Source organism: Anomaloglossus baeobatrachus, chromosome 12 (assembly GCF_048569485.1).
Source record: "Anomaloglossus baeobatrachus isolate aAnoBae1 chromosome 12, aAnoBae1.hap1, whole genome shotgun sequence".
NCBI lineage: Eukaryota > Metazoa > Chordata > Amphibia > Anura > Aromobatidae > Anomaloglossus > Anomaloglossus baeobatrachus.
Window position 1 is genome coordinate 147,785,053 of NC_134364.1, and position 144,179 is coordinate 147,929,231.

Sequence of the window (144,179 nt, forward strand, 5' to 3'; positions counted from 1 at the left end):
TTCAAGTCAGCAAGTAGCATTTTTCATTGTATTTTTCAATATTTGTCCATATGCTTGAGGCATTATACTATTATCTAAGTTTGATGTGCAGCCTTATCCATATATAGTATGTATTTTTTGGCTTGCACTCATAATATATATATTAGTGCTCACTTCAGTTATCCTATTCAGTTATATGTAGTTTTTTTTCTGAATGTGAACACAGCTCCGCCCCTTTCAGCCATGTTTTTTCCATCTCCTATATAAGAAAGTCCTTAGTTACCCCTCTCCACCCACAGCAGTTTTTAATTGCAATGAGATGACACACAGTTAGGGTCACAGAGCTAGCGACCCCAATATAGAGATATACCTTGACGAGGTTTTGAGGCTCAGTTACATTGATCAATGCGATTGCTAAATATCTCCTTTTCCTAATATTCATGGCAGGTATGCAATTCATTATTCACATGTTCAAGTCAGCAAGTAGCATTTTTCATTGTATTTTTCAATATTTGTCCATATGCTTGAGGCATTATACTATTATCTAAGTTTGATGTGCAGCCTTATCCGTATATAGTATGTAATTTTTGGCTTGCACTCATAATATATATATTAGTGCTCACTTCAGTTATCCTATTCAGTTATATGTAGTTTTTTTTCTGAATGTGAACACAGCTCCGCTCCTTTCGGCCATGTTTTTTCCATCTCCTATATAAGAAAGTCCTTAGTTACCACTCTCCACCCACAGCAGTTTTTAATTGTAATGAGATGACACACAGTTAGGGTCACAGAGCTAGGGACTCCAATATAGAGATATACCTTGACGAGGTTTTGGGGCTGAGTTACATTGATCAATGCGATTGCTAAATATCTCCTTTTCCTAATATTCATGGCAGGTATGCAATTCATTATTTACATGTTCAAGTCAGCAAGTAGCATTTTTCATTGTATTTTTCAATATTTGTCCATATGCTTGAGGCATTATACTATTATCTAAGTTTGATGTGCAGCCTTATCCGTATATAGTATGTAATTTTTGGCTTGCACTCGAAATATATATATATTAGTGCTCACTTCAGTTATCCTATTCAGTTATATGTAGTTTTTTTTCTGAATGTGAACACAGCTCCGCCCCTTTCGGCCATGTTTTTTCCATCTCCTATATAAGAAAGTCCTTAGTTACCCCTCTCCACCCACAGCAGTTTTTAATTGCAATGAGATGACACACAGTTAGGGTCACAGAGCTAGCGACCCCAATATAGAGATATACCTTGACGAGGTTTTGGGGCTCAGTTACATTGATCAATGCGATTGCTAAATATCTCCTTTTCCTAATATTCATGGCAGGTATGCAATTCATTATTCACATGTTCAAGTCAGCAAGTAGCATTTTTCATTGTATTTTTCAATATTTGTCCATATGCTTGAGGCATTATACTATTATCTAAGTTTGATGTGCAGCCTTATCCGTATATAGTATGTAATTTTTGGCTTGCACTCATAATATATATATTAGTGCTCACTTCAGTTATCCTATTCAGTTATATATAGTTTTTTTTCTGAATGTGAACACAGCTCCGCCCCTTTCGGCCATGTTTTTTCCATCTCCTATATAAGAAAGTCCTTAGTTACCCCTCTCCACCCACAGCAGTTTTTAATTGCAATGAGATGACACACAGTTAGGGTCACAGAGCTAGCGACCCCAATATAGAGATATACCTTGACGAGGTTTTGGGGCTCAGTTACATTGATCAATGCGATTGCTAAATATCTCCTTTTCCTATTATTCATGGCAGGTATGCAATTCATTATTCACATGTTCAAGTCAGCAAGTAGCATTTTTCATTGTATTTTTCAATATTTGTCCATATGCTTGAGGCATTATACTATTATCTAAGTTTGATGTGCAGCCTTATCCGTATATAGTATGTAATTTTTGGCTTGCACTCATAATATATATATTAGTGCTCACTTCAGTTATCCTATTCAGTTATATGTAGTTTTTTTTCTGAATGTGAACACAGCTCCGCCCCTTTCGGCCATGTTTTTTCCATCTCCTATATAAGAAAGTCCTTAGTTACCCCTCTCCACCCACAGCAGTTTTTAATTGCAATGAGATGACACACAGTTAGGGTCACAGAGCTAGGGACCCCAATATAGAGATATACCTTGACGAGGTTTTGGGGCTCAGTTACATTGATCAATGCGATTGCTAAATATCTCCTTTTCCTAATATTCATGGCAGGTATGCAATTCATTATTCACATGTTCAAGTCAGCAAGTAGCATTTTTCATTGTATTTTTCAATATTTGTCCATATGCTTGAGGCATTATACTATTATCTAAGTTTGATGTGCAGCCTTATCCGTATATAGTATGTAATTTTTGGCTTGCACTCATAATATATATATTAGTGCTCACTTCAGTTATCCTATTCAGTTATATGTAGTTTTTTTTCTGAATGTGAACACAGCTCCGCCCCTTTCGGCCATGTTTTTTCCATCTCCTATATAAGAAAGTCCTTAGTTTCCCCTCTCCACCCACAGCAGTTTTTAATTGTAATGAGATGACACACAGTTAGGGTCACAGAGCTAGGGACCCCAATATAGAGATATACCTTGACGAGGTTTTGGGGCTGAGTTACATTGATCAATGCGATTGCTAAATATCTCCTTTTCCTAATATTCATGGCAGGTATGCAATTCATTATTTACATGTTCAAGTCAGCAAGTAGCATTTTTCATTGTATTTTTCAATATTTGTCCATATGCTTGAGGCATTATACTATTATCTAAGTTTGATGTGCAGCCTTATCCGTATATAGTATGTAATTTTTGGCTTGCACTCATAATATATATATTAGTGCTCACTTCAGTTATCCTATTCAGTTATATGTAGTTTTTTTTCTGAATGTGAACACAGCTCCGCCCCTTTCGGCCATGTTTTTTCCATCTCCTATATAAGAAAGTCCTTAGTTACCCCTCTCCACCCACAGCAGTTTTTAATTGCAATGAGATGACACACAGTTAGGGTCACAGAGCTAGCGACCCCAATATAGAGATATACCTTGACGAGGTTTTGGGGCTCAGTTACATTGATCAATGCGATTGCTAAATATCTCCTTTTCCTAATATTCATGGCAGGTATGCAATTCATTATTCACATGTTCAAGTCAGCAAGTAGCATTTTTCATTGTATTTTTCAATATTTGTCCATATGCTTGAGGCATTATACTATTATCTAAGTTTGATGTGCAGCCTTATCCGTATATAGTATGTAATTTTTGGCTTGCACTCATAATATATATATTAGTGCTCACTTCAGTTATCCTATTCAGTTATATGTAGTTTTTTTTCTGAATGTGAACACAGCTCCGCCCCTTTCGGCCATGTTTTTTCCATCTCCTATATAAGAAAGTCCTTAGTTACCCCTCTCCACCCACAGCAGTTTTTAATTGCAATGAGATGACACACAGTTAGGGTCACAGAGCTAGGGACCCCAATATAGAGATATACCTTGACGAGGTTTTGGGGCTCAGTTACATTGATCAATGCGATTGCTAAATATCTCCTTTTCCTAATATTCATGGCAGGTATGCAATTCATTATTCACATGTTCAAGTCAGCAAGTAGCATTTTTCATTGTATTTTTCAATATTTGTCCATATGCTTGAGGCATTATACTATTATCTAAGTTTGATGTGCAGCCTTATCCGTATATAGTATGTAATTTTTGGCTTGCACTCATAATATATATATTAGTGCTCACTTCAGTTATCCTATTCAGTTATATGTAGTTTTTTTTCTGAATGTGAACACAGCTCCGCCCCTTTCGGCCATGTTTTTTCCATCTCCTATATAAGAAAGTCCTTAGTTACCCCTCTCCACCCACAGCAGTTTTTAATTGCAATGAGATGACACACAGTTAGGGTCACAGAGCTAGGGACCCCAATATAGAGATATACCTTGACGAGGTTTTGGGGCTCAGTTACATTGATCAATGCGATTGCTAAATATCTCCTTTTCCTAATATTCATGGCAGGTATGCAATTCATTATTCACATGTTCAAGTCAGCAAGTAGCATTTTTCATTGTATTTTTCAATATTTGTCCATATGCTTGAGGCATTATACTATTATCTAAGTTTGATGTGCAGCCTTATCCGTATATAGTATGTATTTTTTGGCTTGCACTCATAATATATATATTAGTGCTCACTTCAGTTATCCTATTCAGTTATATGTAGTTTTTTTTCTGAATGTGAACACAGCTCCGCCCCTTTCGGCCATGTTTTTTCCATCTCCTATATAAGAAAGTCCTTAGTTACCCCTCTCCACCCACAGCAGTTTTTAATTGCAATGAGATGACACACAGTTAGGGTCACAGAGCTAGCGACCCCAATATAGAGATATACCTTGACGAGGTTTTGGGGCTCAGTTACATTGATCAATGCGATTGCTAAATATCTCCTTTTCCGAATATTCATGGCAGGTATGCAATTCATTATTCACATGTTCAAGTCAGCAAGTAGCATTTTTCATTGTATTTTTCAATATTTGTCCGTATGCTTGAGGCATTATACTATTATCTAAGTTTGATGTGCAGCCTTATCCGTATATAGTATGTAATTTTTGGCTTGCACTCATAATATATATATTAGTGCTCACTTCAGTTATCCTATTCAGTTATATGTAGTTTTTTTTCTGAATGTGAACACAGCTCCGCCCCTTTCGGCCATGTTTTTTCCATCTCCTATATAAGAAAGTCCTTAGTTACCCCTCTCCACCCACAGCAGTTTTTAATTGCAATGAGATGACACACAGTTAGGGTCACAGAGCTAGGGACCCCAATATAGAGATATACCTTGACGAGGTTTTGGGGCTCAGTTACATTGATCAATGCGATTGCTAAATATCTCCTTTTCCTAATATTCATGGCAGGTATGCAATTCATTATTCACATGTTCAAGTCAGCAAGTAGCATTTTTCATTGTATTTTTCAATATTTGTCCATATGCTTGAGGCATTATACTATTATCTAAGTTTGATGTGCAGCCTTATCCGTATATAGTATGTAATTTTTGGCTTGCACTCATAATATATATATTAGTGCTCACTTCAGTTATCCTATTCAGTTATATGTAGTTTTTTTTCTGAATGTGAACACAGCTCCGCCCCTTTCGGCCATGTTTTTTCCATCTCCCATATAAGAAAGTCCTTAGTTACCCCTCTCCACCCACAGCAGTTTTTAATTGCAATGAGATGACACACAGTTAGGGTCACAGAGCTAGGGACCCCAATATAGAGATATACCTTGACGAGGTTTTGGGGCTCAGTTACATTGATCAATGCGATTGCTAAATATCTCCTTTTCCTAATATTCATGGCAGGTATGCAATTCATTATTCACATGTTCAAGTCAGCAAGTAGCATTTTTCATTGTATTTTTCTATATTTGTCCATATGCTTGAGGCATTATACTATTATCTAAGTTTGATGTGCAGCCTTATCCGTATATAGTATGTAATTTTTGGCTTACACTCATAATATATATATTAGTGCTCATTTCAGTTATCCTATTCAGTTATATGTAGTTTTTTTTCTGAATGTGAACACAGCTCCGCCCCTTTCGGCCATGTTTTTTCCATCTCCTATATAGGAAAGTCCTTAGTTACCCCTCTCCACCCACAGCAGTTTTTAATTGCAATGAGATGACACACAGTTAGGGTCACAGAGCTAGGGACCCCAATATAGAGATATACCTTGACGAGGTTTTGGGGCTCAGTTACATTGATCAATGCGATTGCTAAATATCTCCTTTTCCTAATATTCATGGCAGGTATGCAATTCATTATTCACATGTTCAAGTCAGCAAGTAGCATTTTTTTTGGCTTGGGACAGCTCATAGAGTCCCACGGCTTCCAGTATCATCTCTATGCCGATGACACACAGATCTACCTCTCTGGACCTGACATTACCTCTCTACTAACCAAAATACCACAATGTTTGTCTGCTATTTCATCCTTCTTCTCTGCACGATTCCTAAAACTTAACATGGACAAAACAGAGTTTATTGTCTTTCCTCCTCCTCACTCACCTCCTCCAACAAGCCTTTCCATCAAACTTGATGGTTGCTCACTCACCCCAGTCTCACAAGCTCGTTGCCTTGGAGTAACCCTCGACTCTGCTCTATCCTTCAAGCCACACATCCAAGCCCTCTTCAACTCATGCCGATTACAACTCAAAAATATCTCCCGGATCCGTGCTTTTCTTAACCAAGAATCTTCAAAAACATTAGTGCATGCCCTCATCATCTCCCGCCTCGACTACTGCAACCTCCTGCTCTCTGGCCTCCCTTCCAACACTCTTGCACCCCTCCAATCTATCCTAAACTCTGCAGCCCGCTTAATCCACCTCTCCCCTCGCTACTCCCCAGCCTCGCCACTCTGCCAATCCCTTCACTGGCTTCCCATCGCCCAACGACTCCAGTTCAAAACATTAACCATGACATACAAAGCCATGCACAACCTGTCTCCTCCCTACATCTGTGACCTAGTCTCCCAGTACCTAGCTGCACGCAACCTTAGATCCTCACAAGATCTCCTTCTCTGCTCCTCTCTTATTTCCTCTTCCCACAATCGTGTACAAGATTTCTCCCGTGCATCCCCCATACTCTGGAACGCTCTACCTCAGCACATCAGACTCTCCCCTACCGTGGAAAGCTTCAAGAGGAACCTCAAGACCCACCTCTTCCAACAAGCCTACAACCTACAATAGCCCTCAGCCCAGTAGACCACTGCGCAACCAGCTCTGTCCTCACCTATTGTACCATCAGCCATTCCCTGTAGACTGTGAGCCCTCGCGGGCAGGGTCCTCTCTCCTCCTATACCAGTCTGTCTTGTACTGTTAATGATTGTTGTACGTATACCCTCTTTCACTTGTAAAGCGCCATGGAATAAATGGCGCTATAATAATAAATAATAATAATAATAATAATTTTTCATTGTATTTTTCAATATTTGTCCATATGCTTGAGGCATTATACTATTATCGAAGTTTGATGTGCAGCCTTATCCGTATATAGTATGTAATTTTTGGCTTGCACTCATAATATATATATTAGTGCTCACTTCAGTTATCCTATTCAGTTATATGTAGGTTTTTTTCTGAATGTGAACACAGCTCCGCCCCTTTCGGCCATGTTTTTTCCATCTCCTATATAAGAAAGTCCTTAGTTACCCCTCTCCACCCACAGCAGTTTTTAATTGCAATGAGATGACACACAGTTAGGGTCACAGAGCTAGGGACCCCAATATAGAGATATACCTTGACGAGGTTTTGGGGCTCAGTTACATTGATCAATGCGATTGCTAAATATCTCCTTTTCCTAATATTCATGGCAGGTATGCAATTCATTATTCACATGTTCAAGTCAGCAAGTAGCATTTTTCATTGTATTTTTCAATATTTGTCCATATGCTTGAGGCATTATACTATTATCTAAGTTTGATGTGCAGCCTTATCCGTATATAGTATGTAATTTTTGGCTTGCACTCATAATATATATATTAGTGCTCACTTCAGTTATCCTATTCAGTTATATGTAGTTTTTTTTCTGAATGTGAACACAGCTCCGCCCCTTTCAGCCATGTTTTTTCCATCTCCTATATAAGAAAGTCCTTAGTTACCCCTCTCCACCCACAGCAGTTTTTACTTGCAATGAGATGACACACAGTTAGGGTCACAGAGCTAGGGACCCCAATATAGAGATATACCTTGACGAGGTTTTGGGGCTCAGTTACATTGATCAATGCGATTGCTAAATATCTCCTTTTCCTAATATTCATGGCAGGTATGCAATTCATTATTCACATGTTCAAGTCTGCAAGTAGCATTTTTCATTGTATTTTTCAATATTTGTCCATATGCTTGAGGCATTATACTATTATGTAAGTTTGATGTGCAGCCTTATCCGTATATAGTATGTAATTTTTGGCTTGCACTCATAATATATATATATTAGTGCTCACTTCAGTTATCCTATTCAGTTATATGTAGTTTTTTTTCTGAATGTGAACACAGCTCCGCCCCTTTCGGCCATGTTTTTTCCATCTCCTATATAAGAAAGTCCTTAGTTACCCCTCTCCACCCACAGCAGTTTTTAATTGCAATGAGATGACACACAGTTAGGGTCACAGAGCTAGGGACCCCAATATAGAGATATACCTTGACGAGGTTTTGGGGCTCAGTTACATTGATCAATGCGATTGCTAAATATATCCTTTTCCTAATATTCATGGCAGGTATGCAATTCATTATTCACATGTTCAAGTCAGCAAGTAGCATTTTTCATTGTATTTTTCAATATTTGTCCATATGCTTGAGGCATTATACTATTATCGAAGTTTGATGTGCAGCCTTATCCGTATATAGTATGTAATTTTTGGCTTGCACTCATAATATATATATTAGTGCTCACTTCAGTTATCCTATTCAGTTATATGTAGTTTTTTTTCTGAATGTGAACACAGCTCCGCCCCTTTCGGCCATGTTTTTTCCATCTCCTATATAAGAAAGTCCTTAGTTACCCTTCTCCACCCACAGCAGTTTTTAATTGCAATGAGATGACACACAGTAAAGCTGGTGTCACACATAACGACGACGACAACGACGTCGCTGCTACGTCACCATTTTCTGTGACGTTGCAGCGACGTCCCGTCGCTGTCGCTGTGTGTGACATCCAGCAACGACCTGGCCCCTGCTGTGAGGTCGCCGGTCGTTGCTGAATGTCCAGCTTCATTTTTTGGTCGTCACTCTCCCGCTGTGACACACACATCGCTGTGTGTGACAGCGAGAGAGCGACGAAATGAAGCGAGCAGGAGCCGGCACTGGCAGCTGCGGTAAGCTGTAACCAGCGTAAACATCGGGTAACCAAGGGAAGACCTTTCCCTGGTTACCCGATGTTTACGCTGGTTACCAGCCTCCGCTCTTGCTGCCAGTGCCGGCTCCTGCACTGTGACATGTGGCTGCAGTACGCATCGGGTAATTAACCCGATGTGTGCTGCAGGAGAGCAAGGAGGCAGCGCTAAGCGCGGCTCCCTGCTCTCTGAACTGTGACATGTAGCTGCAGCACACATCGGGTTAATTAACCCGATGTGTGCTGCAGGAGAGCAAGGAGCCAGCGCTAAGCGCGGCTCCCTGCTCTCTGAACATGTAACACAGCGACCTTATGATCGCTGCTTCTGCTGTGTTTGACAGCTAAGCAGCGATCATAACAGCGACTTACAAGGTCGCTGTTACGTCACCGAAAATGGTGACGTAACAGCGACGTCGTTGTCGCTGTCGTTTAGTGTGACACCAGCTTTAGGGTCACAGAGCTAGCGACCCCAATATAGAGATATACCTTGACGAGGTTTTGGGGCTCAGTTACATTGATCAATGCGATTGCTAAATATCTCCTTTTCCTAATATTCATGGCAGGTATGCAATTCATTATTCACATGTTCAAGTCAGCAAGTAGCATTTTTCATTGTATTTTTCAATATTTGTCCATATGCTTGAGGCATTATACTATTATCTAAGTTTGATGTGCAGCCTTATCCGTATATAGTATGTATATTTTGTCTTGCACTCATAATATATATATTAGTGCTCACTTCAGTTATCCTATTCAGTTATATGTAGTTTTTTTTCTGAATGTGAACACAGCTCCGCCCCTTTCGGCCATGTTTTTTCCATCTCCTATATAAGAAAGTCCTTAGTTACCCCTCTCCACCCACAGCAGTTTTTAATTGCAATGAGATGACACACAGTTAGGGTCACAGAGCTAGGGACCCCAATATAGAGATATACCTTGACGAGGTTTTGGGGCTCAGTTACATTGATCAATGCGATTGCTAAATATCTCCTTTTCCTAATATTCATGGCAGGTATGCAATTCATTATTCCCATGTTCAAGTCAGCAAGTAGCATTTTTCATTGTATTTTTCAATATTTGTCCATATGCTTGAGGCATTATACTATTATCTAAGTTTGATGTGCAGCCTTATCCGTATATAGTATGTAATTTTTGGCTTGCACTCATAATATATATATTAGTGCTCACTTCAGTTATCCTATTCAGTTATATGTAGTTTTTTTTCTGAATGTGAACACAGCTCCGCCCCTTTCGGCCATGTTTTTTCCATCTCCTATATAAGAAAGTCCTTAGTTACCCCTCTCCACCCACAGCAGTTTTTAATTGCAATGAGATGACACACAGTTAGGGTCACAGAGCTAGGGACCCCAATATAGAGATATACCTTGACGAGGTTTTGGGGCTCAGTTACATTGATCAATGCGATTGCTAAATATCTCCTTTTCCTAATATTCATGGCAGGTATGCAATTCATTATTCACATGTTCAAGTCAGCAAGTAGCATTTTTCATTGTATTTTTCAATATTTGTCCATATGCTTGAGGCATTATACTATTATCTAAGTTTGATGTGCAGCCTTATCCGTATATAGTATGTAATTTTTGGCTTGCACTCATAATATATATATTAGTGCTCACTTCAGTTATCCTATTCAGTTATATGTAGTTTTTTTTCTGAATGTGAACACAGCTCCGCCCCTTTCGGCCATGTTTTTTCCATCTCCCATATAAGAAAGTCCTTAGTTACCCCTCTCCACCCACAGCAGTTTTTAATTGCAATGAGATGACACACAGTTAGGGTCACAGAGCTAGGGACCCCAATATAGAGATATACCTTGACGAGGTTTTGGGGCTCAGTTACATTGATCAATGCGATTGCTAAATATCTCCTTTTCCTAATATTCATGGCAGGTATGCAATTCATTATTCACATGTTCAAGTCAGCAAGTAGCATTTTTCATTGTATTTTTCAATATTTGTCCATATGCTTGAGGCATTATACTATTATCTAAGTTTGATGTGCAGCCTTATCCGTATATAGTATGTAATTTTTGGCTTACACTCATAATATATATATTAGTGCTCATTTCAGTTATCCTATTCAGTTATATGTAGTTTTTTTTCTGAATGTGAACACAGCTCCGCCCCTTTCGGCCATGTTTTTTCCATCTCCTATATAGGAAAGTCCTTAGTTACCCCTCTCCACCCACAGCAGTTTTTAATTGCAATGAGATGACACACAGTTAGGGTCACAGAGCTAGGGACCCCAATATAGAGATATACCTTGACGAGGTTTTGGGGCTCAGTTACATTGATCAATGCGATTGCTAAATATCTCCTTTTACTAATATTCATGGCAGGTATGCAATTCATTATTCACATGTTCAAGTCAGCAAGTAGCATTTTTCATTGTATTTTTCAATATTTGTCCATATGCTTGAGGCATTATACTATTATCTAAGTTTGATGTGCAGCCTTATCCGTATATAGTATGTAATTTTTGGCTTGCACTCATAATATATATATTAGTGCTCACTTCAGTTATCCTATTCAGTTATATGTAGTTTTTTTTCTGAATGTGAACACAGCTCCGCCCCTTTCAGCCATGTTTTTTCCATCTCCTATATAAGAAAGTCCTTAGTTACCCCTCTCCACCCACAGCAGTTTTTACTTGCAATGAGATGACACACAGTTAGGGTCACAGAGCTAGGGACCCCAATATAGAGATATACCTTGACGAGGTTTTGGGGCTCAGTTACATTGATCAATGCGATTGCTAAATATCTCCTTTTCCTAATATTCATGGCAGGTATGCAATTCATTATTCACATGTTCAAGTCAGCAAGTAGCATTTTTCATTGTATTTTTCAATATTTGTCCATATGCTTGAGGCATTATACTATTATCTAAGTTTGATGTGCAGCCTTATCCGTATATAGTATGTAATTTTTGGCTTGCACTCATAATATATATATTAGTGCTCACTTCAGTTATCCTATTCAGTTATATGTAGTTTTTTTTCTGAATGTGAACACAGCTCCGCCCCTTTCGGCCATGTTTTTTCCATCTCCTATATAAGAAAGTCCTTAGTTACCCCTCTCCACCCACAGCAGTTTTTAATTGCAATGAGATGACACACAGTTAGGGTCACAGAGCTAGGGACCCCAATATAGAGATATACCTTGACGAGGTTTTGGGGCTCAGTTACATTGATCAATGCGATTGCTAAATATCTCCTTTTCCTAATATTCATGGCAGGTATGCAATTCATTATTCACATGTTCAAGTCAGCAAGTAGCATTTTTCATTGTATTTTTCAATATTTGTCCATATGCTTGAGGCATTATACTATTATCTAAGTTTGATGTGCAGCCTTATCCGTATATAGTATGTAATTTTTGGCTTGCACTCATAATATATATATTAGTGCTCACTTCAGTTATCCTATTCAGTTATATGTAGTTTTTTTTCTGAATGTGAACACAGCTCCGCCCCTTTCGGCCATGTTTTTTCCATCTCCCATATAAGAAAGTCCTTAGTTACCCCTCTCCACCCACAGCAGTTTTTAATCGCAATGAGATGACACACAGTTAGGGTCACAGAGCTAGGGACCCCAATATAGAGATATACCTTGACGAGGTTTTGGGGCTCAGTTACATTGATCAATGCGATTGCTAAATATCTCCTTTTCCTAATATTCATGGCAGGTATGCAATTCATTATTCACATGTTCAAGTCAGCAAGTAGCATTTTTCATTGTATTTTTCAATATTTGTCCATATGCTTGAGGCATTATACTATTATCTAAGTTTGATGTGCAGCCTTATCCGTATATAGTATGTAATTTTTGGCTTGCACTCATAATTTATATATTAGTGCTCACTTCAGTTATCCTATTCAGTTATATGTAGTTTTTTTTCTGAATGTGAACACAGCTCCGCCCCTTTCAGCCATGTTTTTTCCATCTCCTATATAAGAAAGTCCTTAGTTACCCCTCTCCACCCACAGCAGTTTTTAATTGCAATGAGATGACACACAGTTAGGGTCACAGAGCTAGGGACCCCAATATAGAGATATACCTTGACGAGGTTTTGGGGCTCAGTTACATTGATCAATGCGATTGCTAAATATCTCCTTTTCCTAATATTCATGGCAGGTATGCAATTCATTATTCACATGTTCAAGTCAGCAAGTAGCATTTTTCATTGTATTTTTCAATATTTGTCCATATGCTTGAGGCATTATACTATTATCTAAGTTTGATGTGCAGCCTTATCCGTATATAGTATGTAATTTTTGGCTTGCACTCATAATATATATATTAGTGCTCACTTCAGTTATCCTATTCAGTTATATGTAGTTTTTTTTCTGAATGTGAACACAGCTCCGCCCCTTTCGGCCATGTTTTTTCCATCTCCTATATAAGAAAGTCCTTAGTTACCCCTCTCCACCCACAGCAGTTTTTAATTGCAATGAGATGACACACAGTTAGGGTCACAGAGCTAGGGACCCCAATATAGAGATATACCTTGACGAGGTTTTGGGGCTCAGTTACATTGATCAATGCGATTGCTAAATATCTCCTTTTCCTAATATTCATGGCAGGTATGCAATTCATTATTCACATGTTCAAGTCAGCAAGTAGCATTTTTCATTGTATTTTTCAATATTTGTCCATATGCTTGAGGCATTATACTATTATCTAAGTTTGATGTGCAGCCTTATCCGTATATAGTATGTAATTTTTGGCTTGCACTCATAATATATATATTAGTGCTCACTTCAGTTATCCTATTCAGTTATATGTAGTTTTTTTTCTGAATGTGAACACAGCTCCGCCCGTTTCGGCCATGTTTTTTCCATCTCCTATATAAGAAAGTCCTTAGTTACCCCTCTCCACCCACAGCAGTTTTTAATTGCAATGAGATGACACACAGTTAGGGTCACAGAGCTAGGGACCCCAATATAGAGATATACCTTGACGAGGTTTTGGGGCTCAGTTACATTGATCAATGCGATTGCTAAATATCTCCTTTTCCTAATATTCATGGCAGGTATGCAATTCATTATTCACATGTTCAAGTCAGCAAGTAGCATTTTTCATTGTATTTTTCAATATTTGTCCATATGCTTGAGGCATTATACTATTATCTAAGTTTGATGTGCAGCCTTATCCGTATATAGTATGTAATTTTTGGCTTGCACTCATAATATATATATTAGTGCTCACTTCAGTTATCCTATTCAGTTATATGTAGTTTTTTTTCTGAATGTGAACACAGCTCCGGCCCTTTCGGCCATGTTTTTTCCATCTCCTATATAAGAAAGTCCTTAGTTACCCCTCTCCACCCACAGCAGTTTTTACTTGCAATGAGATGACACACAGTTAGGGTCACAGAGCTAGGGACCCCAATATAGAGATATACCTTGACGAGGTTTTGGGGCTCAGTTACATTGATCAATGCGATTGCTAAATATCTCCTTTTCCTAATATTCATGGCAGGTATGCAATTCATTATTCACATGTTCAAGTCAGCAAGTAGCATTTTTCATTGTATTTTTCATTATTTGTCCATATACTTGAGGCATTATACTATTATCTAAGTTTGATGTGCAGCCTTATCCGTATATAGTATGTAATTTTTGGCTTGCACTCATAATATATATATTAGTGCTCACTTCAGTTATCCTATTCAGTTATATGTAGTTTTTTTTCTGAATGTGAACACAGCTCCGCCCCTTTCGGCCATGTTTTTTCCATCTCCTATATAAGAAAGTCCTTAGTTACCCCTCTCCACCCACAGCAGTTTTTACTTGCAATGAGATGACACACAGTTAGGGTCACAGAGCTAGGGACCCCAATATAGAGATATACCTTGACGAGGTTTTGGGGCTCAGTTACATTGATCAATGCGATTGCTAAATATCTCCTTTTCCTAATATTCATGGCAGGTATGCAATTCATTATTCACATGTTCAAGTCAGCAAGTATAATTTTTCATTGTATTTTTCAATATTTGTCCATATGCTTGAGGCATTATACTATTATCTAAGTTTGATGTGCAGCCTTATCCGTATATAGTATGTAATTTTTGGCTTGCACTCATAATATATATATTAGTGCTCACTTCAGTTATCCTATTCAGTTATATGTAGTTTTTTTTCTGAATGTGAACACAGCTCCGCCCCTTTCGGCCATGTTTTTTCCATCTCCTATATAAGAAAGTCCTTAGTTACCCCTCTCCACCCACAGCAGTTTTTAATTGCAATGAGATGACACACAGTTAGGGTCACAGAGCTAGGGACCCCAATATAGAGATATACCTTGACGAGGTTTTGGGGCTCAGTTACATTGATCAATGCGATTGCTAAATATCTCCTTTTCCTAATATTCATGGCAGGTATGCAATTCATTATTCACATGTTCAAGTCAGCAAGTAGCATTTTTCATTGTATTTTTCAATATTTGTCCATATGCTTGAGGCATTATACTATTATCTAAGTTTGATGTGCAGCCTTATCCGTATATAGTATGTAATTTTTGGCTTGCACTCATAATATATATATTAGTGCTCACTTCAGTTATCCTATTCAGTTATATGTAGTTTTTTTTCTGAATGTGAACACAGCTCCGCCCCTTTCGGCCATGTTTTTTCCATCTCCTATATAAGAAAGTCCTTAGTTACCCCTCTCCACCCACAGCAGTTTTTAATTGCAATGAGATGACACACAGTTAGGGTCACAGAGCTAGGGACCCCAATATAGAGATATACCTTGACGAGGTTTTGGGGCTCAGTTACATTGATCAATGCGATTGCTAAATATCTCCTTTTCCTAATATTCATGGCAGGTATGCAATTCATTATTCACATGTTCAAGTCAGCAAGTAGCATTTTTCATTGTATTTTTCAATATTTGTCCATATGCTTGAGGCATTATACTATTATCTAAGTTTGATGTGCAGCCTTATCCGTATATAGTATGTAATTTTTGGCTTGCACTCATAATATATATATTAGTGCTCACTTCAGTTATCCTATTCAGTTATATGTAGTTTTTTTTCTGAATGTGAACACAGCTCCGCCCCTTTCGGCCATGTTTTTTCCATCTCCTATATAAGAAAGTCCTTAGTTACCCCTCTCCACCCACAGCAGTTTTTAATTGCAATGAGATGACACACAGTTAGGGTCACAGAGCTAGGGACCCCAATATAGAGATATACCTTGACGAGGTTTTGGGGCTCAGTTACATTGATCAATGCGATTGCTAAATATCTCCTTTTCCTAATATTCATGGCAGGTATGCAATTCATTATTCACATGTTCAAGTCAGCAAGTAGCATTTTTCATTGTATTTTTCAATATTTGTCCATATGCTTGAGGCATTATACTATTATCTAAGTTTGATGTGCAGCCTTATCCGTATATAGTATGTAATTTTTGGCTTGCACTCATAATATATATATTAGTGCTCACTTCAGTTATCCTATTCAGTTATATGTAGTTTTTTTTCTGAATGTGAACACAGCTCCGGCCCTTTCGGCCATGTTTTTTCCATCTCCTATATAAGAAAGTCCTTAGTTACCCCTCTCCACCCACAGCAGTTTTTACTTGCAATGAGATGACACACAGTTAGGGTCACAGAGCTAGGGACCCCAATATAGAGATATACCTTGACGAGGTTTTGGGGCTCAGTTACATTGATCAATGCGATTGCTAAATATCTCCTTTTCCTAATATTCATGGCAGGTATGCAATTCATTATTCACATGTTCAAGTCAGCAAGTAGCATTTTTCATTGTATTTTTCAATATTTGTCCATATGCTTGAGGCATTATACTATTATCTAAGTTTGATGTGCAGCCTTATCCGTATATAGTATGTAATTTTTGGCTTGCACTCATAATATATATATTAGTGCTCACTTCAGTTATCCTATTCAGTTATATGTAGTTTTTTTTCTGAATGTGAACACAGCTCCGCCCCTTTCGGCCATGTTTTTTCCATCTCCTATATAAGAAAGTCCTTAGTTACCCCTCTCCACCCACAGCAGTTTTTAATTGCAATGAGATGACACACAGTTAGGGTCACAGAGCTAGGGACCCCAATATAGAGATATACCTTGACGAGGTTTTGGGGCTCAGTTACATTGATCAATGCGATTGCTAAATATCTCCTTTTCCTAATATTCATGGCAGGTATGCAATTCATTATTCACATGTTCAAGTCAGCAAGTAGCATTTTTCATTGTATTTTTCAATATTTGTCCATATGCTTGAGGCATTATACTATTATCTAAGTTTGATGTGCAGCCTTATCCGTATATAGTATGTAATTTTTGGCTTGCACTCATAATATATATATTAGTGCTCACTTCAGTTATCCTATTCAGTTATATGTAGTTTTTTTTCTGAATGTGAACACAGCTCCGCCCCTTTCGGCCATGTTTTTTCCATCTCCTATATAAGAAAGTCCTTAGTTACCCCTCTCCACCCACAGCAGTTTTTAATTGCAATGAGATGACACACAGTTAGGGTCACAGAGCTAGGGACCCCAATATAGAGATATACCTTGACGAGGTTTTGGGGCTCAGTTACATTGATCAATGCGATTGCTAAATATCTCCTTTTCCTAATATTCATGGCAGGTATGCAATTCATTATTCACATGTTCAAGTCAGCAAGTAGCATTTTTCATTGTATTTTTCAATATTTGTCCATATGCTTGAGGCATTATACTATTATCTAAGTTTGATGTGCAGCCTTATCCGTATATAGTATGTAATTTTTGGCTTGCACTCATAATATATATATTAGTGCTCACTTCAGTTATCCTATTCAGTTATATGTAGTTTTTTTTCTGAATGTGAACACAGCTCCGCCCCTTTCGGCCATGTTTTTTCCATCTCCTATATAAGAAAGTCCTTAGTTACCCCTCTCCACCCACAGCAGTTTTTAATTGCAATGAGATGACACACAGTTAGAGTCACAGAGCTAGGGACCCCAATATAGAGATATACCTTGACGAGGTTTTGGGGCTCAGTTACATTGATCAATGCGATTGCTAAATATCTCCTTTTCCTAATATTCATGGCAGGTATGCAATTCATTATTCACATGTTCAAGTCAGCAAGTAGCATTTTTCATTGTATTTTTCAATATTTGTCCATATGCTTGAGGCATTATACTATTATCTAAGTTTGATGTGCAGCCTTATCCGTATATAGTATGTAATTTTTGGCTTGCACTCATAATATATATATATATTAGTGCTCACTTCAGTTATCCTATTCAGTTATATGTAGTTTTTTTCTGAATGTGAACACAGCTCCGCCCCTTTCGGCCATGTTTTTTCCATCTCCTATATAAGAAAGTCCTTAGTTACCCCTCTCCACCCACAGCAGTTTTTAATTGCAATGAGATGACACACAGTTAGGGTCACAGAGCTAGGGACCCCAATATAGAGATATACCTTGACGAGGTTTTGGGGCTCAGTTACATTGATCAATGCGATTGCTAAATATCTCCTTTTCCTAATATTCATGGCAGGTATGCAATTCATTATTCACATGTTCAAGTCAGCAAGTAGCATTTTTCATTGTATTTTTCAATATTTGTCCATATGCTTGAGTCATTATACTATTATCTAAGTTTGATGTGCAGCCTTATCCGTATATAGTTCCTGTGGAACAGGCCACCACAGCTCTACAGCTATCCGTGGCCCTGGAATCCCTTCTTCTCCCTGCTCGGTGTCACCTGGACCCTCTGAGTCCCAGGATCTTCACCAGGAAGCGTCTCTTTCTTCTTCTTAGCTCCTGACTGACTAGAGCTGTCTTTCCTTCTCTCCTTCTCGTCTGCCTCCTGCAGACCTCCTCCTCCTTCCCCACTCTCTCTCAGACTACTCAAACTTGACCTTCCTTTCTCTGACTGCTCTCTGGTGGCTCCTCCCATCTCCCCAGTTGCTAAGCTGTACCCTATAGGAGCAGGGATGGGTCTTACGGCCCCTCCCAGCATGCAGCATGGGAGGGTTGCTGCCACTATCCCTGGTCCCAGTGTGTACCTAACAATGGGTGTTGTGTAGGTTTACCAGGGGACCGGCGTTCACTCCTTTTCTCACCCAGAATGGGGCATCACACCGCTGGATGGGGTGCAATGTCCTGTGGCGACGGAAGCCTCAGGGGTGCCACATCTCTGCAGCTCCTCTATACACAGTATCTTACTCCCTATACACAGTGTCATACCCCACATAGTATGAGAGTATGGAAGCATTATTTAGCTGTTCAGTATGGTGACAATGTTGAGATGCACAATATGGCAGCACTATTTTTTGTCTAGGTTGGTGGTATTATTTATGTCTAGTTTATTGTATTTTGTAGTTACAGGTCTATTTGTTTCATGTGAGGAGCAGATGTATTTTTCTCCTTCTATCGCCTTTTTTTTTTGCTTGCGGTGCTTGTTTAAGTGCAGGAAGTTGCTCATCACATAAATAGGTGCTGAGAACAGTAAGATATATCTAGAGAGCAGATAAGCAGAAATCTAGCTGAAGCATTTCACTCTGCTCATCAACCTTCTCCAGCACGGTAAGTAGTAATATATGGCCCTTACACCTTTCCTTTACCTCTAGGTGCTCACACCTAACTAAACTCACCCTAACCTTCCTAGTCTTCATTCTGTATGGCTACCGTAGTACACGAGTCAGCCCGTGTATCTAAGCATCACATGTGTGACTCTACATCCTGCACATTTTAGTCTAGATACAGACTGCAGACATTTCCCTAGACGGCTCTTAAAATCTAAACTTTTACTATTTAATTTACAATTGGAGATAGCCTCAATAGCCAGCAACATGCTAAACCAAAAGGCGAAGCGAAACCCACTGATCCAATCAATCTGTGCAATCTGTCAGAGCAATTCATGTCTCAAAACACAGGTAAATGACTTGCGGGTCTGGCTGTATATTAGGGATTGTCAGAGAGGCAGAATCAGGACCAATTTACTGAGGTCATCTCAAAATCTGTCCAAATTCAAAGCAAAAAGATTTCCAAATTATCATTAAAATGTATTTGTTTATCTTCACTTTATTTCTTCAGATTTTTTTAGACATAAATAGAAACGGTTTATATTTAACCTATAATCTTTATAGTTTCCTAATCCCACCACATTTTATCCTAATCTCCAGTATAAAACCTGTCCTCTCACGACGTCTTTGCCCTAATCTCCAGTATATAACCTGTCCTCTCCATACATCTCTGCCCTAATCTCCAGTATATAACTTGTCCTTTCCATACATCTTTGCCCTAATCACCAGTATATAACCTGTCCTCTCCAAACATCTCTGCCCTAATCTCCTGATACCCCCCCACACATAATCTCCAGTATATAGCCTGTCCTCTCCATACACCTCTGCCCTAATCTCCAGTATATAACCTGTCCTCTCCAGACATCTCTGCCCTAATCTCCTGATACCTCCCCATACATAATCTCCAGTATATAGCCTGTCCTCTACATACACCTCTGCCCTAATCTCCAGTATATAACCTGACCCTCTCCATACATCTCTGCCCTAATCTCCAGTATATAACCTGACCCTCTCCATACATATCTGCCCTAATTTCTAGTATATAACCTGTCCTTTCCATACTTCTTTGCCCTAATCTCCAGTATATAACCTGTCATCTCCAAACATCTCTGCCCTAATCTCCTGATACCTCCCCACACATAATCTCCAGTATATACCCTGTCCTCTCCATACACCTCTGCCCTAATCTCCAGTACATAAACTGACCCTCTCCATACATCTCTGCCCTAATCACCAGTATATAGCCTGTCCTCTGCATACACTTCTACCCTAATCTCCAGTATATAACCTGTCCTCTGCATACACCTCTGCCCTAATCTCCAGTACATAAACTGACCCTCTCCATACATCTCTGCCCTAATCTCCAGTATATAACCTGTCCTTTCCATACATCTCTGCCCTAATTTCCAGTATATAACCTATCCTCTCCATCAGTAGCGTAGCTAGCAGGGGGGCAGAGGGTGCCGCCGCCCCGGGCCCCGTGCTCAGAGGGGTCCCACCCGGAGCTGCAATACCATTACCTATATCAGCGTGCACAGCGCGCCGATATAGTAACCTCTGTGGCAGTGTGGAGGAGACATGATCTCCCTGCACTGCTGCTGATGACAGCGCACATGCAGGACACAGCGTGGTGACGTCATCGCACAGCGCCGGGTAGGGGCGGGGAGGCAATTGCCACCCGGGCTGCTCTCCCAGCTATTATTAGAGAGCCGGCCGCCTGCTGCATAATGTCATTATAACACACATGGCTGCACACAGTGAATTGCATGCGGCCGTGTCTCTTATACTATGATGTGGCCGGGCACACTGACAGGCGCAGACAGTGCTGACCGCCGCATAGTAGAGGAGACTCGGCCACTCACTGTGCGGCCATGTGTGTTATAATGACGTCATGCAGCGTGCGCTGCCTCCATCCAGCCGAGGAGCATCAGGCAAGATCCCAGTGGTTAGGAGCTGCCTGTGTAGTAGGCGTGACCAGCTTTGTTAGTGGGCGTGGTCATGTTTTTCCCGTCCACTATAATCATGCAGGCTTCGCCCCCCACCTCCCCCCCTGCGCCCCCCTGCACCACACATCTGGAGGTCTAAGGCTGCTTTCACACTACGTCTTTTTAACATGCGTCCTGAACGGTTTTTTGCTGCAAAAGCGGATCCTGCTTTTACAGCAAAAAATGCATGCAAACGCATGTCTTATTTTGCAGGATCCTGTCACATGTTTAGGGGCGGGTATTGGAGTCATGTGATCGGGAGTGAGTTGGAACTAAACGTGCCAGACTGGGAGCCGGCATCTGACAGCTGCGAGGCTTGTAACCAAGGTAAACATCGGGTATACTTGCTTGGATACCCGATATTTACTTTGGTTACAAGCGTCTGCAGCTGCTAGGAGCCGGCTGCCTGCACATGTAACCAACGTAAACATCGGGTAACTAAGATAAGTGGTTACCTGATATTTACCTTGGTTACGAGTGTCCGCAGCTCTCAGGTGGGGGAGAGGGAGGGGGAGAGACAGAGAGAGAGGGAGGAGAGAGAGGGGGAGAGAGACAGAGAGGTAGGAGAGAGATAGACTGATCACGGAGGCTGGCTTCTGGGCATGCTCAGTAGAGCAAGCAGGATCCTGCCTATCAGCACGCCAGCGTTCACATGCGTTTGCGTGCTGTTTAGTCAGGATCCAGCAATTTTCAGAAGTTGGACGCAGCTCAAAAATGCTACAAGTAGCGTTTTTGAAAGATGTTAAAAAACTGCAAGTCGCTGGATCCTCACTATAACGCACGCAAACGCAGGTGAACGTGTGTTAACGCGAGTCCATTGCAAATGCATTGAAATGAAAACGCATTTGCACTGGATCCGTTTCTGCGTTAAAAAAACGTTCAGGACGCATGTTAAATAAACGTAGTGTGAAAGCAGCCTTACCTCGGTTCCCGCTTCTATCATAAAGAACTTCAGGACACCTGGAGTTTCTTTCTGTTATCATCCGCGTTGCTGAGGCCCCGCCCCTTCTGATCACATGGGCGTGATGTCACTACAGGTCCTTTAGCCTAGAGGGATTTACCATCAAAGTCTGTGGCCACACAAGAGAGAAGAAGTGTCCTCCAATAATCAAAAGTAAAAAGCCCTCCAGCATGTGAGTGTGTGTCTGTGTGTATAGGATTGTGTCTGTGTGTATCGGATTGTGTCTGTGTGTATAGGATTGTGTCTGTGTGTATAGGATTGTGTCTGTGTGTATAGGATTGTGTCTGTGTGTATAGGATTGTGTCTGTGTATAGGATTGTGTCTGTGTATAGGATTGTGTCTGTGTGTATAGGATTGTGTCTGAGTGTATCGGATTGTGTCTGAGTGTATCGGATTGTGTCTGAGTGTATCGGATTGTGTCTGTGTGTATAGGATTGTGTCTGTGTGTATAGGATTGTGTCTGAGTGTATCGGATTGTGTCTGAGTGTATCGGATTGTGTCTGAGTGTATCGGATTGTGTCTGTGTGTATAGGATTGTGTCTGTGTGTATAGGATTGTGTCTGTGTATAGGATTGTGTCTGTGTGTATAGGATTGTGTATGTGTATAGGATTGTGTATGTGTGTATGTGTACAAATGAGGCATTTTACCATGTAAAGGGCACAGTGGTGGCATTAATATGTGGGGGGCACAGTGGTGGCATTATTATGTGGGGGCACAGTGGTGGCATTAATATGTGGGGGGCACAGTGGGGGCATTATGTGGGGGCACAATGGTGGCATTATTATGTGGGAGGCACAGTAGTGGCATTATTATGTGGGGGGCACAGTGGTGGCATTATGTGGGAGGCACAGTGGTGGCATTATTATGTGGGGGGCACAGTGGTGGCATTAATATGTGGGGGGCACAGTGGTGGCATTAATATGTGGGGGGCACAGTGGTGGCATTATTATGTGGAGGCACAGTGGTGGCATTATTATGTGGGGGGCACAGTGGTGGCATTATTATGTGGGGGCACAGTGGTGGCATTATGTGGGGGCACAGTAGTGGCATTATTATGTGGAGGCACAGTGGGGGCATTATTATGTGGGGGCACAGTGGTGGCATTACTATGTGGGGGCACAGTGGTGGCATTATTATGTGGAGGCACAGTGGGGGCATTATGTGGGGGCACAGTAGTGGCATTATTATGTGGGGGCACAGTGGTGGCATTATGTGGGGGCACAGTAGTGGCATTATTATGTGGAGGCAAAGTGGGGGCATTATTATGTGGGGGCACAGTGGTGGCATTATTATGTGGAGGCACAGTGGTGGCATTATGTGGAGGGCACAGTGGTGGCATTATTATGTGGAGGGAACAGTGGTGGCATTATTATGTGGAGGACACAGTGGTGGCATTATTATGTGGAGGGCACAGTGGGGGCATTAATATGTGGGGGCACAGTGGTGGCATTATTATGTGGAGGGCACAGTGGTGGCATTATTATGTGGAGGGCACAGTGGGGGCATTAATATGTGGGGGCACAGTGGTGGCATTAATATGTGGGGGCACAGTGGTGGCATTATTACGTGGAGGCACAATGGTGGCATTAATTATGTGAAGGGCACAGTGGTGGCATTATTATGTGGAGGCATTACTATGTGGGGGCATTATTATGTGGAGGCACAGTGGTGGCATTATTATGTGGAGGCATTACTATGTGGGGGCACAGTGGTGGCATTATTATGTGGAGGCACAGTGGTGGCATTACTATGTGGAGGCACAGTGGTGGCATTATTATGTGGGGGCACAGTGGTGGCATTATTATGTGGGGGCACAGTAGTGGCATTATTATGTGGAGGCAAAGTGGGGGCATTATTATGTGGGGGCACAGTGGTGGCATTATTATGTGGAGGCACAGTGGTGGCATTATGTGGAGGGCACAGTGGTGGCATTATTATGTGGAGGGAACAGTGGTGGCATTATTATGTGGAGGGCACAGTGGTGGCATTATTATGTGGAGGGCACAGTGGGGGCATTAATATGTGGGGGCACAGTGGTGGCATTATTATGTGGAGGGCACAGTGGTGGTATTACTATGTGGAGGCACAGTGGTGGCATTATTATGTGAAGGGCACAGTGGTGGCATTAATATGTGGGGGGCACAGTGGTGGCATTATTACGTGGAGGCACAGTGGTGGCATTATTATGTGAAGGGCACAGTGGTGGCATTATTATGTGGAGGCATTACTATGTGGGGGCATTATTATGTGGAGGCACAGTGGTGGCATTATTATGTGAAGGGCACAGTGGTGGCATTATTATGTGGGGGCATTATTATGTGGAGGCACAGTGGTGGCATTATTATGTGGAGGCATTACTATGTGGGGGCACAGTGGTGGCATTAATATGTGGAGGCACAGTGGTGGCATTACTATGTGGAGGCACAGTGGTGGCATTATTATGTGGGGGCACAGTGGTGGCATTATTATGTGGGGGCACAGTGGTGGCATTATTATGTGGAGGCACAGTGGGGGCATTATTATGTGGGAGGCACAGTGGGGGCATTATTACGTGGAGGCACAGTGGGGGCATTATTATGTGGGGGCAGAGTGGTGGGATTATTATGTGGGGGCACAGTGGTGGCATTATGTGGGGGCACAGTGGGGGCATTATTATGTGGGGGACACAGTGGGGGCATTATTATGTGGAGGCACAGTGGGGGCATTATTATGTGGGGGACACAGTGGGGGCATTATTATGTGGAGGCACAGTGGTGGCATTATTATGTGGGGGCACAGTGGTGGCATTATGTGGGGGACACAGTGGGGGCATTATTATGTGGAGGCACAGTGGTGGCATTACTATGTGGGGCACAGTGGGGGCATTATGTGGGGGCACCGTGGTGGCATTACTATGTGGGGGCACAGTGGGGGCATTATGTGGGGGCACAGTGAGGGCATTATGTGGGGGCACAGTGGTGGTATTACTATGTGTGGCAGTAAGAGTCGGTTTTTGTGCACACAGCAGGAGCAGTAATAGGGACACACACGGCAGCAGCGGCTCAGTATTGGGGTGACGGCAGGATGAGGAGTTTTTGCAGGTTGGGATTAGATGGGGTTCGGTGCCGGAAGTGTGAGGAGTCAAGTGTCTTTGTGGTAATTTCTGTAGATGAGTTGTGGCTGGAAGAAGTTGTCATGTCGGTCTGGGCCAAATGGAAAAGACGGAAAAGGTGAACAACTCCATCTGAATGAACGTCAGCAGTAAGTCACCATCTATAACTGCCTGTGCTCTCTTGTATGTGCTGCAGCACCGATATCTACCACTATATAGTCACCATATAGCGGTAATATCAGTGTCGTCTGCCGAGGTTCCACTATACCCACGATAGTTATCATAGTTACCTGGTAAGGAGCCCACTCAGATGTTTTGCCCCCCCCCTGAGCTGAAACCCTAGCCACGCCACTGCTCTCCATACATCTCTGCCCCAATGTCCAGTATACAGCCTGTCCTCTGCATACATCTCTGCACTAATCTCCAGTATGTAACCTGTCCTTTCCATACATCTTTGCCCTAATTTCCAATATATAACCTATCCTCTCCATACATCTCTGCCCCAATCTCCAGTATACAGCCTGTCCTCTGCATACATCTCTGCCCTAATCTCCAGTATGTAACCTGTCCTCTCCATACATCTCTGCCCTAATTTCCAGTAATTTCCAGTATATAACCTGTCCTCTCCATACATCTCTCTTCTAATCTCCTGATAACTCCCCACACATAATCTCCAGTATATAACCTGTCCTCTTCATACACCTCTGCCCTAATCTCCAGTATATAGCCTGTCCTCTCCATACATCTCTCCCTAATCTCCTGATACCTCCCCACACATAAAGGCCCCGTCACACTAAGCAACATCGCTAGCAACATCGCTGCTAACGAACAACTTTTGTGACGTTGCTAGCGATGTTGCTGTGTGTGACATCCAGCAACAACCTGGCCCCTGCTGTGAGGTCGTTGGTTGTTGCTGAATGTCCTGGGCCATTTTTTAGTTGTTGCTGTCCCGCTGTGAAGCACAGATCGCTGTGTGTGACAGCGAGACAGCAACAACTAAATGTGCAGGCAGCAGGAGCCGGCTTCTGCAGAGGCTGGTAACCAATGTAAACATCGGGTAACCAAGAAGCCCTGTCCTTGGTTACGTGATATTTACCTTTGTTACCAGCCTCCGCCGCTCTCACTGTCAGTGCCGGCTCCTGCTCTGTGCACATGTAGCTGCAGGACACATCGGGTTAATTAACCCGATGTGTGCTGTAACTGGGAGAGCAAGGAGCCAGCGCTAAGCATTGTGCGCTGCTCCCTGCTCTGTGCACATGTAGCTGCAGGACACATTGGGTTAATTAACCCGATGTGTGCTGTAACTAGGAGAGCAGGGAGCCAGCGCTAAGCATTGTGCGCTGCTCCCTGCTCTGTGCACATGTAGCTGCAGGACACATTGGGTTAATTAACCCGATGTGTGCTGTAACTAGGAGAGCAGGGAGCCAGCGCTAAGCATTGTGCGCTGCTCCCTGCTCTGTGCACATTTAGCTGCAGCACACATCGGGTAATTAACCCGATGTGTGCTGTAACTAGGAGAGCAGGGAGCCAGCGCTCAGTGTGCGCTGCTCCCTGCTCTTTGCACGTGTAGCTCCGTGCACTGGTAACCAAGGTAAATATCGGGTTGGTTACCCGATATTTACCTTAGTTACCAAGCGCAGCATCTTCCACGCGGCGCTGGGGGCTGGTCACTGGTGAGCTCACCAGCAACTCGTGTAGCCACGCTCCAGCGATCCCTGCCAGGTCAGGTTGCTGGTGGGATCGCTGGAGCGTTGCTGTGTGACATCTCACCAGCAACCTCCTAGCAACTTACCAGCGATCCCTATCGTTGTTGGGATCGCTGGTAAGTTGCTTAGTGTGACTGGACCTTAATCTCCAGTATATAGCCTGTTCTCTCAATACATCTTTCCCTAATCTCCTGATACCTCTCTACATAATCTCCAGTATATAACCTGTCCTCTCCATACATCTCTGCGCTAATCTCCTGATACCTCCCCACACATAAATAAACAAACTGAGTTCAGCTCACCCCTCCAGGCATGTTCCTCAGATCTCCTGCCATTCAGATACACAGGTACCGTCACCTGTTGTAATCATGAAACGAAAAATCCGGCGCTTGTGGAGTATATCAGTCACTACTCAGGATAAATTTCCAGCTTGTTTATTTCGATGCGGTGAAAAAATATAAAGCATATAAGCATATCTTCATTCATAGCTTCAATTTTGTAGCAAAAATATTGACAGTTGCAACGCATTTTGGCTACATATTGTAGCCTTTGGCATGTAATACTACTACATTTGTGAGACACTTATAAGTCCTACTGAAGGAAAACCCTTAGTATTTCAGGTGTGTTTCCAAACCAATTCATTATAGATATTAACTCCTTAATCATTCCAAAGGGTAAGTTCAATTGAAGACATGAGTATATAGTCCATTCCTGAACCAAATATATTTATATATTGGCCAATAGATTTCACACAATAATCATTATGGAATGATCAAAATGCATATGTAAATAAGTATTCATCAAGATAATGAAACACACACACTATACATCCACATGTTATATGTGAAAATCATGGTGACTCTTTTAAAATGTATGCTATACCCATGTCTGAATTGGGCCCAGACCTGAAGACAATAATCCCAATTGAAACAGACTAATATATTAAAACATATATATAGACAAGGAGAGTCTAACATCATGTATTAACAGTGAGCACAAAAAAAATAAAATAAACAAGCTTGAAATTTACCCCACACATAATGTCCAATATATAACCTGTCCTGTCCATACATCTCTGTCCTAATCTCCTGATCTCTCCCCACACATAATCTCCAGTATATAACCTGTCCTCTCCATACATATCTGCCCTAATTTCCTGATACCCCACACATAATCTCCAGTATATAGCCTGTCCTCTTAATACAGGTCTGCCCTAATTTCATGATACCTCATCACTAGAGATAAGCAGACTCACAGATATCTAGTGGGTCACTGTTATCTTTTTAAAAAATCTGGTTCCAGTCCCCATATAAGTCTATGGGGACCAGAATCCGTAGATTTAAAGTGTTGGTAGACGGGATGGGGGATAGGAGAGAGCGCGCTGTACTTACCGAATATCCGTCATGGTGGCACAGTGCTTCCAGGTCGAACATCCATTGCCGCGCATTAGGCTCATCGAATATTCACTGCTTTCCCTGCCCACCAGCCGTCCTGGTGTCCATGATTGCTTGCAGTCAGACGCGACCCCAGCCTGTGTGATAGTGTCTGCCTGCAACCATTCACAGGTGCTGTCTATGGGTCAGAATCGTGGTATGAAAATAACTAAATAAAACATTTGGAGTAGGGTCCTCGTATTATGATACCCAGCCCAGATAAAGCCCACGGCTACATGCAGCAGCCCCCAGGCGGGCGCTTACCTTGGCTGTGTATCACAATAAGAGGAACCACCAATTTAAAAAACCCGATGTACGGTCTACCCCATTTTGATACCCAACTAAGCCAAAGCCCTAAAGCTGGGGACTATGGTATTCTCAGACTGGGGAGGTCCATGCTTATTGGATCGCCCCAGCCTAAAAATATCAACTTGCAGTCGCCCAAGACCTCCCCGGCTGAGAATACAGCCCCCAGCTATCGGGCTTTATCTTGGCTGGGTATCAAAATTGTGGCAGGGGGGATACCACACGTTGTTTTTTTAAAATTGGCAGTTCCTCTTATTGTGGTACACAGCCAAGCTAAGCGCCCGACTGGGGGCTGAATCCTGTTACTGTGGGCTTTATCTGTTATCTGTGCTGATTATCATAATACGGGGGACCCTATGCCAAATATTTTATTTATTTTTATACCATGATACTGGCCAGCAAACAGCGCCTGTGACTGATTACAGGCAGACGCTGTCACACAGGCTGGGCGCGATTCTGACTGCAACCAATCACAGATGCCAGGATGGCCGGTGGGCGGGAAAAGCATGGAAAGCAGTGCATATGCAATGAGCCTAATGCGCGACACCAGAAGTGAATGAGTGAGCTGGAAGCAGTGTGCCGCCATGATGGAGCCTCAGTAAGTATGAAGCACTTGCTTCTTTCTTAATTTCTTCATTCTTCCTTTATTTAATTTTAAATTTCTTGAGTGCCGGATCCGGATCAATCACCCAGAATCCCGAGGCACCCAGGTACCTTTGAAACCGCTTGAATCCGGAAATTTTACAGTCCGGGTTCGCTCCTCACACATAATTTCCAGTATATAGCCTGTCCTCTCCATACATCTCTATACTTCTCTACCCTAATACTAGCCCTAATGCCTCTAATCACCTTGTGGAGAGACCTCACCTCTACCCTGGTCCTTCATTCTTGCTTCACTCTATCCTTCTGCACGCTAATCTAATCTAATGCTTGGATTCACCTTGTGGAGAGGCCTTGGTGTGAAGACACAGCCCTGTAAAATGTCTGTCAAAGGTTGATATTCTTAATTTGGCCAGACAAGAGTCCCTTTTGTGTGTTAACTAGTGTTTGTTGAGTCATTGTTTTCCCCAGGACTATCTCCCATTGTCTGAGAATGTGGATTGCTAAATTTATGTAACTTCCCCCAGCCTCTCTATCTACCTAACTCAGATGAGAATTACAAATGCAGATTGAAATGTCACCCAATGAAAGCACAGCCTTATACCACCAATCCTATGAAACCACAATACCCTAGGATGAGTGCCCGGGAGATATTAAAAGGGACTGTTGAAGTCACCAGGTTGTTCTTTTGCTATATGGCTGCGATCTAGGGGTTTCGATCCCGGTTGGAAGTCCATTACTCAGCCTAGGTACTTCGGCGCCGGCTTGGGAATCTGAAACTAGATCCTATGATTGAAAGAAACCCAGGTTGGGGATGATTCGGTTACCTGGCTATGGACGTTTCTGTGCTCGTGAAGCTTCCTATGCTTGTCACTATCCTATTCTCGGTTTGTACCTGCCAAAAGCAGGATGCTGCTCGTTTGGGGTATGTGCCCCTGGAAGCTCCGAAGGCACGAATAGTCTACTCCCTGGTGAGCCAGCGGAAGGGTGATACTCTGTTGCCTGTTACATTGTGTGGTTGCATCGTTTTGTGTTATATGCCTTTGACTATTGGGGATCTAATAAAGTCTGATTATTATGGTTCCGGCACCTTGTGTTCATAGTATCATAGTATCATAGTTTTTAAGGTTGAAGGGAGACTCTAAGTCCATCTAGTTCAACCCGTAGCCTAACATGTTGATCCAGAGGAAGGCAAAAAAACCCCAATGTGGCAAACAAGTTCCAATGGGGAAAAAATTTCCTTCCTGACTCCACATCCGGCAATCAGACTAGTTCCCTGGATCAATACCCTGTCATAAAATCTAATATACATAACTGGTTATATTAAATTTTTCAAGAAAGGCGTCCAGTCTCTGCTTAAATGTTAGTAGTGAATCACTCATTACAACATCATGCGGCAGAGAGTTCCATAGTCTCACTGCTCGTACAGTAAAGAATCCTCGTCTGTGATTATGATTAAACCTTCTTTCCTCAAGACGTAGCAGATGCCCCCGTGTTCCAGTCGCAGGCCTAGGTGTAAATAGATCTTTGGAAAGGTCTCTGTACTGTCCCCTCATATATTTATACATTGTGATTAGATCTCCCCTAAGCCTTCGTTTTTCCAGACTAAATAACCCCAAGTTTAATAACCTGTCTTCGTATTGCAGCCCCCCCATTCCTCTAATAATCTTGGTCGCTCTTCTCTGCACCCTCTCCAGTTCAGCTATGTCCTTCTTATATATCGGTGACCAGAATTGTACACAGTATTCTAAGTGCGGTCGCACTAGTGACTTGTACAGAGGTAGAACTATATTTTTTTCATGAACACTTATACCTCTTTTAATACATCCCATTATTTTATTAGCCCTGGCAGCAGCTGCCTGACACTGTCCACTAAAGTGAAGTTTACCATCCACCCATACACCCAAGTCTTTTTCTGTGTCTGTTTTACCCAGTGTTCTACAATTAAGTACATAATCATAAATGTTATTCCCTCTACCCAAGTGCATGACCTTACATTTATCTACATTAAACTTCAATTGCCACTTCTCAGCCCAATCCTCCAATTTACATAAATCTCCCTGTAATATAAAATTATCCTCCTCTGTATTGATTACCCTGCAGAGTTTAGTATCATCTGCAAATATTGAAATTCTACTCCGCATGCCCCCAACAAGGTCATTTATAAATATGTTGAAAAGAAGCGGGCCCAATACTGACCCCTGTGGTACCCCACTATGAACTGAGACCCAGTCCGAGTACGTACCATTAATAACCACCCTTTGTTTCCTATCACTGAGCCAGTTTTTAACCCAGTTACACATATTTTCCCCTATCCCCATTATTCTCATTTTATGTACCAACCTTTTGTGTGGCACCGTATCAAAAGCTTTTGAAAAGTCCATATACACAACATCCACTGCATTTCCCTGGTCCAGGCTTGAACTTACCTCTTCATAGAAGCTGATCAAATTAGTTTGACAGGATCGATCCCTCATAAACCCATGTTGATACTCTGTCATAAGGTTATTTTTCTTGAGATACTCCAGTATAGCATCTCTCAAGAAACCCTCAAGGATTTTACCAACCGTAGAGGTTAAACTTACCGGCCTATAATTTCCCGGCTCAGTTTTTGTCCCCTTTTTGAATATTGGCACCACATTTGCTATGCGCCAGTCCTGCGGTACCGACCCTGTTATTAAGGAATCTGAGAAGATTAAAAATAATGGTCTATCTATCACAGAACTCAATTCCTGTAGTACTCTGGGGTGTATGCCATCCGGGCCCGGAGATTTGTCAACCTTAGTGATTTCGAGGCGGTGGCGTACTTCCTGCTGGGTTAAGCAGGTAATATTCAAGGGTGAATTTATGGCATCACTGGTCATGTCATCTGCCATGGCATTTTCTTGTATAAAAACCGTAGAAAAAAAGTCATTCAGCAGGTTAGCTTTACCCTCATCCCCTTCCACCATTTCACCAAGACTATTTTTAAGGGGGCCAACACTATCGCTTTTCAGTTTTTTGCTGTTTATGTAGTTAAAGAATATTTTAGGATTATTTTTACTTTCTCTCGCAATGAGTCTCTCTGTCTCAAACTTAGCTAACTTAATTTGCTTTTTACATATTTTATTTAATTTTCTATAATTATATAATGCCTCATCACTACCTACCCTCTTTAATTCTTTTAAGGCTTTCTGTTTTTCTTTTATTGCTTCCCTTCCCTGAGTAGTGTTCTGCAGACAGGTACAGAGTTCGGGTGTTAAGTTGGGATGAGCCCTGGTCCATGCAGTCTTTCTAAAGGTGGCCAGGCCAGCAGACAAGAGTACCCACTGACCCCGTGTTTCCACACTCGCCTCTACCCAGGTCTTTAATTGCTTCATTCTATCCTTGTGCACCATATTCCTACCCCTAATGCTTGGAACTTCCTTGTGGAGAGACCTCACCTCTACCTTGGTTTTTCATTTTTGCTTCACTCTATCCTTCTGGTTCCTAACCCTAGTCATCATGCTTGGACTTGTGACGCCCTGGCCTATCAGGTCGTTACAAGGGTACTGTGCAATCTTCCCTTCTGCATAGTACCCACTCCTCCTTGGTTACGGGTCCTGTCCCTTTGGTGTTGCTAAGAATAGGTATACACAAATCCTGAGGAAAACTCTGCACCACACCCACCAAACACCCATTGGGCAGCCTGAGGGGAATAGGGCCACCCAGATGGAGGGATGGTAGAAGGAGGGCCAGAAGTGTCAGGAGAGGAGGAGAGGAGTAGGAGTTGAGCTGTGACAGTGCAAGGTCACACTACGGAGCTGGGCTCCTGTACCTGTCTCAGGTGCCAGACGTTGGCCTAGCCTGGAAGGACCTTGAACCCCGGTCACAGGGGGTAGTGACAGGGAGTACGGTACTGCCACAGACGTCAGATCGGCAGGCTTGTGCTACAACTGGGCAGGGGCCAGGGCAAGACGGGGTACGCGGACCCTAGGCTGGGAAGTAGCTTCACGCAGCCCAGTAATTCACCCGACGAGGACGGAGTGTCCACTCGCTCCAAAATTGGGGTACTAGTGCAATGAGGGGGATAGGACTTCCCAAAACTGGCCAGAAAATCCCAAGCGTGAACCCTGAGAGCAAGCTCACCCTGCTAGCCATGCAGGTGAGCGGGACCCGAGTAGTTTCAGGTAAAAGGGATCCACAAAGAGTAAACACAGTGCCAAGGGACAAGGCTTCAGACCAACCAGCAACGCCAAAAGGGCAAGGACCCAGCGTGCTCCAAAAAGAGCTGCAGAGCATTCAAGGCTTTGGTTTACCCGTTGTCGGTGTCAGAATCTCTGGACTGTGTGAGTACGTTGTGCCCCTTTCCTCCCGATGGGTCCCCATCCAGACACCACCAAGCCCCGGGATACCTTCCCCCTGCCCACAGAGGGGTTAACATCTCAAGCTGCCATCCCATCGCTCCCGGGCGCTCCCCCAAACGCAGCAGTGGTGGTATCCCACATTACCACGACCCATGGGTGGCATCACAAACTTTATTTTTCACTCCCCTTGTAAATATCCCCCCCCCCCTTTTTCCATTTCAAGCGGCCGCACGACCCCGCCTCGGGTCAAGAGACCCCTCGAGCCACTGCAGATCCGAATCCGAGCAGCCCGTCGGCTATCGCGGGGGCAGCACAGACTCACTTGTGGAGAGACTTAGCCTCTACACTGGTCCTTCCTTCTTGCTTCACTCTATCCTTCTGCACCCCACCTTAGCCCTAATGCTCGGAATCAACTTGTGGAGAGACCTCGCCTTTACCCTGGTCCTTCATTTTGCTTCAGTCTATCCTTCAGTACCCTAACCCAGTCCTAATGCTGGAATCACCTGCTGGAGAGACCTCGCCTCTACCCTGGTCCTTCACTCTTGCTTCAGTTTATCCTTCTGTACCCTAATCCTAGCCATAATGCTTGGAATCACCTTGTGGAGAAACCTCACCTTTACCCTGGTCCTTCATTTTTGCTTGTCTATCCTTCTGTACCCTAAACCTAATCGTAATGCTTGGAACCACTTTTGGAGAGAGCTTGCCTTTACCCTGGTCCTTCATATTGGCTTCAGTCTATCCTTCTGTACCCTAAACTCATTCGTAATGTTTGGAATCACCTTGTGGAGAGACCTTGCCTCTACTCCGGTCCTTCATTCTTGCTTCGGTCTATACTTCTGTACCCTAACCCTAGCCCTAATGTACAGTGATGTACAGTGTCAATTTTAGGACATGATCATATATCAGTGTCAAACATCAGAAATACCTTGTTTGATCACTGATAACTGAAAACTGATCACTGAAAACTGATCATTTATAACTGATCACTGACAACTGATACCTGATCATTGATAACTGATACCTGATAACTGACAATTGATACGTGATCACTTGATCACTGACAACTGATAATTGATCATTGACAACTGATACCTGATTATTGATAAATGACACCTGATCACTGACAACTGATCACTGATAACTGATCACTTACAACTGATCACTGACAACTAATACCTGATCACGGACAACTGATACCTGATCACTGACAACTGATAATTGATCATTGACAACTGATCACTGATAACTGATCACTGACAACTGATCACTGACAACTGATACCTGATCATCGACAACTGATGACCACTGACACCTGATCACTGACTTCTGATACCTGACATTTTTTTCCTATGATAAATTACTACCTAAATATGAAATCCTATAAATAATGAACCTATAGCTGAATGGTAAGGCATCTGTGTCACACATAGCATTATCCTTTAAATAAAAAAAAAAAAATACACCCATCCACTATGGGGGTCAGAACCCAGAGCTCTGGCCTTTCCCACTGATCGCCTCCAAGCCAAATGCAAATGATGTTTGAGTCTGATCAGTGATGGTGATATGTGAGAAAGTCACTTCTCAGGTCTCACTTCTCAGACATCAGACTGATAATCAGGACTAGAGCAGAATATGTGCTTGGTTAATCTCATAAGGCAAGAAAGACAGTCTTCCACTATGTATCCAGGGATTGGCAGAGTGGTAAAGGTGCTGCCTCTGGAGTGTGGTACATGAGTTTTATCCCAGGGGTGAAAAAATTAAATTTAACTTTTTTTAAATTCTTCTGGTTGTGTGGAACTGCAGTAATGGCTGAAATGTGACTTGTGAAGAAGTCAGACGTCACATCTGACACATCAGACTGACTTATAGACAGTGTTTGCATGTTTAACCTCATAATTAGAGATGAGCGAGGTACAAGGTTCGCTAATTTCATGTTCGAGTGATTTTGGGGGGTGTTTGAGTCGTTCGACGAACTCAAACGATTTGTTAAAAGTTTGACAGTTCGAGTTACATTCGAGAACGGTTTGATCACCAAAAGCGTGGCTTTTCACAGTATGTGCGCACGTTGCGTATCTGCATGCGTCCTGCACAATCCCTCTCTCTTTCCTACTCACCGATCACGGGGGACCTCGCTGCACGGCTGTCACAAATCTCCAGCGGCTTTTCCTCTTTTGAAAATGGCTTCTGCTTCATTATTCAATCAGGTATTCTATGCCTTCCCCGCCCACCGGCACCCATGATTGGTTGCAGTCAGACACGCCCCCACGATGAGTGACAGCTGTCTCACTGCAACCAATCAGAGCAGCCAGAGGGCGGGTCTAAATCGTGCAGTAAAATAAATAAATAAATAATAAAAAAAAAAAATGTGGTTCCCCCCAATTTTGATACCAGTCAGGATAAAGCCACATGGCTGGAGGCTGGTATTGTCAGGATGGAGAGCGCCATGTTATGGGGAGCCCACCACCCTAACAATATCACCCAGCAGCCGCCCGGAATTGCCGCATTCATTCGATGCGGCAGTCCCGGGACTCTACCCAGCTCATCCCGAATTGCCCTGGTGCGTTGGCAATCGGGGTAATAACAGGGTTAATCATGACAAGCGTCTCCCCGAGACACCTTCCATGATTAACCTGTAAGTGAAAGTAAAGAAACACACACAGCGAAAAATCCTTTATTTGGAATAAAAGGCAAAAAAACACCTCATTTACCTTTTTATTAATCCACAAACAACAATCCAGTCCGAAGTAATCCACACGACACTGTCAGCTCTGCTACATGAAGATGACAGGAAGCCACGTAGAACACGAGCGCTCTGTGTCCTTTCCACGTAGCACCTGAAGTGAGCCGCGCTATAACTGGAGACTTCACTCTGCAATGTAGAGGTTAAGATAACCAAATCTTCCTATGCTCCTCATTAGAGCCAGTGACTCAATGGTTAGAGCTACTGCCTAAAAAGCATTACTTCACGAGTTGAAGTCCCGGCCGCCCCGGTAAAGAATTTAATTTATTTTTAAATTATAATTAATATTTATTTATAATTATAATTTAATTTAATTATGCACTGAGGGGAAGAGTCGGACATCAGCTGTGAGACGCGAGCCACACCTCTAAAATCGGAGCAGTTCATGGAATGAGGCTGCATTGCGCTCTCCTCTCTCTCTCCTCTCTCTCTTCTCTCTCTTGTTCTCTCTCTCTCTTGTTCTCTCTCTCTTGTTCTCTCTTTCTTTCTCTCTCTTTCTCTCTCTCTCTTCTCTCTCTCTTCTCTCTCCTCTCTCTCACCCTCTCTCTTCTATCTCCCTCTTTCTTCTCTCTCTCCCTCTATCTTCTCTCTCCCTCTCTCTTCTGTCCTCTTCTCTCCTCTTCTCTCTCTTCTCTCCTCTTCTCTCTCTTCTCTCTCTCTTCTCTTTTCTCTCTCTCTCCCTCTCTCTCCCTCTCTCTCTCTTCTCTCTCTTTCTCTCTCTTGTTCTCTCTCTTGTTCTCTCTCTTGTTCTCTCTCTCTTTCTTTCTCTCTCTTTCTCTCTTTTTCTCTCTTTTTCTCTCTCTCTCCCCTCTCTCCTCTCTCTCTCCTCTCTCTCTTCTCTCTCTTCTCTCTCTCCTCTCTCTCCTCTCTCTTCTCTCTCACCCTCTCCTCTCTCTCCTCTCTCTCCTCTCTCTCCTCTCTCTCTTCTTCTCTCTCTTCTCTCCTCTTCTCTCCTCTTCTCTCCTCTTCTCTCTCTCTCTTCCCTCTCTCTCTCCCTCTCTCTTCCCTCTCTCTCTCCCTCTCTCTTCTCTTTTTTCTCTCCCTCTCTTCTCTTTTCGCTCGCTTTACTCTCTTTTTTTCTCTTGCTTTACTCTCTCTTTTCTCTCTCTCAGACCTGGCGATGATCAGCTGATGCGATCACCTGACGGAATCAGCTGACACTAAAAGTCGAGCGGTGAGGCCGGCTTTTTACCGCCCGGCCGGCTAAACTATCAGCTGATACTGTCAGGCAGGAGTCTGCACAGAAGTGTGTAGTTTGTTTTGGGTTTTTTTGCACTGATGCATCAGCTGATTGTATAAAACCCGTTTATACAATTAGCTGCTGTGTCTTGTGATTCAGGCCCTTGAACCTGACACATCATCTGATCGCTTTGCCTTCCAGCATACCGATCAGATGATATTGGATCCGGTTTGGACGGCGCGGGACCCTTGACCCGGGATTACTGCGGAGGGCTGTTCTTTATTTCAATAAAGATGGAGTCACTAATTGTGCTGTGTTTTATTTCTAATAAAAATATTTTTCTGTGTGTTGTGTTTTTTTTTTATCTGTACTAGAAATTCATGGTGGCCATGTCTAATATTGGCGTGCCACCATGAATTTCGGGCTTAGGGCCAGTTGATAATATACAGCTAGCCCTAACCCCATTATTACCCAGCGAGCCACCCATCACCAGGGCAGCTGGAAGAGTTGAATACAGTGCCAGAAGATGACGCTTATATGAAAGCGCCATTTTCTGGGGTGGCTGCGGACTGCAATTCGCAGCAGGGGTGCCCAGAAAACTTGGGCACCCCGCGCTGCGGATTCCAATCCCCAGCTGCCTAGTTGTACCTGGCTGGACACAAAAATTGGCGAAGCCCCCCTCATTTTTTTTTTTTAATTATTTCATGAAATTCATGAAATAATTAAAAAAAAAGGGCTTCCCTATATTTTTGGTTCCCAGCCGGGTACTACAAATAGGCAGCTGGGAGTTGGGGGCAGCTCGTAGCTGCCTGCTGTACCTGGCTAGCATACAAGAACATGGCGAAGCCCATGTAATTTTTTGGGGGGGGGCAAAAAACTCCTGCATACAGTCCTGGATGGACACAAGTAAAAAAAGAAAAAATACAGCTCACCGTATGATATTATGCTGGTAAATTCATGTTGTAGAGAAGGTCAGACGGTGCATGAAATGAGGGAGGCTCAAACGTGATTGCAGCAAAAAGAAAAAAAATTCCAGCAGCAACGTCTTCATAGGGAAAATATTTTTTTTAAAATTACATTTTATTGAAAACTAATTAAAAAACATAGTGCAGCAAGTTAGTTGACGCGTTTCAGAAGTTAGACTTCCTGTGGGCGTGATACCATGGATTTACATGTGCGATGTCCCCATCAGCGTCTTCAGATCCCGCGCGTGCGCACTTACAATTCCTGCAGTCGTTATCAGGATGCTCACTTCTCTGCTTCAGATGTGCTCTGCGCATGCGCAGAAGACTCCTGCACAGATGCAAAGAGCGCATCTGAAGCAGACAAGCGAGCAACCTGATGACAACTGCAGGAATGGTAAGTGTGCATGTGCGGGATCTGAAGACGCTGATGATGACGTCGCACATGTATTGTAAATCCATGGTATCACGCCCACAGGGGCGTGATATAGGGCCGGCGTCAGCACCCAGTAATCCCGTCAAATGCTGAGGCCCTGGGCTGCCGGGGGGGCCCACTCGTGGTGGCAAGAGTGGCGTACCGCTAGTCAGGGGGGCCCGGTGCCCGGGCTGTCACCGGCCTCCCCCTACCGAGGATTGCGCTTTCAATTGTATTAGTATTGCAGTTGCCGAATGTCGATACAATTGAGAGCAATGATGAGATGGAGCAGCGCGCTCCCTCTCATCATTCTCCCCGCTGTGTCTGGAGTGTCGGCGCTCTGACTGCTCAACAGCAGAGCGCGGTGATGTAATCACTGCGCGCCTACTAAGAGGTCAGAGCGAGCGACAGCAGTGGATGCACCGAGGAGACCAGAGCAGCGGGGGAATGAGGAGAAGTGCGTATGTATTTCATCACTGTGGCCAGACGACCATGGGACTGCATTAAATGATATGGTGGCTGTATAGTACATGAGGATGCCTAATGCTACCTGGGTCTGCACTGTGCTATATAGAAGATGTGAACTGCATGAGGGTGTCTAATACTATCTGTCTCTGCACTGTGCTACATGGGCTGTATACTACATGAAGGTGTCTAATGCTATCTGGCTCTGCACTGTGCCATATAGATGCTGTGTACTACATGAGGATGCCTAATGCTATCTGGGTCTGCATTGTGGTATATAGGGGCTGTATACTACATGAGGGTGCCTAATGCTATATGGGTCTGCTTAATGTTATATGGGGGTTGCATAGTGACATATGGGGGCTGCATAGTGCCATATTGGGGCTGCATAGTGCCATATGGGAGCTGCATAGTGCCATATGGGGGCTGCATGATGCTACATGGGGGCTACATAATACTATATGGAGGACTATGGGGGCTTCATAACACTATATGGAGGAATATGGGGGCTGCATACTACTATACCCCCAGAGTTGTATGTCCCCTCCACCCTGGTGCTGTATACCCCTTCAGAGCTGTTTGTCCCCCCACCCCAGTGTTGTATACTCCCAGAGCTGTTTGTCCGCCCCACCACAGAGCCACTACCCCCCTCTAGAGCTGTATGCCCCCCATTGCTGTATACCCCTTTTCTCGGTAATATGTATGCCCCCCAGTAATGTGTATGTCCCCAGCCTCTCTTGTGATGTATATACATCGGTGTTAGTGTGCTCTATGTGCGCCATGTCTGTTAGTGACTGCCATCATTCAGCGTGGCACGGACACGTGCCCAGGTGGAGCTGGATGGAGACAAGCGAGGGAGGTGAATGAGGCTGTTGCCGGCTTCCCAATATTAGAAATATATATAAATATATAAAAATAATGTGTCTGAGTGTATGTATGATGTATCTATGTATATCAATGTATATGACTGTGTCTAGATTTATTAATATTTATATATGTTTTTGTGAATTTCTCTTTAAATATATATATGTGTACGTATGCCTGTATGTGTATGTATCTGAGCATGTCTATATGTGGATGGAGCCCACTGAGACTCTGGAGCCGGCCCTGGCGTGATACCACGGAATACATGCAAACGCCCACAGGGCGAAGTGACGCCCATGGGGCTAGAGACCCCGCTCATTTACATGGGGAGTATGTAGGTTACATAGTTACATAGTTACTTAGGTTGAAAAAAGACCTAGGTCCATCTAGTTCAACCTTCCTCCAGCAATTATACATTTTGTCCCTAAAGGTACCATCACACTAAGCAACATCGCTAGCAACATCGCTGCTGAGGCACAACTTGCTAGCGATGTTGCTTAGTGTGACATCCAGCAACAACCTGGCCCCTGCTGTGAGGTCGCTGGTTGTTGCTGAATGTCCTGGACCATTTTTTAGTTGTTGCTCTCCCGCTGTGAAGCACACATCGCTGTGTGTGACAGCAACAGAGCAACAACTAAATGTGCAGGCAGCAGGAGCCAGCTGCTGCGGACGCTGGTAACCACGGTAAACAGCGGGTAACCAAGAAGCCCTTACCTTGGTTACACGATATTTACCTTCGTTACCAGCGTCCGCCACTCTCAGCTATCAGTGCCGGCTCCCTGCTCTCTGCACACGTAGCTGGAGTACACGTCGGGTAATTAACCCGATGTGTACTGTGGCTATGTGTGCAGGGCACAGGGAGCCTGCACTGAACGGGTGAGAGCGGCGGACGCTGGTAAGGAAGGTAAATATCGGGTAACCAAGGGAAGGGCTTCTTGGTTACCCGATGTTTAACGTGGTTCCCAGCGTCCGCAGAAGCCGGCTTCCTGCTGCCTGCACACGTAGCAGTGTAAACATCGGGTAATTAACCCGATGTGTACTGTGGCTAGCTGTGCAGGGAGACAGCGCTAAGCGGTGTGCGCTGGTAACCAAGGTAAATATCGGGTTGGTTACCCGATATTTACCTTAGTTACCAAGCGCAGCATCGCTTCCACATGTAGCGATGCTCCAGCGATCCCTGCCAGGTCAGGTTGCTGGTGGGATCACTGGAGCGTCGCTTAGTGTGACATCTCACCAGCGACCTCCTAGCAACTTACCAGCGATCCCTATCAGGTTGTATCGTTGTTGGGATCGCTGGTAAGTTGTTTAGTGTGACTGGGCCTAAAGTCACTTATAACCAACAATGTTGTGTGCACTGAGGAAATCATCCAGCCTTTTTTTAAAAGCTGTTATAGTGTCTGCCATTACTATTTCTTGTGGTAGGGCATTACACAGTCTGACTGTCTAACTGTAAAGAACCCTTTCCGATTTAGCTGCCAGAATCGTTTTTCTTCCACTTTTAGTGTATGCCCCCTGGTCCTTAGTATTGTCTTTGGAAGAAATAAGTCATGAGCCAGTCCTTTATATTGACCACACATGTATTTATACATATAAATGAGATCTCCTCTGAGACGTCTTTTTTCTAAGCTAAACATATCTAACTTTTTCAACCTGTCATCATATGGGAGGCCTTTCATTCCTTGTAGTAGTCTAGTTGCCCGCCTTTGAACTGACTCTTAACTTCTGTATATCCTTTTTAAAATGTGGAGCCCAAAAATGGATCCCATATTCCAGATGTGGCCTTACAAGTGATTTAAAGAGAGGTAACAATACGTTGGGATCACGGGATCTAATCTCTCTTTTTATACACCCTAAAATCTTGTTTGCTTTAGCAGCTGCTGCTTGACATTGAGAGCTGCTGCTCAGCTTATTTGTAATGAGAATACCCAAGTCCTTCTCCTGGTCAGTTTTTACTATCCTACATAGTTTGGTGTCATCAGCAAAGACTGACACTTTACTATCAATCCCATCCGCAAGGTCATTAATAAACAGATTAAAAAGAATCGGTCCAAGCACAGATCCCTACTTCGCCCCACTGCTGACAATAGCCCATTTAGAGAATGTACCATTTATGACTACTCTTTGTTTCCTATCTTTTAGCCAATTCCTTACCCAGTTGCATATAGTTTCCCCTAGTCCTTGCTTCTGGAGCTTTAATATAAGGCTATTATGTGGTACAGTATCAAATGCCTTTGCAAAGTCCAAATAAATCACATCAGCTGCATTACCAATATCCAGGTTTGCACTTACCCCTCATCCCTCATAGAACCCCAACAGGTTTGTTAGACACGACTTATCTTTCATGAATCCATGCTGTCTGTCAGTTATTATATTATTTTCTGCAATATATTTTTGCATGTCATCCCTTAAAATGCCCTCAAAAACTTTGCATACTACTGATGTCAGGCTTACTGGATGGTAGTTGCCTGGATCTACCCTCTTACCTTTCTTAAATATCGGTACCACATCAGTAATCTCCAATCCTTAGGCACCAACCTTGTTACAAGCTAGTCTGAAAAGATGAGATACAGCGGTCTGGCGATTTTGGAGCTCAATTCCCTCAAAATTCGTCTATGAATGCCATTTGGCCCTGGAGATTTGTCAATGTTTAATTTACTCAGACGCAGGCGTACTTCATCTTGTGTTAAATTAATTATATCGGGTGGTGAACTTTGATTTTTCACTTGTTTAATGATCCCTGGTACAGTCAGTTCCTTGGTGAACGCTCATGAAAAGTGCCTGTTTAATATCTCAGTCTTTTGTTTGTCCTCTATAACTAATTTGTTATTATATTTTAAGGGGCCGATACTATCCTTTGTTTTCCTTTTGGCATTAATGTATTTATAAAAGATTTTAGGATTTATTTTAATGTCATTGGCGATTTTTGTTGCTGTAGCTAATTTTGCTTGCTTGATTTCTTTTTTGCATTTACTATTAATATCTTTATACTTCTGAAATGCTATGTCTTTATTCTCAGCCTTCAAGATTTTAAACGCCCTTTGTTCTTGTTTTATTATACTTTCTACTGTCTTATTTATCCAAAGTGGTTTATTTTTATTACTGGACATTTTATTACCTGAGGGTATACCTTTTTTACAGGACTCTAGGAGTATATCCTTAAATTTATCCCATTTATGTTCCATATCCCCAGTTACCATAACATTGTCCCAATCTAAACATTTAAGCTCTTCCCTTAATTTGTTCAAATCAGCTTTCCTAAAATTCCAGGTTTTAGCATTTCCCCTTTGAAATGTTCTATTGAATATTATGTTGACGCTTACCATATTATGATCGCTGGTGCCCAAGTGCTCACGGACCTGTAGATCTGAAATTGTATCCGGTGTATTTGACAGGACCATATCTAGCAAATTATCTCCCCTGGTCGGTTCATCTACTATCTGAGAGAGGAAATTGTCTTTAATAGTAGATTAGAACTTACAGCTTTTAGCACAACCAGAAGATTCTATCTCCCACTGAATGTCTGGATAGCTAAAATCCCTCATAATAAGAGCCCGATTACTATTATTATTATTATTATTATTATTATTATTATTAGCTGCCTTTTCAATTTATTGCAGCATTTCACCCTCTACCTGTTCAGGTATGTTAGGAGACTTATATCAAACTCCAATTAGCATTTTTCCATGATTCCCCAGCCCATGTACACTTAAGGCCTTGTCACACACAGAGATAAATCTGCGGCAGATCTGTGGTTGCAGTGAAATTGTGGACAATCAGTGCCAGGTTTGTGACTGTGTACAAATGGAACAATATGTCCATGATTTCACTGCAACCACAGATCTGCCAAAGATATATCTCTGTGTGTCACGGGGCCTTTAAGGTAAGTTCACACAGTGCATTTTTCGCTGCGTTTTTGTGCGTTTTTCGGGTGCGTTTTTGCCCAGAAAACTGCATGACTTTGCTTCCCCCAGCAAAGTCTATGAGTTTTCATTTTTGCTGTCTGCACACAGCGGTTTTTTTCAGCTGCGTTTTTGTGGTGACCACAAAAACGCAGCATGTTCATTATTCCCACGTTTTTCACCGCGTTTTTCGTCCATTGAGTGCAGTGGGATGTTGAAAGACGCAATGAGAAACACAAATTGTTATTATAGCTGCGTTTTGTTGCGTTTCTAAGACCAAAAACGCAGCTATAAACGCAGGAGGTGGGTAGTAAAGTGACATATACAGGAAGAGGATTCCTTCTGTCAGTAAATACAGAAGCGTGAATCCTCCCGGTACCGTCACCACCGCTTCCACCTCCAGTCCTGTGCATGTCTGCTGCCGTGCGGCGCCATGTCTGGGCGGGAGGTGGAGGCAGCTGCGAAATCAAAAGTGAACAGTAGAAAAAAATAATGTCATACTCACCTGTCTGCAGACTCCCGGTGCCATGCCCGCTCCCAGCTCCTCTTCCCGGTACCGCCGCTCCGGCTGTGTGCAGTCTCCCCGGGTACGTATGCCTGCAGGACCTGGCGATGGATCACCTGATGCAGTCACCTGACGCGTCAGCTGATTGTAATTCTCGGGGTGACGCCGGCGCCCGGCCGGCTTAACCTGTCAGCGGATGCCGTCACGAGACTTCATCACTGATCACCGGCAGCTCCTGCAGCGATCGGACGGGATCAGACTCGCTCCAGGAGCTGCCTGTAATCAGCACATAAGTGAGTATTTTTTTTTTTTTTGCACTGATGCATCAGCTGATTGTATAAACGGCTTTTATACAATCAGCTGCTGTGTCATGTGATTCACATCCTAGAACCTGACACATTATCTGATCGCTTTGCCTTCCAGCAAACTGATCAGATGATATTGGATCCGGATTGGCCGGCACAGGACCCTCCACCCAGGATTACTGCGGAGGGGGGTTCTTTATTTCAATAAAGATGGAGTCACTAATTGTGTTGTGTTTTATTTATAATAAAAATATTTTTCTGTGTGTTGTGGTTTTTTTTATCTTTACTAGATATTCATGGTGGCCATGCCTAATATTGGCGTAACACCATGAATTTCGGGCTTAGGGCCAGCTGATAATATAAAGCTAGCCCTAACCCCATTATTACCCAGCAAGCCACCGTCACCAGGGCAGCTGGAAGAGTTGGATAAGGCGCTAGAAGATGGTGCTTCTATGAAAGCACCATTTTCTGGGGTGGCTGCGGACTGCAATTCGCAGTGGGGGTGCCCAGAAAGCATGGGCACCCTGCACTGTGGATTCCAATCCCCAGCTGCCTAGTTGTACCCGGCTGGACACAAAAATTAGGCAAAGCCCACGTCATTTTTTTTTTAATTATTTCATGAAATTCATGAAATAACTAAAAAAAAAAAAGGCTTCCCTATATTTTTGGTTCCCAGCCGGGTACAAATAGGCAGCTGGGAGTTGGGGGCAGCCCGTACCTGCCTGCTGTACTCGGCTAGCATACAAAAATATGGCGAAACCCACGTCATTTTTTTTGTTTGGGGGGGGGGCAAAGATATCCTGCATACAGTCCTAGAAGGAGGATGCTGATCCTTGCAGTTCTGCAGCAGCTGTCTGCTCTCCTGCATCCACTAGTGGATGGAGTATGCTGAGCCTTGTAGGTCTGCTCCCCCTGACTCTCCCTCCAGCATACAGTCCTGGATGGAGCGTGCTGAGCCTTGTAGTTCTGCAGCTGTCTGCTCTCCTGCATACACTAGTGGAGAATGAAGAACATATGGAAGAGGGAAATGACATCAGACCTTTTTTTTTTTTTTCAACAATCTTTAATAGCAATGTTCACTGATAAAAAACGCAGAAAAAGGCAGTGAGAAAAAACGCAGCAGAACGCAGCCAAAAACGCACCAAAACGCGGTAAAAACGCATGCATTTTTTCATGCGTTTATAAAGATGCTGCGTTTCTGTGCGTTTTTAGAGCTAAAAAACGCACAAAAACGCAGCATCAAAAAAACGCAGTGTGTGCACTTAGCCTTACCCATATTGACTCTACATTGCTGCAGTTCCCCTTAATGTCATCATTCAACACAGGTTTTAGGTTAGATTTGATAAATATACACACCCCACCACCTTTTTTGTCTTTTCTGCCCTTTCTGAATGTAGTATAACCCTGTATGTTTGTCACCCAGTCATGGCTTTCATCCAGCCAGGTTTCCGTAATGCCCACCACATCATAATCCATATAACCACCACATAAGAGTCTCAAATTCATTCATTTTGTTTGCAAGACTTCTTGCATTTGCCAGTTTAATAAATATTAACGCATTTATTAAACATGTTTTATTACTTTCATATTCCACAATATTACAAGAACGGGATGGGTAGGGAGTAGAGATGAGCGAACTGGTCCCGGTTCGGCTCGAGGTCGGTTCGCCGAACGGAGGTCCCGTTCAAGTTCGTTTCGTCGAACGTTCGACGAACCGAACTCGAGCCAATAGGCTATAATGGGAGGCAATAACAAACATAAAAATGCATGATAAATGTACACAAACAGTTAATAAACATTGCCATAACACTTACCGGTCCCCGCGATCCCTTCTGCACTCTGTCTCCTGCCGCTATTCCATCCGATGATCGCTGAATCCTCCCGGCGACCGGCACTGCCAGCAGAGATGCAGGACCTATCGTGACGTCAAAATAGCCATGTGACCAGTCACGTGGCTATTATCTCATTGGCTACAGACTTGTCACATGACTATGACACGTCATGTAGGACCTGCGAGTGCATCTCTCCGGTACACGGTGCACATATGTGTATCGCCGTGTACCGGCGACATGCTCTAGCACACGGTCGACTCCCCGTTCCGTTAGGGACCGGCTGACACAGCCGGTCATTAACGGAGATCACCGTTGCCATAGCAACGCAGTTAGCGGTGACGTCACCGCTAACCGCGGCTCCGAGAGCACCATTGCTATGGTAACACGTCTCTCAGCGTTACCGCTGTTACCGCTGACAGCCAGCACTGATCACTCACGGAGTGAAGGCTGCACGATTGTAGTGAGCATTGTAGTGAGGATGAGGTTCCCCAGCCCCAAGTGATGAGCTGGTGAACCTCATCCTTCCTCACTACAATCGTCACTACTACTACACTAGTGAGGATTGTAGTGAGGATTGTAGTGAGGATGAGGTTCCCCAGCCCCAAGTGATGAGCTGGTGCACATCATCCTCACTACAATCGTCACTACTACTACACTAGAAAGAAAGAAGACAGAAGAGCAGGATCGTGGAGGGCTGACAGGGGGTAATAAAGATGGAGTCTCTAATGTGTCTGTGTATTTATTTCTATTAAAGTATTTTTTCTCTGTGTGGTGTTTTTTTTAACCCTTTATTGGAGATTCTTAATGGCCGGGTCAAACGTGCCTGACATTAACAATCTCTGGCTTAATACTGGCTAGTAAAACAAAGCCAGTATTAACTCATGATTACCCAACAAGCCACCCGGCTCCAGGGCTGTTGGAAGAGTTGGATACAGCGCCAGATGATGGCGCTTCTATGAGAGCGCCATTTTCTGGGACGGCTGCGGACTGTAATTCGCAGCAGAGGCGCCCAGAAACCTTGGGCTAACCTGTGCTGCGGATTCCAATCCCCAGCTGCCTAGTTGTACCCGGCTGGACACAAAAATGGGGCGAAGCCCACGTCATTTGTTTTTTAATTATTTCATGAAATAAGTGAAATAATTAAAAAAAAACGGGCTTCCCTATATTTTTGGTTCCCAGCCGGGTACAAATAGGCAACTGGGGGTTGGAGGCAGCCCGTGGCTGCCTGCTGTACCTGGCTAGCATACAAAAATATGGCGAAGCCCACGTCATTTTTTTGGTGGGCAAAAAAATTCTGCATACAGTCCTGGATGGAGTATGCTGAGCCTTGTAGTTCTGCAGCTGCTGTCTGCTCTTCTCCATACAGACAGACAGCAGCTGCAGAACTACAAGGCTCAGGATACTCCATCCAGGACTGTATGCAGAAGTTTTTTGCCCCCTGAAAAAATTATGTGGGCTTCGCCATATTTTTGTATGCTAGCCAGGTACAGCAGGCAGGTACGGCTGCCCCCAACCCCCAGTTGCCTATTTGTACCCGACTGGGAACCAAAAATAAAGGGAAGCCCTTGTTTTATTATTTCATGAATTTCATGAAATAATTAGAAAACAAATGACGTAGTCTTCGCCCCATTTTTGTGTCCAGCCAGGTAGAACAAGGCAGCTGGGGATTGGAATCCGCAGCACAGGTTGGCCTGAGCTTTCTGGGCCCCACTGCTGCGAATTGCAGTCTGCAGCCGCCTCAGAAAATGGCATTTTCATAGAAGCGCCATCTTCTGGTGCTGTATCCAACTCTTCCAGCACCTGCCTGCTATACCTGGCTAGCATACAAAATATGGCGAAGCTCACGTCCTTTTTTGTAGTTTTTTGGCAAAAAAAATAAAAAATGCTTCCCTGGATTTTCCATTGCCAGTGAAGGTAACACCAAGCAGTGGGGGTTAGCAGCCAGTAGCTGCTTGGATTACCCTTAGCTAGCAATACAAAAAAATGCAGCGGGAGCCCATATATATTTTTTTTTAATTATTTATTTAAATAACTACAAATAAAATGGGCTTCCCTGTATTTTGATTGCTGGACATCACAGTGCTGTAAAAATAAATCTTTAAAAAAATGACGTAGCGCTCCGCGGTATTTGTGATTCTCAGCGCAGATAAAGCAGACAGCTATGGGTTGCCACCCCCATCTGCCTGCCGTTACCTTGGTTGGCAATCAAAATACAGGGAAGCCCATTAATTTTTTCTATTTAAAAAATAGTTAAAAAAAAATGACGTTGGGTCTCCCCATTTTTGATAGCCAGCTAGGGTAAAGCAGACGGCTGTAGCCTGAAAACCACAGCTGGCAGCTTTACCGTGGTTGGGGATCCAATGTGGAGGTCCCCTCAGGCTCTTTTTTATAATTATTTTATAAATATTAATAATTACACAATAAAAGTAGGGTCCCCCCCAAATTGGATCACCAGCCAAGGTAAAGCGGACAGCTGTGGTCTGGTATTCTCAGGGTGGGAAGGTCCATAGTTATTGGGCCTTCACAGCCTAAAAATAGCAGGCCGCAGGCACCCCAGACGTGGCGCATCCACTAGATGCGCCAATCCGGGCGCTTCACCCCAGCTCATCCCGTGCCCTGGTGCAGTGGCAAACGGGGTAATAAATCGGGTTAATACTAGCTGTAAAGTCACCTGAGATCAAGCCCAGCAGTTTGTGATGTCATGGCGTCTATTAGATACCCAACATCATAAACTGTCAGTACTAACAAAAAAAAAAAAATCGACAAAAGAAATTTATTTGAAAAAACAGTCCCCAAAACATTTCCTCTTTCACCAATTTATTGTAAGAAAAAAAATAAAGGGGTCCCACGACGACTCTGGACCGTCTGGAATATGGGGGGGAGACACTCAGGGAACGTATCCCCCATTTTCTAGGAGTGCGGACCCTTCATGTGAGGAGTGTGGGTGCAATGAATCTGCACTCACTCTTCTCGGGTCCACAGCAGCAGAGTCCATGTCGTAATGGTTGCTACCAAAGCTGCAATGCACTGCTCATGAGGTAAGACCATGCCTAATCAGGAGAACTACTGTAGAGGAAGCTCTGCTCACTGGTATATAGGTGCTCAGAGGAAATAATAGATAAAATTAGTGAGTAACCTCGGCACTCTAAATTTCCCAGACTAAGTCAGTAAGTCACAACGGATAGTAATGCAAAATCACTCTTTATTGGTCCGTATTAAGAAAAACATTTTTTTTCATAAGCATATATGTGTTTGTCCAAAACAAGTTACAAATGACGTTTCGGCCTGAGCCTTCGTCAGATTGGACTTATCTGCATGTAATCATGAAAAATGACAATAATCAGTATCACATAAGAGTGAGAGAACAATAACATAAACTCGAACAATGTAGAGGTACAATTGGGATGCAGCAAAAAAATTGCAACACAGCAAGAAATGAAACACATGATACAAATGTCATAATACAGTACAAGGACAATAAAGTAATGACAAATATGGGGTCAGAGTAGGCTTAGACAGCTCTGGTACGAAAGAGATGTCAATCATAAAGTAACATGTGCAGTAGGTGTAGAGCTACAGTACGCATGGCAGAGCTAATGGGTAGACCGACCATAGAAAAAGTAGAGAAAAAGTGGAGAAAAAGTGGAGAAAAAGTGTAGAAAAACTGGAGAAAGAATGGAGAAAAAGTGGATAAAAAGTGGAGAATAAGTGGAGAAAAAATGGAGAAAAAATGGAGAAAAAATGGAGAAAAAATGGAGAAAAAATGGAGAAAAAAATGGAGAAAAAGTGGAGAAAAAGTGGAGAAAAAGTGGAGAATAAGTGGAGAATAAGTGGAGAATAAGTGGAGAAAAAATGGAGAAAAAAATGGAGAAAAAGTGGAGAATAAGTGGAGAAAAAATGGAGAAAAAAATGGAGAAAAAGTGGAGAAACAGTGGAGAAAAAGTGGAGAAAAAGTGGAGAATAAGTGGAGAAAAAATGGAGAAAAAAATGGAGAAAAAGTGGAGAAAAAGTGGAGAAAAAGTGGAGAATAAGTGGAGAAAAATGGAGAAAAAAATGGAGAAAAAGTGGAGAATAAGTGGAGAAAAAATGGAGAAAAAAATGGAGAAAAAGTGGAGAAAAAGTGGAGAAAAAGTGGAGAATAAGTGGAGAAAAATGGAGAAAAAAATGGAGAAAAAGTGGAGAAAAAGTGGAGAAAAAGTGGAGAAAAAGTGGAGAAAAAGTGGAGAAAAAATGGAGAAAAAGTGGAGAAAAAGTGGAGAAAAAGTGGAGAAAAAATGGAGAAAAAGTGGAGAAAAAGTAAAGAAAAAGTGGAGAATAAGTGGAGAATAAGTGGAGAAAAAATGGAGAAAAAATTGGAGAAAAAGTGGAGAAAAAGTGGAGAAAAAGTGGAGAAAAAGTGGAGAAAAAATGGATAAAAAGTGGAGAAAAAGTGGAGAAAAAGTGGAGAAAAATGGAGAAAAAAATGGAGAAAAAGTGGAGAAAAAGTGGAGAAAAAGTGGAGAAAAAGTGGAGAAAAAGTGGAGAAAAAATGGAGAAAAAGTGGAGAAAAAGTAAAGAAAAAGTGGAGAATAAGTGGAGAATAAGTGGAGAAAAAATGGAGAAAAAATTGGAGAAAAAGTGGAGAAAAAGTGGAGAAAAAGTGGAGAAAAAGTGGAGAAAAAATGGATAAAAAGTGGAGAAAAAGTGGAGAAAAAGTGGAGAAAAAGTGGAGAAAAAATGGAGAATAAGTGGAGAAAAAATGGAGAATAAGTGGAGAAAAAATGGAGAATAAGTGGAGAAAAAATGGAGAAAAAAATGGAGAAAAAGTGGAGAAAAAGTGGAGAAAAAGTGGAGAAAAAGGTGGAGAAAAAATGGAGAAAAAAGTGGAGAAAAAGTGGAGAAAAAGTGGAGAAAAAGTGGAGAAAAAGTGGAGAATAAGTGGAGAAAAAATGGAGAAAAAAGTGGAGAAAAAGTGGAGAAAAAGTGGAGAAAAAGTGGAGAATAAGTGGAGAAAAAATGGAGAAAAAAATGGAGAAAAAGTGGAGAATAAGTGGAGAAAAAATGGAGAAAAAAATGGAGAAAAAGTGGAGAAAAAGTGGAGAAAAAGTGGAGAAAAAATGGAGAAAAAATGGAGAACAAAATGGAGAAAAAGTGGAGAAAAAGTGGAGAAAAAGTGGAGAAAAAGTGGAGAAAAATGGAGAAAAAAATGGAGAAAAAGTGGAGAAAAAGTGGAGAAAAAGTGGAGAAAAAATGGAGAAAAAATGGAGAACAAAATGGAGAAAAAGTGGAGAAAAAGTGGAGAAAAAGTGGAGAAAAATGGAGAAAAAAATGGAGAAAAAGTGGAGAAAAAGTGGAGAAAAAGTGGAGAAAAAATGGAGAAAAAATGGAGAACAAAATGGAGAAAAAGTGGAGAAAAAGTGGAGAAAAAGTGGAGAAAAAGTGGAGAATAAGTGGAGAAAAAATGGAGAAAAAAATGGAGAAAAAGTGGAGAATAAGTGGAGAATAAGTGGAGAAAAAATGGAGAAAAAAATGGAGAAAAAGTGGAGAAAAAGTGGAGAAAAAGTGGAGAAAAAATGGAGAAAAAATGGAGAACAAAATGGAGAAAAAGTGGAGAAAAAGTGGAGAAAAAGTGGAGAAAAAGTGGAGAAAAATGGAGAAAAAAATGGAGAAAAAGTGGAGAAAAAGTGGAGAAAAAGTGGAGAAAAAATGGAGAAAAAATGGAGAACAAAATGGAGAAAAAGTGGAGAAAAAGTGGAGAAAAAGTGGAGAAAAATGGAGAAAAAAATGGAGAAAAAGTGGAGAAAAAGTGGAGAAAAAGTGGAGAAAAAATGGAGAAAAAATGGAGAACAAAATGGAGAAAAAGTGGAGAAAAAGTGGAGAAAAAGTGGAGAATAAGTGGAGAAAAAGTGGAGAAAAATGGAGAATAAAATGGAGAAAAAGTGGAGAAAAAGTGGAGAAAAAGTGGAGAAAAAATGGAGAAAAAGTGGAGAAAAAGTGGAGAATAAGTGGAGAAAAAATGGAGAAAAAATTGGAGAAAAAGTGGAGAAAAAGTGGAGAAAAAGTGGAGAATAAGTGGAGAAAAAAATGGAGAAAAAGTGGAGAAAAAGTGGAGAAAAAGTGGAGAAAAAGTGGAGAAAAAATGGATAAAAAGTGGAGAAAAAGTGGAGAAAAAGTGGAGAAAAAGTGGAGAAAAAGTGGAGAAAAAGTGGAGAAAAAATGGAGAATAAGTGGAGAAAAAATGGAGAATAAGTGGAGAAAAAATGGAGAATAAGTGGAGAAAAAATGGAGAAAAAAATGGAGAAAAAGTGGAGAAAAAGTGGAGAAAAAGTGGAGAAAAAGTGGAGAATAAGTGGAGAATAAGTGGAGAAAAAATGGAGAAAAAAATGGAGAAAAAAATGGATAAAAAGTGGAGAAAAAGTGGAGAAAAAGTGGAGAAAAAGTGGAGAAAAAGTGGAGAAAAAGTGGAGAAAAAGTGTAGCACCCTTTGGTGCCTTTCATGTGGCACTAAGGGGGCTTAGCTTTGTATTTAGCCAAAAAAATGAAAAAAAAAATGACGTAGGGTTCCCTACGGCTCCAGTGACAGCGGGTAACCTCAGTGACAGCTCAGCTGATCGCGCGGCTGTCTTCATTACCTACGTGGAGGTGACCGGAGCGGCTGTGTCTGCTGCAGCTCCGGTCACCTCCATGCAGCAGCGCTGGAAGCGACGCTGGAGCATCCTGGATTACGCCGGACATGGAGGGCTTTTTGGGGCTGATTAAAGTGGTGAACCAGGGTATATGTTTGTGTTTTTTATTTCTAATAAAGGATTTTTTCGGGTGTGTGTGTTTATTTACTGTAATTTACAGATTAATCATGGAAGGTGTCTCATAGACGCCTGACATGATTAATCTAGGACTTATTGGCAGCTATGGGCTGCCATTAACTCCTTATTACCCCGATTTGCCAACGCACCAGGGCAAATCGGGAAGAGCCGGGTACAGTCCCAGAACTGTCGCATATAATGTATGCGGCAATTCTGGCGGCTGTTGGCTGATATTGTTAGGCTGGGGGGCTCCCCATAACGTGGAGCTCCCCATCCTGAGAATACCAGCCTTCAGCCGTATGGCTTTATCTGGCTGGTTTTAAAATTGGGGGGAACCGCACGCCGTTTTTTTAAATTATTTAATTATTTATTTCACTACACAGTATAGACACGCCCACCGGCTGCTGTGATTGGGTGCAGTGTGACACCTGTCACTCAGCGTGGGGGCGTGTCTCACTGTAACCAATCATAGGCGCCGGTGGGCGGGGAAAGCAGGGAATACGAAATTGTTTAATGGGCGGACGGCTTTTTCAAAACAGTAAAAGCCGCCGGAGCAGTGTGAACGCCGTGCAGAGCCGGGGATCGGGGATTGGTGAGTATGAGAGAGGGCTGCTAACTTCAGTAACTTAGGAGATTAGCGGTCACCGGTGAGTCCTTCACTGGTGACCGCTAATCAGGGCGCGACACAGACAGAGCCGCAGCATGACCGTGAAGTCGGGTGAAGTTCACCCGAGTTTATTCTGGTTGTGCGGCTCTGTCTGTGTCTGCTGTCATCTGCCATTCAGCTCTGCTACATGGCTGTCTGTGGCTGCTGTCAGCGGCCATGTAGCAGAGCTGAATGGCAGATGACAGTTAAAACGCATCCCTACACATTACACACGCTTGGCAAGTCAATAAATAAAAAAAAAAAAAAAGGTGCCCAATGCATACGTCACAGAACACATGATCTAAAGGATCGCACACAAAATTGACCAATTTAACATAGACTACTAACGCACGTGTGACAGCAAATGAACGACCAACGTGCAATCTCATAAGATCCCGTATGCAACCTGGGCGTGTCACATCGCAAATGCGATTGTACAACTAATTGCAACGTGTAAAGTGGGCTTATCTCTGCACTGGGACCTGTTACCCCTGCGGGCCTGGTACCTCCCTGGCAGTCCCCTTACTCTGCCACCCCTTTGCTCTCTCTAGCCTTGGGTGGATTTCGGGTGGCACTACCAGGTGACCGATCTCCCTCGTCAGTAGTCACTGCGCGTACACTGTCAGCTTGTGTCAGACTCCAGGGTCTGCTGCATGCATCTGCTCTCCCTGACCTCCACTCACTAACTGGCTCACTGCTCCTCCTCTCCTGTTCTTGCCTACGCAACCTAGCAACCAGGCTCTCTACCACACCCCTTGAGTGGACATGGAGGCCACGCCCCCTCCTGGAAGCTCTCAGGAGTCCTCCCAAAGGTACATGTGTGAGACCTGATTACTATGCGCCTGTGTAGTCACACCTTGGTCAGCCTTCTGTATTACCTGTATTGTACTTCCCTCAACATGGGTGCAGTACTCAGTGGTGCCTGACCAGGTCAGGGGCGCCACACCGGCTCCGAGCCAGGCCGCAACCCCGATGACATCTCATCCGGCCCCGAGCCAGGCCGCAACCCCGATGACATCTTCCCCGGCCCCGAGTTTGGCCGCACCGGTGATGACGTCGGCTCTGGCTATCTGCCCGGCCGCAACGGAGCCAGCAGCTGACCTAAAGTCTACCCCGGCGGCAGCGCCAGCCACTCCCAAGCATCCCGTCCTGGCTGAGGAGCAGCCGGATTGTACCTGCAGGGAAGCGGAGCAGGCCACTGATCGGTGGGGCCCACGGCAGTATGAAAGGCCGGTTGTGGCTGGCGCCGAGGGCATCCGAGTGGGCCTGGCTCCTGAGCAAGAGGCGGAGCACGGCACTTGTGCCCCGTACTTGGAGAGGCAGCAGCAGCTACGGAAGGAGGTAGCTGCCAGGGAGAAGCGCAAGGCTGATGTGCTGGCCCGTACGCACAAGAAGGACTGCCTGCGGCAAGCTACCTTCCGGATCCGGGGCCCGACCTACCGAGGGCAGGTCCGCCATTTCGATTCCCAAAAAGGATGGGGATTTATATACGAGCCAGGACTGGAAGCCGAGATTTTCGTGTCCCGGAGGGATGTAGCCCCTCACTTGCCAACTGGCCATCCAGACAGGAATCTGGAAACCGGAGATATGGTCAGTTACACCAGGCATTGTGGACAGCGGGGGCGATTTGCTAAAGATATCAAGAAGTGGATCGTGGTCAACAAGCAGCCATGCCTCACCTCCCACCGTCACCTGTATGAGGAAAAAGAATAAGTTGGTAGCTGATCCCGGCTACCCCCACTATCCCAGTTTAAAAACCCACCTTGCCCCTGTTTGTTTTGACAGGCCAAGGCCTCTGGACTGGTAGTGGCCACCCAAAACTCTATTGGGTCTTTGTACATAACCCCCATCTGCCTTCTTGTTACCCCACCGCCAGAACGGCGGCACCCGCTGGAGAGGACTGGTTGGAGGAAGGGCCTGTGGTAGAGTCGGACGAACTTTGGGATCCTTTGGGGTGGACTGGTGGGTAAGGAACTTCTGCCCAGTCATCAATGACACCAACAGGAACTTTGAGCGGTGTGACACCAGTGTTAGCAGTGGCACCGGAGGGGGGTTCAGGTGTTTTGGGTAGCGGGCTGAAGGGGAGAAGGAGATGATGTTTTCGTAACATTCAAGAAAATATGCCTCCCTATTAGGGAAGAAATGTTGATGTTTTTACTGTTTTATACCCTTTTAGATGCAGTTAAATAAATACCAGTGCTGGACAAGTGGGAGTGTGACGCCCTGGCAAAACCAGGTAGTCACAGATGACTGCATCGCCCTCCTGGGTACAGGAATCACCTTCTCCTTGGAATTCCACCAACACCCCACACATAGGTAGGTAACACCAGCCACAAAAGCCTAGTCACCCCCCTGGGATAATAGGGACACACCAGTGGGTGGGACCAGGCAGATGGGAACACCCACCTAGGGGTCCTGAGGTGTCAGGGGAGGGAACACGTGAGTTAGTTGTTGGAGAACGCAGTAAACAGTGGAGTGGAGAGCAGTATGAAGTGGTGGTCAGGGGTTGAAGCCCCTGGACTACCGGACTACCTGAGCTGATTAGGTGGCAGACGGCAGAGCAGGGCCACAGGCGACGGAGATCCGGTCGCAGAAGACCTAAAGTGGACAGAGGCAGGATTGTAGCCCGCCGGTGCCAACAGCGGGAATCCGGTCCAGAGGCCGTGCACAGTCGGGGTACCTGGACCCCAGGGCAAGGACTGCTTCAAGCACCTTACCGATTAGCCAGCAGGGGACAAGGTTCCAGACTTTGTCCCACAAGTAGCCCAGAGAGCAAGATGGAATCCCAACTCGGGGGATAGGGTGTCCGCCAGAACCCACAGAGATCCTGTGCTGCCCCTGTGCCAGCAGCCGTGCTGCTCGGATCCAGATCTGCGGTATGGCTTGAGGGACTCTACCGGATCCGGGGGTCGCGCAGACACTTCGAATAAAAGGGGACGTATTTGTACGGGATTTTCTGTAATTAGTCTGTGACACCACCCACTGTGTGTGGTGAGATGTGGCACCACTTCTGCTGTTATGGGGTACCCGGGGGCGATGGGATGGCAGCTGAATATTAACCCCTCTATGGGTAAGGATGGATGCCCCGGGGCCCAGGGTTGTGCATGGTTGCAGGGACCGGTAAACTTAAAAGGATGTGCGCACGTGTGCGTATTGCATGCAGTTACGCTGCGTTCTGCACTGCAGTGTAACTGCATGCGTCCTGCGTCCCCTGCACAATCTATGGAGATTGTGCAGGAGCCGTGTGCACGTGGCCTATTAGAACGCAGCGATTCGGCTGCTGCCCGAATCGCTGCATTCTAAGAAGTGACATGTCACTTCTTTCGTGCGATTTGCATGCTGTCTATAGGGAGAGGCAGCATGCAGAGCGCACTAATCTGCCGGCACCATGCGCTTCAGAACGCAGCTGTTCAGCTGCGCTCTGAAGCGGACCTTTTCTGTACGGTGCAGAGCGCACACGTGCGCACATAGCCTAAGGGTACTTTGCATGCTGCGACATCGCTAGCTATCTCGTTAACGATGTGAAATGCTATATCGCAAGTGAGATCTTTTGAGATCGCACATAGGTCATTTTACGCATGTGAGATCTCGAAAGATTACACTTGCGATCTAGCATTTCACATCGCTAACGAGATCGCTAGCGATGTCACAGTGTGCAAAGTACCCCTTACAGTTCGGTTGTCCTGGTGCTGGATGAGGTTGCACTGATGTGTGGAGTCATTGATTGTTGTGGTGCTGGATGAAGTTGCACTAATGTGTAGAGTCAATAAACACAAAGTCATTTTGATAAACCAAGGTGTTGGTGGCTGGCCGCACCTGGGCTAGTAGTCAATGTCTCTCTCCTCTGCACGCTTTGTGTTGTGTGTTGGACCTCCCGGTGTGAAACACGGGGGTACGCTCCCGGTCCTTTGGTTGGGAGCCTTGCCCGCTGACGCTGACCCTTGGGATCTACCGGGCCCTGACGCATGCCCTATCCTTCTCGGTGGGTGGTTGTCTCTTTTCGGGACTTAGGTTGGGACAGGACCTAAAATCCTGCCCTCAATTGGTTAATTAGCTAGGCCATTGGTTTCGGTCCTGGCTTCAGGGTCCAAGTACCGCCTTGTGTGCATGGTTTCCGGGTCGGTTCTCTGGTGTCGGTACCGGCGGGCTACAACCCTGCCTCGGTTCATCTCGGATCTCCGGAAGCCATCTTCTCATCTCCTGTTGACACTGGCCACTGTCTGCCACCTAGCCAGTACGCCAGGGCTCCAACCTCGACGCCTGTCAACTCCAAACTCCTCCACTCACTGGTCTTCCTGACTTAACTGACTCTTTCTCCCGCCACGGGTTCTCCAGACCCCTAGGTGGGCATTTCTCATCCGCTTGGTCCGGCTCACTGGTGTATCTGTACTACCCAAAGGGGGGTGGCTAGGATTTCAGGTCGGCTGAATGTAACCCTGTGTGGGAAGGTGTTATGCGGGGGCCTATCTGTGTGACTACCTGGTTTTGCCAGGGCATCACATTCCCCCTTGGTTTAATACAGACCGTCCGCGGGCTGTCCGACCACCAACGTTTATTTTAACTGGAACTAGAAAAAAGTAGAAAACAGGAATACAAGTATACTAACATTTTTACAATTTCTTCCCTTTACGGGAGGCACATATCTTGAACGTTGCAAACGGAACCGGACATAATGGGCCACCTTCTCATTGCACCCTCACAAAACAACCTGTTCATGGGTGCCACCACTAAGCATTGGTGCACACCCCTTTGCCCAAGTCCAGGAACGGGTCCGGGTGACGCCCACATGGGCCGGGTAAAAAGTTCCTTACCCAGCAGTCCATCTCAAGGGCCCCAAGTCCGGGGACCCCTGGCTTGGAGGTTTGTCACCAGTTGCAGTGGTGACTGGGCCTCGGCCTACTCTACTGCAGGCCCTTTCTCCAATCGGCCTCTCCAGAGACTGGACGGTGAGTAACAAGAAAGTAGTCAGTTAAAACATTTACATACTGCTGCCGATGCAGCCTCATTCTGCAGCTTTCCCACAAGACCACCGCTCGGACAACACGGATCCCCAATGCCACCTTCACTCACGGTGCTGCACTTTCCCGGGACTCCTTCTTCCTGCTGCCAACGGTGCGGGTACAGCTGCTCCTCCAGTTGTCTGGTGGTCCCGGTAGTGTGAAACTTGCCGGGTCCCGCTCCCACTGTGGCTAAGTGTGGGAGCTTGCTCTCAGGGCTCACGCTTGGGATTTTCTGGACCATTTTGGGTGGAAAGTTCTATCCCCCTTGTTGCGCTAGTGCCCCCATTTTCGAGCGGTTGGGAACGAATCTTGAAGGCTCCGTTCTCCACGGGTAAATTATCGGGTTGCATGCAGCTACTCCCCGACCTAGGGTCCATGTACCCCATCGTGCCTTGTTCCCAGCCCGGTGAGGGTGCAAGGCCGCTAGCCGTACTGCTCGACAGACCCAAGCCCCTTGCCACGATCCCCTGCGACCGGGGGTCCATCTGCTCCAGGCACAGACCGCCGTCTGCTACCTAGACAGTTTCCTTGTGGGAGTCCCCGCTTCCGACCTCCTCAGAGCTCCTCACAGCTCGAGGGCTACTTTCACCACCATTCACTACTGACTATCTGACCTACTCACTGCATTCCTCACCTCCCCTCCATGACCCCCAGGTGGTCGACTCTATTCCACTCAAGCCGTCCACTGGTGTGTCTGGTAGGTGTGGTGCAGGGTGTATCTAGGATTTGATTAGCTGATGTAGGCAATACCATCTGGTTAGGGACCCACAACCAAGAGGGAGGTGGATATCGCACGGGAGGGCAGATTGTGTAATACCCTGTGACGACCTGATAGTCCAGGGGCGTCACACTATTAGCTGGATGAAAGGCAGGAATTCCTTGAGAGTTGATTAGATTCCTTTCCTAGCTGGTGCTAAGCAGAAGGAAAAGATACTATTCTACCTCAGTCCTTAGCTGGTGAGCAAATGACTGAGCCTTCCACAAAAGATCTTGGGGGATTACATCATCAGTGAATCCTCTCGGTCTTCCTCAGTAACCCGGTGCTGATTAGCACAGAGAGAGCCAGCCATAGGGGAAGGAAGCAAAACCCAGAGCAGAAGCTGCTTGGATCCTTCAGTGAGCTTTCCCAATTCATTGTAATCTGACCCTTCAGTGAGCTTTCCTAATTCTTTGTAATCTGACCCTTCAGTGAGCTTTCCCAATTCATTGTAATCTGACCCTTCAGTGAGGTTTCCCAATTCGCACTATGTATAGTAAATGTAGTTTATCTTTACTGTTTTCCCACTGTTTATTTAGATTTCGGTGTGTAATCATTGTTCCTCGTACATTAGACTCTCATAAGGATTGGGCGGCCTCCTTGTAGTGTCAGATGTGATGTGTGTGCCCAGACTTAGATCTGTGACCGGGAAAACACCGGGAAGGCAACTCCATGGCTAGCAGGGCTAGTGACCCATTAGGGAAGCAGTTGCTGACACATTTTCAAAGTTTTAGGGGTAGTTTAATGATCCCAGTGATTGGATGGGATATTTTAGGGTTGAGGATATATTGCTTGCTGCATTGGTTCCATGGTTATTAATTGTCCAGCCTTGTAATTGAAACAGTTAGCGCTGGGTACAATGGTAAAGGGGGCATCTATTACTCCACCTTCCTTCTCAAATGCTTTAGCTGCCAATGTACTATAATAATGGCTTCTGCTCTACTCCTGAAGTGGCATCATCCATCAATGTTGGGGCTGTGTCTGCCAGCACTCAGGTGCCATGTGCTATGACTGATCAAACAGCTGGTGGCATCGCTGAAATGTCACAGGCCAGGAGGGGAGTAGGTATATATGTGACGCCCTGGCAAAACCAGGTAGTCACAGATAGGCCACCGCATAACACCGTTTCCTCATTAGGAAACACACAGCCAACCAGAAACCCTAGTCACCCTCTTAGGAACAGATGGACACACCAGTGGGCGTGACCAGGCGGTTGGAACACGCCCACCCAGGGGTCTAGACAGCCCAGGGCGGGAAAACAGACAGTTCTGTGTAGAGTTCAGTTTGGAGAGGAGTGTGTTCTGGAGCTAAGTGTAGCTCCAGCAGTGAAGTTCAAGTTGAACGGTGCCAGGGTAGGAGCCCTGGTGCCACTGGCTGGGAGGCAGACGGTGGTCTCCGTCAGCAGGAGATGGGAAGACGGCTCGGTGGAACCGAGGTGGACTGGGACAGGGTTGTAGCCCGCCGGTACCGACACGGGGAACCGACCCAGAAACCATAGCACAAAGTGGGGTACTCGGACCCTGAAGCCAAGAACCAGAAACAAGTGGAACTGGTTAATTAACCGATTGAAGCCAGGACTAGAGGTCCTGTCCCACCCAAAGTCCCTCACAGAAGACAACAGCCCACCGATAAGGGATAAGAGGTCACCACCAGGGCCCATAGATACCACGGGCCAGCGTCTGCGGGCACGGCTCCTAAGGGCACATCCAGCCGGGAGCGGACTCCTATGTTTCAAACTGGGAAGTCATTTCTACTTAAAAAACAGTGCAGGAAAAGGATAGAGACGACCAGCCGGGTAAGGGATCCCGAATTCAACCGGCTGTGGCACTGGCCACCACCACCTTGGTTTACCAGAGACTGATGTGCTTTTATTAACAGTGAGTACACCAACATCCCCTGCTGCCGCCATTCCCTGCACTGAGCCACTGGGTCCCGGGGCCACCATCCCTGCCCACAGAGGGGTTAACAACTTGCTGCACAACATCTCCCCTGAGTGCCCCGTAACAGCAGCGGTGGTGTCCCACCTCACCACACACCATGGGTGGCATCACGAAATTACTACGGCCTAGCCCGTATGTCATGAAACGAGGGGTAGGAAGTGGAAGTTACAGCCCCCCTTTCCACCACCCGACAGACCGAGCATGTGACGCGCTCTCTAGCGCCCCTCTTATGGTCAGGCCAATTATGGAATTGCTCGACAATAAGCAAGGAGGCCACTATTCTACTATGCCGATGACTGAAGCGTTCCCGGTGAGAGTAAGGTATATATTCCCCCGACCTCTGCGGATGGAATATATATAAGCCTCCCCCGATCTCACTGGTTGCCCCAAAATGATCCTTGGCATAAACTCGCTGCCACCAATCAATTACGATAACTATTATGCCGAGCACACAGACGCGGATTTCAGGATCGAGATAACAGAACGGCCCAAGATTAAATTATATATTTTAATTGCGAAAGAGCTCACTGGATACTACAATATATACAATATGGAATATATATATATATATATATATATAGGTCAGAGTACATTTACAGGTAAGTTATGGATCACAAGCAGGCATACAGATCAAGCAGTTACCTTATGCGTCTGGCTACAGGGGGGCGCCGTTCAACTAGGGTTTCATGGACTTCCTCACATGTGTATCGGATACATGACACCCGAGTAAAGACAAGCCAAAAAATGTCCACATTGTCTTTATCAAACTGGCTACAATCCATGTCCTCTCCTACATAGTGACCTCAAAGGGGAGTACTGCCCCACCCCTGTCCTGGGTCTGAAACAATATCCCAAAGTGATTATTGGCCATAACTTTGCCTGGGAATGTCGTAGGCGGACGACAATGCTTTCATATTTACAGTTATGATTTTATCTTTACAATGATAGGACACATGATTAGTCTGCTGGTTCCCCACTGGCCAATATCAAGTTTGGGATATCTACAGAGGTCCCACACCTATATAAAATATGTGCTAGAATCGTCGTAATGCCTGGATGCGATATTTCTGCTTGACATGTTTATAGGAAGCACGGCTCATGAGATAGTAAACATTTATTCCTGGTGCCCCTCTGTCTCAGGTGTACAGGATGCCTCTAATTAGGTTGTCACTTCTTCTGCAGCATCACAGAGTCTTCCTTTCCCTTACTGTTCCCAGGCCTAAACAGCTCATCTAATTTCCATTTCATAGGAGTTCGCCTTTGTCACACCACTGGCTAACAGACAATTTCCTCAAGTTAATTGGCATACTGATTGAAGCCTCCTTAGGCCTTAAAGCCCAGTCACACAAAACGAGATATGGTCGTACCTTGACAAGATGGCGGCTATAGGAATATGGCTTAATAGATTGGAATATATCCCTATGTCCTCACACCTCCCTCCTTTAGAGGGCGGTAGGGGGCAGCACATTCCTGTGTTCACCCGCACGCCCGTCCGCGACCTCTGCTTGTCAGGACAGCCCGTTGGCATTACCGTGGTCACGGCCCTTTTTGTGGCAAATAGTGAAGTGGTATTGCTGGAGTGCAAGGCTCCATCGCAACAACCTCAAATTCGTCCTGGAGACTATGTGTAACCAGCTGAGGGGATTGTGGTCTGTCTCCACGATGAAGCGGCACCAGTATAGGTAGGGTTGCAGACGCTGCAGAGCCCACACTATGGCTAGGCCTTTTCTATCGTGGAGTAGGCCACTTACTTGGCGGGACTTGGCGCCATTATCGCGGTGAGTTTGTGTTTTCCGGTTATGTATACATTCTAATACTTTGCCATACTGGGTATATTCACTGCTACAGGGTCTTATTAAGTTTGACCGATTATTCTGTGGATTGTGCGGTTTTTCCCTTTGGAGGCTGTATAGATTCTTTCTACTTTCCACATACCAGATACCATCTCTTTACCGCTCTGGTACGCCACCTATTGTACTATCTTATTACTGCACCCCCATTTATTGCTTTATTTTGGTTTCAATAAAGATTTACTCTTTTATATCTTTGTTTCTGGTTCAATCTGTGTGTGAATTGGCTTTATATCTTCTAGAATCAGTTATATATCCATTCTATTGTACCTATGGGGTGGGGGTACTTTCTCTCATATTTTGAGTGACCACTATAATTACTTTTCTGGGTACTCAATATAAGAAATTTTTTGTCTGAATATTTGTTGAGAGCCCACACTACGGCTGGGCATTCCTTTTCCATCGTGGAGTAGGCCACTTCCCTCGGCAACAGCTTCCTGCTTAGGTACAAGACGGGGTGCTCTTGGCTCGCAGAGTCCACCTGACTGAGCACCGCACCGAGGCCGAAGTCACTGGCGCCGGTTTGTACTACAAACGGCCACGTGAAGTCGGCTGCCTGTAGTACTGGTGAGCTGAACAGGGCAGTCTTGAGGGCCCGGAAGGCTGTCTCGCAGTCCACTGTCCAATTGACTGCGGAGGGCAGCTTCTTCTTGGTGAGGTCCGTCAGGGGCTTCGCCAGGCTACCCGGCAGTCCCCAAGAAGGACATCACCTGCTTCTTGGTCCTGGGGGTGGGCCAGGACATGATGGCCTCCACTTTCCCAGGCTCTAGCTTCAGAGCTCCCACGTCTACGCGGTGATCCAGGTAGAGGACCTCACTCATGGCCAGCTGACACTTTCCCGGCTTGATGGTCAAACCTGCCTGGTGGATCCGCCTGAGCACCTGTGCTAGATGCTTTAGGTGATCCTCCCAGGTGGGACTGAAGATGGCGATGTCATCCAGGTATGCGGCCGCGTACCCTTCAAGTCCCTTGAGCAGGGTGTTGACCATCCACTGGAAAGTGGCAGGGGCATTCTTCATTCCGAAGGGCATCACCGTGGACTCGTACAGTCCAAATGGAGTAATAAAGGTAGAGCATTCCCTGGCCTCGCGAGTCAGGGGGATCTGCCAATTTCCCCGGCTCAGATCCATGATGGTCAGGTACTGAACCCCGGCCAACTGATTGAGCAGGTCATCGATGCATAGCATTGGGTACGCATTGGCGACTGTGACAGCATTGAGCCCCCTGTAGTCCACGTAGAACTGAGTGGTTTGGTCTTTCTTAGGGATGAGGACTACAATCGAGGCCCAAGCGCTGTTGGATGCCTGGATCACACCCAGCTTCAGCATCTCGTCAATCTCCTGACGCATGTGCTGCTGCACCTCCAGGGAGACCCGATATGCTGAACGTTGGATCGGGGGATGATTCCCCGTGTCCACATGAAGGACGGCCAACTCAGTCCTTCTGGGCCGGTTGGTAAACAACTCCCGGAAGGGGTGTAGGGTGGCCCACAGCTGGGACCGTTGGTCCTCCAAAAGCTGGTGGTCAACCTCCACATCCTCAATGGATCCACCTGCCCTAACCAGGGCAAGCATATCCAAGAGGGTTTCAGCCTTTCCCTCTTCGGGCAGGTTGCATACGGGGAGTGCACATGCTTCCCGCTCATGATGTGCCTTCATCATGTTCACATGGAAGGCCTTCCGCCTTCCACGGGCAGGGTCCAGGGTGACCAGGTATGTTACAGGGTTGAGCTGCTGATACACGAGGTATGGGCATTCCCAGGCTGCCTGAAGCTTATCCTGTGGTACGGGGACCAGTACCCACACCTTTTGACCCACTTGGTAGGTCCTCTCACAAGCATTCTGGTCGTACCAACGCTTCTGATCGGCCTGGGTTTGAGCCATATTGTCGTGCACCAGCTGCATCAAGGCCTGCATTTTGTCCACGAAAGCGCACGACATACTCTATGACCGACACTCCAGGGGTGGCCAAATCCCCTTCCCAAACCTCTTTCACCAGAGCCAGGGGCCCTGCACACGTCGCCCGTACAGGAGCTCAAAAGGTGAGAATCCCGTTAAAGCCTGTGGAACCTCCCGATAAGCAAATAACAAGTGGGGGAGATACCGCTCCCAGTCATGCCCATGGGAGTTGACCAACATCTTAAGCATCTGCTTTAAGGTGCCATTGAACCGCTCGCACAGGCCATTAGTCTGTGGATGGTACCAGATGTTGCACCTGGATTTGCTTACATAGGGATTCCATCAGCTGTGACATGAATTGGGTCCCCCGGTCAGTGAGCATTTCCTGGGGAAAACTCACTCCGGAGAAAATCTCCAGCAATGCGGTGGCCACCTTGTCATCCCAAATGGACGACAAGGCTACCGCTTCAGGGTACTGGGTGGCATAATCTACTAACATCAGTATGAAGCGTTTCCCGTAGCTGCTGGGGATGGCCAGCGGGCCGACCATATCCACAGCCACCCTCCTGAAAGGCTCATCAATGATGGGCAAAGATACCAGTGGGGCTTTGGGCGTGGCCCCGCCTTCCCCACTCTGACAGGTGTCACACGAACGGCAGTAGGCAACCACATCTGCCCCAATCTTTGGCCAGTAGAAATGCTGGGTTAACCTGGTCTTGATCTTAGCAATCCCTAGGTGTCTTGCCATCGGAATCTCATGTGCAATCCGCAACAACTCCGTCCGGAATGGATAGGGTACCACCAACTGTCAGTCCCTGAGCCATGCCTCTGGTGAACCCTGCTGGACCGTGACTCGGTATAGCCGTCCTTGGTCCTAGACCACTTGCTCTGGGTCCGAGTCTGAGGGAGGCTGTGCTGCCTGCTCTTTAAGAGCTTTCAGGCTGTCGTCAGCTTCTAACGCTGCCTGAAACCCCTGACTAGATGTGGTCAGAATCGAGGAGACTGCCACGTCTTCAGTCAGTACCCCGGGACCTGTGTCCTGGTCTTCGCCTAACTCGGATGACACTTGGTCAGAAGGGGAAGAGCTATCGGACCTCCGGGAGGCCCCTTGGATTCCAGCACTCCCACTGCAGGTGATAGCGATCACAGCCGCTGTTTCCGTGGGTCGTGCCTGTTTCTCCTCCGTTCCTGACCAAGTCGCCGGTTCAGGCAGACCTACCTGGCTCCCTGACACCCCGGTTGTGGTGGAACCCTGAACTGGGATCTTACCTGGGGGCACTTCCGCTCCTGGGCCAGCCCCAATCTCACCTGCCTGTTCCCCCCCTGCAGCAGCAGAACCCCGCTGTGAAATCTGTGGGGAACCTGCATTTGCTGTGGTAGCCCCCACCTCACGCACTGGCTCTCTCCCTGCAGTATCCTGCTCTCTTCTTATCCCTGCAGAGGGCAACAGATCCCAGCTCACTGGCTGATCACTTGTAAAGGCATTGTCACACCTTTCGCTGACCCCCTCCCCTGTCACAGTTGCAGCTGTTTGTGTGTCTGGTAAGAAGAAGACCCAGAGCTCACTCACCTCCCATACATCATGTACAGATAACACATCAACATCATCAGGGGGTATGTCAGTACTGGCTGAAAGATCAGCCCTTGGGGATTCGGGGTCCTCAAACTGGGAGGTTATCCGCCCCAAATCTGTCCCAAGTAACACTTTGGCGGGAATCCTATCAGTTATTCCCATCTCCCTCACCCCTCGTCCTGCGCCCCAAACCAAATAAACCTTGGCGATGGGCAGCACCAGTTCAATGCCTCCAATCCTGGAGACAGCGAGGGTTTTTCCGGGTACCAAGTCTTGGGGGGACACCATCTCAGGCCGTACCAGAGTCATCTCAGCGGCAGTATCTCGTAGTCCCATGGTCATAGACCGGCCGACTGTGACGGGATGGAAGTTGTCCAGGGACCTACCACCACCCCCACCCACACACATCACCTTGGACGGCCTTTGGGACGGGGACGGGGCCTTGGGGCGCTGAGGGCACATGGCCTTGAAGTGGACATCACCTGCAGTCTAGGGGCAGGTGGGTCAGTCACAGGATTCATCTTACCCCCTCTCCAGGTGCTGCTGGCGGCCGCCTTTCTTGGCCTCCGGGGCCCGATTGTTGGTGTAGTCATCCGCCAGGGCAGATGTAGCAGTGGACCCCTTTGGCTTCTGGTCTCGGATGAACTGGCGGAGATCCTCAGGGCAGTTCCCCAAGAGTTGTTCCGTGATGAACAAATCCAGGATCTCCAGTCCGGTGGTAAGCTGCAGGCCTTGGGTCCAGTGGTCGGCAGCATCGTCCTCCACCTCTTCGGCTCTTGCCTTAGCATTGGCAAGTTCTTTAGCTTTGCTCCTGGTGCTCTCAGCCATTCTTGCAGACTTTGGTCACTGACACAGAACTGCCACCTGGTGCACCCACACATCTTACAGTATCTGCACTCTGACACTCTAGTGTTGAGCTGGTCTGAAGACCCCAGCAGCCACAGCTGCTACTTGCAGTCTTTAGTGTCTGGGAGTATGGGTCTCACACACACTATTATCTCTATCCCACCGCTGCCACCAATATGTCATAAAACAGGGGGTAGGAAGTGGAAGTTACAGCCCCCCTTTCCACCAAACCGACAGACTGAGCACGTGACACGCTCTCTAGCGCCTCTCCTATAGTCAGGCCACTTATGGAATTGCCCGACAATAAGCAAGGAGGCCGCTATTCTACTATGCCGATGATTAAAGGGTTTCCGGTGAGAGTAAGGTATATATCCCCCCGACCTCTGCGGACAGAATATATCTAAGCCCCCCCCGATCTCACTGGTTGCCCCACAATGATCCTTGGCATAAACTAGCTGCCACCAATCGATTACGATAACTATTACGCCGAGCACACAGACGTGGAATTCAGGATCGAGTTAACAGAACGGCCCAAGATTAAATTCTATATTTTAATTGCCGTAAGAGCTCACTAGATATTATATTATATACAATATGGAATTTACAGATATATATATATATATATATATATATATATATAGGTCAGAGTACATTTACAGGTAAGTTATGGATCACAAGCAGGCATACAGATCAAGCAGTTACCTTATGCGTCTGGCTACAGGGGGCACCGTTCGACCAGGGTTTCGTGGACTTCCTCACATGTGTATCGGACACATGACCCCCGAGTAAAGACAAGCCAAAAAATGTCCACATTGTCTTTATCAAACTGACTACAATCCATGTCCTTTCCTACCTAGTGACCTCACAGGGAAGTACTGCTCCACCCCTGTCCTTGGTCTGAAACAATATCCCAAAGTGATTTTTGGCCATAACTTTGCCTGGGAATGTCGTAGGCGGACAGCAATGCTTTCATATTTACAGTTATGATTTTATCTTTACAATGATAGTACACATGATTAGTCTGCTGGTACCCAACTGGCCTATCCCTATGTCCTCACACTGTACATCTACGTCCCCCTATTTTATTCGGCGTGTCTGCGAGACACCCGGGTCCGGAGACCCTTGAGCCACCAGCCCTGAAGGTTTGGGCCCGAGCAGCGTTGGCTGCTGGCAGTGGGGCTGCACATATATATACATACAGCACTGGCAAAGATTAAGAGACCACTGCAAAATTGTCAGTTTTTCTGATTTTTCTCTTTATATTTTTGAGTAAAATGTAAATTGTTCTCTTATTCTATAAACTACAGACAACGTCTCCAAATTTCCAAGCAATACATTTTGTATTTTTTTTCTGAAAATCAGAAATGGTCAAAATAACAAAAAAATGTATTGGTTTCAGACCTCAAAATTATGCTTCAGCAAGGCTGTAATTGGGCAGATTAAACTTTGCAAAGGATGTGTGAATCAAGCTGCAGATGAGGTTATCCTGGAAAAAACAGTTGCTTTCTTCTGCTCAGGCAATGTTCCCCCACTCTGAGGACTGGTTTTTCCAGTAGGACAATGCGTCATGCCACACAGCTAGGTCAATCAATGTGTGGATGAAGGACCACCACATCAACACACTGTCATGGCCAGCAAAATGTCCAGACCTGTACCCCATTGAAAACCTCTGAAATGTAATCAAGAGGATGATGGATAGTCACAAGCCATCAAACAAAGAAGAACTGCTTAATTTTTTGCAACAGGAGTGGCATAAGGTCACACAAAAGCAGTGTGAAAGACTGGTGGAAAGCATGCCAAGACCGCATGAAAGCTGGGATTAAAAATCATGGTTATTGGGGGGCGTGGGCAGCAGGCAGCATGAGCGGTCGCACTTGAGAGCAGCTCCGCTATCCAACGCTGATTTACTATATTAATCCTGCCAAAATTGGTGCCTAAATACACCTCCGGATTACCTGTGGTGCAGTGATTATCCTGATCGGCAACATGAGCAGAGGTCGTAGCGCGGCGGCGGCCGAGAAGCTGAAGAAATATGAAGGGGACTCCCAGCAAGATGGCGCCGGCAAACAGGCAGAGCGGGAAGCCAGCGAGGAGGAGGAAGACATGGAGGCTGGATCCAAGGGATCGCAGGAGATGACCTTGCAGCAAGCTACTACGCAATTACTTGCAGCGATCAAGGATTCGAAAGTGTCGCTGACGGGCAAAATCAAGGAGGTTAAGATCGATGTGAAGGAAAAAAGGTGATCCAGCTCAACTGGGGCAAAGTCCGGCATGCAAGGATAACACTCTGGCAGTGCAAGGGTCCAATAGAAGAAAGAAAAATCCAGCTTCCGGAGTAGTAGTAAAACTAATGCAAAATTTTATTAAAGGACGTAAAAATTAATGTGATGACAAAAATAGGGAGCCCATATGCGGCGTAAGGCTACGCGTTTCAAACGCTGCCTGCGTTCTTTGTCAATCCTGAGTGAACATGTCTTGCTCACAAGCATTTAAACTCACTCCTACCAATGGGAGGAGTGTGTTTAATCAGAAAGCACATGTGCCAGCATGGGGTAGATAACATACAAAGCAACAATACAAAAATTCAACAATAGTGAACAGATTTTTTTTTTTTTTCATATATACAGAAAAGATTTTTGATATTAAAATTCCACATAAAAAAACTCTATCATCCAAAATGTACATGCGAACATTATCTACCAAGATTTAATAATGAAACATGACATCTCGTCTCAGATTAAGACCATTGGGTATTCTAGTTCCCAAATGAAATATCCAAAAAGCCTCACGTGTGAGAACCTGATGTTGGATATCACCACCACGAGGAGAGATTTTAACTTTTTCTAAGCCAAAAACACGCAGGGAGTCAGTATTGCAATTGTGATGTGAAATAAAATGTCTGGATGCCGATGAGAGATTTCTGGCTGGAATAACGGTGCCCTTAGAATTATAAATATCCCGGATATGTTCATTAAAACGCACCTTGAGTTTTCTCACTGTACAACCAATATAAAGTAGGTTGCAGCTGGTGCACTTAATGCAATAAACCACATTGGTGGTATTACAATTAATGTACCTCGAAATGGAATATGTGGCAGTCTCACCAGTATTTGAAAATGAGCTACAAGGTAAGGCAAATTCACATGTGCGGCAGCGTGAGGTGCCGCACCTAAAAAATCCCTTGTGTTCAAGCCAGGTGGAAACAGGTTTATTTTTTACAAAAAAACTAGGTGAAAGAATGTTGCCCAGTGAAGGTGCTTTTTTAGCAACCACATTGCAACCAGATTGCAGTATGGTTGCAAGAACAGGGTCTTCATTTAAAACGGGTAAATAACGATTAATAATATTTTTGATGTGATTAAATTGTGTGCTGTATTGTAAAGATAGCACTATTTTGTTATGCAATTTCATATTATTCTTATTGTTTTTACATTCAGAGTTTTTATTTGAAAAATCTATCAAATGATCACGTTTTTTATTTTCTACTATCTTGCGTGCTCTCTGAAGTGTCCAGGATGGATAACCCCTTGCACTTAATCTGGATTCAGCTGATCTGACTTCATTGTTATATACAGAATGCTCACTGCAATTACGCAAAACCCTGGTAAATTCACCCACTGGTACAGCTTTGATTGTATGATTAGGATGACTACTCATAGCATGTAAAATTGTATTTCCAGCCAGTGGTTTACGATAAATACAAGTGGATATAATCTGGTTAGGCATGCCTGTGAAAGTGAAATCCAAAAAATTAATTTTATTATTGTCACAAAAATGGGTGAATTTTAGATTGAATTGATTATTGTTTAAATAATTCATGAACTCCGGAATTAATAAAATGGGACCATTCCAAATGAATAACTGGTCATCAATAAATCTACCGTACCAGTGGATGAATTTACAGTAAGGGTTATTAATATCATATAAGTATTTTTCCTCCCAATGAGCCATAACCAAATTCGCAATTGAAGGCGAAAATTTAGCACCCATAGAAACTCCGTGGTACTGTAAATAAAACTGTTTATTGAACACGAAAAAATTATGCTCCATCAAAAATTGCGCAACTTGTATGATATAATTTTGAAACGCTGAAGAATAGGAGCTATATTTATTCAAATGAAAAATCAAAGCTTGTATAGCTACAGATAAAGGAATAGTAGTGTACAATGATATAACATCGCAACTAAGCCAACTAAAGCCTGTTTGCCAAATTTTATTGGAGAACTGATCAAGAATGTCAATACTATCTTTGATGTACCCTAGAGTTCTATGGGTTAAAGGCTGCAGTATTGAATCCAGCCATTCACTCATGTGTTCATTGGAAGAGCCGATACCTGAGACTATTGACCTCATTGGGGGAGGTGATATTCCCTTGTGTGTTTTGGGTAAAGCGTGCAGAGTTGGGGTAACAGGATGTTGTACAATGAGATAATCCCTTTGTTTCTCAGTAATATAATTCAAATGTACACCTTCATCAATCAATCGGACAATCAATGCAGAAAATTTCTCAGTAGGATCAAAATCCAATTTTTTGTATACAGTGGGATCGTTGAGCATGGATTCAACCTGGGTGCAATAAGCCAGTGAATCCATTACTACAACAACCCCACCCTTGTCTGACATTCTAATTACAATATCAGTCATTGTTTCAAGATCCTGCAGTGCTTTTCTTAATTTAAAAGACAAATTGTGCCTGGCAGGTAGAGTGTGAACACTGTCATGCAGCTTTTTTAAATCCTGTTCTATTAAATCCTGAAATCTATCCATGCATTCAACCCGTGAATTTATTGGATAAAATGCAGGGTTTTTTGGAAAAAACTGAGTAGCTTGATCAATGGAATTATCATCAGCAGTATTCACACTCAAATCCTCCAAGCACAACACTGCACGTTGTTCTGAAAAGTCATAAGAACGATAAGGGTTAATACTGACAGGATTATTCACATTAGAAAATTTTTTTCACCAACAGCATCATGAAAAAAATGTTTTTTAACAGTGAGAATTCTCATAAACCTGTTAATATCCAGTAATGTTGAAAATAGATTAAAGTCCCGTGCAGGAACAAAGTTCATACCTCGTGATAGGAGTTCAATATGGTCATCTGATAAAAGACGCGATGACAAATTAAGAACGCTGTTCTGATTTAGCGGTAATTGTGCTTCTTGCCTCTTGTTATAACATTGTAGGTTCCTCCGATGTTTCCTCCCCCTCCTCCGTTTTTTGATTTAGAAGGTACAAAAGTCCTGGGCAATTCATTGAAGGAGGAATTATTGGAAACATTATCAGTGTCCACATTATGTCCATCAGACATTTCTGCCTCAGAAGAACTGAAACTTACACGTGAAGCTCGATTAAATTTTTTCTTCTTGAGAATGGATTTTGGTGTCCTGTTATAGAAGAATTCTTCATGCCAATCATAAATTTTGTTTGCAGCATAGTCATTGAGATCCCTTTGGAACTTTTTCTTTTTTAAAAACATAATGTTATCATCCAAATTTGAAACTGATTTGTTAATTCGTTCCATGGCAGTATCAAATTCCTGTTTGTTATATTGTGAGATAACACTCTGCTTTAATGTGGAAATGTCCTTTTGAAGTTCTGTTAATTTGAGTTCCTCATACTTAACAATGAGTCGCATCAGGTTCAATGAACAGGTACTGAGAATCTGATTCCATTCCTCATGTCCTTTGAAACGTACTTGTTTAAGGTTGTACAATCCCACCACGTTTTATTTTCTATAAACAATAATTTTTCCAGCTCACACATATCCGATAACATGGAGCCTGATGATGATTGAGGATTAACATTTTCATCAAACACAGAGGCAGCTTTGGCTTCCCTATTAGCCATAATATTGTCCGTTCATGAATTATTGATTTATAAGTAATAGAGTATAAATCAAACGTCCAGCTTACCACCAGGAGCGCGGATTGTCAGAAGTCGATGAGAAGGAAAAAAGGTGATCCAGCTCAACTGGGGCAAAGTCCGGCATGCAAGGATAACACTCTGGCAGTGCAAGGGTCCAATAGAAGAAAGAAAAATCCAGCTTCCAGAGTAGTAGTAAAACTAATGCAAAATTTTATTAAAGGACGTAAAAATTAATGTGATGGCAAAAATAGGGAGCCCATATGCGGCGTAAGGCTACGCGTTTCGAACGCTGCCTGCGTTCTTTGTCAAGCCTGAGTGAACATGTCTTGCTCACAAGCATTTAAACTCACTCCTACCAATGGGAGGAGTGTGTTTAATCAGAAAGCACATGTGCCAGCATGGGGTAGATAACATACAAAGCAACAATACAAAAATTCAACAATAGTGAACAGATTTTTTTTTTTTTTTTCATATATACAGAAAAGATTTTTGATATTAAAATTCCACATAAAAAAACTCTATCATCCGAAATGTACATGCGAACATTATCTACCAAGATTTAATAATGAAACATGACATCTCGTCTCAGATTAAGACCATTGGGTATTCTAGTTCCCAAATGAAATATCCAAAAAGCCTCACGTGTGAGAACCTGATCTTGGATATCACCACCACGAGGAGAGATTTTAACTTTTTCTAAGCCAAAAACACGCAGGGAGTCAGTATTGCAATTGTGATGTGAAATAAAATGTCTGGATGCCGATGAGAGATTTCTGGCTGGAATAACGGTGCCCTTAGAATTATAAATATCCCGGATATGTTCATTAAAACGCACCTTGAGTTTTCTCACTGTATAACCAATAGGTTGTACAGCTGGTGCACTTAATGCAATAAACCACATTGGTGGTATTACAATTAATGTACCTTGAAATGGAATATGTGGCAGTCTCACCAGTATTTGAAAATGAGCTACAAGGTAAGGCAAATTCACATGTGCGGCAGCTCCGCGCTCCTGGTGGTAAGCTGGACGTTTGATTTATACTCTATCACTTATAAATCAATAATTCATGAACGGACTATATTATGGCTAATAGGGAAGCCAAAGCTGCCTCTGTGTTTGATGAAAGTGTTAATCCTCAATAATCATCAGGCTCCATGTTATCGGATATGCGTTAGCTGGAAAAATTATTGTTTATAGAAAACAAAACGTGGTGGGATTGTACAACCTTAAACAAGTACGTTTCAAAGGACATGATCCCAAGAGGTATTCGCATTAAAAAATCACCTACCACGATTTTCTGTTCTGCCTTTCAAGAGGAATGGAATCAGATTCTCAGTACCTGTTCATTGAACCTGATGCGACTCATTGTTAAGTATGAGGAACTCAAATTAACAGAACTTCAAAAGGACATTTCCACATTAAAGCAGAGTGTTATCTCACAATATAACAAACAGGAATTTGATACTGCCATGGAACGAATTAACAAATCAGTTTCAAATTTGGATGATAACATTATGTTTTTAAAAAAGAAAAAGTTCCAAAGGGATCTCAATGACTATGCTGCAAACAAAATTTATGATTGGCATGAAGAATTCTTCTATAACAGGACACCAAAATCCATTCTCAAGAAGAAAAAATGTAATCGAGCTTCACGTGTAAGTTTCAGTTCTTCTGAGGCAGAAATGTCTGATGGACATAATGTGGACACTGATAATGTTTCCAATAATTCCTCCTTCAATGAATTGCCCAGGACTTTTGTACCTTCTAAATCAAAAAATGGAGGAGGGGGAGGAAACATCGGAGGAACCTACAATGTTATAACAAGAGGCAAGAAGCACAATTACCGCTAAATCAGAACAGCGTTCTTAATTTGTCATCGCGTCTTTTATCAGATGACCATATTGAACTCCTATCACGAGGTATGAACTTTGTTCCTGCACGGGACTTTAATCTATTTTCAACATTACTGGATTACTGGATATTAACAGGTTTATGAGAATTCTCACTGTTAAAAAACATTTTTTTCATGATGCTGTTGGTGAAAAATTTTCTAATGTGAATAATCCTGTCAGTATTAACCCTTATCGTTCTTATGACTTTTCAGAACAACGTGCAGTGTTGTGCTTGGAGGATTTGAGTGTGAATACTGCTGATGATAATTCCATTGATCAAGCTACTCAGTTTTTTCCAAAAAACCCTGCATTTTATCCAATAAATTCACGGGTTGAATGCATGGATAGATTTCAGGATTTAATAGAACAGGATTTAAAAAAGCTGCATGACAGTGTTCACACTCTACCTGCCAGGCACAATTTGTCTTTTAAATTAAGAAAAGCACTGCAGGATCTTGAAACAATGACTGATATTGTAATTAGAATGTCAGACAAGGGTGGGGTTGTTGTAGTAATGGATTCACTGGCTTATTGCACCCAGGTTGAATCCATGCTCAACGATCCCACTGTATACAAAAAATTGGATTTTGATCCTAGTGAGAAATTTTCTGCATTGATTGTTCGATTGATTGATGAAGGTGTACATTTGAATTATATTACTGAGAAACAAAGGGATTATCTCATTGTACAACATCCTGTTACCCCAACTCTGCACGCTTTACCCAAAACACCCAAGGGAATATCACCTCCCCCAATGAGGCCAATAGTCTCAGGTATTGGCTCTTCCAATGAACACATGAGTGAATGGCTGGATTCAATACTGCAGCCTTTAACCCATAGAACTCCAGGGTACATCAAAGATAGTATTGACATTCTTGATCAGTTCTCCAATAAAATTTGGCAAACAGGCTTTGGTTGGCTTAGTTGCGATGTTATATCATTGTACACTACTATTCCTTTAGCTGTAGCTATACAAGCTTTGATTTTTCATTTGAATAAATATAGCTCCTATTCTTCAGCATTTCAAAATTATATCATACAAGTTGCGCAATTTTTGATGGAGCATAATTTTTTCGTGTTCAATAAACAGTTTTATTTACAGTACCACGGAGTTTCTATGGGTGCTAAATTTTCGCCTTCAATTGCGAATTTGGTTATGGCTCATTGGGAGGAAAAATACTTATATGATATTAATAACCCTTACTGTAAATTCATCCACTGGTATGGTAGATTTATTGATGACCAGTTATTCATTTGGAATGGTCCCATTTTATTAATTCCGGAGTTCATGAATTATTTAAACAATAATCAATTCAATCTAAAATTCACCCATTTTTGTGACAATAATCAAATTTATTTTTTGGATTTGACTTTCACAGGCATGCCTAACCAGATTATATCCACTTGTATTTATCAATTTTACATGCTATGAGTAGTCATCCTAATCATACAATCAAAGCTGTACCAGTGGGTGAATTTACCAGGGTTTTGCGTAATTGCAGTGAGCATTCTGTATATAACAATGAAGTCAGATCAGCTGAATCCAGATTAAGTGCAAGGGGTTATCCATCCTGGACACTTCAGAGAGCACGCAAGATAGTAGAAAATAAAAAACGTGATCATTTGATAGATTTTTCAAATAAAAACTCTGAATGTAAAAACAATAAGAATAATATGAAATTGCATAACAAAATAGTGCTATCTTTACAAAACAGCACACAATTTAATCACATCAAAAATATTATTAAACGTTATTTACCCGTTTTAAATGAAGACCCTGTTCTTGCAACCATACTGCAATCTGGTTGCAATGTGGTTGCTAAAAAAGCACCTTCACTGGGTAACATTCTTTCACCTAGTTTTTTTGTAAAAAATAAACCTGTTTCCACCTGGCTTGAACACAAGGGATTTTTTAGGTGCGGCACCTCACGCTGCCGCACATGTGAATTTGCCTTACCTTGTAGCTCATTTTCAAATACTGGTGAGACTGCCACATATTCCATTTCGAGGTACATTAATTGTAATACCACCAATGTGGTTTATTGCATTAAGTGCACCAGCTGCAACCTACTTTATATTGGTTGTACAGTGAGAAAACTCAAGGTGCGTTTTAATGAACATATCCGGGATATTTATAATTCTAAGGGCACCGTTATTCCAGCCAGAAATCTCTCATCGGCATCCAGACATTTTATTTCACATCACAATTGCAATACTGACTCCCTGCGTGTTTTTGGCTTAGAAAAAGTTAAAATCTCTCCTCGTGGTGGTGATATCCAACATCAGGTTCTCACACGTGAGGCTTTTTGGATATTTCATTTGGGAACTAGAATACCCAATGGTCTTAATCTGAGACGAGATGTCATGTTTCATTATTAAATCTTGGTAGATAATGTTCGCATGTACATTTCGGATGATAGAGTTTTTTTATGTGGAATTTTAATATCAAAAATCTTTTCTGTATATATGAAAAAAAAAAAAAAAAAATCTGTTCACTGTTGTTGAATTTTTGTATTGTTGCTTTGTATGTTATCTACCCCATGCTGGCACATGTGCTTTCTGATTAAACACACTCCTCCCATTGGTAGGAATGAGTTTAAATGCTTGTGATCAAGACATGTTCACTCAGGCTTGACAAAGAATGCAGGCACGCGTAGCCTTACGCCGCATATGGGCTCCCTATTTTTGTCATCACATTAATCTTTACGTCCTTTAATAAAATTTTGCATTAGTTTTACTACTACTCCGGAAGCTGGATTTTTCTTTCTTCTATAAGATCGATGTGGGTCTCCTCAGGCTGGATTTGCAAAACCTAAGAGAGCGGGTAAAGGAGATGGAACAGAGGATCTCGACGCTAGAGAACGATGCAAGAGCGATGCCGGGCAGACTATCCTCCTTGGAAAGTGCGGCAAACAACTGGGCACAGAGGGCTGACGACCTGGAGAATCGTCTGCGTCGCAATAATTTAAGAATCCTAGGGATGCCGGAGAGAACAGAAGAGAGCAATCCATGTAAGTTTATGGAAACATGGCTCTCCGAAACCTTCCCTGATGCGACGTTGTCTGTGGCTTTCGCCATAGAAAGAGCCCATCGGTTGCCGGCTAGGCCTCTTCCCCCGGGAGCGCAGCCCAGACCCCTCTTAGCCCGACTATTGAGCAGCAGGGACAGAGATGCGATCTTAAGTGCGGCGAGACGCAAGGGCCCGATCTCACATAATAACGCCTCCATATTGATCTTCCCTGACTTCTCTGCGTCTCTCCAGAAAACAAGGGCATCCTTCATCCAAGTGAAAAGACGCCTTAGGCGGGCTTTGCACGTTGCAACATCGGTAACAATGTGTTACCGATGCTGCAGCGATAGTCCCGCCCCCGTCGCACGTTCGATATCTAGTGAAAGCTGCCGTAGCGATTATTATCGCTACGGCAGCTTTACACGCACATACCTGCCGTGCGACGTCCCTCTGGCCGGCGACCCGCCTCCTTCCTTAGGGGGCGGGTCGTGCGGCGTCACAGTGACGTCACACGGCAGGCGGCCAATTGAAGCGGAGGGGCGGAGATGAGCAGGATGTAAACATCCCGCCTACCTCCGTCCTTCTCATTGCAGCCGGCGGCAGGTAAGTTGAAGTTCCTCACTCCTGCGGCTTCACACACAGCGATGTGTGCTGCCGCAGGAGCGAGGAACAACATCGCACCTGTCGCTGCACCGGCATTATGGAAATGTCGGAGGCTGCAGCGATGATACGATAACGACGCTTTTGCGCTCGTTCATCGTATCATCTAGCATTTACACACTACGACATCTCAAGTGACGCCGGATGTGCGTCACTTTCGATTTGACCCCACCGACATCGCACCTGGGATGTCGTGGTGTGCAAAGCCGCCCTTAGAGATCACCAGATTGGCTACTCCATGATCTTCCCAGCTCGTCTTAGAGTGGTTCATCAAGAGCGTTCCCTGTTCTTCACCTCTCCTGCGGAAGCGGATGTTTGGATCAACTCGCTGAAAGGGAAGCGCTGATGTGATGCTGATTCGGGCGACACCCTGGTGATCGTTGTTGTGTCTACATCGCGGTTTCAACCCACCTCTCCTTTTCTTTTCTGAAGTGAGGACGGAAATGCGATTCCAATTTCTGGGGCGTTGTGTTTGAAATCGCTGTTGCGATCGATTTTTGATTTTCCACTGTTGGAATCCTGCGTACCCTCGTTATTGAAGGCGCAAAATAATTTTTCCTCCTTTTCTCCTGTTTTGTAAGTGGAGAGTGGTTCGGGATCGCTGTTGCGCCCGCTCCCCGATCTCTTGGCTCCAGATCGCTGATAAGCTGGTGATTATGAGAAGATGCGCTGTTGCGATTGCGATCCTCCGGATGCTTGCGGGTCTCCAGATGCGACCAATAATGGCCCTCCACAGTGCCAGTTATCTAGCTGGCTCCCCTGCGTCTGGATAACTGGAGGCGGGCCGGGCCTGCATTCTTGGATATGATATGGCCTGCGATCATTGCTGAGTTTGGTTTGAGTCCCAGAGTCCCGGATTACCGCCACTTTGGTTGCAGCTGCGTCGCTTGTGGGGCTCGGACTGAGGTTGGGTCCGACGGGACTTGGGCCAGACCGTTGCTGCGTCACCAAAAGCACTTTAAAGTGGACTCATGTTATCCTGTATTTCTCGGACCGGTATGGGACCCCATTTTGGGATCGCACTACTCTGCAACACAAGTTTACAATGTTGGTTTCTAATGTAGAGCTTTATTAAGTTTTTTAGGCTACCACGTATTATAGTATCTCTTAACCTAAGGCTACTTGCAACTATCCCTTTAGTTTCCTCCACACTCTCATTTCCCCCCCCTCTCCTACTCAACCCCCTTATCCCTGCCCCCTTACTTTCCCCCCCTCTCCTCCCCTCACACCAACCCCTCTCCCCCTCCCGTCCCCTCAATCTCTCTCCCCCCCACAGTCCTCCTCCCCCTGTTTTCATCCCCCAACTCCCCCCTCCCTCACCCCCCTCCCCCACTCCTCCCCCCACTTCCCCCACGCTCCCCCCCTCCATACCTCTCCTCCCTCACACTTTCCCCCCTCCCCCCCTCTCCGTACCTCTTCCTCCTCCACACTCCCCCCTTTTTTTTCTCTCTCTCTCTCTCTCACTCCCCTCTTCCTCCTATCTCCATACCCCCCTATTCTTTCCCTTATGTATGCATGTTATATGTTATGTAGCAAGGCAATTGACAAATTTAAGCTGTTGGACTGCAGGAGCCGCTCAAGTCCTTGTTTGAGGACACCCCCGTACCAAGTACAACATCTAGCCACGTTGGTTCACCCTAGTCGTTGCTAGGGAAAATTTCTCCTGGTCACACTATTTGACCAGATCTTGTCGGCTGCGTAAGTGTAGCCGATTGTTTGCATTCAAGGGTACTTTCACCCAAGTTCTACTGCAGGTTAAGTTCTTAACATACTTCATTTAGTCTAGCAAGTGATATCTTTCAATGGCTTTAAACTTAATGACATGGAATGTTAGGGGACTGGGCACAGCCAGGAAAAGGGTGGCAGTATTTGCACATATCAAAAGATCCAAAGCTCAGATCGTATGTTTACAAGAGACCCACTTATTGTTAGAGACCACTAGAGTGCTCCAGAAGCCTTGGGTTCAATGGTCAGCCCATTCTGTTCATTCCTCATATTCTAGGGGAGTATCAGTGCTAATTCACAAAACATTGCGCTGGGACCCGGTGTTACGGGGGGCTGTCTGATAACCTAAAGGAGTATCAGACAGTCAGGGTCCACCGTGCAAAGACTCTGCTGCAGACTATGGCAGAGTGCAATACCTCTGTTAACTCACAGAAGGATATAATAAGTAAGTAAAGCAATTCCTCCCTTACTTGGAGGGTGTGTGGAATGATCTCTGTTAATAATCACAGAGACAAAGGCAATGTGTGCGAAATGGCACCTACCTAGGTCCGCTCTTCTAGTGGTGCAAAAGAGACGAACAGCAGCGTAAGCCGCACAAAGCTCCTACCTGCGTTCGCTCCACTAGTGTGCGAGGACACGAACCACTAGATATGGCACCTGCCTAGGTCCGCTCTTCTAGTGGTGCAAAAGAGACGAACAGCAGCGTAAGCCGCACAAAGCTCCTACCTCTGTTCGCTCCCCTAGTGTGCGAGGATACGAACAACTGCCAGACGCAGTATAAGGAACGTTACCCTAGCGGCAACGTCCACCTACGAGTCGAACCACAAAGCCCAGCCAGACCATGTGCCTCAGGCACCTGCCTATGTCCGCTCCCCTAAGAGGTAAGGATACGGACAGCAGCCGAAGCTGTAAGGTATAAGAACGCTACCCTGCCGGTAGCGCTCACCTAGCATAGACAGAGGAATGCCTAGAGGAACGCGCACAGAGCGTCTACTCTTATGCATGAACCAAGAGGACTGAGCGCCATGCGGCGTGTGTCAGGGTCTTATATAGACTCTGTGCCTCATCCAAGGTGGAGGACACCAGAGCCAATCCGCTGCCAGAACGACAGGAGTGACGTCATGCTGGCCTATCACGGAGCAAGGCATCACAAGCACATGACCAGCGACCAATCGGCATAGAAGGTGTCAGAGACATGTGACCTCGTGTCAGCGATGATGTCACCCGCACATGTGCAATGGCTCCAAGATAAGACTTAGTCTCCGGCGCTCGCACATGTGCAGTAGCAAGAAATCTGGACTTAGTCTCCAGCGCTCGCACATGTGCAGTAGCAAGAAATCTGGACGTAGTCTCCAGCGCTCGCACATGTGCAGTAGTAAGAAATCTGGACTTAGTCTCCAGTGCTCGCAGCAACCGTAACAGTACCTCTCCCTCAAGGGCCCCCCTCCCGGCGACGCAGGTAATCGGCAACTAAGTCGGGAGCATGGACAGCCTCCTCAGGCTCCCAAGAGCGATGTTCCGGGCCGTAACCCTCCCAATCTATCAAGAAGAACCTGCGCCCTCTAACCATGTTAGAACCAACTATGGCTCGTACCTCATAGCTAGAGCGAGAGGAATCAGAGGCAGGAGAGTGCACTTCATGAGCGTGAGGTAAAATAGCCGGCTTTAGCAGTGAGACATGGAATTTGTCATGAATCTTAAGATGGACGGGTAACTTCAATTGGTAGACTACAGGATTTACCTGTCGAAGAACCTCATAAGGACCCAGGAAGCGAGGAGCAAATTTGACAGAGCTCACTCTAAGTCTCACGTGTTTTGCAGAGAGCCACACAAAGTCCCCTGGAGAAAAGACAGGAGCCGGGCGACGAAACCGATCGGACACCGTCTTCATACGGTCCTTAGCTGCTTGGATCGACTCTTGAGTCCGATCCCAAACCTCTCTGGCATTAGTTGCCCAGTCGGCCACAAGAGGAGGAGGTGCAGCAGCGGGAAACGGTACCGGTACCCTAGGGTGTTGCCCATTATTGAGTACGAACGGTGTCTGCCCAGTGGCCTCAGCCAGCGAATTGTTAAGGGCAAATTCTGCCCAGGGTAGGAGGGAGGACCAGTTATCGTGGTTCTCAGCAACAAAGTGTCGAAGGTATATAATCATAGATTGATTGGTACGCTCAACCAAACCATTGGTCTCCGGATGGTATGCCGAAGAGAGATTCAACTCAATTTGCAGAAGGCTACAAAGATCTCGCCAGAAACGGGAAGTAAATTGCGGGCCTCTATCACAAATGATACGATCTGGCATCCCGTGAAGCCTAAAGACATGCTTGAGGAATAGTTTGGCTAGTACCCTGGAAGATGGGATTCTCGATAACGGTACGAGATGAACCATCCGGGAGAAATGGTCCGTAATGACCCACACAAATCTATGTCCCTGTGAACATGGAAGATCACCCACAAAGTCCATGCCTACCACCTCCCATGGTCTATCTGGCACTGGTAAAGGATCATAGTATCATAGTATCATAGTTTTTAAGGTTGAAGGGAGACTCTAAGTCCATCTAGTTCAACCCGTAGCCTAACATGTTGATCCAGAGGAAGGCAAAAAACCCCAATGTGGCAAACAAGTTCCAATGGGGAAAAAATTTCCTTCCTGACTCCACATCCGGCAATCAGACTAGTTCCCTGGATCAATACCCTGTCATAAAATCTAATATACATAACTGGTTATATTAAATTTTTCAAGAAAGGCATCCAGGCTCTGCTTAAATGTTAGTAGTGAATCACTCATTACAACATCATGCGGCAGAGAGTTCCATAGTCTCACTGCTCGTACAGTAAAGAATCCTCGTCTGTGATTATGATTAAACCTTCTTTCCTCAAGACGTAGCGGATGCCCCTGTGTTCCAGTCGCAGGCCTAGGTGTAAATAGATCTTTGGAAAGGTCTCTGTACTGTCCCCTCATATATTTATACATTGTGATTAGATCTCCCCTAAGCCTTCGTTTTTCCAGACTAAATAACCCCAAGTTTAATAACCTGTCTTCGTATTGCAGCCCCCCCATTCCTCTAATAATCTTGGTCGCTCTTCTTTGCACCCTCTCCAGTTCAGCTATGTCCTTCTTATATATCGGTGACCAGAATTGTACACAGTATTCTAAGTGCGGTCGCACTAGTGACTTGTACAGAGGTAGAACTATATTTTTTTCATGAACACTTATACCTCTTTTAATACATCCCATTATTTTATTAGCCCTGGCAGCAGCTGCCTGACACTGTCCACTAAAGTGAAGTTTACCATCCACCCATACACCCAAGTCTTTTTCTGTGTCTGTTTTACCCAGTGTTCTACAATTAAGTACATAATCATAAATGTTATTTCCTCTACCCAAGTGCATGACCTTACATTTATCTACATTAAACTTCAATTGCCACTTCTCAGCCCAATCCTCCAATTTACATAAATCTCCCTGTAATATAAAATTATCCTCCTCTGTATTGATTACCCTGCAGAGTTTAGTATCATCTGCAAATATTGAAATTCTTCTACGCATGCCCCCAACAAGGTCATTTATAAATATGTTGAAAAGAAGCGGGCCCAATACTGACCCCTGTGGTACCCCACTATGAACTGAGACCCAGTCCGAGTACGTACCATTAATAACCACCCTTTGTTTCCTATCACTGAGCCAGTTTTTAACCCAGTTACACATATTTTCCCCTATCCCCATTATTCTCATTTTATGTACCAACCTTTTGTGTGGCACCGTATCAAAAGCTTTTGAAAAGTCTATATACACAACATCCACTGCATTTCCCTGGTCCAGGCTTGAACTTACCTCTTCATAGAAGCTGATCAAATTAGTTTGACAGGATCGATCCCTCATAAACCCATGTTGATACTCTGTCATAAGGTTATTTTTCTTGAGATACTCCAGTATAGCATCTCTCAAGAAACCCTCAAGGATTTTACCAACCGTAGAGGTTAAACTTACCGGCCTATAATTTCCCGGCTCAGTTTTTGTCCCCTTTTTGAATATTGGCACCACATTTGCTATGCGCCAGTCCTGCGGTACCGACCCTGTTATTAAGGAATCTGAGAAGATTAAAAATAATGGTCTATCTATCACAGAACTCAATTCCTGTAGTACTCTGGGGTGTATGCCATCCGGGCCCGGAGATTTGTCAACCTTAGTGATTTCGAGGCGGCGGCGTACTTCCTGCTGGGTTAAGCAGGTAATATTCAAGGGTGAATTTATGGCATCACTGGTCATGTCATCTGCCATGGCATTTTCTTGTATAAAAACCGTAGAAAAAAAGTCATTCAGCAGGTTGGCTTTACCCTCATCCCCTTCCACCATTTCACCAAGACTATTTTTAAGGGGGCCAACACTATCGCTTTTCAGTTTTTTACTGTTTATGTAGTTAAAGAATATTTGAGGATTATTTTTACTTTCTCTCGCAATGAGTCTCTCTGTCTCAAACTTAGCTAACTTAATTTGCTTTTTACATATTTTATTTAATTTTCTATAATTATATAATGCCTCATCACTACCTACCCTCTTTAATTCTTTTAAGGCTTTCTGTTTTTCTTTTATTGCTTCCCTTACAGCTCTATTTAGCCATAGGGGTTTCCTCCTATTTCTAGCATGTTTGTTCCCATAGGGTATATTTTCTGCACAAGCCCTATTCAGGATGCTCATAAAAGTCTCCCATTTGCTTTGTGTACTTTTATTACTTAGTACATCATCCCAGTTTATTGCACTAAGATCATCTCTCAACCGTTTAAAATTTGCTTTCCTGAAGTTTAGTGTCCTTGTAGCCCCTCTACTATACATCTTACTAAAGAATACATGAAAACTTATTATTTTGTGATCACTATTCCCCAAGTAACCCCCAACTTGTATATTTGATATGCGGTCTGGCCTATTGGTTAGTACAAGGTCTAGTAGTGCTCCCCCTCTTGTGGGGTCCTGTACCATTTGTGAAAGGTAATTATCTTTCATTGTTATCAAAAATCTATTTCCTTTGCTGGAACTGCAAGTTTCTGTTCCCCAATTTATATCAGGATAGTTAAAGTCCCCCATAATAATTACCTCTCCGAGACTCGCTGCTTTATCAATTTGCTTTATGAGGAGATTCTCTACCTCTTCCATAATATTCGGCGTCTTATAACACACCCCTATCAGTATTTTATTATTCACTCTCCCCCCCCTTATCTCCACCCATAGGGACTCTACATTCTCAGTACCCTCACATATGTTGTCACGCAGGATGGGTTTTAAGGATGATTTTACATATAGACACACACCTCCCCCTCACTTATTTGTACGGTCATTCCTGAATAGGCTATAACCCTGTAAATTTACAGCCCAGTCATAGCTCTCATCCAGCCATGTCTCTGATATCCCCACTATATCATAATTTTCTTCCAACAATATTAATTCTAATTCCTCCACCTTATTTGTGAGGCGGGCATTAGTGTACATGCACGTTACGTATGACTCTGTACATATATTCCTGCTTACTGTATTGACTGTCCTAACCCTTCCCCCCGTACCACCCCCAATTTCATTACTTGTGCCCTGGTCACTATCTGCACTACATTCCCCTTCTATAAAGTGAATACTTGGATGCAAGAGTCCAGCCGGTCTCTGCCGTAATGAACGGTTGCGAGCACACGAGTAGCAGGAACCGACATATCTCTTGACGTGGCTGGCTAAGTGTGGCCACCAATACCACCTCTCCATTAACTCTCGTGTCCGCCTAATACCAAAATGCCCACCCACCTTTGAGGTGTGGGCCCATGACAGTATATCATTCTGTCGATCAGGCGGAACAAAGGTCTTGCCCGGTGGGATTTGGTCTAACGTCACAGGGGAGAGCGTATGAAAAACCCTGGAGGGAAGGATAAGACGAGGTTCGTCAATCTCCTCCTGGGTAGAAAGCATAGAGCGAGACAGGGCGTCTGCCTTGTTATTCTTACTCCCAGACAGATAGTTGATGGAGAAGTGAAAGCGGGAGAAAAACAAGGACCAGCGGGCTTGGCGAGGATTCAGACGCTGAGCGGTTTGTAAGTACGTCAGATTCTTATGGTCTGTATAGACCTGGAAAGGATGTTTCGCTCCTTCCAGCAAGTGACACCACTCCTCCAAGGCTAATCTCAAGGCAGCAGTTCCCTATCCCCAATGGTATAGTTTCTCTCTGCTGGTGAAAAGGTTTTCGCAAAGAAGAAACACGGCCTTTTTCTACCTGCACCGTTCTTTTGATACAAGACCGCACCAGCACCCACTGAAGAGGCATCAACCTCTAAGAGGAAGGGCTTACTCTCATCGGGTCTTTGAAGAACGGGAGCAGTTGAAAAGTGTCTTTTTACTGCCTCAAAAGCCTGAGATGTCTCAGTAGACCAGGCTTTGGGATTAGCACCTTTCTTAGTCAAGGCCACCAAAGGGGCCACCAAAGTAGAAAAATGGGGTATGAACTGCCTGTAATAATTTATGAATCCTAAGAAGCGTTGCACCGCCTTCAAGGAATGAGGTTCGGACCATTTCAGGACAGCAGAGAGCTTCGCAGGATCCATAGCCAGGCCCTCTTGTGAGATAATGTAACCCAAAAAAGGCAATGAGGACTGCTCGAATACACATTTCTCGAGTTTAGCAAACAATGAGTGCTCCCTTAAACGGGAAAGGACACGAACGACATCCTGACGATGAGTCTCCAGATCAGGAGAAAAAATCAGGATGTCGTCCAGATACACCACTACTGAGGATAACAGTAAATCCCTGAACACATCGTTTACGAAGTCCTGAAATACTGCGGGTGCATTACATAACCCAAAAGGCATGACGAGGTATTCATAGTGACCGTCTCGGGTGTTAAAAGCGGTCTTCCATTCGTCACCCTTTCGAATTCGTACCAAGTTATACGCACCCCGCAGATCCAACTTTGTAAAAACTTGAGCTCCTCTCAATCTGTCAAAGAGCTCCGAAATTAAAGGTAATGGGTATTTGTTTTTTATTGTGATTGCGTTGAGACCCCTGTAATCTATGCAGGGACGCAAATCACCCTCTTTCTTCCGAACAAAGAAAAACCCAGCTCCCGCGGGAGAGACAGACTTACGAATGAACCCCTTCTCTAAACTCTCTCTTATATAGGTCGACATGGCCTCCGACTCAGGTATCGACAGGGGGTAAACCCTGCCTTTAGGTGGAACCGAACCTGGGATAAGGTCTATGGCACAGTCATACGGCCTATGGGGTGGAAGAACCTCAGCACCCTGTTTGGAGAACACGTCAGCGAAATCCAGATAGGGTGTAGGTATGGGAGAGAGATCAGTAGATGCAACCGCAATGACCTTAGGTGGTAAGGGAAGACATCGGGACTGACATTTCGAACCCCAACTAATAATGCTGTCAGACTCCCAGTCAATGTGAGGAGCATGAGTCCGAAGCCATGGGAGACCCAGAAGGATGTCGTCTATACCCTCAGGAAAAACAAGAAAAGAAATCTCCTCTATGTGACCCTGAGACAGGGAAAGGCTCAAGGGAACTGTCCTCAATGTAATGGAGTCAGACAACATAGTTCCATTAACAACACGGACAGGAATAGGCGCCTCTAACATGATAGAGGGAATATTGTGTCCCTTTACAAATCCTGAGGACACAAAAGTCCCGTCAGCTCCGGAATCCACAAAAGCCATAATAGGCCATGTATTCTCAGATAACGAGAGCTGACCTGGGATACAACACTTAGAGGGTGCAGAAGACGTCTCTAGTAACACCCCTCTAATGGTTACTAGGCCAGGGAGTTTCCCTGACGACTAGGACACTTGTTGGCATAGTGCCCAGCCTGACGACATACGTAACATATAGGAGGACCAGACTTGCGTAGTCTGGAAGACGTATGACCTAACTCCATAGGAGTGGGAGATGTTTCAGATGCTGAGGAAGATGGTAGTGGACCCTCAACAACTGGAATAGCCCGATGCTTAGGGCATGAGGAAGAGACCTCGAGTCTACGTTCCTTATGGCGTACATCGATCCTCGTTGCTACTGTGATCAAGTCCTCCAGAGAAGCAGGGACCTCACGAGTAGCAAGAGCATCCTTGACATAGCCTGCCAACCCTCTCCAGAAGATAGGAATCAACACCTTCTCTGGCCAATCTAGTTCTGCCACCAGAGTTCTAAAAGCAATGGCATAAGAACTAGTGGATAACGAACCCTGAGATAGATCTAACAGTCTCAGGGCCGCATCATGGGTAACCTGCGGACCCATGAATACCGCCTTAAGAGCATCAAGAAAGTCTTGATGTCTCAGAGTAACCACATCAGAGCGCTCCCATAGGGGAGTCGCCCATTCTAAGGCTTTGTCCTGAAGTAAGGAGATGATAAAGCCTACTCTGGACCTCTCCGTAGAGAAGCGAGAAGAGTTGACCTCTAGGTGTATCTGACACTGACTAATGAAACCACGACATGATCTGGCATCGCCAGAATATCTGTTTGGCAGAGCAAGTCGAGGATCATGTGCAGATGTCACCATGGTCTGAGGTTTATCCTCTATACTCTTGAGCCGTGACTCAAGTACTTGTATGTAACGGTGTAACTGCTGATATTCTGCCATAACTGCCAGACCCTTGGCTCAGTCCTAATGTTACGGGGGGCTGTCTGATAACCTAAAGGAGTATCAGACAGTGAGGGTCCACCGTGCAAAGACTCTGCTGCAGACTATGGCAGAGTGCAATACCTCTGTTAACTCACAGAAGGATATAATAAGTAAGTAAAGCAATTCCTCCCTTACTTGGAGGGTGTGTGGAATGATCTCTGTTAATAATCACAGAGACAAAGGCAATGTGTGCGAAATGGCACCTACCTAGGTCCGCTCTTCTAGTGGTGCAAAAGAGACGAACAGCAGCGTAAGCCGCACAAAGCTCCTACCTGCGTTCGTTCCACTAGTGTGCGAGGACACGAACCACTAGATATGGCACCTGCCTAGGTCCGCTCTTCTAGTGGTGCAAAAGAGACGAACAGCAGCGTAAGCCGCACAAAGCTCCTACCTCTGTTCGCTCCCCTAGTGTGCGAGGATACGAACAACTGCCAGACGCAGTATAAGGAACGTTACCCTAGCGGCAACGTCCACCTACGAGTCGAACCACAAGGCCCAGCCAGACCATGTGCCTCAGGCACCTGCCTATGTCCGCTCCCCTAAGAGGTAAGGATACGGACAGCAGCCGAAGCTGTAAGGTATAAGAACGCTACCCTGCCGGTAGCGCTCACCTAGCATAGACAGAGGAATGCCTAGAGGAACGCGCACAGAGCGTCTACTCTTATGCATGAACCAAGAGGACTGAGCGCCATGTGGCGTGTGTCAGGGTCTTATATAGACTCTGTGCCTCATCCAAGATGGAGGACACCAGAGCCAATCCGCTGCCAGAACGACAGGAGTGACGTCATGCTGGCCTATCACCGAGCAAGGCATCACAAGCACATGACCAGCGACCAATCGGCATAGAAGGTGTCAGAGACATGTGACCTCGTGTCAGCGATGATGTCACCCTTACATGTGCAATGGCTCCAAGATAGGACTTAGTCTCCGGCGCTCGCACATGTGCAGTAGCAAGAAATCTGGACTTAGTCTCCAGCGCTCGCACATGTGCAGTAGTAAGAAATCTGGACTTAGTCTCCAGTGCTCGCAGCAACCGTAACACCCGGGTAGGATTATAAAGGATACTGATGGGAGATATGTATTTATTCAAGCTCACATTGATGGGGTAATGATAGTGATCCTAGCCATATACATCCCCCCTGCGATGGGAATTTCAATATTGTATGAGGCGGCTAAGTTTGCCTCGCAATTCCCACAAGCTCTGGTGCTCTGCATGGGGGACTTTAACTTGATCAATAACCCAGGATTGGATAGATTCAGCGCCCGACAGATCTCGATCTCTCATACAATACAAACCAGACTGAGCGCATTCCTACAGGAGGTGGGATGGCGTGACATGTGGCAGTTCTATAATCCAGTATTGAGAGAGTACACATGTTATACTCCAGGGAAAAATTCCTTATCTAGGATTGACTACATCTGTGGGAATGAGAGAGTCTGTGCTCATATACAAATGGTATGCCACTTGCCCGGATCAGTATCAGACCACTCCCTGGTATTTGTCGGCATTAAATGGGAGGGATGTAAATCACACAGATTGTCACGGAAAATTAACCCTTGGTGGCTTTCACTTTTCGGAACCAATGATAGGATTCCTGACCAAATTATGGCATATACTGAGACGAATTCCATAGAGGAAAATCACTCGGCCTATTGGGACGCACTTAAAGCATATTTGAGGGGATGCTGTCACTCCTCCATCTCATATATCAAGAAACAGGCTGACAGAGAGGAGGAGGAATTGGCCACTCAAAACAGAACACTAGAACATAGATTTACTTCGGACCCGTCTGAGGAAAACAGAACTCAATGGTTACAAGCTGGGAGGAAATATCTTTTATATTTACAGGATAAGGCAAAGAGACATGTCTTCTTCACGAACCAGAGGTATTTCGAGTGAGGGAACCAATCTAGTAGCCTACTAGCGTTCTTGGGGTACCAGTCCAATAGCTCACCTGCGGTCCTTAAGATTAGAGCCCCTAATGGCGAACCAGTTACTTCCATCAATGACATTCTGGAAGTGTTCTTGGAATTTTATAGGAACCTATATCAGTCCAGACTGACCATGTCGAGGGAGGAGATTGCTGATTACCTGCGAGGTCTGGAGATTGACTTCGGCCCAGAGATCGGCCTTGGATGAGCGCATTAGTATGGAGGAGATGGTGGAAGCGATGTGGGCCCTTAATAAAGGTAGGGCGTCTGGTCCTGACGGACTCCCGATTGAAATATTTAGCAAATATCAGGGGGAGCTTGCTCCAGCCCTCCTGGAAACGGTTGAGGCTTTGTTCCGAATGGGACAGTTTCCTGACTCTTTCTATGAGGCAACCATCGTTCTGCTACTGAAACCAGACAAGGACCCATTGGATTGCGGCTCATACAGGCCGATCTCTTTGTTGAACTCTGACTATAAAATTCTTACCAAAATATTGGCAACTAGACTAGACAAAGTGATCTCCTCCATAATACATGAAGACCAGTCGGGATTCATTCCGGGCAGGAGTACCTCGGATAACCTGTGGAGGGCGCAGGTGATCTTATAGGTACCAAGTTAGAGGAGGATTGGGCTCTGGTCTCATTGGATGCGGCCAAGGCCTTTGACTCTATAGAATGGCCATACCTGCTGGAGGTGCTGCGGGCATTTGGTTTCGGCAACAAATTCATCAGATGGATTGAGATTATATTGAGATTATATATAAAGCACCGTCTGCTAACATCCAGGTGGGTGGCGGGGTGGCGGAAACTTTCTCCCTGGGGAGGGGAACCAGACAGGGATGCCCCCTATCCCCTCTCCTGTTTGCCCTGGCCATGGAGCCTTTAACGGTGCGCATTCAGGCGGACCCTATTTACCAAGAAGTGAAGCACCGAAAGGGAGATGAACGCCTGTCCCTGTACGCAGACGACTTGTTATTGTTTGCATCTAATCCGGATTCCTCCATTCCTAGGGCTGTGGAGCTTATTGACTGATTCGGGGAGTTCTGGGGCCTGGCAATAAACTGGTCAAAGTCATACCTCCTCTTTTTGTCCCGGGACAGAGAGGACACGGCGAACACTTACATATGTAGGATTCCGGTGGTTGATCACTTTAAATACCTGGGGATTATACTGACAAAAAGCCGTTCGGAGATGATAGCAAGAAATATCGTCCCTCTCTTATCACTTCTCGGGGAGAAATTTAATAGATGGAGCAAGCTCCCGCTTTCAGTGGCGGGAAGGATTAACCTTCTCAAAATGATAGTACAACCAAAGTGTCTTTACATTATCCAGCATGTATTTGTGCAGATTCCCCGCTTCTTCTTTCAGACCCTGGACTCCTTAATGATTACCTTTGTCTTGGGCGCTTCCAGATCGAAAGACCAGCTGGCCAAATTACAGAGGCCTAAAGATCTGGGAAGTATGGCCCTTCCTGATCTTTATATATACTACCTGGCCGGACAACTGAGAAATCTGGGTCAATGGAAACTACCTGGGGGGATGGGTTCTCCGGAGGGATTTTTGGCAGAGTTCACGGGTGTGGATCTCCTATGGCCCCTATTGACAGATTACAAGAGAGCCCCTGAGGGTCGTATCCTCCCGATACACAAACTGGGAGCCAGGATTTGGAAGGAGGCTAAAGCCATATTCGGATTCCATGATGTACCAATTGAGACCCCCTTATGGGGTAACCTGGACCTTCCGCACTTTTGTGGGTTGCCGGGCTTTGGTGAGTGCAGGAATTGCAGAATAGTCTCCCTGAGCTCAATTGTCCGTGATGGTGAACTCCGTCCTTTTGCGCAACTGCAAGCTGAGTTCGGGTTGCCGGAATCCCATGGGTTTCAGTACCTCCAGATATGAGGCCTGAGCACGCCTTTTGGGCTCAGTTCTCTGGTCGTGGGGTTAGAGTCTCTTCCTTCCCAATCATTGGAATTATCGGATCACAAGGCCCTGGAGGTCTTATCTCCAAACTATACTCCTCTCTCATTCGGGCCAAAGCCATGAATAACCCTCTTTCTGTCCGGGATAAGTGGAGAGCCAGGATTCCTGAAATAGATGATGTAGTTTGGGACGACATCGTCGAATCTCACACTTTGGTCTCTCCTGCAATTAATGACAGACTGATCCAATTATACATAATACACCAGAGTTATATCACTCCCCAGAGGCTGAAAAAGATGAACAACTCGGTGGGGGAGGGTTGTCCGAGGTGTGGGAAAGTCGGTGCAGATTTCTGGCACATGATATGGGAATGCCGGATCATTCATTCTTATTGGGGCGAGGTTATAGCGGCTCTTTCCTCCATGCTTGAAAAACTGGTCCCTATGAGCCCGATTCTGTGCCTATTTGGTGTGGTAGATGTACACTCTTGGTCCCAAGATGAGAATCTATTATTAAAAAAGGTCCTGTTTTTGGCCCGGAAGGGCATTATACTAAATTGGATGAGTACTCATCCCCCATCTAGGGCCTCATGGATTGCACTGGTAAATGCTATAATCCCGCTAGAACAATTTGTATTTAAGACGAGATGCTCTTTAAATAAATTTGACAAAATATGGGGCAGATGGTTGGGTTCGCCCTTGACTAGATATTAACCAATATTTACCCATATCCTGACTGTACAACTTGCTGATTTGATTTCTGATGTAATGCCATACTTAACCTTCAATAAAACGAGTTTAAAAAAAAAATCATGGTTATTCCACAAAATATTGATTTCTGACTCTTCCTGAGGTAAAACATTGTTTTGTTACTTTGACCACTTCTCATTTTCAGAAAATAAATACAAAATTTATAGCTTGGAAATTTGAAGATGTTGTCTGTAGTTTACAGAATAAAGAACAATTTACATTTTACTCAAAAATATAAAGAGAAAAACTGACAATTTTGCAGTGGTCTCTTAATTTTTGCCAGAGCTGTGTATATATATATATATATATATATATATATATATATATATATATATGTATATATATATATATATATATATATATATATATATGTGTTTCTTCACATACTTAAAAAGTCTTATTCACTTGACTGCTGTCATACTTTGTCTTGTAAGCTTGCTCTTCTGACAACTTTAACCGCCACCATTCCTTTTCCTTGTAATAACCTGTTTTCATTTCCATACAGATGGAGGATGCAGACTACCCGCAAGGCTTCAATAAGATAACTCATGAGCAGGACACGAGCGATGATGCCCTCTCTTGGCTCCACACCCTGTTTTTACCCATTGCATTCTCTGTGACTTGTGTCCTTGGACTTATTGGCAATGTCCTAGTCATTCTTGTGTTTGTGTTCTATGAGAAGATAAAGACTCTGACGGACAGCTTTTTTGTGATCTTGGCCATTGCAGACATCCTTTTCCTGCTCACCTTCCCATTCTTGGCTTATGAATCGGCACATGCCTGGGATTTCGGAGATGCTCTGTGTAAGGTCATCCGGGGCACATACCGGGTGAATTTCTTTACGTCAATGCTGACGCTCACCTGCATCACATTTGACCGCTTTATTTCTATCACTAAAGTCACTAAGGCAGCTAAATACCATGTGAGTAAGCACAAATGTCGGTATGGGATGTGTGCCGTCCTCTGGAGCCTGGCGCTGCTGCTGGCACTTCCCCAGTTCATATACAGTAAGAGCCACCACCAGGAGCAATGTTTTGAGGAATACAACCCTCCCATCATGGAGATCGTGGTTGTTTCTCTACAGATGACGGTGGGATTTCTGTTACCCTTGGCCTCAATGATCATTTGTTACAGCTTCATTCTCCAGACTTTGGTTAATGCCAGAGGTGTTCAGAAGAAGAAGTCCATGAAGATAATAGTGGCCATAGTAGTGGTATTTATAGCCACACAGTTGCCTTATAATGCCCTTGTCCTGGCTCTAGCCCTAAATAAGGAGTTGGCATCCAATACAGTCTTTAAAACCACCAGCATAGTAATGGAGGTCATAGCTTACGTCCATGCTTGTCTCAACCCTGTCTTGTACTTTTTTGTGGGTACAAAATTTAGAAAACATTTCTGGAGAATGCTTAAAGTTTTAGGTGTCAACTGGAGGCAAGACGAAACCACAGATCATCTGCGGACGACAGATGGAGACTCCAGAAACGTTTCTGCTTCAACAAACATCTGTGCTACAAGTGTGTAATGCGTCTCTGGGGAACGAGCAGAGTCAAGCGCTTCACGTCCTATTATTGTATAGTAAATGTTATTAGAAAGTAAACTGCAAGCCATTCATGCCATACTAACGCTTTTCCTGACAACTCGTTCCTTTTGAGACCGACCACTAGTTTGTAAGCACTGCACTGAAGCTGGCTTGAGATTAGGAGTTAACATACTACAGCGATCCTAGCCAGTATCAAAATGGTGGAAAAGAGCTTGTAAGCACTGTGCATATTCTGCCTCCTCGTAGCAGTGGTCGGTCTCCAAGGCAATAAGCTGTGAAAAAAAGTGTTAATATCTCATCAATGGTTGTAAATGTTAATAAGCAGTAAATTGTAAAGTTATCAGCATAACTCTGTGCTCCCCATTTGGGAATATGGGAGAAACCCTTAGTCTTACCACTGGGATTCCACTGATTATATTCTGCCTTACTGGAGGTTTCTGTTACTTTTCATGGTTAGGATAATCTGCAGCTTGTTTCTATGATGCAAATCCCAGAATATAAGGGCCTGTCATGGCTTTCATAAAATCCTTGTGTGAGAGGAGCTGGAGTGAAAGCAGCAGCCATGTCACAGGTAATCAGTGCAGTACCTTGTGGATAGTTAGACAATTCTCATGCTCATGTGCAGCTTTCTGTTTAGTAATGGTATATATTCTAATAAATCTGTCTGTGTATAATCAGAGAAATCTAATTATTTTTACTGGGAGCAACTATTCAATAAGAAAGAAAGAGAAACCTAGATATGGTCATAAATGTCCAAAATACATGTATAATTTATTAAGGAGATCGAGTACTGAACAGAAAAGCAGTGGATTCCAAGTGAAGCAGAAAAAGGAGCACATACAAGTAAAGAAATGGAGCACATTGATGGTAAACTGTCACAAGAGGCTGCAGTATATATAATAGAAAGATATCGTGTTTATAGGTGCAATGTGTAAAATATATCCATACAGGATCAAAGTGTCAGACAACGAGTAATAGTTATGTACAGCGTCTCCCACACGGATAGGGACATTGACATCTTGAAATGACGATTATATATATATATATATATATATATATATATATATACACATATACAGTACAGATCAAAAGTTTGGTCACACCAACTTTCTCATTCAAAGAGTTTTCTTTATTTTCATGACTCTGTAAATTGTAGATTCACATTGAAGGCATCAAAACTATGCATTAACACATGTGGAATAAAATACTTAACAAAAAAGTGTGAAACAACTAAAAATATGTCTTATATTCTAGGTTCTTCAAAGTAGCTACCTTTTGCTTTGATTACTGCTTTGCACACTCTTGCCATTCTCTTAATGAGCTTCAAGAGGTAGTCACCTCAGAGTAATGAAAATAAAGAGAACTCTATGAATAAGAAGGTGTGACCAAACTTTTGGTCTGTACTGTATATGTGTATATATATATATATATATATATATATATATATATATATATTTTTATATATATATATATATATATATATATATATATATATATATAAAATCGTCATTTTGGGATGTCAATGTCCCTATCCCGATAAAAAAAAATACAATAAAATATTAACACAATAAACAGCATACACGTTAGTGGGGGGACATACACGTTACTTGGGGGGACATACAAGTCACTGAGGGCCAGCAAACAAGTTACTAGGGGCCAGTAAGGGGACATACAAGTTACTGGGGGCGTATGTACACATTATGAATTAATCTTTATGTGCCCCCCCCCGTACCAGCAGTGTGGCTGCTCGGATCCGGATCCGCAGTGTGGCTCGAGGGATTCTACCGGACCCGGGGGTCGCGTGGACACTTCAAATGAAAGGGGACGTGTTTGTACGGGATTTGCCGTAGACAGTCACCCACGGTGTGTGGTGAAGTGTAGCACCACCGCTGCTGTTGTGGGGCACCCGTGGGCGATGGGATGGTTGCTGGATGTTAACCCTTCCGTGGGTAGGGATGGTTGCCCCAGGGCCCGGTGACTGTGCTGGGGACAGTGATGGCAGGGGCCGGCGTGCCTGGTCAGATCAGGGAGTCTCAGTTTACTCACGATTAAATGAATCAGACAAGTCCAATGGTTAACTAAGGTGCTTGTGGCCGGCCGCCGCGGCCGGGTGTATTCTGGTCCGTCACCCGGGGTGATGGTCTGTGTCACTTTCCTCTGCACTGTGTTTTTGATGTGCTGAACTTCCCAGTGTGGAACACGGGAGTCTGCCCCCGGTACTTCTGTTGGGAGCCTTGCCCGCTGACGCTGAGTCGTGGGATCTACCGGGCCCTGGCGGATGCCCTATCCCTCTCGGTGGCTATTTGTCTGCTTTTGGGACTTTGGTTGGGACAGGACCTGTAATCCTGCCCTCAATTGGTTAATTAGCTAGGCCGTTGGTTCCGGTCCTGGCTTCAGAGCCCAAGTACCCGCTCTGTGCAAGGTTTCCGGGTCGGGTCTTTGGTGTCGGTACCGGCGGGCTCCAACCCTGCCCCGGTCCACCTCGGATCTCCGGCAGCCGTCTTCCCATCATCTGACAGACACGGACCACCGTCTGCACCTAGCCAATATGCCGTGGCTCCAACCCCGATGCCTCTGCTCTCTGAACTTGAGCTTCACCTTCTCCTCTCCTCCTGCTCACTTCACTCCTCCTTCACTCCAACTCCAACTTAACCCAACTCAACTGACTGTTTTTCCCGTCCCGTGTTCTCTAGACCCATAGGTGGGCATTCTCCATCCGCCTGGTCCATCCCACTGGTGTGCCTTTCCTACCCTGGGGGGGGTGACTAGGATTTTGTTGGCTAGGTTTAACCCTGTGAGGGATGGTGTTGTGCGGGGGCCTACTCTGTGTGACCACCTGGGAGTGCCTGGGCGTCACATTTATCCTCGCCAGGCTATACATTTACCAGTTCAGTTAGTAGACTGTTACCAGACACCATTATCGGGCTTGACTCCATCTGCAGAGGACCAGTCTAGGCAGTGCTAGGTGCCTCTTTTATGACTTTGTACGATGCGCCTTTTTGAGTCTCTGCAGATACCGTGCTGAGCCGCCCACGAGCAGTACAACAACCAATGGCAGCCGGCTGGCCGCCTACCTCCAAAACTCCTCTCTTTGGCTGTAAATCTACATCAGCCAGGGGCACAGGCAAGTTCAGACAGAGGGAGGAGCAACAGAGCAGGATCAGCTTCTTCGACACTGCAGTGTACATGGCGCGCTGGCGCTGAGTTGCAGACGCTGACAGTCTGAAACAGCCTGGCTGGGAATCAGGGACTGGTTGGCAAATTTTAGCCTGGGGGGCAAGCACAAAGCTGTGGCACCTGATAAGTTGCCTATACTTATTGGCTCTGACTCATTAAAGAGGCGGCCTGTGACAACATGGACTCTGTCAGCCTAGCATGGGGAGGTGTGCCGCCCCCATATCAGCAGCTCGGATCCGGATCCGAGGTGGTTCGAGGGGTATCCGAACCCGGGGGTCGTGTGGCCACTCGAAATGAAGGGGGGAATTTACAGGGGATTGTACTTAGAGTTGGTGACTAGAGATGAGCGAACCAGCCGCGGTTCGGCTCGAGCTCGGTTCACCGAACCGAGGTCCCGTTCGAGTTCGGTTCGGCGAACCACTCGAACCAATAGGAAACAATGGGAGGCAATCACAAACACATAAAAACGCATTATAAATGCAGTACAGTTAATAAATATTGCCATAACACTTACCGGTGCCCACGATGCGTCCTGCACTCTGTCTCCTGTCACTATTCCTTCCGATGATCGATGCATCCTCCCGATAACCAGCACTGACAGGACCTTCCATGACGTCGTCAAAATAGCCATGTGACCAGTCACGTGGCTATTATCTCATTGGCTACAGACTGGTCACATGGCTTTGATGTCATGTCCTGTCCTAGGTCCTGTCATTGCACTCTCAGGTACACGGTGCACGTTTGTGTATCGCCGTGTACCGGCGACATGCTCTAGCACACGGTCGACTCTTCGTTCTGATTCCTCGTTCCGTTAGGGACCGGCTGACACAGCCGGTCATTAACGGAGATCACCGTTGCCATAGCAACGCAGTTAGCGGTGACGTCACCGCTAACCGCGGCTCCGGGAATCACATGATCGGAGCACCGTTGCTATGGTAACGCGTCTGTCAGCGTTACCACTGTTACCGCTAACAGCCAGCAGCACTGATCACTCACAGAGTGAAGGCTGCACGGGAAGCAGCGTCTTCCCCCATGCAGCAATGATGGAGCAGAGCTGCATTTGTTGAACAAGAAAGACAGAAGACCATAGATCGTGGAGGGCTGACAGTGAGTAATAAACATGGAGTCTCTAATGTGTCTGTGTATTTATTTCTATTAAAGTATTTTTTCTCTGTGTGGTGTCTTTTTTTGAACCCTTTATTGGAGATTCTTAATGGCCGGGTCAAACGTGCCTGACATTAAGAATCTCTGGCTTAATACTAGCTAGTAAAACAAAGCTAGTATTAACTCATTATTACCCAGCAAGCCACCCAGCTTCAGGGCTGTTGGAAGAGTTGGATACAGCGCCAGATGATGGCGCTTCTATGAAAGCACCATTTTCTGGGGCGGCTGCAGACTGCAATTCGCAGCAGAGGCGCCCAGAAACCTCGGGCTAACCTGTGTTGCGGATTCCAATCCCCAGCTGCCTAGTTGTACCTGGCTGGACACAAAAATGGGGCGAAGCCCGCGTCATTTGTTTTTGAATTATTTCATGAAATAAGTGAAATAATTAAAAAAAATGGGCTTCCCTATATTTTTGGTTCCCAGCCGGGTACAAATAGGCAGCTGGGGGTTGGGGGCAGCCGTACCTGCCTGCTGTACCCGGCTAGCATACAAAAATATGGCGAAGTCCACGTCATTTTTTTGGTGGGCAAAAAACTCCTGCATACAGTCCTGGATGGAGTATGCTGAGCCTTGTAGTTCTGCAGCTGCTGTCTGCTCTCCTGCATACACTAGTGAATGGAGCATGCTGAGTCTTGTCGTTCTGCAGCTGCTGTCTGCTCTCCTCCATACAGACAGACAGCAGCTGCAGAACTACAAGGCTCAGCATACTCCATCCAGGACTGTATGCAGGAGTTTTTTGCCCCCTGAAAAAATTATGTGGGCTTCGCCATATTTTTGTATGCTAGCCAGGTACAGCAGGCAGCTACGGGCTGCCTCCAACCCCCAGCTGCCTATTTGTACCCAGCTGGGAACCAAAAATAAAGGGAAGCCCTTTTTTTATTATTTCATGAATTTCATGAAATAATTAGAAAACAAATGACGTAGGCTTCGCCATATTTTTGTGTCCAGCCAGGTACAACTAGGCAGCTGGGGATTGGAATCCGCAGCCCAGGTTGGCCTGAGCTTTCTGGGCCCCTCTGCTGCGAATTGCAGTCTGCAGCCGCCTCAGAAAATGACACTTTCATAGAAGCGCCATCTTCTGGCGCTGTATCTAACTCTTCCAGCTGACCTGGTGAAGGGTGGTTCGCTGGGTAATAATGGGGTTAGGGCTAGCTGTATATTATCAACTGAAATCATTAATACCAGCGAGCCACCGGCATCAGGGCAGCTGGAAGAGTTGGATACAGCGCCAGATGATGGCGCTTCTAGGAGAGCGCCATTTTCTGGGGCAGCTGCGGACTGCAATTTGCAGCAGAGGGGCCCAGAAAGCTTGGGCTAACCTGTGCTGCGGATCCAATCCCTAGCTGCCTAGTTGTACCCGGCTAGACACAAAAATGGGGCGAAGCCTACATCGTTTTGGTTTTTTTAATTATTTCATGAAATTTATAAAATAATTAAAAAAAGGGCTTCCCTATATTTTTAGTTCCCAGCCGGGTACAAATAGGCAGCTGGGGGTTGGGGGCAGCCCGTACCTGCCTGCTGTACCTGGCTAGCATACAAAAATATGGCGAAGCTCACGTCCTTTTTTTTATAGTTTTTTGGCAAAAAAAATAAAAAATGCTTCCCTGGATTTTCCATTGCCAGTGAAGGTAACACCAAGCAGTGGGGGTTAGCAGCCAGTAGCTGGTTGGATTACCCTTAGCTAGCAATACAAAAAATGCAGCGGGAGCCTATATATATTTTTTTTAATAATTTATTTAAATAACTAAAAACAAAATGGGCTTCCCTGTATTTTGATTGCTGGACATCACAGTGCTGTAAAAATAAATCTTTAAAAAAAATGACGTAGCGCTCCGCGGTATTTTTGATTCTCAGCGCAGATAAAGCAGACAGCTATGGGTTGCCATCCCCATCTGCCTGGCGTTACCTTGGCTGGCAATCAAAATACAGGGAAGCCCATTAATTTTTTCTATTTAAAAAATAGTTAAAAAAAAATGACGTTAGGTCCCCCCATTTTTGATAGCCAGCTAGGGTAAAAAAGACGGCTGTAGCCTGAGAACCACAGCTGGCAGCTTTACTGTGGTTGGGGATCCAATGTGGAGATCACCCCAGGCTCTTTCTTTAAAATAATTTTATAAATATTAATAATTACAAAAAAAATAGTAGGGTCACCCCAAATTGGATCACCAGCCAAGGTAAAGCGGACAGCTGTGGTCTGGTATTTTCAGGGTGGAAGGTCCATAGTTATTGGCCCTTCACAGCCTAAAAATAGCAGGCCGCAGGCACCCCAGACGTGGCGCATCCACTAGATGCACCAATCCTGGTGCTTCACCCCAGCTCATCCCGTGCCCTGGTGCAGTGGCAAACGGGGTAATAAATTGGGTTGATACTAGCTGTAAAGTCACCTGACATCAAGCCCAGCAGTTTGTGATGTCATGGCGTTTATTTGATACCCAACATCATAAACTGTCAGTACTAACAAAAAAAATCGACAAAAAAAAGTTATTTGAAAAAACAGTCCCCAAAACATTCCCTCTTTCACCAATTTATTGTAAGAAAAAAAATAAAGGGGTCCCACGACGACTCTGGACCGTCTAGAATATGGGGAGAGACACTCAGGGAACGTATCCCCCATTTTCTAGGAGTGCAGACCCTTCATGTGAGGAGTGTGGGTGCAATGAATCTGCACTCACTCTCCCCGGGTCCACAGCAGCAGAGTCCATGTCGTAACGGTTGCTACCAAAGCTGCAATGCCCTGCTCATGAAGTAAGGGCATGCCTAATCAGGAGAACTATTCTAAATTTCCAAATATTGGTATTTGCTGATATTATTGCTATTCCACCTACTATATATTGGGCATAGGATCTTGGAGATGGAATACCCCTTTAAGTCCAGTTATCCAGCCGACTGAATACTTAACAACAGAGCTCGCTATTTAGATGTGTTTTCTTGTGGCGTATAACGGACACTCATGTTTGGTAGTCGTTCAGCAGGGCAACTATAAAATCAAATACCTCCATTTGGAAATGTAGTATATAGGTCTCCTGATCAACTATGTTCCTTACCTCATGAGCAGGGCATTGCAGTAATAATAATAATTTATTCATTTATATAGCGTTATTAATTCCATAGCGCTTTGCATACATTGGGAACACTGTCCCCATTGGGGCTCACAATCTAAATTCCCTATCTGTATGTCTTTGGAGTGTGGGAGGAAACTGGAGTACCCGGAGTAAACCCACGCAAACACAGGGAGAACATACAAACTCCTTGCAGATGTTGTCCTTGGTGGGAATTGAACCCAGGACCTCAGATGCATAACCACCACTCACTGTGTCTGAACACAGGAAGCTGACTTGACAGCCGCTCTGTGCATGCGGCAGCGTCTATTGTGAAGGAGAGGGCCGCGGGGATCAATGTTGCACAGGTACCGTGGGACACCGGGGAACATCGGTGGGGTTATAGGGGGTGACCTGGCAGGGCCTTGGGAGGAGTTTTCTGTCGCATGTGTCATGGCACATCTTGGAATTTTGGGAGGGGGTCAGGGGGGGGCACTTTGGCGACACTGGGGGACCGGAGGGGACCGAAGAGGAGATTTATCATGTTTGTTCATGCCAGATGGGAGATAAATAATTTTTTACCGACGCTGTCATTTACTATAACATGATCATCGGTATACGGTGTATACCTGTGATCACGTGAGCGGGGACCGGAAACACTGTCCTGAATCATGATCTCCAGGGTCTCAGCTACCCCTGAAACCCCGGAGATTTTCTGACACTGGGGGGCGCTATTCACTTATTTCTGCCTGTTTATAAATGGCAGATCAGAATAAGGCTACATTAACACGACCGATCAATTATTGCGGTCTGCAAAAAACAGTCCGTTTTTTTCACGGGTGCATCCGTGTGGCATCCGTTTCCATTCTGTAGACGGTCCGTATGTCATCCGTTTGTCATCCGTGTGCCTTCCGTTTTTTTTGCGTACTGCCAAAAAACTGAAGGAGGGAAAATACATACATTTACCCAGGATCCATAGCTTCAACCTACATGAGGCGGTCACATGTTCACTCCAGTGCCATTTTCTACTGCTTTTCACAGCGTAGAGCGCTCTGGTGATTTTCTTGTGCTTGTACAATAGAGATGAGCGAACCTGTCCCGGTTCGGCTCGAGGTCGGTTCGCCGAACGGAGGTCCCGTTCGAGTTCGGCTCGTCGAACGTTCGACGAACCGAACTCGAACTGCATAGGAAACAATGGCAGGCAATCACAAACACATAAAAACACCTAGAAAACACCCTCAAAGGTGTCCAAAAGGTGACAAACAACTCACAACACAACACAAACACATGGGAAAGTGACAAGGACAAATACTCATGCGAAAACAAAACAGCTGGACAAGGAAAAAGAGGAGGACACACAGATATATGAGTATATGCAAGGAAACATCGATTCCATTATTGTGCAACTTGAGCCCTGCTCATTTTAGGCTTCCAATCTGGATAAATTGCCTGAGCTCGCCACGTACGCCTTGGGGATCTTGTCGTGTCCTGCAGCCAGCGTTCTCTCGGAATCTGTCTTCAGTGCTGCTAGGGGTCTGCTGCCAGATAAGCACACGCGTCTGTCCACTGACAATGTGAACATGGCTCTCAGAGGACTTTTCTTCCCCTGGGTCAGCCAGGGGAGGCGAAAGACACGCGTATTTTTGAGAGTGCTTCATGCAAAGCATCTTTTTCATCTTGAAAATGGGGGTCAACTGATGCCAGTCAAGTGGGGTGTGTGTGGCCCAATTAGTGGAAACGAGGGAGACTGTGGTTGGAGTCCCCTCGCTGTGTTTCTAAAAGAACCAAGATGAACAAGTCATGGCTCTCAGAGGACTTTTCTTCCCCTGGGTCAGCCAGGGGACGGCAAAGGCACGCGTATTTTTGAGAGTGCTTCATGCAAAGCATCTTTTTCATCTTGAAAATGGGGGTCAACTGATGCCAGTCAAGTGGGGTGTGTGTGGCCCAATTAGTGGAAACGAGGGAGACTGTGGTTGGAGGCCCCTCGCTGTGTTTCTAAAAGAACCAAGATGAACAAGTCATGGCTCTCAGAGGACTTTTCTTCCCCTGGGTCAGCCAGGGGACGGCAAAGGCACGCGTATTTTTGAGAGTGCTTCATGCAAAGCATCTTTTTCATCTTGAAAATGGGGGTCAACTGATGCCAGTCAAGTGGGGTGTGTGTGGCCCAATTAGTGGAAACGAGGGAGACTGTGGTTGGAGTCCCCTCGCTATGTTTTACATGATTTTCGAAGGGCATGAGATGCCTAAGAGGTTGAGTTTCATCATCTGCAACTTGTTGGCAACAGAAAGGCTGCCTTTACACCCTTTTGAGACCGAGGATTTTCGAGACCTTATGCCCATTGCAGTGCCCCAAGAGCCGATGGCCAGTCGTCTTTCCTTCTCCAAGAAAGGCGTGCCCGCGCTACCACAGTAGGTCCCACACAACCTCACCGATTCCTTGAGAAACTCTGTGTGTGACAGGGTGCATTTCAACACAGATACTTGGACCAGTAAGCATGGACAGGGGAGTTACATGTTGCTGACTGGGCACTGGGTAACTATGGTGAGAGATGGAGAAGGGTTTGCTGTACAAGTCTTGCCATCCCCACGACTTGTGTGTCAATCCTTCCTCTGTATGTACAAGTTCCTCCACTGCTTCTGCCTCCTCAACCTCGTGTGGGTCCTCCACCTCGGCCCAAACCCTGTGTGGTCAGGCCACCCTTCCTTGTAACTGCGCCCAAGGAATCCAACACACCTCCTTACTATGCTGGCAGCAGAGCTCAAGGCCATCATGCAGTCAAATGTTTACTTTGAAATGTAGGGGAAATGTGAGACACCGCTGAGGAATTGTGGACGGTTAGCTCTGTAGAGTGAGACCGAGTTTCATCAATGGTTGTCTACAGTCAACCAGCAGTCAGGGAAGGTCGGGTGCGACAATGATGCAAACCAGCCTGCGACCCTTCTTCAGGGCGATGTGTCACACGTGCCTTCTATGGCTCACGTGTTGAACCTGGTTGTCCAGCAATTTTTAAAACACTATCCCTGCCTACATGGCCTTCTGCAGAGGGCACGGTGTAACGCCTGCCTGGATTGACACACTCAGATGGGCTGTAAAGGATAGGCTAGAGGCAAGCCACTCACCAAGCTGGACACCCAGAACCCTGAAACCCTTTAACCCCTATACAGTGATTTGGAATTACACAGGGCCCACGTTTATCAATACCTGTGGAAGGCTGCAGTTCCAGAGAATAGTAGTCATGCAGGTTCAAAAACATTAATTGAGGAAGAGGAACAGAATGGGATGGCCAGGACTTAATCAGAAAACAAGCAGAGGTGAAATGCGGATCGGCCAACGAGGTACATAAACAGCAAGCAGGAAACGTAGTCAGGTAACAAGCACACAAACTCATAAAACTGAACTGGGGGTAACAGTAACAAGAGGTTCATAGCTTTGTCTGGCAGTGGTCTGCAGACAGGAGGGGCCTAAAAAAGGGTGTGGTGTCTTCCCATTGGGACCAGAGTACAAATTGATTGAGTGGACTACGTTGGTGACTTAAAAGCCGTGTGCGGCAATGATGCAAACCTGTCTGCGGCCCTTCGTCAGGGCAATGTGACACACGGGCCTTGTATGGCTCACGTGTTGAATCTGATTCTCCAGCAATTTTTAAAATACCATCCCGGCCTACATGGCCTTGTGCAGCAGGCACGCTGCTATGTGGTCACTTTCATCCTTCGCACCCAGCAGCTCAACAACTTTCATCAAAGTCTTAGGGTCTGGCAGTTAAACGCTGGAAATGCGATGTTCCGACACGCAGGAATTGGAATCTGCACATGTTGCAACGTGTGTGGCAGCACCGCAGAGCCCTGCTGAAATACGGTATGACGTATACCCTGGGCTAACTTGATCCAGAGGTGGTGCAGATCACGCTGCTGGAGTGGTGTCAGATGAAGGACCTATGCACCCTTCTACACAGTTTCCAAATGTCGACGAAGATGTTTAGCACTGGCAATGCCATTCTCAGCGTGACAATTCTGGTCACCTACATGATGGAGCACACTGTAAGCATTATTCGGAGTCAGGTATTGGTCCAAGAGGAAGGTGAGGAAGTACAGGAGGAGTCATATGCAGAAGGGATAATAAGATCTACAAGGTCCATACGGTAAGCGGCACCTAGGTAGCAGTTATGGTGGGGGATAGGGATTAACAAGGGCGCATAGTATCAGCAAAAATTGTTGAGGAAGGTGCAGGAGCCATGAAGAAATGGAGGACGAACTTGCGATGGGCATGGAAGACTCAGCAGATGAGTGAGAGCTTGCTCACATTTCGGTTGTGCGAGGTTGGGGGGAGAGGGCAGAGGAAGGAGGCACGATTCTCACCTCTCTGCCACCAACACACCAAGGACTTGGTCCTCCTGGATGCACAAGACACATGAGCGTCTTCTTGCTGCACTACCTACAACATGACCCTCGGATTGTACGAATTCGAAGTAATGGTAACTACTGGGTTGCCACACTGTTAGATCCCCGGTACAAGACAAAATTTGGAGAAATAATTCCTGCCATATAAAGGGACGCACGTGTACAGGAGTATCTTCAGAAGGTGTTACGCAATCTTCGATCTGCTTTTCCACTAAACACCAGTGCTGCACAGAGTGAATCTCAACGGTTTGTCATGGATAGGAGGAAATGGTCTTTTACTTGTCCACATCTGAGGGACCGAGGGGTGGCTGTTGTGCTGAGATGCCATTGAGTACGGTGTCCCTGCAGAGTTGCACTTTTGGTCATATACAAAATGAGTTGAAAAAGGACAGATGCGGGTGAAAAGGGGAACAGGTGTGTTGGAAAGGGGAAAAAAGTTTTGGTCCGTGGGTTTGGTGGTTAAGCAAAAGTAACATTTGATGAAGAAACACCATCTGTTACGGTGGGACTGGCAGATTTGGATAAGGTGGTATATACTATGTTACCGCTATATAACGAAAATTAATAAGAAAAGAAAGATAAAGGTATATATCCCCATCAGCAGTCAGTGTCCACCGTGCTCCCAGATGGAAAAGGAGAGGTTGGCAACTGGAAGGTTCGGTGGAGGATACAGAGCTGTGTGGCTATGAAACTAATAGTAGCCTGAACCAAGTTAGACGCCACTCGGATCTTGAGACTGGGAGCCCTGTTAGCGTCACAGGGTCCACACGCCCACCCAGCCCAGGAACTCCCTGTTAACATCACAGGGGCCATTCAGTACGCTGACCGTGTGCATTGGGGCCACACCTGTGAACAGCAGGCGCATCAGCAGCAGCAGGCCTGTTAATGCCACTGGGCTGCACAAGCAGGACTTGTAGGACAGGAGCTGGTCTTAACCGTTCTGCGTTACCAACTGTGGTGGCGGCCTGCATCAACGCCCTATCCCTGCCTACCTCTGGCCTAAAGCCACAATGGGTTCAACACATGGAGGTGTGCTCTTTCGGAGCATAATAGAAGACTGCACACCTCCTTGTTGTCTCCAGCACCTTCTATAACCTGGGTCCGCCCCAAACCAGGGTGGACCACAATGCACCTCCTGGAGACAAAAGCAGAGTGACACGTCATGAGTGGCATAACTAGCGTCCTATTTGGAACCGCAACTTCAATGATGACCTCATGGCTGTCATGACCCAAACACCTCACCAGTCATCGTCTGACCATCAATAATGAGGTGACAAGTCATAGGGGGGGCCTCTGCAAGCCATTTGGGAGTGGCCTGGCCACATCGTCAGGACACCTGATGCCCTGTGGTCTAAATGGGCCCCCCACATCAGGGGCAGGGCCAAAGAGTTCATTACCGGACCTAGTTTCTGATGCAGTAAGTGCCTGACCATAGTCAGTTGCATGAAATACAGTCTCTGAAAAAAGATTATCAGCTTTAGCATGGTGTCTATGCACAACACAGGACTTAGAACCGTCACGGAGTGCAAGTACCTGTGCAAAGAGGCTTTTCGCACTAAGTGTGGGAGCATGCGCTGTAGCCCGAAATGAAGACTTAGCCTCAGGAATGGCACAGTCAGGCTGAGCATACTCACTAGGCGAAACACTGGAGTTAGGCTGCGGCTGGGGTAATTCGTCACACACATGCGCACTAGCTGCCTCTCCACACTTACACGTGGAGGAGAAAGCAGCCAGCTGGACAACCCGAGGCACAGGCCTAAATGGCAGCTGATGCCTGGGCGCAACTGAAACCGCAGCAGGCTGCTTGCGTTTAAGGCGTCACCGTTTTGTAACAACAAATAACATCCAAAAGAACAGGTGTACTTCTTCCCATGGATAATCTGATATGATCCCTTTTTTCATGGACACGACCATCGCTAACAAATGTAGATGAGGCCAAATCAGCAGCTGCTTCAATGGATCTGAATTGCTCCATAAAGTGGCCTCTCCTCCACCCCAATTTCAAGATCCCAAATACTCCATTCCTCTGTGGGGTCAATCCAATCGCACTTGCTTCCTAACAGCTCTCAAGTTTCCACCAGCCCTGCTGAGTATGGAGTGACAGAGATGGTTGAGTTTGCACAGCTGTTCAGTCGCACTATAGCCTGGGAATCAGAGGTCTGCTCCAAAGCTGCAATGAGTACAGACAAGGAAGTTATTATTATTTTTATCATTATTGATTTATAGAGCACCATTGATTCCATGGTGCTGTACATGAGAAGGGGGTTACATACAGAATACATATACAAGTAACTATAGACAGACTGGTACAGAGGGAAGAGGGCCCTGCCCTTGCGGGATTACATTCTAAAGGATTTTTGGGAGGAGACAGTAGGAGTTGTTTAGGTTGAGCGTCAAGTACGTATGGTGGTGGTGTCATTGAAGGTTATAGTCATTTCTGAACAGATGAGTTTTCAGATTCAGTTTGAAGCTTGCGTGTGTAGCAGATAATCTAACGTGTTGAGGTAGCGAGTTCCATGAGACAGGGGAAATGATCTGCGCAGATAGCCTGAAGCTTTGTGACTGGGATCCAGGCCCTGATGAAGAAGGTGCTGAGCCTAATCTACACCCTCATTTCCAAATAGTAAATCCTCCTGGTGGAGACAATGGGGAACATGATGAGGAGCACAGATACCTGATTGGAAGGACAACTTTACTATTCGGTCAGGGCAGGAAGAGGTTGTCTCGGAGGACTCAGGACGAGGGGAATGAAAACACACAGTGTTATTGATGAGGTTGGAGACAACACTTACTGTCAAACCAAAGTCAGCCAGTCGATGAGGTCAGCAGAGGAGGTGGAGGAGGATGCTACTGACGACGAGGTTACGTTGCGTCTTCCTGGCCAGAGACAAAGTACTGGAAGCACGTCAACAACTGAATCCTGGACCACAACTTTGACTCTGAGCAGATGTCGTGTTGGCTATGCAGGTCGCATGGGCTGTAAGCCTTTCCTAGCCTGTGAATTTTTGGACATCGCAAAGGATCACCCAAGTCATGGAATCTGTAAGATTTGTCAACAATCTGTAAATAGAAGGCAAAAACTCACACTTTTGAGTATTCCTCCATGAAGTATCACATGGATATGAATTGACAGCGTGAAGGTGTATTGCTCAGCTTTAGCAACTGTCAACGCAATATGCTTATTTGCCGTTCACTGCATGCATTGTTGCAGACTACACACAAGGGGCTGCTGTTTTTTTGGATCTGCCTTTGGTCACTATAGCAATAGAAAATTGCTCTTTGGGGGTGGACTTGGAGATGCTGTCTATGAACAGAATGAAAAGCTAAAGGTGTGTGTTACAGCAAGGAGCCACCGCGGAAACACTTTGTTCAATTGTGAGGGGAGTTGTGTTGTACTTTGATGATGAGCACTGTAACGTCAGTGAGCAGCATCCTGTGCCACAGACCAACATTCTTACAGTGCTGTCTATACTGTTTACCGTTAGAGGAGCGTAAAGTCTGTATTTCTGGCAACTGGACATCACAGTACCCGGGTACGGTAGGCTGTGCCCAGACAATAATGCGGGCACAAAACACTTTGTTTTATTAGCAAAACACATATCTGTTCTGGGTAGGCCGACTATATAGACAATAAGACTTGCTGCCTCTGCACTGTCAAATTGTAACGTACAGTTTAAATCATAGAGGGAGAGCAACACATGTTTGCATTGACTGTTGCTTTTCAAGATTTCCATGACTGTGTTGCAGAGCTGTGTGGTTTGCATTCACACTGTTATCATCTGCAATATCTGTGAGGCTTCAGCTAACAAGGGTATTCAGGGGGGGTAATGTGTTTTGTCTATGTTTAGGTAGATAACTTGGAAGCTCTTGTGATGCGCCACTGGTTAGTCGTGTTCGCACACACACACACACACACACGCACAAACACACAATTACTGCTACACAGAGGGATTAGCAGGTAGTAGGCAACAGAATAGATTGTTCAATTATTTTAATTGTATGCATGGTTCTTATTGTTTGTTTTGGTAAAGTTAAACAATCATTTATCAACCCAACTGCCTAGAGTCCTTTTCCTGTTGCCTGGTTTTGCTGCATACTGGGGAGCCCACCCTGTACACGACTTAAAATGAAGCATAAGTCGCAATGTGAATTTCACTGTGCTACAATGCGGACTAGCGTGCCTGTGCAACCACCGCCTGCCCCATCAAGTGCATCTGCGTGCTCTTCATCCTCTGTGACTGTGGGGACAGCAGTCACACATGGTTTTTCACACTGAACTTCCACTCCTTAACCCGCAACAGGGAGTGTGATTGGCAGGTCATCACTTGTTTTGGAAGTGGAAACAGAAGGTATTGTTGAGCTGTCAGACATCGAGAGAACCATCATTGGATGCAGGCTACATTATATCCACGCCTGCACCTTCGTCACAGATTGCCTGGACTACCTGCAGTTAATAATTGCATTCCAGAAATGGAAAGGAGTGTAGAATGCACATGTGTTGTACCTTGCTTGGCAGCAAAGGAACACTAACTTAGTATTCCAGACAATTTTAGGAAGGCAGAAAAAGAGTCAGCTCTTTGTGCAAATTAAATAGCATGGCAAAAGTGGACAGATGGGTACAGTGGTCGTGTTCTGTGGGTACCAGGACAGTAAAAGAAGCTTCACTTTCTATCCCTCGTAATGATCAAATGCAGCAAGGAATTCCCTGAGTTTGCTATAAAATTAGCATAGCAAAATGGGCATGAGTGTAGAATGCAGAGGTGCTTGAGATTGCTTGGCACCAGTGGCACAATAAAGGAGTCCTACAGGCATTTTTTGTATACCACTAAGTGGCAGTATTTTTTGCTATAATTATAGCTTATTAAAAACAGAGCAGGAGGGTGTCATGCAGAGGTGCTAGAAATAGCTTGGCACCAGTGGGGCACTAATGGAATACAACAGCCAGTTCTATGATGCCACTAAATGGCAATATTTTGTGCTATAATTATAGCTTATTAAAAACAGAGCAGGAGGGTGTCATGCAGAGGTGCTAGAAATAGCTTGGCACCAGTGGGGCACTAATGGAATACAACAGCCAGTTCTATGATGCCACTAAATGGCAGTATTTTTTTCTATCATTATAGCTTATTAAATAAAACAAAGCAGGAGGGTGTCATGCAGAGGTGCTGCACATAGATTTGCACAAGTGGGGCATTAATGGAGTACAACAGCCACTTCTTGTATGCCACTAAGTTTACTCAATTTTTGGTATTATAATGTATTAGTAACAATGAGTTTGAGTGTGCAATGCAGGCAGACGTGCTGCAAATATCTTTGCACTAGTGTGACTAGACAAAAGTACAATAGCCACGTTTAGGATGCCACTAGGTACACTGACTGTTTGCTAGTATAAAGGCTTAGTTAAAAAGAGTTTGAGTGTGCAATGCAGGCAGACGTGCTGCAAATATCTTTCCACTAGTGTGACTACACAAAAGTCCAATAGCCACGTTTAGGATGCCACTAGGTACACTGACTGTTTGCTAGTATAATGGCTTAGTTAAAAAGAGTTTGAGTGTGCAATGCAGGCAGACGTGCTGCAAATATCTTTGCACTAGTGTGACTAGACAAAAGTACAATAGCCACGTTTAGGATGCCACTAGGTACACTGACTGTTTGCTAGTATAATGGCTTAGTTAAAAAGAGTTTGAGTGTGCAATGCAGGCAGACGTGCTGCAAATATCTTTGCACTAGTGTGACTACACAAAAGTACAATAGCAACGTTTAGGATGCCACTAGGTACACTGACTGTTTGCTAGTATAATGGCTTAGTTAAAAAGAGTTTGAGTGTGCAATGCAGGCAGACGTGCTGCAAATATCTTTGCACTAGTGTGACTAGACAAAAGTCCAATAGTGTCACGCTCCCCGGGTCCTCGGCTCCCCTCCCCGGGTCCTCAGCCCCGCTCCCCGGCTCACCTGCCACGCTCCCCTCGTCCCAGCCTCCGGTGCCCGTCCTCCATAGGTCCTCTGGTCGCCGATCCCGGCGTCCGACATCTTCCCAGGCCCTGGCCGGCTCTCCTGCGTCCTCCTCGCAGCCTCCTTCCCTGGCTTCTGGCACCCGGGCCGCGCGCATGCGCATTAGGGCACGCGCGCGGTCACTGACCCTTTCTTAAAGGGCCAGCGTCCAGTAACAGGAAATGAGGTTAGTCAGGTTCAGGGTATAAAGGGGGTTCTTGTCCAAGGGGGCGGGGCCTGATCTTCGTGTTCCCTGAGCTAGGAGTCAGGTCTCCTGGTGTTTATGTGCCTGTACTCACCTATCTCTCTTTGTAGAGCCGTACCTGCCTCGCCATCCAGTCTGCCGTATCCCGAACCCCGCACGCTGTCCGTCTGCCATCCGACAGCACCTGCCATCTCGGATCCCTGCGGTGACCCGTCATCTTGCTCCAGAGGTTCCGGACTCCGCCTGATATCATCTCGGCCTCCGAACCTGAGCTACGTCACCAAGACTACCTTCTGTGACTCCGTGGTCCCAGGGACTCCTCCGCTGTCTTCACTTGCACGGACTATCCTGCTGCCCTTCAGTGCTTCAGCTGCCGGACTCCCTACCTCCATCTTAGAGTTCGGTCCAGTGGATCCACCTCCTGGGTCTGCCCGACCGCCCGGCCGTGACAGTAAGATCAGGCCATGGATCCCGCTGCTGCACTAATGGCCCTGCAAGAGGAACTCCAACGCCAGCGTGAAGTCCAGACCCGCATGCTGCAATTCATGACCTCCGTGGACACCCGCCTGTACACATTACAAGCATCAATGACGCCTGCGGCACCCAGGTCCCCCGCCAGGCAAGCCATGGCTCCCGTACCAGTGGCAGCCTCTTCAGATGCTTCCCGACTCCGTTTGGCGTCACCTCCTCGGTATGCTGGAGATCCCAAGACCTGCAGGGGCTTCATAAACCAATGTTCCCTTCACTTCACGCAGCTGCCACATCTGTTCGCCTCCGACCAAGCCAAGGTCGCCTTTATAATGTCCCACCTAGAGGGCGAGGCGCTGGCGTGGATGAACCCCTTGTGGGAGAAGGAGGACCCCATGACCAAGGATCTTCAACAGTTCCTACAGGCCTTCCGCAGTACCTTTGACGAGCCAGGACGCGCCTCTGCCTCTGCTTCATCACTCCTCCGCCTACGTCAAGGGACACTGACGGTGGGTCAATACGCCATCCGTTTCCGCACTTTGGCTTCAGAACTCGGGTGGAATAATGAGGCCCTAACAGCCGCCTTCTGGGAAGGACTCTCGAGTCGCATCAAGGATGAGTTGGCGGGTCGGGATGTGCCCTCCACCCTAGATGCACTGATCGCCCTAGCAACTCGTGTGGACATACGTTTTCAGGAGCGCTCCAAAGAGCTATCTCGGGAGAGACGCCCGGTACGGCATTCTCCTCCTCCGCAGAAGTCCTCCGTTCCTCAGTCATCAACAGCTGGGATTCCCGTCCACGAGCCCATGCAGATCGACCGAGTGCGGCAGTCTGAACGACGTCGAGCAGAGCGGCTCGCCCAGGGCCTCTGCTTTTACTGTGGTGAGGACACCCACCTGCTACGCTCCTGTCCAGAGAGGCCGGGAAACTCCAAAGCCTAGGGTTGGTAGGAGAGGCCACCCTAGGTGCTGGGACCCTCTCTGACCCAGTTACATGGACAGTGCAAGTGACCACGGGAGAGACGCGGTTCACGGCTGATGCCTACCTCGATTCCGGGGCAGCAGGCAATTTCATCCAGCAGGCCACGGTGGACAAGTACCGGGTGCCTGTCATGCCACTCGAAAAACCCCTAGTGATTGCCTCGGTGGATGGGAGGCCTCTCTCTGATACCATCTCCTTGATCACCAGGCCTGTCGAACTACGCATCGGTGCTCTTCACACCGAGAACATCGCTCTCTACGTTCTCCCACACATGTCCCACCAGATCCTGTTGGGACTCCCATGGTTGCGGACACATGAACCATCGGTTAGCTGGGGTACTGGCGAAGTCACCCGTTGGGGCTCTTCGTGTCATGAGAGGTGCCTAAAGTCCATACCACCCCTCCGACGACCTCCGGTTCCTGAGACCCTAACGGGGCTGCCTTCGGCCTATTGGTCCTTTGCCGATGTCTTTGACAAAAAGGAATCCGAGGTACTGCCGCCACATCGTCCATACGATTGTGCCATTGACCTGCTTCCAGGGACAACCCCACCTAGAGGACGGATATATCCTTTATCCCCAGCCGAAACCAGGGCCATGTCAGATTACATCTCAGAGAGCCTAGCAAGAGGGTTCATTCGGAGATCCTCCTCTCCTGCTGGAGCAGGTTTCTTCTTTGTCAAGAAGAAAGAGGGCGACTTACGCCCATGCATAGACTACCGGGGTCTCAACCAAATCACCGTGAAAAACAAATACCCCCTGCCGCTCATTCCCGAATTATTTGACCGGCTTAGAGGAGCTCGTGTGTTCACCAAGCTGGATCTTCGGGGTGCTTACAATCTGGTACGCATCCGCTCTGGTGACGAATGGAAAACCGCGTTTAATACGCGCGATGGACATTATGAGTACTGCGTGATGCCCTTCGGTCTGTGTAACGCTCCTGCCGTCTTCCAAGAACTGGTGAACGACGTGTTTCGGGACCTTCTCTACATCTGTGTGGTTGTTTATCTAGATGACATCCTTGTCTTCTCTCCGGACCTCCAAACCCACAGAGAAAACGTACAGCTGGTCTTACAAAGACTGAGAGAGAATCGCCTGTACGCAAAGTATGAGAAGTGTGTCTTTGAGCAGTCTTCCCTCCCCTTTCTGGGGTACATCATCTCTGATACTGGACTGCAGATGGACCCCAAGAAGGTCTCCGCCATCATCAACTGGCCTCCGCCTTCTGGACTGAAGGCAATCCAACGCTTCCTGGGATTCGCCAACTACTACCGCCAGTTTATCCCGCACTTCTCTGCCTTGACCGCTCCTCTCTCCGCTTTGACCAAAAAGGAGGCTAATCCTAAGGACTGGTCACCTGCGGCAGACGCCGCATTTTGTTCTTTGAAGCGAGCATTCGCCTCCGCCCCTGTACTCCACCGACCGGAGTTAAACCGCCAGTTCACCTTGGAGGTGGATGCCTCCTCCTCAGGAGCCGGAGCAGTGCTCATGCAAAAATCCTCCTCCGGGAAGATGGTGACCTGCGGTTTCTTCTCTAAGAGCTTCTCAGCACCCGAACGTAATTACACCATCGGTGACCGAGAACTACTGGCGGTCAAACTGGCTCTGGAGGAGTGGCGCTACCTCCTGGAAGGAGCAGTGTACCCCGTGATTATCTACACGGACCACAAAAACCTGGAATACCTGCGGTCCGCTCAGCGACTGAACCCACGGCAAGCCAGGTGGTCCTTATTCTTTGCCAGGTTTGACTTCCAGCTCCACTTCCGACCAGCGGACAAGAATGTACGCGCTGATGCCTTGTCTAGGTCTCTCATGCCCATGGAACAGGAGGAAGAGACTATCCAGCCTATCATCTCTCCTAGCAAGATTGTTCCGGTGGCTCCTGTCACTCTGGCCCAGATACCACCTGGGAAGACCTATGTCTCGGAGACCGACAGGCTAACGGTCTTACACTGGGGTCATACCTCAAAAACAGCCGGCCATGCAGGCCAGAAGAGAACATGGGGTGCAATTGTACGCCATTACTGGTGGCCATCTCTTCGCACGGACGTCGCCGCCTTTGTCTCTGCCTGCTCCTCTTGTGCCAGAAACAAGACGCCCAAACACCTCCCACATGGCCGCCTTCTGCCTCTGCCGATACCTTCGATTCCGTGGCAACACATAGCAATGGACTTTATTACGGACTTGCCATTGTCATCCGGGCACACAGTCATATGGGTCGTGGTGGACCGGTTCTCAAAAATGGCCCATTTCATTCCTATGGCTGGACTGCCTTCTGCTCAGGAACTCGCGGACGCTTTTATACAACACATCTTCCGCTTGCATGGCTTTCCATTACACATCGTATCAGACAGAGGAACTCAGTTCACCTCCCGCTTCTGGAGGGCTCTCTGTAACCATCTGGGAGTGACTCTGGACTTTTCATCTGCATACCATCCTCAGTCTAATGGCCAAGTAGAGAGGGTCAATCAAATCTTGACCTCATTTCTACGTCACTATGTTAACGCCCATCACGACGACTGGTCCGCTCTTCTACCTTGGGCTGAATTCTCCCACAACCACCACATCAGTGAGTCGTCCTCCAGCTCTCCCTTCCATGTTGTTTACGGACTTCAGCCTTCCATCCCATTGCCTGTCTCCCCCTCTTCGGATGTCCCTGCTGCAGATACAGTAGCCCGTGACTTTGCCACCATTTGGGACTCTGTCAAGGTGTCTCTAGGACGTGCTTCCCTGCGGATGAAGAGACACGCAGACAAGAAACGCCTGGATCCTCCGTGTTTCTCTCCTGGAGACCTCGTCTGGCTTTCTTCCCAGTACGTCCGCCTGAAGATACCTTCATACAAGCTGGGTCCTCGCTACATTGGGCCGTTTAAAGTCCTCACCAGGATCAATGAGGTCTCCTACAAGCTGCAGCTCCCGGCCACGATGAGGATACCCAACTCGTTCCACGTCTCCCTGCTCAAGCCGGTGGTCCTTGGTCCCTTCTCCGCTGCTGCCAGTCCAGCTCCTCCACCTATTGCCGATGATGACATCTATGCGGTAAGGGATATCGTGGCCATGAAGACCGTACGAGGTCGGCAGTTCTTCCTGGTGGACTGGGAAAGGTATGGTCCTGAGGATAGGTCCTGGGAGCCCAGGGAGAACGTAGGCACTCCTCTTATCCGTGCCTTCTTGTCCCGGTTGCGGGGAGGGGGGCGTGGGGGGGGGGGTACTGTCACGCTCCCCGGGTCCTCGGCTCCCCTCCCCGGGTCCTCAGCCCCGCTCCCCGGCTCACCTGCCACGCTCCCCTCGTCCCAGCCTCCGGTGCCCGTCCTCCATAGGTCCTCTGGTCGCCGATCCCGGCGTCCGACATCTTCCCAGGCCCTGGCCGGCTCTCCTGCGTCCTCCTCGCAGCCTCCTTCCCTGGCTTCTGGCACCCGGGCCGCGCGCATGCGCATTAGGGCACGCGCGCGGTCACTGACCCTTTCTTAAAGGGCCAGCGTCCAGTAACAGGAAATGAGGTTAGTCAGGTTCAGGGTATAAAGGGGGTTCTTGTCCAAGGGGGCGGGGCCTGATCTTCGTGTTCCCTGAGCTAGGAGTCAGGTCTCCTGGTGTTTATGTGCCTGTACTCACCTATCTCTCTTTGTAGAGCCGTACCTGCCTCGCCATCCAGTCTGCCGTATCCCGAACCCCGCACGCTGTCCGTCTGCCATCCGACAGCACCTGCCATCTCGGATCCCTGCGGTGACCCGTCATCTTGCTCCAGAGGTTCCGGACTCCGCCTGATATCATCTCGGCCTCCGAACCTGAGCTACGTCACCAAGACTACCTTCTGTGACTCCGTGGTCCCAGGGACTCCTCCGCTGTCTTCACTTGCACGGACTATCCTGCTGCCCTTCAGTGCTTCAGCTGCCGGACTCCCTACCTCCATCTTAGAGTTCGGTCCAGTGGATCCACCTCCTGGGTCTGCCCGACCGCCCGGCCGTGACAAATAGCCACGTTTAGGATGCCACTAGGTACACTGACTGTTTGCTAGTATAATGGCTTAGTTAAAAAGAGTTTGAGTGTGCAATGCAGGCAGACGTGCTGCAAATATCTTTGCACTAGTGTGACTAGACAAAAGTACAATAGCCACGTTTAGGATGCCACTAGGTACACTGACTGTTTGCTAGTATAATGGCTTAGTTAAAAAGAGTTTGAGTGTGCAATGCAGGCAGACGTGCTGCAAATATCTTTGCACTAGTGTGACTAGACAAAAGTACAATAGCCACGTTTAGGATGCCACTAGGTACACAGACTGTTTGCTAGTATAATGGCTTAGTTAAAAAGAGTTTGAGTGTGCAATGCAGGCAGACGTGCTGCAAATATCTTGCGACTAGTGTAACTACACAAAAGTACAATAGCCACGTTTAGGATGCCACTAGGTACACTGACTGTTTGCTAGTATAATGGCTTAGTTAAAAAGAGTTTGAGTGTGCAATGCAGGCAGACGTGCTGCAAATATCTTTGCACTAGTGTGACTAGACAAAAGTACAATAGCCACGTTTAGGATGCCACTAGGTACACTGACTGTTTGCTAGTATAATGGCTTAGTTAAAAAGAGTTTGAGTGTGCAATGCAGGCAGACGTGCTGCAAATATCTTTGCACTAGTGTGACTAGACAAAAGTACAATAGCCACGTTTAGGATGCCACTAGGTACACTGACTGTTTGCTAGTATAATGGCTTAGTTAAAAAGAGTTTGAGTGTGCAATGCAGGCAGACGTGCTGCAAATATCTTTCCACTAGTGTGACTACACAAAAGTACAATAGCCACGTTTAAGATGCCACTAGGTACACTGACTGTTTGCTAGTATAATGGCTTAGTTAAAAAGAGTTTGAGTGTGCAATGCAGGCAGACGTGCTGCAAATATCTTTGCACTAGTGTGACTAGACAAAAGTACAATAGCCATGTTTAGGATGCCACTAGGTACACTGACTGTTTGCTAGTATAATGGCTTAGTTAAAAAGAGTTTGAGTGTGCAATGCAGGCAGACGTGCTGCAAATATCTTTGCACTAGTGTGACTAGACAAAAGTACAATAGCCACGTTTAGGATGCCACTAGGTACACTGACTGTTTGCTAGTATAATGGCTTAGTTAAAAAGAGTTTGAGTGTGCAATGCAGGCAGACGTGCTGCAAATATCTTTGCACTAGTGTGACTAGACAAAAGTACAATAGCCACATTTAGGATGCCACTAGGTACACTGACTGTTTGCTAGTATAATGGCTTAGTTAAAAAGAGTTTGAGTGTGCAATGCAGGCAGACGTGCTGCAAATATCTTTGCACTAGTGTGACTAGACAAAAGTACAATAGCCACGTTTAGGATGCCACTAGGTACACTGACTGTTTGCTAGTATAATGGCTTAGTTAAAAAGAGTTTGAGTGTGCAATGCAGGCAGACGTGCTGCAAATATCTTTGCACTAGTGTGACTAGACAAAAGTACAATAGCCACGTTTAGGATGCCACTAGGTACACTGACTGTTTGCTAGTATAATGGCTTAGTTAAAAAGAGTTTGAGTGTGCAATGCAGGCAGACGTGCTGCAAATATCTTTGCACTAGTGTGACTAGACAAAAGTACAATATCCACGTTTAGGATGCCACTAGGTACACTGACTGTTTGCTAGTATAATGGCTTAGTTAAAAAGAGTTTGAGTGTGCAATGCAGGCAGACGTGCTGCAAATATCTTTGCACTAGTGTGACTAGACAAAAGTACAATAGCCACGTTTAGGATGCCACTAGGTACACTGACTGTTTGCTAGTATAATGGCTTAGTTAAAAAGAGTTTGAGTGTGCAATGCAGGCAGACGTGCTGCAAATATCTTTGCACTAGTGTGACTAGACAAAAGTACAATAGCCACGTTTAGGATGCCACTAGGTACACTGACTGTTTGCTAGTATAATGGCTTAGTTAAAAAGAGTTTGAGTGTGCAATGCAGGCAGACGTGCTGCAAATATCTTTCCACTAGTGTGACTACACAAAAGTCCAATAGCCACGTTTAGGATGCCACTAGGTACACTGACTGTTTGCTAGTATAATGGCTTAGTTAAAAAGAGTTTGAGTGTGCAATGCAGGCAGACGTGCTGCAAATATCTTTGCACTAGTGTGACTAGACAAAAGTACAATAGCCACGTTTAGGATGCCACTAGGTACACTGACTGTTTGCTAGTATAATGGCTTAGTTAAAAAGAGTTTGAGTGTGCAATGCAGGCAGACGTGCTGCAAATATATTTCCACTAGTGTGACTACACAAAAGTCCAATAGCCACGTTTAGGATGCCACTAGGTACACTGACTGTTTGCTAGTATAATGGCTTCGTTAAAAAGAGTTTGAGTGTGCAATGCAGGCAGACGTGCTGCAAATATCTTTCCACTAGTGTGACTACACAAAAGTACAATAGCCACGTTTAGGATGCCACTAGGTACACTGACTGTTTGCTAGTATAATGGCTTAGTTAAAAAGAGTTTGAGTGTGCAATGCAGGCAGACGTGCTGCAAATATCTTTGCACTAGTGTGACTAGACAAAAGTACAATAGCCACGTTTAGGATGCCACTAGGTACACTGACTGTTTGCTAGTATAATGGCTTAGTTAAAAAGAGTTTGAGTGTGCAATGCAGGCAGACGTGCTGCAAATATCTTTGCACTAGTGTGACTAGACAAAAGTACAATAGCCACGTTTAGGATGCCACTAGGTACACTGACTGTTTGCTAGTATAATGGCTTAGTTATAATGAGTTGGAGTGTGCAGAGGACAGGCGGGTACAGTGCCAGGATTGTGGGACTCTGGGTAGAGGAATGGAAGCCTGCCTTTCTATTCCCTCCTAATGGGGAAATGCAGCAACGAAATCCCTGACCTTAGCTACACAGACGCTGTCTCTGTTTTCAGGACCTGTCACCTATGGCTCGGACCCTGCCGGTACGAGCCCTTAAAAGGACTGATAGATAGTGCTATCCCTATGCTGTCCAGCGTATCCAGTATCGGCGATAGGACAAAGGACGGAGCTGCGCCAGTGATGTCTGACACCAAGGACGCAGAAGAGATAATGGCGTCCGGACGGGCAGATACTCGTTTTTATAATGCAGGGACATGTGACATGGACATCCTATCACACATGCCGTTGCTTCTCTGGCTAAAAGTCCACTTAGCTGTGTGTGTGTCTGGGATTGGCTGACATGCTGGCCCGCCCCACAAGACGCGCGCGCTTAGGGAAGGAAGACAAGGAAAAAAAAAAAAAATGGCGATCGCCATTATACAAACAGCAGTGATCTGAAGGCGCTGTTCACGCACACTATACACTGAAATGTCATAATAGTGTGAGTCACAGAGTGACTTACACTATTACAGCGGAAAGCCAGCTAGGAATTAGCTGTTTTTTTGCTGCTAGAACCGTTCTCGAACGTTTCTAGAACTATCGAGCTTTTGCAAAAAGCTCGAGTTCTAGTTCGATCTAGAACAGGCCCCAAAATCACTCGAGCCTAGAACTGGAGAACCTCGAACCGCGAACCGCGCTCAACTCTATTGTACACTTCATATCAGTCTTTTCTGTCATTATAATGGCAGATAGACACATAATGTCCCACTCTCCTGCATTTTGTAATTTTGCACCCTTTGGTGCCTTTCATGTGGCACTAAGGGGTGCTTAGCTTTGTATTTAGCCAAAAAAAATGAAAAAAAAAGCGACGTGGGGTTCCCCCTATCTTTGTAGCCAGCTGGGGTAAAGCAGATGGCTGCAGCCTGCAGACCACAGCTGGCAGCTTCACCTTGGCTGGTAATCCAAAACTGAGGGCACCCCACGCTGTTATTTTAAATTAAATAAATAATTTAAAAAAAACACGTAGGGGTCCCCCCAAAATTGGATCACCAGCCAAGGTAAAGCAGACAGCTGGGGTCTGATATTCTCAGACTAGGGAGGTCCATGGTGATTGAGCTCTCCCCAGCCTAAAAATAGCAGTCCGCAGCCGCCAAAGAAGTGGCACATCCATTAGATGCGCCAATCCTGGTGCTTCGCCCCAGCTCATCCCGTGCCCTGGTGCTGTGGCAAACGGGGTAATATATGGGGTTAATACCAGATGTGTAATGTCACCTGGCATCAAGCCCTGGGGTTGGTGAGGTCAGGCGTCTATCAGATACCCGACATCACCAACCCAGTCAGTAATAAAAAAAATAGACGACAAACACATTTTTATTTGAAAGAACACTGCCCAATACATTCCCTCTTTAACCAATTCATTAGAAAGAAAAACAAATCCAGGTCTGCTGTAATCCAAGGGGTTCTCATGACGATCCATACCATAGTAACTGTCCCAGTCAAGGAAGAGCAGGATGTTCCCCATTGGCTGGGAGAGCAATGCAGTGACCTGAGCTAACATCAATGGGTCAGCCCAGGTCACTGCAGGGCATGACAAGTGCTGCTGTCAGCGAAGTACATTACCTGCGCTGATCTACTGCACTGCTGACAACACCTGTCACTGACTTCAATGACCGCCGCCTTCACAGCCAAGTATCGCGGGCGGCCCGTGACATCACCGCTAGTCAGTCTCGGGTCGGAAGCGAGAGAAGGTGATGTGACAAGCGGCGGCCATGGAGGACAGTGACAGCGCTAAGGTCTTGAGGGCGGGACTTCATCACCGCAGGTAAGCGGAGCGGGACAATGTGTGCAGAGTGCCAGGTGGGCGGAGCCTAGCGGGGTACTGTGTGCAGAGTGCCAGGTGGGCTGAGCCTAGTGGGACCATGTGTGTAGAGTGCCAGGTGGGCGGAGCCTAGCGGGGTAATGTGTGCAGAGTGCCAGGTGGGCGGAGCCTAGCGGGACCATGTGTGCAGAGTGCCAGGTGGGCGGAGCCTAGCAGGGTAATGTGTGCAGAGTGCCAGGTGGGCAGAGCCTAGCGGCGTAATGTGTGCAGAGTGCCAGGTGGGTGGAGCCTAGCGGGACCATGTGTGCAGAGTGCCAGGTGGGCGGAGCCTAGTGGGATTATGTGTGCAGAGTGCCAGGTGGGCGGAGCCTAGCGGGACCATGTGTGCAGAGTGCCAGGTGGGTGGAGCCTAGCGGGGTAATGTGTGCAGAGTGCCAGGTGGGCAGAGCCTAGCGGGATTATGTGTGCAGAGTGCCAGGTGGGCGGAGCCTAGTGGAATTATGTGTGCAGAGTGCCAGGTGGGCGGAGCCTAGCGGGACCATGTGTGCAGAGTGCCAGGTGGGTGGAGCCTAGCGGGGTAATGTGTGCAGAGTGCCAGGTGGGCGGAGCCTATCAGCACCATGTGTGCAGAGTTCCTGGTGGGCGGAGCGTACCGGGACCATGTGTGCAGAGTGCCAGGTGGGCGGAGCCTACCGGGACCATGTGTGCAGAGTGCCAGGTGGGCGGAGCCTAGCAGGGCCATGTGTGCAGGTGGCGGAGTGCGAAGTGGGTGGAGCCTAGCGGGGTCATGTGGCGCTGAGGACATCAGTGTCATGGACTGCATGGCTGGGGACAGGTGAGTTTGAGTGTGTGTGTGTGTGTGTTTGTACATGCCGCGTGCAGGAGGGGGGCGGAGCGAGCTGAGCGGGGAAGTGTCGGCTCCCTGTACACGTAACTAGGATAAATATCGGGTTACTAACCAGAGCACTTTGCTTGGATACTCGATGTTTATCTTGGTTACCAGCTTCTGGCAGGCTGCCAGCGATGGCTCCCTGCACACTGTAGCTGTAAAAAGCCCTGCTTTTTGCTGCTAGAACCGTTCCCGAACGTAACTAGAACTATCGAACTTTAGCAAAAAGCTCGAGTTCTAGTTCGATCTAGAACAGCCCCCAAAATCACTCGAACCGCGAACTGGAGAACCGCGAACCGCGCTCAACTCTATTCGTGACGCCACCCGTGGTGTGTGGTAATGTGGAGTACCACCGCTGCAGTTGGCAGTACCCGGGGCTTTGGAGTGGGGCAGTGGGGGGTAGTGGGGGATACCCCGGGACTCGGTGAAGTAGTTGGGGGGAGTGCCGTGGGGTGCGAAGGGGGTCACTTTCGTACTTACTCAGTCCATAAAGCTGACACCGACAACCGGGTAAACTAAAGTTCTGGACACCGCTGCCGCTGAGGGGAGCTAGTTTGGGTCCTGCCCCCAATGGTGTTGCCTGGTGATCTGTGACCATCCTCCTGGCCCTTAGTTCACTTCTTTGTTGGTCCCGGTAGCATAAAACTAGTCAGGTCCCGCTCCCCAGTGTGGCTAACTGTGGGAGCTTGCTCTCAAGGGTTCACGCTTGGGATTTTCTGGACCGTTTTTGTGGAAATTCCTATCCACCTCGTTGTGCTAATACCCCGATTTTGGAGTGGGTGGATAGCGGATCTTAAAGGCTCCGTTCTCGTCGGGTAAATTGTCAGGTTCCCTGCAGCTACTCCCTGACCTAGGGTCCAGGTACCCCATCATGGCATGGTCCCAGCCCGTTGATGGTATAAGGCCGCCGGCTGTCCTCCTCGACAGTTCTGTGCCCCTTGTAACGATCCCCTGCGACCGGGGGTCCAGCTCCTACTAGGCCCAGACCCTCGTCTGCCACCTAGTTACTTCCAAGGAGCCCGACTCCTGACCTCCTCTCTCCTTCACCTCCTATGGTTCACTAACCTACTCCTGACCTCCCCTTACCAACCCCCCAAGTGGGCGACCCTATTCCACTCAGGCCGTCCACTGGTGTGTCTGGTGGGTGTGGTGCAGAGTGTTCCTAGGATTTTGATTAGCTGGTATTGGCAACACCATAAGTTGAGGACCCATAACCAAGGAGGAGGTGGATATTGCACAGAAGGGCAGATTGCACAATACCCTGTGACGACCTGATAGGCCAGGGCGTCACATTAAAGCTGGGGTCACACTAAACGACAGCGACAACGACGTCGCTGTTACGTCACCATTTTCTGTGACGTAGCAGCGACCTTGTAAGTCGCTGTTATGATCGCTGCTTAGCTGTCAAACACAGCAGCTGAAGCAGCGATCATAACGACATGCGTCGCTGTGCTGCAACATGTGCAGAGAGCAGGGAGCCGCGCACACTGAGCGCTGGCTCCCTGCTCTCCTAGCTACAGTACACATCAGGTTAATTACATGTGCAGAGAGCAGGAGCCGGCGCTGGCAGCGTGAGAGCGGCGGAGGCTGGTAACGAAGGTAAATATCGGTTAACCACCTTGGTTACCCGATGTTTACCTTGGTTACAGCTTACCGCAGCTGCCAGATGCCGGCTCCTGCTCCCTGCTCGCTTCATTTCGTCGCTCTCTCGCTGTCACACACAGCGATCTGTGCGTCACAGCGGGAGAGCGACGACCAAAAAATGAAGCTGGACATTCAGCAACGAGCGGCGACCTCACAGCAGGGGCCAGCTCGTTGCTGGATGTCACACACAGCGACAGCGACGGGACGTCGCTGCAACGTCACAGAAAATGGTGACGTAGCAGCGACGTCGTTGTTGTTGTCGCTGTGTGACACCACCTTTAGTTTCTTAAAATTTCAGCTGGACATGATGATGTTTGTTTATATCAACTGGAGATAAGCCCCTCATTGTTTCTACAAGACTCTCAGGAGTCCAGTGTTAAAGTTCTTGTTGACTCATGTAATTACCTTGGCCAGTGAAGGTCAGATACCCAGACAAATCAATTATGCGAACCTCCCATTGTAATATGATGTGTAATGCAATGTAACTAAGGGGTGCTTCACACACAGCGAGCTCGCTGCCGAGATCGCTGCTGAGTCACGCTTTTTGTGACGCAGCAGTGACCTCATTAGCGATCTCGCTGTGTGTGACAATGAGCAGCGATCTGGCCCCTGCTGCGAGATCGCTGCTCGTTACACACAGCCCTGGTTCGTTTTCTTCAAAGCCGCTCTCCCGCTGTGACACACAGATCGCTGTGTGTGACAGCGAGAGAGCGACAAATGAAGCGAGCAGGGAGCAGGAGCCGGCGTCTGGCAGCTGAGGTAAGCTTGTAACCAAGATAAACATCGGGTAACCAAGGTGGTTACCCGATATTTACCTTAGTTACCAGCCTCTGCAGCTCTCACGCTGCCTGTGCTGCCGGCTCCGGCTCTCTGCACATGTAGCTGCTGTACACATCGGGTTAATTAACCCGATGTGTACAGCAGCTAGGAGAGCAAGGAGCCAGCGCTAAGCAGTGTGCGCGGCTCCCTGCTCTCTGCACATGTAGCTGCATTACACATCGGGTTAATTAACCCGATGTGTACAGCAGCTAGGAGAGCAAGGAGCCAGCGCTCAGTGTGCGCGGCTCCCTGCTCTCTGCACACAGCGCTGGTAACTAATGTAAACATCGGGTAACCATACCCGATGTTTACCTTAGTTACCAGTCTCCGCAGCTTCCAGTCGGCGGCTCCGTGCAAGCGCAGCGTCGCTTGCACGTCGCTGCTGGCTGGGGGCTGTTCAGTGGTTGCTGGTGAGATCTGCCTGTTTGACAGCTCACCAGCGACCATGTAGCGATGCAGCAGCGATCCTGACCAGGTCAGATCGCTGGTCGGATCGCTGCTGCATCGCTAAGTGTGAAGGTACCCTTAGCTGTCTACTAGGGATATTTTGTACAGCAACAGCCAAGTCATTTAAAAAAAACAATACTTTATTAGAAAATATTTAAACATAACAAATACAGATGTTATAAACAGTAGTCAGCAGGGGGAGCCAATGTTGTGACACCCTGGCCTATCAGGTCATCACAGGGTATTGTGCAATCTGTCCTTCTGTGAAATACCCACCTCCTCCTTGGTTAGGGGTCCGTAACCAATGGTGTTGCCAAAACCAGCTAATCAAAATCCTAGGAACACTCTGCACTAGAGATGAGCGAACCGGTCCCGGTTCGGCTCGAGGTCGGTTCGTCGAATGGAGGTCCCGTTCGAGTTCGGTTTGTCGAACGTTCGATGAACCGAACTCGAACCGCATAGGAAACAATGGCAGGCATTCACAAACACATACAAACACCTAGAAAACACCCTCAAAGGTGTCCAAAAGGTGACAAACAACTCACAACACAACACAAACACATGGGAAAGTGACAAGGACATATACTCATGCGAAAACAAAAGAGCTGGACAAGGAAAAAGAGGAGGACACACAGATATATGAGTGTATGCAAGGAAACGTCGATGCCATTACTGTGCAACTTGAGCCCTGCTCATTTTAGGCTTCCAATCTGGATAAATTGCCTGAGCTTGCCACGTACGCCTTGGGGATCTTGTCGTGTCCTGCAGCCAGCATTCTCTCGGAACCTGTCTTCAGTGCTGCTGGGGGTCTGCTGGCAGATAAGCACACGTGTCTGTCCACTGACAATGTGGACATGGCTCTCAGAGGACTTTTCTTCCCCTGGGTCAGCCAGGGGAGGCGAAAGGCACACGTATTTTTGAGAGTGCTTCATGCAAAGCATCTGTTTCATTTTGAAAAGGGGGATCAAGTGATGCCAGTCAAGTGGGGTGTGTGTGGCCCAATTAGTGTCAACGAGGGAGACTGTGGTTGGAGTCCCCTCGCTGTGTTTGTAAAAGAACCAAGATGAACAAGTCATAGCTCTCAGAGGACTTTTCTTCCCCTGGGTCAGCCAGGGGAGGCGAAAGGCACGCGTATTTTTGATAGTGCTGCATGCAAAGCATCTTTGTAAGCTTGAAAATGGGGGTCAACTGATGCCAGTCAAATGGGGTGTGTGTGGCCCAGTTAGTGGAAACGAGGGAGACTGTGGTTGGAGTCCCCTCGCTGTGTTTCTAAAAGAACCAAGATGAACAAGTCATGGCTCTCAGAGGACTTTTCTTCCCCTGGGTCATCCAGGGGAGGCGAAAGGAACGCGTATTTTTGATAGTGCTTCACGCAAAGCATCTTTGTAAGCTTGAAAATGGGGGTCAACTGATGCCAGTCAAGTGGGGTGTGTGTGGCCCAGTTAGTGGAAACGAGGGAGACTGTGGTTGGAGTCCCCTCGCTGTGTTTCTAAAAGAACCAAGATGAACAAGTCATGGCTCTCAGAGGACTTTTCTTCCCCTGGGTCATCCAGGGGAGGCGAAAGGCACGCGTATTTTTGATAGTGCTTCATGCAAAGCATCTTTGTAAGCTTGAAAATGGGGGTCAACTGATGCCAGTCAAGTGGGGTGTGTGTGGCCCAGTTAGTGGAAACGAGGGAGACGGTGGTTGGAGTCCCCTCGCTGTGTTTCTAAAAGAACCAAGATGAACAAGTCATGGCTCTCAGAGGACTTTTCTTCCCCTGGGTCATCCAGGGGAGGCGAAAGGCACGCGTATTTTTGATAGTGCTTCATGCAAAGCATCTTTGTAAGCTTGAAAATGGGGGTCAACTGATGCCAGTCAAGTGGGGTGTGTGTGGCCCAGTTAGTGGAAACGAGGGAGACTGTGGTTGGAGTCCCCTCGCTGTGTTTCTAAAAGAACCAAGATGAACAAGTCATGGCTCTCAGAGGACTTTTCTTCCCCTGGGTCATCCAGGGGAGGCGAAAGGCATGCATATTTTTGATAGTGCTTCATGCAAAGCATCTTTGTAAGCTTGAAAATGGGGGTCAACTGATGCCAGTCAAGTGGGGTGTGTGTGGCCCAGTTAGTGGAAACGAGGGAGACTGTGGTTGGAGTCCCCTCGCTGTGTTTCTAAAAGAACCAAGATGAACAAGTCATGGCTCTCAGAGGACTTTTCTTCCCCTGGGTCATCCAGGGGAGGCGAAAGGCACGCATATTTTTGATAGTGCTTCATGCAAAGCATCTTTGTAAGCTTGAAAATGGGGGTCAACTGATGCCAGTCAAGTGGGGTGTGTGTGGCCCAATTTTTGGAAACAAGGGAGACTGTGGTTGGACTCCCCTTGCTGTGTTTTACATGCTTTTAGAAGGGCTTGACAAGGCTTAGAGGTTGACTTTCAGCATCTGGAAACTGTTGGCTACCAAAATGCTGCCTTTCCAACCTTTTTAACCGAGGATTTTTGAGATATTATGCCCATCGCAGTGCCCCAAGAGCCGATGCCCAGGCGCCACTCCTTCTCCAACAAAGGCGTGCACGCGCTACACCAGCATGTCGCACTAAACATCACTGATTCCTTGAGAAACTCTGTGTGACAAGGTGCATTTTACCACAGATAATTGGCCCAGTAAGCATGGACAGGGGCGTTACATGTCGCTGACTGGGCAATGGGTTACTGTGGGGAGAGATGGAGAAGGGTCTGCTGTACAAGTCTTGCCGTCCCCACGAGTTGTGTCAATCCTTCTTCTGTATGTAGAAGTTAATACACTGCTTCTGCCTCTTCAACCTCGTGTGGGTCCTCCACCTTGGCCCAAACCCTGTGTGGTCAGGCCACCCGTCCTTGTAACTGCGCACAAGGAATACCACACACCTCCTTACTATGCTGGCAGCAGAGCTCAATGCCATCAGGCGGTCAAAGGTTTACTTTGAAATGTATGGGAAATGTGAGTCACACCGCTGAGAAGTTGTGGACGGTTAGCTCTGGAGACCGAGTTTCATCAATGGTTGTCTCCACTCAACCAGCAGCCAGGGAAGGCCGGGTGCGACAATGATGCAAACATGGGTGCGGCCCTTCGCTGTGACAATGTGACACACGTGCCTTGTGTGGTTCACGTGTTGAACCTGGTTGTCCACCAATTTTTAAAGCACTATCCTGGCCCACATGGCCTTCTGCAGAGAGCACGGTGTAACGCCTTCCTTGATCCACACACTCAGATGGGCTGTAAATGATAGACTAGAGGGAAGCCACTCACCAAGCAGGACCCCTAGAACCCTGAAACCCTTTAACCCCTATACAGGGATTAGGAATTACACAGGGCCCAAGGTGATCAATACCTGTGGAAGGCTGCAGTTCCAGAGAATAGTAGTCAGGCAGGGTGAAAACATTAATTGAGGAACAGGAACAGAATGGGACGGCCAGGACTTAATCAGAAAACAAGCAGAGGTGAAATGCGGATCGGCCAACAAGGTACATAAACAGCAAGCACACAAAATCATAAAACTGAACTGGGGGTAAAAGTAACCAGAGGTTCATAGCTATATCTGGCAGTGGTCTGCAGACAGGATGGGCATAAAAAAGGGTGTGGTGTCTTCCCATTGGTTGTAGCTGAATGATGGTACTTCATCTGTGAGATACCCACCAGCTACATTCAGCCAGAGATTCTGCATCTGTCAAGGTAATGCAGCCCAGTGGGTGAGCATAACCTGCGTCCACCTGCGCCGCTGGTATCGACTCCTCTCCCATCATCAGCACTATGCATGAAAGGAGCACGTTGTCACCTGGCGACCGGAGTACAAATTGATGGAGCGGACTCCGTTGGTGACTTAACAGCCGTTTGCAGCAATGATGCAAACCTGGCTGCGGGCCATCGTCAGGGCAATGTGACACACGTGCCTTGTATGGCTCACGTGTTGAACCTAATTCTCCAGCAATTTTTAAAACACCATCCCGGCCTACATGGCCTTGTGCAGCGGGCACGCTCACTATGTGCTCACTTCCATCGTGCGCACACAGCAGCTCAACAACTTTCGTCGCTACAGAAGTCTTTAGGTCTGGTGGTTAAACGCCTGAAATGCGATGTGCCGACACGCAGGAATTTGAATCTGCACATGTTGCAGCGTTTGTGGCAGCACCGCCGAACCCTGCTGCAATACGTTATGACATATAGCCTGGGATAACTTGATCCAGAGGTGGTGCAGATCACGCTGCTGGAGTGGTGTCAGATCAAGGACCTATGCACCCTTCTACACAGTTTACAAATGTCGACGAAGATGTGTAGCACTGGCAATGCCATTCTCAGCGTGACAATTCTGGTCATCTACATGATGGAGCACACTGTAATTATTATTCGGAGTCAGGTGTTGGGACAAGAGGAAGGGGAGGAAGTACAGGAGGAGTCAATATGCGGAAGGGATAACAAGATCTACGAGGTCAAGATGGTCACCGGCACCTAGGCGGCAGTCATGGTGAGGGAGATGGATTAACAAGGGCGCATAGTATCAGCAAAAAGTGTTCAGGAAGGTGCAGGAGCCCATGAAGAAATGGAGGACAAACTGGCGATGGTCATGGAAGACTCAGCAGATGAGTGAGAGCTTGCTCACATTTCGGTTGTGCAAGGTTGTGGGGAGAGGGCAGAGGAAGGAGGCACGATTCTCACCTCTCTGCCACCAACACACCAAGGACTTGGTCCTCCTGGATGCACAAGACACATGAGCGCCTTCTTGCTGCACTACCTACAACATGACCCTCGGATTGTACGAATTCAAAGTAATCCTGACTACTGGGTTGCCACACTGTTAGATCACCGGTACAAGACAAAATTTGGCGAAATAATTCCTGCCATAGACATGGACGCACGTATACAGGAGTATCTGCAGAAGGTGGTACGCAATCTTAGATCTGCTTTTCCACTAAACACCAGTGCTGCACAGAGTGAATCTCAATGCTTTGTCATGGATAGGAGGAAATGGTCTTTTACTTGTCCACATCTGAGGGACCGAGGGCTGGCTGCTGTGCTGAGATGGCGTTGAGTACGGTGTCCCTGCAGAGTTGCACTTTTGGTTATATACCAAAATGAGTTGAAAAAGGACAGATGCTGGTGGAAAGGGGAACAGGTGTGTTGGAAAGGCGAAAAAAGTTTTGGTCCGTGGATTTGGTGGTTAAGCAACAGTAACATTTGCTGAAGAAACACCATCTGTTACAGTGGGACTGGCAGATTTGGATAAGGTGGTATATACTATGTTACCGCTATATAACGAAAATTAATAAGAAAAGAAAGAGAAAGGTATATATCCCCATCAGCAGTCAGTGTCCACCGTACTCCCAGATGGAAAAGGAGAGGTTGGCAACTGGAAGGTTTGGTGGAGGATGCAGAGCTGTGTGGCTATGAAACTAATAGTAGCCTGAACCGAGTTAGACGCCATTCGGATCTGGAGACTGGGAGCCCTGTTAGCGTCACAGGGTCCACATGCCCACCCAGCCCAGGAACTCCCTGTTAGCAACACAGGGGCCATTGAGTATGCTGACCGTGTGCGTAGGGGCCACACCTGTGGACAGCAGGCGCATCAGCAGCAGCAGGCCTGTTAATGCCACTGGGCTGCACAAGCAGGACTGGTAGGACAGGAGCTGGTCTTAACCGTTCTGCGTTACCAACTGTGGTGGCGGCCTGCATCGACGCCCTATCCCTGCCTACCTCTGTCCTAAAGCCGCAATGGGTTCAACGCATGGAGTTGTGCTCTTTCGGAGCATAATAGAAGACTGCAAACCTCCTTGTTGGCTCCAGCCCCTTTTATAACCTGGGTCCGCCCCAAACCAGGCTGAACCACAATGCACCTCCTGGAGACAAAAGCAGAGTGACACGTCATGAGTGGCATAACTAGCGTCCTATTTGGAACCGCAACTTCAATGATGACCTCATGGCTGCCATGACCCAAACACCTCACCAGCCATCGTCTGACCATCAATAATGCGGTGACAAGTCATAGGGGCGGGCCTCTGCAAGCCATTTGGGAGTGGCCTGGCCACATCGTCAGGACACTTGATGCCCTGTGGTCTATATGGGACCCCCACATCAGGGGCAGGGCCAAAGAGTTCATTACCGGACCTAGTCTCTGATGCAGTAAGTGCCTGAGCATGCTCAGTAGGATGAAATACAGTCTCTGAAAAAAGACTATCAGCTTTAGCATGGTGTCTAGGCACAAAACAGGACTTAGACCCGGCACGGAATGCAAGTCCCTGTGCAAAGAGGCTTTTCGCACTAAGTGTGGGAGAATGCGCTGTATCCCGAAATGAAGACTTAGCCTCAGCAATGGCACAGTCAGGCAGAGCATACTCACTAGGCGAAACACTGTAGTTAGGCTGCGGCTGGGGTATATCGGCACACGCATGCGCACTAGCTGCCTCTCCACACTTAGACGTGGAGGAGAAAGTAGCCAGCTGGACAACCCAAGGCACAGCCCTAAATGGCAGCTGACGCCTGGGCGCAAATGAAACCGCAGCAGGCTTCAGGTTACAGGTTTTGTAACAACAAATACCATCCAAAAGAACAGGTGTACTTCTTCCCATGGATAATCTGATATATCCTTTTTTTCACGGACACAACCATCACTAACAAATGTAGATGAGGCCAAAACAGCAGCTGCTTCAAAGGATCTCAAGTGCTCCATAAAGTGGCCTCTCCTCCACCCCAATTTCAAGATCCCAAATACTCCATTCCTCTGTGGTGTCAATCCAATCGCACTTGCTTCCTAACAGCTCTCAAGTTTCCACCAGCCCTGCTGAGTATGGGGTAACAGAGATGGTTGAGTTTGCATAGCTGTTCAGTCGCACTATAGCCTGTGAATCAGAGGTCTGCTCCAAAGCTGCAATGAGTACAGACAAGGAAGTTATTATTATTTTTATTATTATTGATTTATAGAGCACCATTGATTCCATGGTGCTGTACATGAGAAGGGGGTTACATACAGAATACATATACAAGTAACTATAGACAGACTGGTACAGAGGGAAGAGGGCCCTGCCCTTGCGGGATTACATTCTAAAGGATTTTTGGGAGGAGACAGTAGGAGTGGTGTAGGTTGAGCGTCAAGTACGTATGGTGGTGGTGTCATTGAAGGTTATAGTCATTTCTGAACAGATGAGTTTTCAGATTCAGTTTGAAGCTTGCGGGTGTAGAAGATAATCTGACGTGTTGAGGTAGCGAGTTCCATGAGACAGGGGAAATGATCTGCGCAGATGGCCAGAAGCTTTGTGAGTGGGATCCAGGCCCTGATGAAGAAGGTGCTGAGCCTAATCTACACCCTCATTTCCAAAAAGTAAATCCTCCTGGTGGAGACAATGGGGAACATGATGAGGAGCACAGATACCTGATTGGAATGACAACTTTACTATTCGGTCAGGGCAGGAAGAGGTTGTCTCGGAGGACTCAGGACGAGGGGAATGAAAACATACAGGGTTATTGATGAGGTTGGAGACCACACTTACTGTCAAACCAAAGTCAGCCAGTCGATGAGGTCAGCAGAGGAGGTGGAGGAGGATGCTACTGACGACGAGGTTACGTTGCGTCTTCCTGGCCAGAGACAAAGTACTGGAAGCACGTCAACAACTGAATCCAGGACCACAACTTTGACTCTGAGCAGAAGTCGTGTTGGCTATGCAGGTCACATGGGCTGTAAGCCTTGCCTAGCCTGTGAATTTTTGGACATCGCAAAGGATCACCCAAGTCATGGAATCTGTAAGATTTGTCAACAATCTGTAAGTAGAAGGCAAAAACTCACACCTTTGAGTTGTTCCTCCATGAAGTGTCACATGGATATGAATTGATAGCGTGAAGGTGTATTGCTCAGCTTTAGCCACTGTCAATGCAACATGCTTATTTGCCATTGCATGCATTGTTGCAGACTACACACAAGGGGCTGCTGTTATTTTGGATCTGCCTTTGTTTGGTCACTATAGCAATATCAAATTGCTCTTCGGGTGTGGACTTGGAGATGCTGTCTATGAAAAGAAGGAAAAGCTAAAGGTGTGTGTTACAGCAAGGAGCCACCGTGGAAACACTTCGTTCAATTGTGAGGGGAGTCATGTTGTACTTTGATGATGAGCCCCGTAATGCCAGTGAGCAGCATCCTGTGCCACAGACCAACATTCTTACAGTGCTGTCTATACTGTTTACCGTGAGAGGAGCGTAAAGTCTGTATTTCTGGCAACTCGACATCAGAGTACCCGGGTACGGTAGGCTGTGCCCAGACAATAATGCGGGCACAGAATGCTACCTCAATTTAAATTTTATAAAAACACCATTTATTGAAATTCATTTAAAATTCAAAACGTTCCACCTGTGAAAAAATACAACACACAGAACACATAACCAGGACCATGAGACAACTCCAAGGTATCTGCCCAAAGTGAACAAAACAGTTATTCCATGTATTGGTATCACTAATAATCCTGCCAAGGAATAAGATCTAAATGACCCTCACTCTCTCTTTCCTCTACCTGCCAATGGAGGTGCGACATAAAGTCACAAATCACCCTAAAGGTAATGAGGTGCCCCCATTCCTCGGCGGCTTTCCCTTCTATGATGTCCCTAGTCTCCCTCCCTTAAGTTATAATATAGGCTAGGGATAATAACTTTAATTGTCAGGAAAGATGGGAAAAAATGAACTTATCTGAGAGATGAGTCAAAAATTAGTAGTCCCTCAGCAGTCCGTTTTGTTCATAATGTAGAGGCGTCCGGGCTTTCCATGGTCCTCAACCCATGGAATGAGTAGCCCCCTTAACAGCTATCAGGCGATTGGGCCAGTTATTTTTCATTTGTCTCCTGATGAACCCTAACTAATTTTATGGGGAGAAACGCGTTGAGACTGAGACTATGTGTATTTATGTTATTGGGTTGAGGACCATGGAAAGCCCGGACGCCTCTACATTATGAACAAAACGGACTGCTGAGGGACTACTAATTTTTGACTCATCTCTCAGATAAGTTCATTTTTTCCCATCTTTCCTGACAATTAAAGTTATTATCCCTAGCCTATATTATAACTTAAGGGAGGGAGACTAGGGACATCATAGAAGGGAAAGCCGCCGAGGAATGGGGGCACCTCATTACCTTTAGGGTGATTTGTGACTTTATGTCGCACCTCCATTGGCAGGTAGAGGAAAGAGAGAGTGAGGGTCATTTAGATCTTATTCCTTGGCAGGATTATTAGTGATACCAATACATGGAATAACTGTTTTGTTCACTTTGGGCAGATACCTTGGAGCTGTCTCATGGTCCTGGTTATGTGTTCTGTGTGTTGTATTTTTTCACAGGTGGAACGTTTTGAATTTTAAATGAATTTCAATAAATGGTGTTTTTATAAAATTTAAATTGAGGTAGCATTCTGGTTCTATATTGATTTTCTACCTACGCAATAGGTTTCTAAGTGTTAAATAATGCGGGCACGCAACACTTTGTTTTATTAGCAAAACACATATCTGTTCTGGGTAGGCCGACTATATAGACAATAAGACTTGCTGCCTCTGCACTGTCAAATTGTAACGTACAGTTTAAATCATAGAGGGACAGCAACACATGTTTGCATTGACTGTTGCTTTTCAAGATTTCCATGACTGTGTTGCAGAGCTGTGTGGTTTGCATTCACACTGTTATCATCTGCATTATCTGTGAGGCTTCAGCTAACAAGGGTATTCAGGGGGGGTAATGTGTTTTGTCTATGTTTAGGTAGATAGCTTGGAAGCTCTTGTGATGCGCCACTGGTAAGTCGTGTTCACACACACACACACACACACACACATGCACAAACACACAATTACTGCTACACAGAGGGATTAGCAGGTAGTAGGCAACAGAATAGATTGTTCAATTATTTAAATTGTATGCATGGTTCTTATTGTTTGTTTTGGTAAAGTTAAACAATCATTTATCAACCCAACTGCCTAGAGTCCTTTTCCTGTTGCCTGGTTTTGCTGCATACTGGGGAGCCCACCCTGTGCACGACTTAAAATGAAGCATAAGTCGCAATGTGAATTTCACTATGCTACAATGCGGCCTAGCATGCCTGTGCAACCACCGCCTGCCCCATCAAGTGCATCTGCATGCTCTTCATCCTCTGTGACTGTGGGGACAGCAGTCACACATGGTTTTTCACACTGAACTTCCACTCCTTTACCCACAACAGGGAGTGTGATTGGCAGGTCATCACTTGTTTTGGAAGTGGAAACAGAAGGTATTGTTGAGCTGTCAGACATCGAGAGAACCATCATTGGATGCAGGCTACATTATATCCACGCCTGCACCTTCGTCACAGATTGGCTGGACTACCTGCAGTTAATAATTGCATTCCAGAAATGGAAAGGAGTGTAGAATGCACATGTGTTGTACCTTGCTTGGCAGCAAAGGAACACTAACTTAGTATTCCAGACAATTTTAGGATGGCAGTAAAGAGTCAGCTCTTTGGGCAAATTAAATAGCGTGGCAAAAGTGGACAGATGGGTACAGTGGCCGTGTTCTGTGGGTACCAGGACAGTAAAAGAAGCCTCACTTTCTATCCCTCCTAATGATCAAATGCAGCAAGGAATTCCCTGAGTTTGCTATAAAATTAGCATAGCAAAATGTGCATGAGGGTAGAATGCAGAGGTGCTTGAGATTGCTTGGCACAAGTGGCACAATAAAGGAGTCCTACAGCCATTTTTTGGATGCCACTAAGTTGCAGTATTTTTTGCTATCATTATAGCTTATTAAAAACAGAGCAGGAGGGTGTCATGCAGAGGTGCTAGAAATAGCTTGGCACCAGTGGGGCACTAATGGAATACAACAGCCAGTTCTATGATGCCACTAAGTTTACTCAATTTTTGGTATTATAACGTCTTAGTAAGTAACAATGAGTTTGAGTGTGCAATGCAGGCAGACGTGCTGCAAATATCTTTGCACTAGTGGGACTATACAGAAGTCCAATAGCCACGTTAAGGATGCCACTAAGTTCACTCAGTGTTTGCTAGTATAATGGCTTAGTAACAATGAGTTTGAGTGTGCAATGCAGGCAGAGGTGCTGCAAATATCTTTGCACTAGTGGGACTATACAGAAGTCCAATAGCCACGTTTAGGATGCCACTAGGTTCAATCAGTGTTTGCTAGTATAATGGCTTAGTAACAATGAGTTTGAGTGTGCAATGCAGGAAGAGGTGCTGCAAATATCTTTGCACTAGTTTGACTATACAGAAGTGCAATAGCCACGTTAAGGATGCCACTAAGTTCACTCAATGTTTGCTAGTATAATGGCTTAGTAACAATGAGTTTGAGTGTGCAATGCAGGCAGAGGTGCTGCAAATATCTTTGCACTAGTGGGACTATACAGAAGTCCAATATCCACGTTTAGGATGCCACTAGGTTCACTCAGTGTTTGCTAGTATAATGGCTTAGCTACAATGAGTTTGAGTGTGCAATGCAGGCAGACGTGCTGCAAATATCTGTGCACTACTGGGGCAATACAGCAGTCCAACAGCCACGTTAAGGATGCCACTAAGTTCACTCAGTGTTTGCTAGTATAATGGCTTAGTAACAATGAGTTGGAGTGTGCAAAGGGCAGGAGGGTACAGTGGCAGGTTTGTGGGTCTCTGGGTAGAGGAAAGGAAGCCTGCCTTTCTATCCCTCCTAATGGAGAAATGCAGTGAGGAAATCCCTGACCTTAGCTACACAGACGCTGTCATCTTGTGTAGCTGTTAAACTCTGTTTTTAGGACCTGTCAACTATGGCTCTGACCCTGCCGGTATGAGCCCTTAAAAGGACTGATAGAAAGTTCTATCCCTATGCTGTCCAGCGCTGTGTATGGAGCGTAATACAGCTGTATCGGCGATAGGAGCTGCGCCAGTGATGTCTGACACCAAGGACGCAGAAGGCAGATAATGGCGTGCTGGAGGAAAATGTCCGTTTTTATAATGCAGGTACATGTAACATGGACATCCTATCACACATGCCGTTGCTTCTCTGGCTAAAAGTCCACTTAGCTGTGTGTGTGTCTGGGGTTGGCTGACATGCTGGCCCTCCTCACTACACGCGCACGCTTAGGGAAGGAAGACAAGGAAAAAAAAAAAAAAATGGCGATCGCCATTATCCAAACAGCAGTGATCTGAATGCGCTGTTCCCGCACACTATACACTGAAATGTCATAATTGTGTGAGTCACAGAGTGACTTACACTATTACAGCGGAAAGCCAGCTATGAATTAGCTGTTTTTTTTGCTGCTAGAACCGTTCTCGAATGTATCTAGAACTATAGAGCTATTGCAAAAAGCTCGAGTTCTAGTTCGATCTAGAACAGCCCCCAAAATCACTCGAGCCTCGAACTGGAGAACCTCGAACCGCGAACCGTGCTCAACTCTACTCTGCACCACACCCACCAGTGGACGGCCTGAGTGGAATAGGGTCGCCCACTTGGGGTGTTGGTAAGGGGAGGTCAGGAGTGTTAGGAGAAGGCTAGAGTGGTGTTAGAAGGGAAGGAGAGAGGAGGTCAGGAGCTGGGATCCTTGGAAGTACTAGGTAGCAGACGGTGGTCTGGGACTGGTAGGAGCTGGAACCCTGATTGCAGGGGATTGTGACAAGGGGCAAGGTATTGTCGTGGAGGACAGCCGGTGGTCTTGTACCATCACCGGGCTGTGACCAGGGCACGACTGGATACGTGGACCCTAGGTTAGGGAGTAGCTTCAGGCAACCTGACAATTCACCCGACGAGAACGGAGCCTTCCAGATCCGCTTTCCACCCGCTCCAAAATCGGGGTACTAGTGCAACGAGGGAGATAGGACTTTCCACTCAAAATGTCCAGAAAATCCCAAGCGTGAACCCGAGAGCAAGCTCCCTCAATTAGCCACACTGGGGAGCGGGACCAGATTAGTTTCAAGCTATAGGGGTCAACTAGAAGAGAACAAGGTGCCAAGGGACAGGTCACAGATCATCAGGCAACACCAGCAGAAACGGGACCCAGACGTGCTTCCCCTCAGCGGCAGCGGTGTCCAGAACTTTGATTTACTAGGTTGTCGGTGTCAGCTTTATGGACTGAGTGAGTATGCAAGTGACCCTTACCTCCCCAATGGCACGTCTCGCCACCATCACCGAGTCCGGGGGCATCCCCCTACACGTGGAGGGGTTAAACACCTAGCTGCCCACTCCATTGCCACCGGGTACTCCCAGCTGCAGCGGTGGTACTCCACTTTACCACACACCATGGGTGGCATCACAAACATACACACATGGTGTATACTACATGGCTTACATGGCATGGGATACACCATCCCCTGTAAATACTCCCTTTATTCGAGTGGCCGCACGACCCCTCCGGGTAGGGATGCCCCTTGAAACACCGCGGATCCGGTTCCGAGCAGCCCGGCTGCTTACATTGGGCGGCATACCAACATACCAAAACACGAGAACTGCAACATAGGATAATGGTTGGTGTAGGGATTCTCATCATTCCAAAAGGACTTCTGACAGTGTAGAAAAATGAAAAACAAAATGTTCTAAGAGTCAGAGCAGTACAAAACCTGCCATCACTGTCAGAGTGGAGTAAGGAGGATCCCAACAAAAAAAAAGAAAATAAATAAATTTGAAATAAAAACAAAATAAATATCAGTGAATACCTCGTGTTGATGAGAGCGCCGTTACAGTCCCTACATGCACAATTGAGGTATACGCCTTACTCCGGGGATAGTTTTAAAACCAGAATGATCCACCATTTATATAAAGACTGTCATGTAAACTGTTGAAGGATCCTCACTCCCCTCCTCTTTACCATCAGCCACAGATCGTCATGACGATTATCTGATCGGCCTGAAAGTATAGGTATTTATGGCTTTGGGTGATGGTAGAGCTAAGCCAAGGGATGCAGAGAAAGACAATCCTTTGTGCTGTTGGAGGGAAAAACTCCTAAAACAGTTTTTAAGCGCTACGTTAATGCTAGAAAAATGAAAAGCATATTTCCAGAATCCCTGTGGAATGCTGAACCCAACGCACCGTCTAGTTCCACTGGGAGATCAAATTAGTATTGGCCAGTAAAATCATGCTAGATGCGTTGTGTTTGGTATCTATGTAAATGTAAAATCGAGATATAAAATATGACGCTAATATCTTTCACCTGAGTGGCCCAGGGGCAAAGATATGGGAAAAGCTAGAATTAAGAAACTGTGTGACAATCCCGGCACAGCCCACAAGAGACTGTAAAATGATGTCACAGAGAAGGAGGGTTACCTAAGGCATAAGAGAGACTAGCTCTTTTTTGGGGGCGTCAGTCAGTATTGGAAGGCATCCGTAAGAGGTGATGCTGGCCGTCTCTAACATCTTCTTCCTTGGAGACCTTCCCTCCCTAAGTTTGGACGTCACTTCTATAGCACAAGTTTAGTAAGTTTCACGTTTATACCTTTTATTTTTAATACAGAAATTGACCAAAGGGTATGTGAGGAAAGAGTTAACCTTTTTCACTGACTTAGAAAATAATAGAAATTCATTCTCCCTGGCAACACCAAATCAGACTTATTTACGTGGTAAACTGAGAAAAAACTCAAGGACGCAGAATGTTTTGACTTAGAGACGACTGAAAAACATCTTGTTATGGAAGAAGAAACGTCATAGACTGTTATGGGAGTATAAGTCATTATGTTAATTTTTCTTGCTCGACAAATATGTAATTCACACCTTTATTGAATATGTATGTTGCATAGTTACGCCCTAATCAACTTTGTATAACTTTGTAATGTAAACAAAAACAATACAGTTCAATTTCGGAGCCACACATCTCCAGTCTTATGTGTATAACAGCGTTTGCTTGTTTTCATTGAGAGCTGGAATAGCCGAGGGGGGGGGGGGGGTCACCGGTACCCTCTCTGCATTTGGACATCGCTGGCAACAGCTGTGACTGTTAGGTCAACCTAACAGGTAAAAAAACAGGAAAACCAAAGCATGGCACCTGTATAGCACACTCAAAGCATTACAAAAGCAGGAGGACAAGAAGTAAAGTGCAAATAAATAATTTATTCAGGAACAACTGGCATATTAAAGATCGACAGCAATCCAAGCCGGTTATGTAGATAGTAATTGTAAAAGTACAAAGTACAAAATACAAATTAATATGAGAAAGAGAGAGGGAAACTGGAAGTCTGGGTCCTAAAATAGGTCATATTAAAAATTAGACAATAGCACCCCAAATACAAGGAACAGAGATATAGGGGTTTAGCAAGTAAGTTTGTGTGCACAAAGAGTCATATAAACCAGCACTGAGTAGATTGCAGTAAAAGAATGTACACTCTGAGGTAACAGAGAAATACTACATATAAACAAGTAAAATATATCTTTGTACCGTGTTAGCCAGTAGAGATAAAAAAAATTGTTTAAAAGAACAGAGAGTCCTCAGTGGTTGATACCTTTTAATGGCTAACTGAAAAGATGGTAATAATTGCAAGCTTTCGAGACTACTCAGGTCTCTTCATCAGGCATGGTATAACACAAAATCTGAAGAGTCACGTATTTATACACAACAGGACTTAGAATAGTGCAGTAAAAAAAAAAAAAAAAAAAAAGAACAAGTTATATGAAACAGAACTATCTCTATGGCAGGGGGACAAGCTGTTCTAGCCATAAATACTGATGCAGTTCAGTGTGAAAGTTTTATTGTCCTTTGATAAGGGTCTGGTCCAGGGCTGTGACATGCTCGGATGGTCAGAGGAGCACATCTTTTAACTGATGTAAAAAGACATGAATCCATGAGACACATTCATTCCTTCTCTGAATGTGTCAAAGGTCATCATAAGTTTGTACTCCCATAGTCTCCTGTCTCTCTGGGACTTGAAGTTTCCTTTCAATACCAGCAATTTCATGTCCATGATGCTGTGGTCTGGGTTACAAAAATGTTTGGCCACAGGTAGATCCATCCTTTTTTCTCTAATTGTGTGGCGGTGAGAATTCATCCTTGTCCTGAGCTGTTGTCCTGTCTCCCCTACATACAGACCCCCAGTTGGACATTTG

The 144,179-nt window shown here is 45.9% G+C and overlaps 1 protein-coding gene across 1 annotated transcript; it reads left to right on the plus strand.

The window, feature by feature from the left end:
* Positions 1–19,409: 19,409 nt before the first annotated feature.
* Positions 19,410–96,942, plus strand: LOC142257839 (C-X-C chemokine receptor type 6-like). Its single transcript, XM_075330080.1, has 2 exons — positions 19,410–19,471; positions 95,254–96,942. The coding sequence occupies exon 2, from the start codon at positions 95,254–95,256 to the stop codon at positions 96,268–96,270; it is 1,017 nt and encodes a 338-aa protein (XP_075186195.1). The 5' UTR covers positions 19,410–19,471; the 3' UTR covers positions 96,271–96,942.
* The last annotated feature ends 47,237 nt before the right edge of the window (positions 96,943–144,179 follow it).

Excerpts from the sequence above, each read along its gene's own strand:
- LOC142257839 (XM_075330080.1), top strand. The coding sequence starts at position 95,254 with ATGGAGGATGCAGACTACCCGCAAGGCTTCAATAAGATAACTCATGAG.